The sequence below is a fragment of the Macaca mulatta genome, chromosome 8 (assembly GCF_049350105.2).
Source record: "Macaca mulatta isolate MMU2019108-1 chromosome 8, T2T-MMU8v2.0, whole genome shotgun sequence".
Classification (NCBI taxonomy): Eukaryota; Metazoa; Chordata; class Mammalia; order Primates; family Cercopithecidae; genus Macaca; species Macaca mulatta.
The window spans coordinates 76,680,516-76,794,118 of record NC_133413.1 but is presented as its reverse complement, the minus strand read 5'-3'; the positions used below and the strand labels follow the sequence as shown (position 1 = coordinate 76,794,118).

The 113,603-nt window shown below is 40.6% G+C and overlaps 1 protein-coding gene and 1 long non-coding RNA gene across 4 annotated transcripts; one reads left to right on the top strand and one right to left on the bottom strand.

Moving 5' to 3' along the window:
* Window positions 1-512: 512 nt before the first annotated feature.
* DNAJC5B (DnaJ heat shock protein family (Hsp40) member C5 beta) lies at window positions 513-62,012 on the bottom strand. Of its 2 annotated transcripts, none has more exons than XM_077943691.1 (5): window positions 61,711-62,012; window positions 53,720-53,855; window positions 25,320-25,533; window positions 21,285-21,456; window positions 513-1,832 (listed from the first exon to the last, which is right to left on the bottom strand). In XM_077943691.1, exons 2-5 carry the CDS (start codon window positions 53,836-53,838, stop codon window positions 1,738-1,740), a joined length of 600 nt encoding a protein of 199 aa, XP_077799817.1. In that variant the 5' UTR covers window positions 53,839-53,855; window positions 61,711-62,012; the 3' UTR covers window positions 513-1,737. The 2 variants fall into 2 exon arrangements, with proteins under 2 accessions (XP_077799817.1, XP_001093963.1); XM_001093963.4 differs by having other exon boundaries at window positions 61,837-62,012.
* A 15,744-nt stretch (window positions 62,013-77,756) lies between these two features.
* On the top strand, window positions 77,757-85,063 carry LOC106999792 (uncharacterized). 2 transcript variants are annotated; one of them, XR_001446699.3, is made up of 4 exons: window positions 77,757-79,528; window positions 80,112-80,361; window positions 82,153-82,300; window positions 82,870-85,063. It is a non-coding gene; the product is annotated as an uncharacterized LOC106999792 (long non-coding RNA). The 2 variants fall into 2 exon arrangements; XR_013397292.1 differs by lacking the exons at window positions 77,757-79,528; window positions 80,112-80,361 and adding an exon at window positions 81,294-81,824.
* The last annotated feature ends 28,540 nt before the right edge of the window (window positions 85,064-113,603 follow it).

Here is a 113,603-nt window from a genome sequence, read left to right as displayed (position 1 = left end):
GAAATGGAATGGCTCAAATTATCTGCAGATTGGGCTATTTATCCTATTGTTTCCTCCAAACAGAAAATAGCATTTGTTTGTTGAGTACAGCTTTCCAAGCACTTGCTGGTTACTGGAGCTGTTAATACTGGGTGTCTCTATGGGTCTTGTTGGGTGAGACAGTTTATATGCAGCGAGTCACAGTACATTTGTCTGTGTGTGTCAACATATACAAATTCATTTAAAACCATCTTACATTTGTTGAACATTTGACTTTTCAGATTTCTTTCACTTTAGCCATTTTATCTGGTCATCCAGCAACTTGGAAGGTGGTCAGGGCAGATATGAAAACAGAGCCATAGAGAGATTAGCCATGTTATTTTCATCTCACTTGGTCACAAGGCTAGTTAATGAAAGCTTAGATTAGAACCAGGTTTCTTAACTTTCAAACCAAGGCTCTGTCTACTTGATTACATAGAAAAAAAAATTCAGTAACTAAAGAGTTAGAGCAGAATTTTAATGACGTCAGAACTGTCAGAGCTATAACACTAATTCTCACTTACAATATATATTTAGCAGCAATTGACTATAATTTTGTGGGGAGGGGGATAAAAAACAAGAAAAAAGATGAAGGCATTTTATACAATATTATATAAAAACATAACAAGATCTTGAAAATGCAATATTATATAAAGAAGTAAGAAAGACCTAGAAAAACAAACACTTTTTCTGCTGTAGTATTTTAGAAATATCACATGGTTTCTACCACATAATAAATATAAGAATCAAACAAGCAGATGCAGAGATGACCTCTGGGCTTAAATTGTGTAACATGTACAGAGCTGAGCAATTTCTGTCAAGGCAAATAATTTTAACAAAAATGAGGTGATATGCGTTTTGGTGTAAATTTAGGCTCTAGAGTTTAGAGTTCTATCCCTTCATGTGTTTTTTGTTTGTTTGTTTGTTTTGTTTTGTTTTGTTTTTCCTTAGTTTGGCTAATCTGAGCCAGTTATACAAAAATTATTTTACTAGAAAATGATCAACATGCTGATGGGGCTGGTTCAGTCTCAGAATGATTTTCTGGTTCACTTACAACATATAACCAGGTTGAAGTTTTGTTTTGCTTTGTTTTTAAGCTGATCTAAAAGTACACACAAAACCTGTTTCTTCCTGGTTTTACTTGCCAGTTTTCAGTAAATGCCAATTTTTAATGTTCAAAAAATATACCTTAAAAATATGATTTTTAAGAAATCTAATCATCCTTTTCTGGCTCTTGAAACATTTCTATAACTTTATTGAATATTGACATGGAAGAGGCTCCACACCCAAAAACTCTTTATAGGTTCTCATATATTTTGATGATGATGTTTGTGGTAGATATGAATATTGTGCTACATGGAAGAAAAGTGGCTTCTGTTCTGGAATATTACTTTGGTCAGTTAGGAATCAGATCTGCCTCACATAAAGGGCAGGTTCATAAAGGCTGTACAATTCCACTGTCCTACATCAGGCAAGGAGCATAAAATAACTCTTCAGGCCTTTATTCACCCAAATTGAATGTGTTTCATAAGAAATTCTACTCAGAGAGAAAGTCTGCAAACTGAGAAAATTATATAGCAATCATGTTTTCCTAACCCAAAAATAAAATACCAAGATGGAAAAGTTCACAGCACTTTATGCCCCACACGCTCCCCTACGACCATCTGGAAACAAGACTGAACTGAGAGGAGGGACTGTGGACTCTCAGAGGGCTCAATATCAAGAGTCTGTGCAATAACTTCGAGATCCTTCTTTGATTAGCTGTGTTTTCTCATTTGCATTTGTAGGCTGGAGAAAAACTGGAAAGTCCACATCTAAAAATAAACAAAGCAAAGCAATAAACACTTTCATCATGTTACAGTTCTTTTAATGAAGCAAGTGATAGGTATTTTTGTTGAAATCATGACTGGCAAATCAACTCAATTCATAAGATATCAATATATCTACCATTTTAAGGACTTCAAAAAGGAGGAGGCACTGTCTTTACTCTTTATTCAAGTTTTGTCAGTTATGGAATTATAAAACCAAAGCACCAAACCCAGCTGTCACTTGCTGAACCTGGTGAACTTGAACTTTAGTTTTCACCATCTTGTGGGGATACAGATAGAACCATCACATATAGTGGTGAAGATTGGAAACTGAACATTATCAAAGGGCACCTTTCATATAGACTACAATGTATATCTACAGGGAAGGTATAGTTTATATGAAAGATGCAGCCTGGCATTAAGTAGTGTACAATTGGATGACTGGCCCTTCTTGGGACAGCAGTCAAAACTGGGAGTTTGCTTAGAGGGAGAGTCTAATAGAAATCTCCTCAGATAAAGCTAGTGCCCAAAATGGTTATGCTGTCTCTAAAATCACTAAATCTACTCCTAAATCTACAGAGAGATTTGTTAGCCTTTAATTTGGGTGCTAAGTTGAGAGAGCTGCCCTAAAAATGTTTAATGGCAAGCCAATGAATACACAAGTTGGCCGACCAAGTTTTCAAAACCTCTGTGTTCTAAGAAACCTCAAGATGATAATTTAGTTTAAAGAGGTCCAGTGCAAGATGTGCTCTCAGGCACTTAGCAAAAGTGAATGGCCTCACCTCCAACCTAGGCCTCAAAATATCATCAGAAAATTGCAAGAAACATGAGCTCATAGTAAAAACAATTAGAGGTAGAGATATAGATGTGTGTGTGTGTGAGACAAAGAGGGAGAGAGAGAATGAGAGAGGGAGAGACAGAGAGAGAGAGACAGAGAGAGAGACAGAGAGAGAGTGATTACATATAGAAACAATGAATACTAAGATCCAGTATAAACAGCAGAAGGCCAAATCAGACCCAGAAAGACTTCAAGAACTGCATTTATCAGATACAGAATACAAAATAATTACATTTTAAAAGTAATTAAATTAAATAAAATAATAGATCTTAAAATTTAAAAGAGAATTTCTGGAGATTAAAACATGGAAAAAACCTTCATGAATTGGCTTAACAGCTAAAGAAAGAATTAGTGAAGTAGAAAACAGATTGGAAGACATTATCTAAAATTTAACAGAGACAAAGAGAAAATATAAAAGAGGTTAAAGGACATGATGGAAAGAATTGTAAGGTCTAACATATCTAACATAACTTTCAGAAAGAAATAAAAAAAAGGAGACACAATATTTGAAGATTTGATGGCTGAGACTATTCTAGAATTGATGAAATACACCAATCCATAGAACCAGCCAGGATAAATTAAAGAGCACAGTGGTTCACTGTTGCAATCCCAGCACTTTTGGAGGCTGAAGCAGTCAGATCATGAGGTCAGGAGATGACCTTCCTGGCTAACATGGTGAAACTCCGTCTGTACTAAAAATCCAAAAATTAGCTGGGTGTGGTGGCACACACCTGTAGTCCCAGCTACTCAGGAGGCTGAGGCAAGGAGAATCACTTGAACTTGGGAGGCAGAGGTTGCAGTGAGCTGAGATTGTGCCACTGCACTCCAGCCTGGTGACAGAGTGATACTCTGTCTAAAAAAAAAAAAGAGAGAGAGAGAAACCCATCTTTAAAACATCTTAGTCACATTGAAGAACAAAAGACAAGGATTTTGGGCCGGGTGCGGTGCCTCACGCCTGCATTCCCAGCACTTGGGGAGGCCAACGCAGGCAGATTACCTAAGGTCAGGACTTTGAAACCAGCCTGGCTAATGTAGTGAAACCCTATCTCTACAAAAAATACAAAAAAAAAAAAAAATTAGCCAGGCATGACAGCAGGCGCCTGTAATCCCAGCTACTCAGGAGGCTGATGCAGGAGAATCACTTGAACCTGGGAGGCAGTGGTTGCAGTGAGTCAAGATTGTGCCACTGCACTCTAGCCTGGGCAACAAGAGCGAAACTCCGTCTGAAAAAAAAAAGACAAGGATTTTAAAAGCAATCTTACTTGTCAATAGCAAATATGGAAGATAAAACTGTGGAGCTAAAAAAACTATGAAACTATGTCTCCAATATACTGAAAGAAGATATCAATCTATATTTATTGACAAACTCTCTTAATAAGTTACATTTCTTTTTTAAAAGAGCATGATAAAGATATTTTCAGACAGTAAAAAACAAATTTTTCTAACTGCAGACTCAATTTAAAAGATATAATTCAGGCAGAAACAGTTATCAGGTGAAATAATTGAGGTGTAAAAAAATTTTAAAAAACAGTAAATATGTCAGTAAAACCAAATAATTATTGAATATAAAACAGTAATAAAAATGTATGAGGCTTAAAATTGAGAAAAATCTAAAATATGAAAGTAATGTATAAGTCAGAAAGAAGTTGATCAGGGTTAAAGTGTTACAAAATTCTCGTATTGTTCAAGAGGAGGGTAAAGATAAGAATTGGCTTTAAATTTTGACAAATTAAGTATGTTTGATAAATTTTCAGGGTAATTCCAAAAGAACAGAAAAGAGAATATAATTTCCAAATCAGAGGACAGAAGGAAATTAAATAAGAAAAGACACTCTGACAATTTAAAAGAAAAAAAAAAAAGAAATAGAAAAACATGTCAACTTAAAGTGATAAATAAAATGATAAAAAATTACCAAAAATTAGGTATATGTATATATCTTATTTTGTATCCAGCAGTGTTCTTAGCACTTTATGTATATTAACTCACTCAAAGTTATAATGATGCTATGAGGTAGGGTTGTTATTATAACCATTTTACAAATGAGAAAACGGGGGCACAGACTGTGTAACTAGGCCAACTTTACACGGGTAGGAAGTAATAGAGCTGATATTCAAACCAAGGCAGTGTTTCTCAGAGGTCTGTTCCCTTTAAGACTATTTCTATATTGTCTCTCACAAAAAGTAGGGTAATAGAAAAAGATCAAAGTACATTATATTGATGGTAATAAATACCAATGGATATAATACTCTATTTAAAAGAAAAATAGTGTCAGACCGAATTTTAAAAACCCAAGCTGCATTAAAAAATAAGGATAAAAGTAGAGAGTAAAATGATGAAAGCATATTTACCACACAAACACTGATGGGAAGAAAGCTAATGTAAGTATATTTTAACAGACAAAATAAAATATAAGGCAAAAGCATTTCTGGAGCTAGAATTAACTCCATAATAATAAAATGTTTAGTTCACCAAGTAGCTGTAAATATTCTAAACTTATATACACTAATAACATAACCTCAAAATCAAAATCATAAATCAAAAATCAAGAGAACTTTATAGAGGAACAGAAGACTTCATCATCACAGTGGAAAATTTGACTGCTTTCAGCACCTAACTCATGAAATCAAGGAAGGAAATCTTACATAGAATTTGAAAAGGACTATGTCGTGGACTGAATTGTGTCTCCCCCAAAATTCGTATGTTGAAGTCCTAATTCCTAGTACCTTACAATGTGATCATATTTGGAGATAGGGTCTTTAAAGAGGTAATTAAATTAGAAGGAGGTCACTAGAGTGGGCCCTAATCCAATAGGACTGGTGTCCTTATAAGAAGAGATTTGGACACCGAGGAAACACCATGTGAAATCACAGGGAGATGAACAGCTACCAAACAAGAAGAGGGGTCTCAGAAGAAACCAACCCTGCTACCTTGATCTCTGACTTCTGACCTCCAGAACTTTGAGAGAATAAATTTCTGTTGTTTAAAGCCCCAGTCTGTAGTAGTTTGTTATGGCTGCCTTAGCAAACTAATATATACAATAAATTAGCTTTATGCAATAGACATATATGGAACAATGAACCTAACAAATGCAGAATGTGTTGTTTTGAAGCAATGTGGAACATTTATAAAAACTGGCTAAGTTCCAGGCTGTACAGCAAATCCTAAGACATTTCAAAGCACTGGTATCATAGTGTTGACATTTTCTGATCACAGAGCAGTCAAGTTAGATACAAACAACAAGTAACCTCGAAATCCCAAGATTGAAAATTAAGATATACATAGGCCTAGCTTACAGATTAAAGAAAAAAAATCATAATAGAAATCAGAAAATATTTAGAACTCAGATGATGAGAACAATATAAGAACGTCTGTGTGTGTGTGTGTATGTGTGTGTGAGTGTGTGTGTGTGTGTATGTGTGTGTGTGTGAAACTGAAGTATAACTTATAGGAAAATTTAAAATTTATAGTCTTAAATTTTTAATGTAAGAACAGAGGAAGGGCCGAAAATTAAGAAGCATAAAAGGAAGTTAGAAAATGAACAAAATAAACTGAGAAATAAGGAAGAAATTAAGTAGAACCAATCAACAAAACCAAAAGTTGTTTATTTGAGAAGACTGATAAGATTGTAAGACATCTGGTGAGAATGGTTAAAAAAAAACAGAGAGAAAGCAGAAATGACCAATGTAAAGAATAAAAAATAGAATAATCATGCAGATAACTATAGATGTGTAAAGGATAAGAGGAAATCTTGAAGAAACCATTTTTTTCTTTTTGTAAATAAAAAAGAAGGGAAATCTAACTGGTCTATAAACATTAAATAAATTAAATCAATAGTTTAAAATTTGCACAGTTACATGCTAGCCCAGAAAGGTCTTCAAAATCCTGTAGAAAGAATCCTAGTATTACACAAACTCTCCAAGAGAAGTAAAAAACAAAGGAATACTTTGCAATTTATTTCATGAGGCATAATCTCGATGCAAAATACAGTAGGGAAAGTTTGAGGAAGGGAAATTATAGATCACTCTCACTCATTAACATTGTCACAAACATCTCAAACAAAATATTGACAGCTCATTTCATCAAATAATAAAATAGTTAATACATGAAGACTACACTGAGTTTAATTATCTAAGGAGTAGAAGGTTGCTTTAATATTGGAAAACCAGTTCATATAATTCATCACATTAACAGATCAAAGGAGAAAAATCAGGACCATCTCAGTTGATGAAGAAAAAATATTTGATAAAATTTTAATCCACAATCAAATATGAAGTTCTAACAAAATATGAATAGAAGACAATTTTCTTAACCCGATCAAAAACCTATAGCAAACTTACTAGTTATGATGCAACCCTGAAAGTACCTTCTCTTCAACATTTTACTAGTAGTCTTGGCAAACACAGAAAGGCAAGAGAAAAAACTGGGTTCACATACTTGGTATGGTTTAAAAAATAAAGAAAAAATGATAAGAGATGGAAAGGAAGAATCAAAACTGTCAGTACTCACAGATGAGACAAACAGTTATGTAGAAACCCTAAAGAATCTACGGGTAAATAATTAAAATTAGCAAGAGAGTTTAGCTAGTTTCTTGGATTCAAAAATCAATGTTTTTTAAAAGTACATTTCTATATGCCAAAAAGCAAGTAGAAAAATACATATATAATTGATTGATAGTAAGAAAAATGGTAAAGTATTCAAAAATAAATATAACTAAAGATATGGAAAATACATCCTTAGTGAAAGCCAATAAATGGTGAAATATACCATGTCACTTATTAAAAGACTCAAATTCTTAAAGGTGTCAATTGTACCTGTGGATCTGTAGATTCACTGTAATTCTAACCAAGATCCTAAAAAGTTTTGCTTAGGGAATTCTTGTTAAAGAACTTGACAAAAACCTGATTTTGAGATTTATATAAGAAAGCAAAATACTAAGGATATGTGACTCTCCTGAAGTACAAGGGAGAAGGACTTGCTTAAACAGATATTAGGGATTATTATAAGTGGGCTTGGTATTGCATAAAATAAACAAAATCACCAATGGACTAGAACAGAAAGCCCAGAAACTGCTCCATATATCTATTGAAACTTAATGTTTATCAAAACCAAAATTAGAAATCAGTGTGCAGAAACAATTTGTTTTCTATCTGGAAAAAAAATGAAATTGGAGTCCCACATCATACCACATGTAAAAAATCAATTCCAGGTGATTAAACTCGTATATGTGAAAAGGCAAAACTATAAAACTTTGAAAATCTATGTCAGAGAATATCTTTATATGTTTGAGTTAGTACAGGAATTCTTAATCAAAACACAAAAATCACTAAACATAAAGGCAAAGACTTTTCACTTTTCAACATTAAAATCAATAACTTTGATTCATCAAAAGATGCCATAAAGAGTAAAACACCAAGTCACAAACTGGGAGAATATGTTCTAAATAAACATAATCAATGAAGAATCAATATCCAGAATATTTTAAAAATCAGTAAGGAAAAGGCAGATGATACAATCTTAAAACCTGCAAAAGATCTGAATGGGCATTTCATAGAAGGGGAAACCCCAATGAACAATGAACATATGAAAAGATGTCAACTTTAATCAAGGAGATAAAAACTAGAACCACAATGGCACACCGTTTCCCACCTATAAGATTGTCACACATTTACCATCTGGGGATGTCAAATGTAGGCAAGGGTGTGGGGCAACAGGAACTCTCGTTAACTGTTAGTGGGAATGTAAATTAGTGCAATGATTTTGCAGGACTGCTCAGTGTTACCTAATGAGTTATATAAGTGTGTATCCTTTGACTAAAAAATTACATCCTCTGTATACATATACCGAGAAAAACTCTAGCATTCATGCACCAGAAAATACATGCAAGAACATTCATAACAGCACCGTTTGTAATGTCAAAAAGTGGACGGTACTCAAATGTCCATTAGCAGTAGAATGGATAAGTAAATTATGGGATGGCCACCCAAAATATTATACAACAGTGAAAATACATGAATGACAGCCATAATGTGAATGAACCTCGAACCTCAGAAGGACAACGCTGAATGGAGCATACATAGACATAAAATGGGAATAACAGACACTGTGGGCTGCTAGAGTGGGGAGGGGAGAAGGGGGCATGGGTTAAAAAACTAACTATTGGGTACTATGCTCACTACCTGGGTGATGGGATCTGTACCCCACACTTCAGCGTCACACAATATACCATGTAACAACCCTGCACATGTACCCCCGAATCTAAAATAAAAGTTGAAACTATTTTTTTAAAAAAGAAATATTACACAGTAAAAATAAAGAAAGTTGAAGAAAGATAATTATTGCATGTAAATCTATTCACTTGAAGTTCAAAAATAGGGAAAACCAAGAAGTATGCCATTAGGATTATAAATAAAGTTGTAATACTAAAAAGAATAGTAAGAACTGGTCACACATGATTTAAGATCATTACTTCTGAAGAGCAAACAAGGAGCTCTAAAGGTGATGGTAACATTCTTTTTCTGAGGTAGAAACCCAGGTCATATTTATTTGTATCTATTTAATATTTGAGAAAAACAATAACAGATAAAGGAGTTAGGTAAATTATCCCCAGAACCTCAACCAGTAACTTAGGGAGCTGAGGCCTGAGCCAGGATTGTCTGACTCCACAGCCCTCTGTCTTAGTCCCTGGGGTGGACTGCCCTCAAGTTAGCTGGCGTAAAAGGTTAGCTGGCGTAAAAGGCTGAGTCACCTTTTTGCTGTCCCTTTTCGGGAATTTTAATGCCTTCCTTAGGCCTGTGATATCCTCCACTCGCTGTGCTGCATGAATTTGCAGAGAACAAAGGACTCTCCTTTTCTGAAGGAAGGGTGTTCAGTTTCTTTCTCTAGTCAAATCTTGGTCTACCCTCTCCCCTACTATATATTTTTAAGATTGAAATGAGATTCACATAACTTAAAACCAACCACTTTAAAATGAACACTTCAGTGGCATTGAGTACAAATACAGCTAATGTATGACTCACACTTTGTCTAATTGAAAAACATTTTTATCTCCCCAAAAGGAAACCCAGTCCCCATTAAACAGTTGCTCCCTATTTGTCCCGCGCCACAGGCCCTGGCAACCACCAATCTACTTTCTGCCTCTTTGGATTTACCTATTCTGAATATTTAATATAAATTGAATCGTACAATGTTTGTCCTTTTGTGTTTGACTTCTTCCGTCTAGCATGATCTTCCCAGGTTCACCCACATTGTAGCATCCACATGTATCACTACCTCATTGCTTTTTATGGCGGAATAATATTTCACCTCCCCTCTATATTTTTGCATTTTTCTCCATGGAGTCTCTCAAGTCCTTTTCCCCCTTCCCTAGGTAATCCTACCACTCTTGCACTTCTCTAGCAAACTGTTGGGGATTCCAGCTACTTCCACTTATCACGTTTCATTTTGATGGTTTGAACCTTTGTGTAAGCATATCTCAGTTTGGGTTTCTTTGCAAAAAATAGTCATTGCACAACTTCTGCTTCATTCGATTACCTGATAAAACTATTCAATAGAACAGCCCAATATGACTCTACCTGCCTTGCCTGGCATGCAAAGCACTATTCACCATCTTATCCCTAAGAATATGGGGAGAGGCTGTGATAGTTCTTTGCTTGTACTAAGATTGGTCCCTTCTACAGTGCACCATCCCCAGAGTCTCCTACCCCTCAACTCCTCCTCCTTCTTAAAGTCTTCTGCTTTAAATGTCACTTCCTGGGAAAGTGTCCTCAACCTGCATGCAGGTGAGGCCCCAAGTGCTCACTTTCACAGCCCCTGTACTTCTTCTTGGCAGGCTTATGTACCTGTAAATTAACTAGTTCTTTGTGTGATTATTTATTTAATATTTGTCTCCCCATCTCCCTTGCTAGTTTGTAAGGTCCAAAGTACCAGGAACTATGTCTTTACTTTCTCTAGCCCCTGGTATAGCATCAGGCAAATACTAAGTGATCAGTAAATGTTTGCTGTCCGAAGACTATCTCAATAAACCTGACCAGTAAGTTTGCTCACTGAACCTTAATGGCCAAAAATCAAAGAAATCTTGGGTTCACTTTGAGCTGCTTTTTGGGGGAGCATTCAGAGCTGACAAACCTGTCCTACTGCTCTGGCCTAAGACCTTGATGGTACTTTCTTGCTGTTTCCGTATAAAGAAGAAGCACAGCACTCTTGACTTGCAAGCATTGTTTTCCATGCATTATTTCTAGAAATTGATTCCTTTTGATTGAGGGAAAGGGGTAGGAAGAAGCATGATATGTGGGGAGTGGCAAAAAGGGGAAGGATGAATTTAATCTCTTCCTTGGTGCCTTTTCCCTGGGCAGTAAGATGTGATGAATACTAAATAGCAAATGTAATAAATGTCTCAATATCTTGGCCAAGAGTGAGAGTCTAATTACAAGCCATATGGCCTCTTCATCTCAGTGGTTTTGTGGTTGTGAATGTATTTGGGTTTTATCCAGGTGAGTGGCAAGAACAGTTAAGCAGTCAACAGATTTTTCTATGAACTGAATCTCACATTTTTAGATCCAAGGTCAATAGTATAAAACTCTTTTTCTTTTATTCTCCCTCCTTTAAAAAAAATTGGGGCAATCATGACTCCACAGTTTTTTGTTTTGTTTTGTTTAGGGTTTTTGTTTTGTTTTGTTTTTTTAGGGTTTAGCTGGAAATTTTGGTTGGAGGTCATTCTACTGCCTTCAGCTTGGAAAAATCAAACTGAATTTAGCTGTTATATTGTGGGTTTGCTTTGTCAGGGTGTTCAGAGGTAACTGGTTCCAATTTGGGCTCTTGCTCCATAACTTCTCTCTCTCTCTCTCTCTGTCACACACACACACACACACACACACACACACGCATGCAAGCACATATACTACATACAGATACATTGTCCCACGAAATAAGGCTCTCTCTCAAGATGGTCTGTAAGGCCCTCATAGTGGAATTCTATTTCATTGTGGCTTTCAGCTGCTAAAGGAGTATAGGGTCTAAGTGAGCTTTTTTAAAACATACCACCCAAAATTTCACAAAGTAGAACTCCTAATTTGTGAGCATATGAAAGTCAGGGAAATAAGTTGGTACCTATTACCTTTTACCTTTAAGGTTTCAAATTTTCAAAGACAACAAAACTGGGGAAGGGTTCCCCCAAGACACTATCTATCTTCCATTTGATCTTGATTGATTCATAAGAACAACAGAATGCCTCTGTGTTCCTGGGGTCCCATTTTGGGAGTATATTGGGAGTATATTTCTATTTTAAGAAAGACATAGGAATCCACTTATAAGTTCTGTAGTTGCCAGTGAATACTGAAGATGCCACTGTTTGAACTTTCCCCCATTTATTTCTTAAAGGTAGAAGCTGGATTATACTTTCTGATATAGTTTAAAGGGCCATAAAAACCCAAACAAATCTATCCCCTTTGCTACCAAATCCCACACTGTAACACCACTATTGAACAGAGTTTGGTACAATTTTATATCATCAAAAGGTATCTTAGACTTCAGCTAGAGTCAAGGAGTAGGCATGTTTGAATATGCACACAATAACAAATACACAAGACAAAGTCTTGGATACATAATTAGAATTGTTAAAACTGTCTTAAGGCAGGTGAGAAATATTTCTAATAGTTTTTATAAGTCAACAATTAAGAAAGGAGTTGATATTTCAAATTTGGATTTTCATAAATTAAGAAATAGTTATAATGTCCTATAACATGTACTTAAAAGTGAAATTTGTAGTGTTTGGTCACTGATATGGTTTGGCTCTGTGTTACCACACAAATCTCATTTTGAGTAGGAATCCTTATGTGTCAAGGGAGGTGACTGGATCATGGAGACGGTTTCCCCCAAGCTGTTCTCATGATAGTGAGTTCTCACAAGATCTGATTGGGTTAAAAGTGTGACACTTCCCTTTCACTCACTCCTCTCTCTCCTGTCACCTTGTGAAGAAGGTGTTTGCTTCTCCTTCACCTTCCTCCATGATTGTAAATTTCCTGAGGCCTCCCCAGCCATGCAGAACTGCGAGGTCCATTAAACCTCTTTTGTTTATAAATTACCCGGTCTCAGGTGGTATTTTTATAGCAGAGTGGTATTTTTATAACAGACTAATACAGAAAGTTGGTACAGGCAGAGTGGGGTACTGCTATAAAGACAACCTGAAAATATGGAAGCGACTTTGGGATTGGGTAACAGGCAGAGGTTGGAACAGTTTGGAGGGCTCAGAAGAAGACAGGAAGATGTGGGAAAGTTTGGAACTTTCTAGATACTTGTTGAATGGCTTTGACCAAAATGCTGATAGTGATATGGACAATGAAGTCCAGGCTGAGGTCATCTCAGACAGAGATGAGGAACTTGTTGGGAACTGAAGCAAAGGTCACTCATGCTATGCTTTAGCAAAGAGACTGACAGCATTTTGCCCCGTCCTAGAGATCTGTGGAACTTTGAACTTGAGAGAGATGATTTAGGGTATCTGGTGGAAGAAATGGCTAAGCAGCAAAGCATTCAAGAGGTGATCTGGCTGATTCTGAAAGCCAGTTATACGTGTTCACAAAGAGATGGTTTGAAATTGGAATTCATGTTTAAAAGGCAAGCAGAGCATAAGGTTTGGAAAATTTGCAGCCTGACTATATGATAGAAAAGAAAAATCCATTTTCTGGGGAGGAATTCAAGCCTGCTGCAGAAATTTACGTAAGTAACAAGAAACTGAATGTTAATAGCCAAGATCATGGGGAAACTGTCTCCAGGGCATGTACAGACCTTCAGAGAAGGCCCTCCAATCACAAGCCTGGAGGCCTAGGAGAAAAAAAAAATGGCTCCTTGGGCCAGGTCTAGGGCCCCACTGCTCTATGCAGCTTCAAGACTTGGTGCCCTGCATCCCAGCCACTCCAGCTCCAGATGAGGCTGAAAGGGGCCAAGGTACTCTTCAGAGGGTGCCTCAAACCTTGGTGGCTTCTACGTGGTATTGGGCCTGCTGGTGTGCAGAACACAAGAGTTGAACTTTGAGATCCTCTGCCTAGATTTCAGAGGATGTATGGAAATGCCTGGATGTCAAGGCAGAAGTCTGCTGCAGGGGTAAAGCCCTCATGGAGAGCCTCTGCTAGGGCAATGCAGAAGGGAAATATGGGTTTGGAGCCCCCACATACAGTCCCCACTGGGGCACTGCCTAGTGGAGCTGTGAGAAGAAGGCCACCATCCTCCAGACCCCAGAAAGGTAGACCCATCAATAGCTTGCACCAAGAGCCTGGAAAAGCCACAGGTACTCAATGCCAGCTAGGAAAAGCAGCTGCAAGGGCTGTACCCTGCAGAGTCCTGCAAAGCCACAGGGACAGAGCTGCCCAAGGCTGTGGGAGCCCACCTCTTGCATCACCATGCCCTGGATATGAGACATAAAATCAAAGGAGATTTTGGAGCTTTAAGATTTAATGACTGCCCAGCCAGGGTTCAGACTTGTCTGGGGCCTGTGGTCCCTTTGTTTTGACCAGTTTCTCCTATTTGGATTGGGAACATTTACCCAATGCCTGTACCTCCATTGTATCTTGGAAGTAACTAACTTGCTTTTGCTTTTACAGGCTCATAGGTAGAAGGGACTTGCCTTGTCTCAGATGAGACTTTGGACTTGGACTTTTGAGTTAATGCTGGAATGAGTTAAGACTTTGGGGGACTGTTGGGAAAGGATGATTTGTTTTGAAATGTGAAAAGGACATGAGATTTTGGAGGGGGCAGGGGCAGAATGATATGGTTTGGCTCTATGTCCCTATCAAATTTTATCTCAAATTTTAACTTGCATGTGTCAAGGGAGGGACCTGGTGGGAGGTGACTGGATTATGGGGCTGGTGTCCCTCATCCTGTTCTCACGATAGTGAGTGAATTCTCATGAGATCTGAAGGTTTAAAAGTGTGGCACTTACCCTTTGCTCACTCTCTCTCTCTCACCTGCTGCCTTGTGAAGAAGGTGCTTGCTTCTCCTTCACTTTCTGCCATGATTGTAAGTTTCCTAAGGCCTCCTCAGCCATGTAGAACTGTGAGTCAATTAAACCTCTTTTGCTTATAAATTACCCATTCTCTGGTTGTATCTTTATAATAGTGTGAAAACAGACTGCTACAGTAACTGAATTCAAATCATAAATGTATTTCCCTAGTTAACCCCTGTTCCTTTCTCTTATTTGTTCATACAGTAAGATATAAGAAGACAAAGTGTTAAGTAGCTATTACTTTTATTCTGGAGTAAAGATTGCCCCATAGTAGTTTTACTCTACTTTGCATCTTGACATTTCTGGATAAAAGATGGGGAGAATAATAGAAGAAAGAACTGCTAACCATATTTCCTTAAAATCAGTGCTCATGTATGAAAAATTAATTTCCTGTGGTAATCTTCATATGCTGGTCAAATCTCCAAGTACAGTATAATAATCTGTAACATAGCATTTAGATGGGTAATTAATATAAAGCACTGGCTCCACTTAGTCTTCCCCATCCCACCTTGTCTCATCTTAATTTGTTTTCTTCTTCCCTAAAACCAGAGTATTATGCTCTGGAGGCATTTTGTCTTTTTCCTTGCCAGTGAGGATTGGCTCCTCTGTTCTTTTAAACATCCTTATATAATGTAGATTTTAAAATGTAAATGTAAAGTTAGCTAATAGTTCCTTCGAAGAAAAATTCTGTTGGCAAAAGTCATCAAACTTGAAATCCCGATTTATAGTCCACAGGAGGAAATATCCTCAGTAGTGGCTATATAACTTGCCAAACCCAGTTCAAAATGAAAATGTGAGGTACCTTATTCAAAAATTAAGAATTTTAAGACAATAACAGCACAGCAGCAAACAAAGTGGTAGAAATCTTAGTACAACAAGGCAAGAAAAAGAAACAAATGGAATAAGGATGCGAATGGAAGAAATCAAACTGTTTCTATTTGTAGATGATATAATTGTCTGCATAGAAAATCCCAAGGAATTTACACACTCACAAAAATCCAAACTGTTAAATGAGTTTAGCAAAGACATGGGATACAAAGGCAACACAGAAAGAAATTGTAAATACTTGCAATGAACAACTGCAAACAAAATTAAAACCAACGCCACTTACAATAGCTCTCTCCAAAATGAAATACTTAGGTACTCATTTAACAAGACATACTAGCTTTGTATGCTGAAAGCTACAAAATGTTCATGAAAGAAATCAAATGAGACCTGGGTAAGTAGAGATACATACTGTGTGATAGATTGGAATATTCAACATAGTAAAGATGTCAATTCTTTCCAAGCTGATCTACAAATTTAATGCAATTTCAATAAAAATCCCAGCAGGATTTTTCTGTAGATATAGACAACTTGATTCTAAAATTTATATGCAAAGCAAAGATACTAGAAGAGCCAAAACAATTTTGAAAAAAAAAATAAAGTTGGAAGAATCACACTACCTGATTTTAAGGCTTACTTTAAAGCTGCAAGACAGCAAGACAGTGTGGAATTGATGAGGTCACATTTCTCTGTCTGATGAGTGGCAACAGAAGAACTGTAGACATTTTGGGGATTTGATTAAGGGGATAAAGAGTTAGGGATAGGTTTCAGTTGAATTTAGTGGGATATGTTTTTGTGGTTTGCAGCAACTCTGTGTGTAGTTAATTATTGTCAGCCCTACGAGTGTAGAAATGACTTTAGGTAGATTCCTACACATAGATCAATGGGACGGACTAGAGAATACAGGAATAGGTCCATAGAAATATGACCTCTTTTTTTTTTTTTTTTTTTTTGAGACAGAGTCTTGCTCTGTCACCCAGGCTGGAGTGCAGTGGCCCAATCTCTGCTCACTGAAACCTCTGCCTCCCAGATTCAAGCAATTCTTGTGCCTCAGCCTCCTGATTAGCTGGGATTACAGGCACCTGCCACCATGCTCGGCTAATCATTGTATTTTTAGTAGAGACAGGGTTTCACTGTGTTGGCCAGACTGGTCTTGAACTCCTGGCCTCAAGCGATCCGCCAGCCTCAGCCTCCCAAAGTGCTGGAATTACAGATGTGAGCCACCCTGCCCAACCCTGGCCAACTGATTTTTGGCAAAGAGGGAAAGACAATTCAATGAACAAAGGATACATAGTAGAAGCCATGTAGAGGATACATAGACCATTTTCAGCAAATGGTCTTAGAAAAATTAGATTCCATATTCAAGAAAAAAAAAAGAGTCTGGACCTAAACCTCACACCTTATATGAAAATTAACTCAAAATGGGTCATAGATCTAAATGTTAAACATAAAACTCAAAAACTTTTAGAAAACATTGGAGAAAGTCTTTATGACATAAAGGTAGTCTGAGTTCTCGACATAACACCAAAATAAAGCACAATCAATTTAAAAAGAACTGATAAATATGATTTCATCAAAATTTTCCTCTGCAAAGAAGCAGGAAAAGGGCGTAATAATATGTGGATACCACACTTTTGTAAAACAAAAAAAATTTACACAAAAATTGTGTAAATGTAATTGTGTTTTGGTACCCTTGAATGGTGCCTGAGGGTGGACTGTAGAGTTAATGTGGACTCGACGCCCTCCTTTGGTGGTTGAATTTTTATGGGCATCTCTTACTTATAAACAAAGTCCTAAACCACAGGCAGCTTTCAAATGAGCAGCTGGCTGGAAAAGCCATGCAGAGGTGAGGGTTGATTCCTCAGATTCCTCCCAAGTCTAAAATCCTAAGATTTTATGATTAAATCCTACCTAAGAATGAAGGATTCCCCAAGTAAGAAAAAGTTTGCCATTTTTAAATTAAGTTTTAGAATCACTAAAATAAGATTCTTAAAGCCCTAATGTCATACCAGTGCCTTCTAATGGATTCAAACCTTGATGAATGCTGTTTATTCTTTATCTTGAGTCACTTGATTTTTAAGTGGCTAGTAGACTCTTTCAAGTGTATTTTCTTAAAGAACCTTAAGTGGGTTCCCTTCTTTTGCAGAGCGGATGCAAGTGCAGTCCATTTAATGGACCACAGTCCAGAAAGCTTAGTCTTCAGATGAAGTCTGATTTTCATTCTTAACCAGCCTGAACTCTGGGTTAGTGGAGTACAAACGTGAATTTAGCTAATACAACTAACTGCAAATAAGGCACAGTTCCTTAAAAGGAAAGGGTAGATCCAAGAACAGTGCTGGATTTACTGCACAGTTAATAAAACTTAAGCTCAAGGATCCTCACCTGTGCACAGCCTTCCAAGGGCCTATTGGGGCCCTAACGATGTATTCATGTTTTTTGTAATTTGCAAAAGAAAGATATTTTGGCCACAATCAACAAAAACATCTCTTTCCACTTTGACTTCCCTTCTGTCACATTTCTCTGTCTGATGAATGGCAACAGAGGAACTGTAGACATTTTGGGGATTTGATTAAGGGGATAAAGAGTTAGGGTTAGGTTTCAGTTGAATTTAGTGGGATATGTTTTTGTGGTTTGCAGCAGCTCTGTGTGTAGTTAATTACTGTTAGCCCTACGAGTGCAGAAATGGCTTTAGGTAGACTCCTACAGCTCACTGTGCCAATTCACTTGCTGAGGGGACATGAAAATCTAAACCAGAGGTGATGTTACACAATGTGAATGTGTCCATTGGGCTCTGATGCTGGGAGTATTAGATGGAGTAAGGACAACAAGGTTTGAAATGTACAAAATCAAAGGTGTTCTGTGGAAAATTCCTCCAAATCTTATATCTTCTATATGAAATAAATTATATAGGTGTTTTCCTGAATTTGACAACAATCCCTAAAAATGTAGACAACATTATCAATACTGAGTCATAAAGCTGAAATAAACTTTTCTAATTTACCAGTAATAAAACTTTTTGATCAAACATGCTAGAGGAAAGGCAGATTTTTCTATTTTTTTTTTTCATAGAAAATATTACAAAATGGCCAGGCGTGGCGACTCACGCCTGTAATCCCAACACTTTGGGAGGCCAAGGCAGGAGGATCACGAGGTCAGGAGATCAAGACCATTCTGGCTAACACGGTGAAACCCCATCTCTACCAAAAACACAAAAAATTAGCCAGGTGTGGTGGCACATGCCTGTAGTCCCATCTACTCAGGAGGCTGAGGCAGGAGAAATGCTTGAACCCGGGAGGCAGAGGTTGCAGTGAGCCGAGATCTTCTACTGCACTCCAGCCTGGGCGACACAGAGACTTCATCTCAAGAAAAAGAAAATAAAAAGAAAATACTACAAAATTATTGCCCTATTAATATGAAGAAGCAATCAATGGATGTGTAGCTGCAAAACCTCAGGGGAAGCATATTGCAGAGGTGTACCAGAGAGTTAATTAAACAATTGCTATTTTTCTAGATTTTGTGACATTTATGGTATCCTTAAGTATTTAAGCCTTGCAATTTGTTGTGATTTCTTTTTCTCATTCTACATATATATTCACTTTCAGATTTAATTTTGTGTTCTTTTTCTTAAAGAGGTTTGCCCAAATTGTGTAAACTTCAAGTCCCACAAAATCTGGATCCCTGCATATGAGCTGTTAAATATTTAGAAATAAGATAAAGCTTTTCCTTTTGGTTAAGAATTCTTAATAACATAGTCAAACAGAATCGTGGTTTACTTTGTCCAAGATCTGACCTCTGTGATGGAATTGGTAGCTCTGGGGTGTCAGAGCTGAGCACAGTGACAGACATGTCGATTCATCACCAATCACCCAGCAGGGAGGAAATCTGGGTAGAATCTGGCACCTAGTATGGATTTCTGTTCCAAAAAAGAAATCTTCCACAAAGAAGGTCTACTGAAATGACCTGGTGGAGTTTTTATCTAATTTTAAACAGGAAAGACTGAGGTTGTTCAGAGAAGTGTGAAACACTGGATTGGGGATATCTAAGTTCAATTCACCTAGGTTTGGTTTTCCCACTGTAAAGGAAAAGTTCAGTTAGGTTGACCCAGTGGAGGATGTTGAAGATACTCCCCTATCTTGCTGTCTCTTCTGGTCCTCTGTCAGTGACTGAGTACTGGGCTGGGTTGATGGATGTTATGGGAGATCCTGTGGTCTATGGGGCTAGCAATCCCTGACATAATCTTGTAACAGTTTCTCTCCTTCACAAGAGCAGATGGGATTCAGACCCTAGGATTGTCATTCTTAGGCAAGCTGTGTCAACGTCGTGGACCTTTTCCTGAAGAAACAGATACTCCATGCATACATTACTCCTTAACCCATTTACTTGTAATCCTGCTTGCTTGGTCTTCTTGGTGTATATGCCCGCATTAAAAGATTAATTTGTCCTTTTATATCTCAAATAAAGGAAAGGAGAGTTATAATTCGGCTTCACCATGGGCCCACAATTTGGCGTCAAGGTCAGTAATAAAAAAATGGTCAGAACACCACCTCTGTTTGCTGGACTGGCCACCTATAGGTCCCCACAGCAAGAGGTCCCAGGTTTCAAGAAAGCCCCTTCTGTCCTCTCTGAGCTCCCAATCCTTAAAGAGTCTAGGAGTCTGCACAATTCACATGATTGAAGACCCCTTCCTCTGAGCTAGAGTCAGGGTGGTTAATACCTGGATATTACTTAGCACTGCATTTCATAGGGAATAAAACGTGTGTGGAAGCCTTTAACTGGTCTCTGATGCTAGATGACCTGGAATTTCCGTTTCAGTTTGATCAAAAGAATCAGAGTACAATATAGTCCAGAAAAGTAAACTGTTCCTAATTTTAGCGGTTCTGATAAAAATGGGCCACTGTCTGAATTATCAAGTAATTCTTTTATTTGGCTGTCTAGGTTTTTTTGAGGATTCAGTGATGAAGTCTGTACTCCAGGATAACTATGAGAGAGAACAATGGGAGAGAATGACAGGAGGATCTTGGCTGTAAGGTGGAGCGGGACAATGGCAGGTCTGACCCCAGCTTCTTTAAACAAAGGCATTGCCCAGAGGCCATAAAGTATTCCTGGTGCTGCGAATCCGTGAGCTCTCATCTTTCTTTAAACTTTTAAATTTTTTTCATTTCTGGATAGAATGAACTTGAAGAATCAAGTACTACATCACAGTCATGCATACACATGGACATACGGAGGTGGGTTAGCAAAGCAAATAGTCCCATACTTGATGCTGGTTTGAGGCTACTCCTGAAAGAAGCTACATTTCAGGTAAAGAAGGACTTCTCTCTCCTAGTTCACCCAAATTCATAATCAAGTCGTTAAAAAGAAGCAAAGTCAAGGGTTGGTGACTTTTTTTGATGCCCACATCCTTCTATTCCAAAGAGGATCCTAAAGGAACCGGCTGAAATGCTTTTTCTGCAAAAAATTTCTACCTTGGTTCTCCTGCCCTGAGCATTTTCATCCAATCCTCCCTGAATCCAGTGCTCACTCTCTTGTAATGAGACCTGAATTGTATTTCCTTTGTTTCATCATCAGCATATTTCATGATTTTTCTTTCTAATGGCATCAGGAACTGCTTTTCTCTATGCCTGGTAAAGGTATCGGTCTTTTCATTCTCCTCAGAAGCTGTACCAAAGCTGACAGTCTGTGAGGTTCCAACCATTTGGTTGTGGGAGCTCTCCTACTATAGTGATAGCTGTCTCTGTGGGACCTGGTGCTTGCTCAGGCCTATGAATGGACACTCACTACCTCTGCTCTCATTGTACCCCACCTTTTTCCATGTCGGATTTGATCTGTGCCTCCAGATCCTCTGGGGACATGTAGAAGTCCTCTTCTGGCACTGATGACTTGGGCCGGCAATGCCCACAGCAGCAGTTGCAGCAGCAGCACAGGCAGCAGCAAAAATAGCAGCCTGTCAAGAGGCCAACGATGACAAACAGGGCCTAGGGAAACAGAGGCAAAGCAAAATGAGGATGAGGGGTGATGCGGTGAGGGGAGAACCCATGAAATCAAGTCTGCACCCAGTTACCCCCAGAGACCTGAAGACTTCACAGTTCACCCCACAGGCCACATCTTCACCCTCATCCTTACTCCACATAAGAACGATTTCACTTCCTTGGAAATCAATTTCCTGGTAAAGTTTTGCCTAATAAATTAGACCCAGAGGAAATGACTTGTAGCCAAAGTAATAAAGTATGGAGTTTCTTTTTTTATTCTTAAGCTATATGGTGATCATTATTAAGAGCAGAGCAAAGCGAGACAAAAACCAAAAAACCAACCAACAAAACCTCTGCAGGTCAAATGAGTTAGCAAGCCCCCTGCCCAGAGGAACTGAATCATCCTCACCAGAATGATAAAGAATGAACTTTCCAATACCTTCCCCTCCTACACTCACATTCCTACTGGTCACCAAGTCCTGGAGAGCTTCTCTCCTCAAGTCTCTTGTATCCTCCCTCATGCTTTTATCCTGGCCAGCAGGGCTTCAGAACAGACCTTCAGTATGTCTAGTCTGGACACTTCAGCAGCCTCCCAACTGGCCTCCCTGCCTCCCCTCTGGCGTCCCTCAAATCCATGCTGTGCATTGCTGATAGAGTGAACTTTCTGAAATACATGTTCTCTTGAACCCATGCAATGGCGCTCCTGCATCTGAGATACAGCCAAGTTCCTTATGATGGTGATCTGGCTCTGCCAATGCCTCCCTGCACCAGCACAGCCCCGTTCTTGCCTTTCCTTGCCTTATAGCTCTGCTCTCCCTGTGGATTCATCTGTCTGGACTTCCACGTCCCAGTTCCCCAGTCACCTAACAAAATATCCACCTGGTGTGTAAGACTCATCTTAAAGATCCCTTCTATGACATCTTTCCTGATCCTGCCCCAAACAATGACTCCCTCCTTTGTCCCCAATTGAGTTTCATGCAGACTTCTACTTTGGTGCTTTTTTTAAGTGATATTTTTAGAACATTGATCAGTTTATAGATCTGTCTCATTGGACTAGACCATGAGCTTCCTGCAAGCTGGCACTGTCAGCTAGTCATCTTTCAGTTCCTCCTACTGAAGGACTTAGTGCCTGATATGTGTTAGATGCTTATAAAATACCAGCTGAATTAATGATTGTATCAAGTAATAAACAGACAAATTATTTGCTCTGCCTGGTGAACAGCAGCAGGATTTCCCCCAAAACATAAAAGGTTTGCTCGCTGTTTGTTATAGCTAAAAATTAAAAGAAACTCTCAACTCCTCCAATGTGAAGTTATAAAGTCAGTTTTTGTGAATTGAGCAAAATCAATTTATGATTTTTATCAAAAATATGCAATTTGGAGTAGAAAGAAAGGGGTTTATACACCTCTAATTAAAACACAGATTTTGGCCGGGCGCAGTGGCTCAAGCCTGTAATCCCAGCACTTTGGGAGGCCGAGACGGGCGGATCACGAGGTCAGGGGATCAAGACCATCCTGGCTAACCCGGTGAAACCCCGTCTCTACAAAAAAACAAACAAAAAAAAAAAATCCAAAAAAAAAAAAAAAAAAAAAAAACACTAGCTGGGCGACGTGGCGGGCGCCTGTAGTTCCAGCTACTCAGGAGGCTGAGGCAGGAGAATGGTGTGAACCCAGGAGGCGGAGCTTGCAGTGAGCTGAGAGCCGGCCACTGCACTCCAGCCTGGGCGACAGAGCCAGACTCCGTCTCAAAAAAACAAAAACAAAAAAACCCACAGATTTTATCTAATTAAGGGAGCAAGAGGGATAAAGAGGACTTGTATGCCTGAGTACTTCTTCAATAACTTCAGGTAGAAATCTTTAATGCTGACAGCCCTCACCTGCCCCACTCGTGCTTCGTAGCCCTGGACTTCATCTCTGACTCTGGCCCCAGGTGTGAGGTGGAGACTCTGGTGCCTTGGAGTAGGGGAGCTTCAGTCACATCCTCAAATATATAATCTCTTCGCTATGGAGAATTTACATTTTCGTAGTCTTAGGTAAATCACTCTGAAAACAACTACAACACCCGCCACCTCACTGTCTCCACACCCTCCTGTGCAGTGTTCTTGAGCCATTGCCCCACGAAACTCCTCCCTTTTTTTAGTTATTTTTGTCTTTTTTGTTTCTACTATGCAATTCCCATATTGTTCTCTTCTCTGAACTTTTCTTTTCATTCATATACTGTTTTGTTCTTTATTCCAACTGTTTGCCTTCTGTGGAAATAACCTTGCTTTATCCCTTACAGTGCTTAGTACAGAACTAGGCACAAGTAGATGTCTAATATTTTTACAAATAGTAACTTTGTGGTACACTGATTCATTCATGTCATGCATATTTAACACATGATTGCTACATGCAGGGCCACTCTGATGGGCGCCGTGAAACTGGGCTTTGGTACAAGGAGAAGGTAAAGATATGTTTTTTGTGGTCTCATGTTTAAAGAACCACACCAGGAATTATGTTGTGTATCTCTCACACTACTGGGCAGATTCTGCTTGTTCATATTAATTTTGATCAATTTTGTCAGCTTCCAGAGCAAGGAAATTTATTCTCATTTTTATGCAGGCAGGCCCTGATGTGCCATCAGATGGATATGTGTAATTATCTGGACCTGCCTCTGTAGTATCTTCCCATGGAACAATGTCACGCCCAGAGGTTTGGTTCCCAAGCAAACCCACAAAAGCTTGTACGGTCCTATGAACATTCAATCTATTGTCATAAATGACATTGTCAGTGTGTACACTCTCATTCCAAATTCCAAATCTTCTCAACAGGAACTTGTCTCTCCCCCAAGTCTTCAACAATAGAGAAAGGGGTTTCAAATGGGAATCCCAGGTATCCCCGAGAAACAGAACTCTGAAGACTGTAGTAAGCAAATTAGGCTAGGTTGCAAGAATCCTTTTGCATGCTGATGTACAAAAACATATTCTCTCTCTTCCTGCATACATAAAACTCAATTTAGCAAGATTTAGTGGAAGAAAATAGCAATCAGATACTACTATTAAACCTGCCTTTTTAGATATTTAATAATTATTATTATGTATTGGAACTTATATGAATGTGAACTGTCCACAAAATATGTTGATGGACTACATGTATGACCCATGTGTAAATATACTTTTATCAGAAGATAAGGATATTAATATTCACAAACAAGTAAAAACCATCACCAAACATATATATATCAGAGATTCCTAGGAAACCAAACAAAATTTACCACACAAAAGTCAATTCTGATTGCACTAAGCCCTTAAAAATGTCGCCTTTTTCTTGACTAGGTATCCATTTTGCTCTCTGTCCCCCTGTCTCTGCCTTTCCAATTCCCTGTCCTCCACTAGTAAATTCTCACATTTTCCCCCTCATTTCTTTCTCCTCTACCTCACAGCAGGCTCCAAGTGAGTCTCTGACATAATTACCACTCATTCTCCCCAGTATTGTGTTTGCTGATGTAGCCTATGCTATAGATAGTAAAGGACATGGCTAAATTTGCCCTATAATAATTTATTAAGCACTTGTCACACTAATAAATTATTTTTGGTTTTGAGCAATGAGTCAGTCCTTAATTAGTCATTATAAAGAGTTAATCTGAAGCTCCAAATTCAAATATAATTAATGTCTAGAAGTATTTTAAATCATGTTGTATCTTACAATTATTTGTTGAGCTAAACCAGATATGATCCTAAATAATAGCACTCAGTGGAAGCAGTATCTCCTTTTATTTACCAGAGTTTAATAGCAGGAAGGTTAGACTTCCTTTGAGATGGAATCTAAAAGAGTGATTAATATCATGGTGTTACAGGAGATTGTTTGTGAAGAAAGGAAACTCAGATTCACCTTTGCCCACCAGCTCGACAGCATGAAGTAGGTGTTAACATTTTCGTCTCCAAACTGCTCGGCTACGTAGAGTCCCAGCGATCCGTACTTGTCGTATATGCTTCTCTTTGAGATGTCAGTAAGTATTGCGTGGGCGTTGTTGATTTCTTTAAACTTCTCAGTAGCAGCTGGATCATCTGGATTCTTGTCTGGATGGTGTTTCAGGGCCAATTTTCTTTTAAAATAAAAGAAAACAAGGAAAGTGTAATTTGACAAGAATGAACGATGACGGCATTTTAGAAGGGCACTGTTCATTTGTATATTCTTTATTAGTGCAAATACTGTGAAATGGTAAGTTTCAGACTAGCGGTGATTGACAAGTACATTTTCACTAAATGGTGTCCCTTGTTTCGAGTGCACAGGCAAAATAGTACTAATTCTCCCCTCACATTTCCAGAGGAATTCTCAGTATCTGCACGACTGTTAAGCCTGAGAGACATTTGTTGTCGGCAAATCCGCAAAGTGTCTTTTCACCACGAAGCTATCAGTAGCCCACCCCTACAGACCTTTAAGAGTTTCAGCAACAGGATCAGTTTACACCAAACTTCCATTTAGAACCAGAAGAATTTTCCACAATTAACAGAACGTCACAACATATATTCTAAAAGTTCAACTCGGCTATCAAAAAAGTCTCTCTTGAACAAAATTAAGACCGCTTCATCAATCTTCCACAAGCCCTGACTATCTCTTGGTTTTCTGAACAAATACTGTGACTTCCTTTGCATTCAAATGCATATTTGGCCTCTTTCTAAATAGGTCTTTCCACTTAATAATCTATATAAATTTTCTTGTGGGCATAAGGCCTTCTCCTCTGTGGATCAGAAAGCAATTCCTGAGGGACCCTGCTGGAAATTCTACCTGACTCATCTCCCTACTGTGCCTATCATACATCTATGTAGGAACACACCTTAAGCTTTTGTTTATTGTATTAGTTTAGATCAAATTGTTTCATTTTAAACAGTAATGTAAGTCCAGAAGTAAAGCAGAAAACTAAAGTACACTTTATAAATCAATCTGTATGATAAACAGAACAAATCACATCTATTTTAGGAACTAAAGTATTATTGATTAGGAAGTAGATGAATATTTAAGGAGCTCAGCGTCAGGATGCTTTAAATTACCAAAATATTTAAAAGCATAAATCATGATGGATAATCCATTCTAATCCTAAACTCGGAATAAATTTTTAAAAATCAAACAATGATGGTTCATCTTAAATTTATTGAACCAAAACTTTTTTTTATCCTTTTTGAAAGATATCTGGGGTATTTATAAATTCTTATAGATAGGACCATTGGAGACATGTTTTCTTACATACAGAATTTATAATGAAATATTTGCTAATAGCATAAAATGCCTTTTGTCATTTTTTTACTTTTATGTTTATTTCAGCACTATTGTAAGCATGCTAGAAGTATTAATTTATGAATCCTCACAACAACCCTATGATATGGATATTATAATTATTTTACAGATGAGGAAATGTAGGCACTGAGAGGTTAAGTTAGTTGCCCAATAGCCACACAGCTATTGATGATAATTTATAGAAGGCTTTGAACACAGGCAAGCTGACCTTGACCGCATGCTCTTAACTGCCACTATGCTGCTTCCTATATTTATATTTTTAAATTTAAAAAGCAAGACACATAGAATGTTGAGTAGACCATTGTGAGGATGTTGGCCTTAGTCTGGGTCATGTGGCAAGTCACTGGAGTGTGTTGGGAAGAAGAGTGATATGAACAGACTTTAGCTTCAGAAGGATCACTCAGTCTTGGAGAGGACAAAGGCAAAAGTGGGGAGACTCTTTCAGGAGGTTCTTGTAGTGATCCAGGCAAAAGTTCATGGTGGTGTGGACTAGTGCAGAAGTGAGGATATAGTGAGAAGTGGTTGGATTCTGGAAGTATTTTAAGGGCTAGCTAATGGATTGTATATATGGTGGCAGTGAAAAAGAAGAATCAGAATGGTACCAAAATTTTGACCTGAGCAATTTGAAGTTTGGAGTTACCATTTAATGAGATGCCAAGAGATTTCTTTGTCTCTCTTTCTCTTTCTTTCTTTCTTTCTTTCTTTCTTTCTTTCTTTCTTTCTTTCTTTCTTTCTTTCTTTCTTTCCTTCTTTCTTTCTCTTTCTTTTTTTCTTTCTTCCTTCTTTCTTTCTTTCTTTTTTCTTCTTTCTTTCTTTCCTTCTTTTTTTGTAGTTGGGGAGTGGTTTGGAAGTTCTATTCTGGACACCTTTGAGATGCCTATTAGACTTTCAAGTAGAGGTAGAGAGAAATAAGTCTGAAGCTCAGGCAAGATGTACATGTGGGAGTTCTCAGCAGGTAGATGATGATATTTAGAACCAGGGAATAAAAGAGATTCCCAAGACAGTGAGTCCAAGAAGTAGAATAACTGAGCTTTGGGAAAGGAAAATCAGCAAAGGACACTTAAAAACAAAGGTCAATGATACAGAAGGAAAAGCCCAGAGAGTGGGGGTTCTTGGGAACCAAGCGAAGAATATAGTTCAAGGAGGAGGGTGATCATAATGTGTCAAATGCTGCTCACAGGTCATGGCAGATGAAGACTAAGAATTGACCACTGGGCTGGGCATGGTGGCTCACACCTGTAATCCCAACACTTTGGGAGGCTGAGGCGGGTGGAACACCTGACATCAGGGATTGAAGACCAACATGGTGAAACCCCATCTCTACTAAAAATACAAAAATTAGCTGGGCCTGGTGATGGGTGCCTATAATACCAGCTACTTAGGAGGCTGAGGCAGGTGAATCACTTGAACCTGGGACACAGAGGTTGCAGTGGGCCGAGATTGCATCATTGCACTCCAGCCTGGGCAACAAGAGCAAAACTCTGTCTCAAAAAAAAAAAAAAAAAAAAAAAAAAAAGATTGACCACTGAATTTAGTAATGAAAATTATTTTTGGTGGCCTTCACACACACACACACACGCACCCATGCATGTGCACACACATGCACACAATTACATATATGTCTATATATAGGAAAAAATAAAACAGAAAAGTAAGCAGAAAATGGAAAGTTATAACCAAAATTAGCAATGTATATAGTTGCACATTGGGATTACAGATTCAGTTTTAGTTATTTTTGTTAAACTAAGACTTAGTTTTCGTTAGCTAAGTTTAAACTAAAAACTGAAGCTGGATGTGGTAGTTTACACCTGTAATCCCAACACTTTGGAAGGGCAAGGTGGGAGGATTATTTGAGGCCAGGAGTTCGAGACCAGCCTGGGCAACATAGCGAAATCCTACCTCTACAAAAAAATTTAAAAATTAGCTGGATGTAATGACACATACCTGTAATTTCAGCTACTTGGGAGGCTGAGGTGGGATGATTACTTGAGCACAGGAGTTTAAGGCTGCAGTGAGCTATGACTTGTACCATTACACCCAGCCTGGGCAACAGAGCAAGCCCCATTTGTAAAAATAAATAAACTAAAAACAGGTTTTTGTGAAACTTCTAGTTTTGTTATAAAAACTCTGCATATTACTTGTGTAACTTTTCCCCTGAACATTTTAAAGCTTTAGTCACAGATTTTGTTCTCTTTGAACAGTTGGAAGTTCAGAATTTGTTTCCTTGAATGACTCGTTACCAAGGAAGGAAAATCTACAAAGCAAGATTTTTTTAAAAAAAGGAAGAAAGGAAGAAAAGTCCTCAAACTGCAACAATACTATGTTGGTCATCAAAAAGCCTTAAGTGGATACCTTAAGCATGTTAATTCTAATGGCTTAATATTCCTGGAATTCTCACTCTGGGCCCTGAAATATGAATTGCAGCATTTCCCCTCCATGGTTCCAAAGATCATGTCTCGGCCAATTAAATGAAAGGGCTGTCACTTCTGCCTTGAAAGAAAGAAATCTCCAGGTGGGCAGATCACTTGAGGTCAGGAATTTGAGATCAGCCTCGTCAACATGCCTGTCTCTACTAATTAGCCAGGTGTGGTGGCACACGCCTGTAATCCCATCTACTTGGGAGGCTGAGGCAGGAGAATTGCTTGAACCCGGGAGGTGGAGGTTGCAGTGAGCCAAGACTGCATCACTGCACTCCAGCCTGGGCGACAGAGTGAGACTCCAAATCAAACAAACAAACAAACAAACAGGAAGGAAGAAATCTCTGGAAAATGCCTCTTTACATACATTTTCTTGTTTCTAGGGCTGCTTCCTGTCATTTTTTAAGCAACTTGGATCTTTGTCAGCTCACAAGGGCAGATGCACCCAATCCATTTATCACACTCCTAACAATGGAGTTGGCAAATTAGGAGAGCTGGAACACCTCCACTTGTAACACATCCAATTCCTGGTCATCAGCAACATTTTGATTCCTCTTGGCAGATACTCTTGGCTCTGAGGAATCCTCGGGAAACATGGTGAGCAGAGACAGCTGCCAAAATTCCACAACCGTCAAGGAGGTGGTCGTACAATGCCTCGCCCTCTTGCGTGTTATCCATAGAGCAAGGAAACAACTATGGAATGTAGGGTTTAAGGAAGTGCTTGGAGTATTTTTAAATAGAATAGGCACCTATCCATTGTTAAGGGTATTTGTTGTCATTTCTACATTGATACTTAAAGTGACATAATATTCAACCAGAATGTGAGCCTTTAATTCTAAATGTCTCTACACTCTTGGTCACCTGTCAATGTGGCATGGCTGTAGCTAATATTAGAAACAGCATTCAATGCCTCTAATTCCTACTTCAGAATCTAATGACAGCTTTCAACTAAAATGCATAGTGAATTTAATTAGTGGCAGATAAGATAAACATGTGGTTTATAGTTGTAATTATCTAAAGCCCTCAAGATCTTCCTATTTTGAGGCAGTAGCATAATTCTAAGAGTTACGATGTTTTGCTCCATTATCTTCCTTGCCCCATCTAACACTTAAAGATGCAATCAAATTACTACTACCTACCACTCTCTACCAGTCTCTGAGTCACCTGAGGCCTGATTCTAACCATGATGTCCCAGCTCTTAAAATATTTTAATATTTGTCAATCTCGCGGTTTATATGAGGCTGTTATACATACCATTTGGATATTCTCTAAGTGTATTTTAGTCCTTTACAGATTTTTACTTTGGTTTTTAAAATTAATTTGTGGTATTTTAAAAATGCATATTCTAGATATGAATTCTTTGTCAGTTTTATGTATTGCATATATCTTCTTCCATTCTGGGGCTTTCTTGTTGTTTTACTTTACGGTATCTCTTGGTAATCAGAAATTCTTTATTTTAATTTACTGAATTAACCAATCTGTTCCTCAATTCAGGAAGATATTGTTCTATAAACTCTCTATAACTCCACAATCTTTATAGCTTTTCCTTTCATATGGAAGTCTATGGCCCATTTACACCTGACATTTTAATGTGCTGGAGGGTAGAATTCTAATCTCACTTATTTTATATAGATATTCCACTGTTGCAGCACCATTTATTAGGAAAAGGACATCCTTTCCATGGATTTCTGGGATCTCTATTCTGTTCCATTGGTCAATTTGGTTATTTCTGGGCCAGTAACAGTCTTACATGTGATGCTTTAAAATATGTCTTCATATCTTAAAGAGCAAATTCTGCCATCCTGTTGTTCTTCAAGAGTTCTGTGGTTATTCTGGGTCCTGTACATTTCCACATGAATTTTAGAATTAGCTTGTCAATTTACACACACACACATACATATATACACACACACACGAACACATGTACACACATTCACACAACCGATTGAGATTTTTATTGCAATTGCATTGACTCTATAGATTATTTTGGAGATTGACTTTTGTATTATATGTCCACCTATTTTGATCTTTTTAATGAATTTTAAAGTTTTATCATTTTTACCTTTATGTCCTATGTATATTTTCTTGAATTTAGTCCTGGGAGCTTAATTTTTTTGTGGTTTTGACATTTAAAAATGTTCGTAATTATTCATTGCGGATAAAAATAATATTTTTCTATTTTTATGCTTAGGTTTGAAATAATTGTTGTATGTTGATTTTTTATCCTTCTAACTTCCCAAGCTCATGTCCAAATTTTATTAAATTATAAATTCTTTTAAATTTTCTACATAGACAATTATATAAGCTTAAGTGATAATTGGATTTTTTTCCCTTCGAATCCTTATATCATTTACATTTTTTTCCTTATCGTACTGCCCTGGCTAAGACCCTCCCAGTACGATGTCAAAAGTGGCTGTAATAGGTGTCCTTCTTCTGAATTCACTAAGAATGAATGGATTTTGAATTTTATCAAATGTTATTTCTGCACCTATGTAGAAGATATGTTGTTTCTCTTTTGGTCTGTTAATACGATTGATTGAGTTTTTAAATGTTAGATGAAGCTTATGTTTCTGGGATAAATTCATTTGGTCGTTATGTATTTTTAAAATTTATTGCTGGGCTTGGTTTTCTAATATGTGCATTAAACTCTATAAATTTTCCCGTAAGTGCTATTTTGACTGCATTTCACGTCTTAATACGTAGCATTGAATTATAGATATTTTATAATTTTAATTATGGTTTGTTATTTTTAGCCATGAGTTATTTTAAATTATACCTCCTAATTTTCGAACATACGGAAAATTTCCAGCTATTTAAAAATTTTGCTCTCTACCATAATTGCATTGCTGTCAGAGAACATATTTGATATGATTGAAATGTTTTAAAATTTGAGACTTGCCTTATGTCTTATTGCTTTTATAAATGTTCCATGTGTGTTTGCAAAGGATATATATTCTATTCCTATTGGGTACTTTGTTTTTAGAGTTTTTGATTTTGTTTGATAATTGTTTTGCTCAAATCTATATCCTTAGCCATTTTATTGATCAAGCCAGATGTGTTAAAACTTTCCACTATGACTGTAGGTTTGCAGATTTCTCCTTAAAGTTCTGTCAACTCTTTGTTTTGTATATTTTAGGCCATGTGTTTTAGAAGCCCATAAACTTTTAACTGTTATATATTCTTGGTGAATCATTTTTTTATTATACTTTAAGTTCTGGGGTACATGTGCAGAACATGCAGTTTTGTTACACAGGTACACACGTGCCATGATGGTTTGCTGCACCCATCAATCCATCACCTACATTAAGTATTTCTCCTAATGTTATCCCTCCCCTAGCCCCTCACTCCCTGACAGGCCCCAGTGTGTGATATTCCCCTCCCTATGTCCATGTGCTCTCAATGTTCAACTCCCACTTATGAGTGAGAACATGTGGTGTTTGGTTTTCTGTTCTTGTGATAGTTTGCTGAGAATGATGGATTCCAGCTTCATCCATGTCCCTGCAAAGGACACAAACTCATTCTTTTTTATGGCTGCATAGTATTCCATGGTGTATATGTGCCACATTTTCTTTATCCAGTCTATTATTGATGGACATTTGGGTTGGTTCCAAGTCTTTTTATTGTGCCTAGTGCTGCAATAAACATATGTGTGCATGTGTCTTTATAATAGAATGATTTATAATCCTTTGGGTATATACTCAGTAATGGGATGGCTGGATCAAATGGTATTTCTAGTTCTAGATCCTTGAGGAATTGCCACACTATCTTTCACAAGATCGAATTAATTTACACTCCCACCAACAGTGTAAAAGCGTCCCTATTTCTCCACATCCTCTCCAGCACCTGTTGTTTCCTGACTTTTTAATGATCACCATTCTAATTGGTGTGAGATGGTATCTCATTGTGGTTTTGATTTGCATTTCTCTAATGACCAGTGATGATGAGCATTTTTTCATGTGTCTGTTAGCTGCATAAATGTCTTCTTTTGAGAAATGTCTGTTCATATCCTTTGCCCACTTTTTGATGGGGTTGTTTGTTTTTTTCTTGTAAATTTGTTAAGTTCTTAGTAGAGTCTGGATATTAGCCCTTTGTCAGATGGATAGATTGCAAAAATTTTCTCCCATTCTGTAGGTTGCCTGTTCATTCTGATGGTAGTTTCTTTTGCTGTGCAGAAGCTCTTTATTTAATTAGATCGCATTTGTTAATTTTGGCTTTTGTTTCCACTGCTTTTGGTGTTTTAGACATGAAGTCTTTGCCCATGCTTATGCCCTGAATGGTATTGCCCAGGTTTTCTTCTAGGATTTTTATGGTCCTAGGTCTTACATTTAAGTCTGTGATCCATCTTAAGTTGATTTTTGTATAAGGTCTAAGGAAGGGGTCCAGTTTCAGTTTTCTGCATATGGTTAGTTAGTTTTCCCAACATGATTAATTAAATAGGGAATCTTTTCCCCATTGCTTGTTTGTGTCAGGTTTGTCAAAGATCAGATGATTGTAGGTGTGTGGTGTTATTTGTGAGGCTTCTGTTCTGTTCCATTGGTCTATATATCTGTTTTGGTAACAGTACCATGCTGTTTCGGTTACTGTAGCCTTGTAGTATAGTTTGAAGTCAGGTAGCATGATGCCTCCAGCTTTGTGCCTTTGGCTTAGGATTGTCTTGGCAATGCAGGCTCTTTTTTGGTTCTGTATGAAGTTTAAAGTAATTTTTTCCAATTCTGTGAAGAAAGTCAGTGGTAGCTTGATGGGAACAGCATTGAATCTATAAATTACTTTGGGCAGTATGGCCATTTTCACAATATTGATTCTTCCTATCCATGAGCATGGAATGTTTTGCCATTTGTTTGTGTCCTCTCTTATTTCCTTGAGCAGTGGTTTGTAATTCTCCTTGAAGAAGTCCTTCACATCCCTTGTAAGTTGTATTCCTAGGTATTTTATTCTCTTTTTAGCAATTGTGAATGGGAGTTCACTTATGATTTGGCTCTCTGTCTGTTATTGGTGTATAGGAATGCTTGTGATTTTTGCAGATTAATTTTGTATCCTGAGACTTTGCTGAAGTTGCTTATCAGCTTAAGGAGGTTTTGGGCTGAGGCAATTGGGTTTTCTAAATATACAATCATGTCATCTTCAAACAGGGACAATTTGACTTCCTCTCTTCCTATTTGAATACCCTTTATTGCTTTCTGTTGCCTGATTGCCCTGGCCAGAACTTCCAATGCTATGTTGAATAGGAGTGGTGAGAGAGGGCATCCTTGTCTTGTGCTGGTTTTCAAAGGGAATGCTTCCAGTTTTTGCCCATTCAGTATGATATTGGCTGTAGGTCTGTCATAAATAGCTCTTATTATCTTGAGATACATTCCATCAATACCTCATTTATTGAGAGTTTTTAGCATGAAGGGCTGTTGAATTTTTCAAAGACCTTTTCTGCATCTATTGAGATAATCATGTGGTTTCTGTCATTGGTTTGGTTTACATGATGGATTACGTTTATTGATTTGCATATGTTGAACCAGCCTTGCATCCCAGGGATGAAGCTGACTTGATCATGGTGGATAAGCTTTTTGATGTGCTGCTGGATTTGGTTTGCTAGTATTTTACTGAGGATTTTCACATCCATGTTCATCAGGGATATTGGCCTGAAATTTTCTTTTTTTGTTGTGTCTCTGCCAGGTTTTGGTATCAGGATTATGCTGGTCTCATAAAATGAGTTAGGGATGATTCCCTCTTTTTCTATTGTTTGGAATAGTTTCGGAAGGAATGGTACCAGCTCTCTTTGTACCTCTGGTAGAATTTGGCTGTGAATCCATCTGGTCCTGGACTTTCTTTGGTTAGTAGGCTGTTAATTACTGCCTCAATTTCAGAACTTGTTATTTGTTTATTCAGGGATTAGACTTCTTCCTGGTTTAGACTTTGGAGGGTGTCAAATTTTTATCATTACAAAGTATCCCTCTTTATCTGTAGTAATGCTTTCTGTCTTCATTTTAATTTTAATAAAGCTATACAGCTTTCTTTTGCTAAGCATCTGCATGGCATCTTTGCCCCTCCTTTTATTTTCAAATTTTCTGTATTCTTAAATATTAGATGTGTCTTTTGTAAAAACCATATGATGTCAGTTTTTTATTCAGAATGACTTTTTTCTTTTAATTGAAGTATTTGGTCTATATTTATTTTTAACATAATTACTGATATTTTTCAGGTTTAGTCACCATATTCTATTTGTCCCTTCTAAAATATACTCGTATTTCTTTTCCCTTTCCTTTCTTGCCTTCTTGTTGGATTAATTTCTCATTACTCTACTTTTTTTCCCTGTTGGTTTGGAAATTATATATTCTTTTATCATTCTTTTCAGGGTCCTTTGAGATTTCAAAATCCTTGACTAGTGTTAATGTACTTTTGTTTTCCTCCAAAATAATACAAAAATCTTAGAACATGGACACTGTTACTCTCTTCTTAACTTACGTGTTGTTGGTAGCATATACTTTAATTCTCTAAGTCTTTCAAGCTCTGAATAATTATTCTTTCATGAAATTAGCATTTAAGGCTATTTTATACAATTAGTATTTGCATGTATTTACTCACATATTTGCCATTGTTATTACTATTAGTTCTTTCCTGCATCTCTGACCATTGATCTGAAATCATTTTCCTTCTGTCTATGAACATTCTTAGTACCTCCTTTAAGTGAAAAAAATCCACTAGGGATTAATTCACAGCTTTCTTTAAAAAAAACTTAATATGTCTTTATTTCACCTCAATTTTGAAAATTTCCCTGGATGTAGAATTGTAGGTTATGTTATCTTCTTTCATCATATTCAAGACTTTGGTCCACTGTCTTCTGGCTTTTGTTATCTTGGCTGAAAAATCAGCTGTAATTCTAATTCTCGTGCTTTAAAAGTAATCTGTATTTTTTCCTCTGGTTGCTATAAAGCCTTTACATCTTTAGATTTTGGAAGTTTTCCTGTGATGTGCCTGGGTATAGGGTTCTTTGAATTTATTTTGCTTTCTTTTATTGAGTATATGTGGTTTAATATCTTTCATGAACCTGGAATATCGACATGTTGTTTTTTCTTTTTTTTTTTTTTTTGAGACGGCGTCTCGCTCTGTCCCCCAGGCTGGAGTGCAGTGGCGCCATCTGGACTCACTGCAAGCTCCGCCTCCTGGGTTCACGCCATTCTCCCGCCTCAGCTTCCCGAGTAGCTGGGACTAAAGGCTCCCGCCACCTCGCCCGGCTAGTTTTTTGTATTTTTTTTAGTAGAGATGGGGTTTCACCGTGTTAGCCAGGATAGTCTTGATCTCCTGACCTCGTGATCTGCCCGTCTCGGCCTTCCAAAATGCTGAGATTACAGGCTTGAGCCACCGTGCCCGGCCCATGTTGTTTTTTCAAATGGCTTTTCCCCATTCCCTTTCTACTCTCCTTTTTAGACTCCACTTGCTTATATCTAACTTAATACATCTTCTATGTTTTTTATCTTTTTCCTTTTTTCATCCTTTTGTAATTCTTTCTTGTTAATGAAACTTCATTTTTATCTTGTTAATAAATCTTCTATTTTTAAGTCTTTTTTCATTTTCCATCCTTTTGGTATTTTCTTCTGACCTATCTTCCAGTCAACTCTCTAACCTGGTAAAACCTACCTTTGGGTTTTTTACTTTGGTGATTGCATTTTCTGTTGTAGAGTTTCTGTTTCTTTTGCAAATCTGAAATATCCCTTTCCATAATTTTCAGGATTTAAAAAAAAAATCTCAACCTCATGTTTTATCTTCTTGGTCATGGATAATTATTTTAAGATCTGTATCTGATCATTCAAATGTCTAAAATTCTCATGGTTCTGTTTCTATTATTTCTGCCAAATCTTGTTCATATTGTCTTGATTTGTATGCTTATCTCTGTGGCAAACATTGCATTAAAACATATTTAAGAAATAATCTGAGGACTAAGAATATGTTTTCTTAAACCAGAAAGTGTTTTTATTTCCTATTTTCAGATTTCTGTGGCCTTCGCAAAACTAAGATCATCTTAATCCAACATTAAAGATCAAGGTTTCCTCGGCTGCTCAGATGACTCAAAGTTCAGTTGCAGTCCATACAAGACTGGTGTTCCTATTATTTTTTTTCTCTGTAACTGACTACAGTCAAGTTTAAAGTTTAGTAACTTAAAACAACAAGCATTTTATTTAATTGCTCAAATGTTGTCATTAGGCAGAACTTGGTGGGTACAATTTTCAGCTCTGCTTGGCATTGGCTGAGGAGTTGGAGCTGATGGATATGCTCCCAAGGTGGCTTCATATATATGCTGATAAGTTGGTGCTGGCTGTGGTTGGGAGCTCAGCTAGGGCTGCTGTCTGGGGGACTCTGTTCTCTTCCATGTGACTTTTCCTCATGGCTACGTGAGGCTTCTCACAACAAGATGGTCTGGGGGTAGTTAAATTTCTTGAACGGTGGCTAGCTTAAAACAAAAGCAGAAACGGGTAGACCTCTTTAATATTTAGGCACAGCATCATTTCTGCCATATTCTATGGGTTAAATTGGGTCAGAGAGCCATCCCAGATTCATGAGTTACAACACAAGGACATGAAAACCAGTGGGCATGGTTGCTGACGACCACCAATGTAATTGTCAACCACAGATGATTTCCTTCTAGTTTACCCTTTCTCCTGGATTACAGCACTTCAGAATCTCAGTAAAATTGCAGGACCTTCAACCTTGCTGGGCTAGTGTCCAAGTTGTCTCCTCTTTTCTCTGTAGGGCTGTTTTTTAAAGTCCTGCTTAGTCTTTCAGCTTCTGTTCTCCAAGATCAGGGCCCAGTTAGCAGTAATTCTTTACTCTCAAAGGCTTTTAAGATATGGGGGGGTGGGGGTGGGGGAGGGGTGTGTTCTTTCAGTTTTTCTAGTTGCTGTCAGCAGGAGGAACAATTGGTACAAATTACGTAGTCAGTGAGAACCAGGAAACTCCTGATGATTACTTATGTCTTTGTTGTCTTCTTTCAACTATGTTAATCCCGCCAAAGGCCTTACATGCTATTACACAAATGAGCCAAAGATAGCCTCTGTGTATTGGCCCCTAGCTTTTTTAAAATTTCTTAACTACAGGCTGAAACCCAGTAGCTTAAAAGCCTGCCAGCATCAAAGTTGGATTTTTATACATCGAATTGTTTATGTATTTATTCTGAAATATTTTTAAAATTTCAATAGCTTTTGGAGTACAGGTGGTTTTTGGTTACATGGATGAATTGTATAGTGGTGAGGTCTGAGATTTTAGTGCATCCAACACCTGAGTAGTACACATTGTACTTTTTTATCCCTCACCCCCTTCCACCCTCCCGCTTCTGAGTCTCCGAAGTCCCTTATATCACCCTGTATGCTTTTGTGTATCCATAGCTTAGCTTATAAGTGACAGCATACGGTGTTTTGCTTTCAATTCCTGAGTTACCTATTTAGAATAATGGCCTGCAGCTCCATCCAAGTTGCTGCAAAAAAACATTATTTTTCTCTTTTCTATGGCTGAGTAGTATTCCATGATGTATATATATCACATTTTCTTTAGCCACTCATTGGTTGATGGGCACTTAGGTTGGTTCTGTATCTTTGCAATTGTGCTGCAATAAGTACATGCATGCACATGTCTTTTTGATATATTGATACATTGTGTTCAGTAGTGAGACTGCTGGATCAGATGGTAGGTCTATTTTTAGATCTTTAAGAAATCTCAATACTGTCTTCCATAGTGGTTGTACTAATTTACATTCCCACCAGCAATGTATAAGCATTCCTTTTTCACCACACCTGTGCCAACATCTATTGTTTTTTGACTTTTTAATAATGACCATTCTTACAGGAGTAAGGTGGTATCTCATTGTGGTTTTAGTTTGCATTTCCCTTATGATTAGTGATGGTGAGCATTTTTTAATGTTTGTTGGTCATTTGTATATCTTCTTTTGAGAAATGTCTATTTAACACATCCAGTTATCTAAAAAATAGCCCAACCATCAGATTTCTGGCCATGTAGAGCCAGTCCGCTTTACCTACCCTGCAAAACCTCACTGCTCTTCTGCTGGCTCTTGATAAGACAGAGCTTTGTGGTTATAGGATCTCAAGCTTTTATAGCTCTTTGGAGCTCTCTGACTCAGAGACCTGCCATGCTACTGCATGACATAACTAGTCCCATAAGCCCCCGTTTTGACCCCCTCTTCCTGAGAAGTTCCCTCACCCTCGTCTCCCGGATGGTGGCCCTTCACTGAAAACCCCTGGGCAGTCTTATGCTGTGAGGGCCCTTCTCACGCAGCCATATCCAAGCACCCAAGCACCAACAAAGCTTATTATGCGTTACTGCCTCTTGTGGTCATATCTTTTCCCTTGATCAGCCCCCAAATCCTTCAAACCCCCTACAACCACTTCATGCACTTACACCTAGTACAACTGCCCTCCCACAAGAAGCTTGAGTACAGTATGTGGCTGAGAATGCTAGCGGGGCTTAGGGACTCAGGAGCCATTGGTCCAGGATTAGTTTCTGTCCTTCATAAGGGACAGAATAGAAAGCTCAGGGCACCATTTGGTTTCAAATTGCAGATTGTGATGCCAGTGCTACCCCTGCTGTGTAATTATTTCTGAAACACCTGCTACCATAGTACATGATTCAAGTACTTTGACCAGCAAGGCCCCACTGAGGACACACTGAAGGCCACATTACACAATCCTATGATTTTCTCACATTTGCAGATGGAATATCTGAGCAACTCACCCCAGCCATTGTTTGAGTGTTCTCTCATTTTCTGGGATGCAGTCACCTTTGTGATTCAAGACAGATGGCATGAGATAACAACAGGAACCATAGATGATGATCTATTTCAGAGAATTGGTCTTTTCCCTCATACAGAACCATATGGAGAGTCAAGTGCTGACCTCTAGTGGTAGTGGAGATGGTGAAACCACTGTATCTCAATGATTGCTTGACAAGTATTGTCCCAAATTTTTACTAGAATGTGTATTAACTTGACTTTATGAGGCATTATACTTGATTTTTTAAATGTAAGTGTTAAAAACACAACAATACTTAATCTTTTTTTTTAGGTAGCTTTCTGGTCATTACAATTTTTTCCCATGGCTGATTAAGAGCCAGGTCATTACCCTCCCTAATAAGGTAGAAGGAACTGGAATATTTGTGCAAACACAATAGATAAAATACATGTCCAATGCCAATCATAAAGCACTGCTTTAGGGCATGAGGACCTGAACTGCTGACACCAGTGGGTCACTGACAACTTTTAGCAAGCCACTAAGATTTCTGTGTACTGTATAATATAATCCTTTTCCCACAACCTACCAGCCCCACAGCTCACTCAGAATCTGTAGGCTGCATACAGTTCAAAACATCTGTATCTGGGTCAAGCTCCCAATAAAAGTTTCTGGGCACCTAACTTTACTATGTTTCCTGGGGGAAAATTTACATTTGTGGTTTTTCTTCAAGCCAGCAATCTCTACTGCTAGAAGGTCAAGGGAGGATAAGACTGGGGTGTAGGAGAAGTGGCTGTATAGACTTCCTCTGTCTGATATCTTGTCGCCTACTTTCAATAACAGCTCACGCCACCGATTCTAGTCAAAGCTCTCAGTAAGCACTTGCTCTCTGTAGGCCTTCCTCCTGCCGGCTCCTGGCTTAAGCTCCAGTGACAAAGCTCCAAGCAGGTCCTGGTAGTTTTCAGAAGCAGTTCCTGCCAATAGCTCTTTGCAGGCTCTCAGTGTCTCCAGTCTTTTAGTTTTCTCAGTGCAAAAACAAACAGCATTATCCTCTGATCTTTATGTCAAGCTCTCACTTTCTTCTTCTTCCTAAACCCATTTTTCCCCAAACTCACTTTTTAAAACTAATAAGACCGATTTTTCTAGACTGGCAGTCTCACTGACAATTTCCTTAACCATACAGGCTGAATCTTGTGTTCATGCAGTTGAATGCTACTCAAACCATCTTACTCAATTCCTTAATCATTCTGATTTCCTGTTTCAGTCCCAAGAAGATGACATTAGCCACCCACTAATTCCACTCCTGTTTCTGTGCTGACCAGCATTGCTGGAGAAGATTGCACAACCATGCAAACTGGAGCCAATAAATTTAAAGAGTTTACTACATAGAGTAAAATTTAATAAGGCTGAAAAGGTATGTCTCAAAGACAAGCAAAACAAGGGAGAGTATAGTGAGTGGGATAGATGAAGTTGAGCATAGGGTTCATATTAATGAATACAATGAATATATATATATATAATATGTATATTCATCTGTCATAGTATAATATAAATAATTATCCAACACTAAATAGATATTGAGTGAATGAGTGAGTAAAAAGACGTGCATCGTAATGATTCCGGCACCCAGGAATGACTGAGGTTGGCACTGCTTGAAGAACTAAGAGGCCCGATCAAGTGAAAGACTTGACGAGGGAGAAGGGAGGTTACACAGCCCACCGGAAGACAACTCTTCCAAGTGGGCTGTGAGTATGGCCTCACATACTCTTCTTTTCAGTGGAAGATTTTAGAACTCAGGAAACAAATTAGTGCTTGATAGAGATTAATGTCAATTAATCTTGTGAGCTTGAATCATCACTCTGCCTTGTAAATATTTACAATTCTTCTATTAACTATGCATTCCCCTGACATTTACACTTTATTCATAAGCAGCCTCTGTTTTCACCTGTAATTGCTAATAAAGATGGGTAAAAGCACCACAGATTGGGGTTGCCACAGATCATTATGGAAATAACACTCTTTTCTGCTTCTTTTGAAAACAGAATTTGCCTCACTTTGGACTACACTGAGGCAACTCATTTCTGCAGAATTGGAAGCTAATTTCTAGAAAGTTCCATGTAAAGTCAAATGAAAAAGAAGAGTCAACCGAGTCTTCTGCTGTCATGTGAATCAGAATACTTGGTACCTTGTCAACAAGGAGAAATTAAGCTTATCTATGAGGCACAGAGACCCAAGTGCTAATGTGCAAAGTAGTTCACTTTGATTTTTTTTTTTTAAGAGTCTGGGTCTCACTCTGCCACATAGGCTGGAGCGCAGTGGTGCAATCATGGCTCACTGCAGCCTCAAACTCCTGGGCTCAAGAGATCCTCCCACCTCAGCCTCCCAAATAGCTAGGACCACAGGCACATGCCACCATGCCTGTCTATAAGTTAATCTCTAATTAGGGTTTTGTTTTGTTTAGAGACAGGGTCTTGCTCTGTCACCCAAGCTGGAGTGCAGTGGCATGATCATAGCTCACTACAGCCTCAAATTCCTGGGCTCAATTGATCCTCCCACTTCAGCCTGCTAAATTACTGGGATTACAGGCAAGAGCCACCACACCCAGCCTCACTCCGATTTTGTGGCTCTCTAAAAAGCCAAGGAAGAGCTAGATCTTTGCGTGTTTTCTTACACAGGATTTTGTTAGCTCTTGCACCCAGCATGCCAGAGAAACCAGTCAGCCTCATTTTGGGGCATCATAATCTTGTTTCTAGTCCACTTCAAAAATGTACGTATTGGTGCAAATAAAAACCAATGTTTATGTTACAAATGAGATTTTAAACAGTGAAGGGACATTATCTAAATTGCAAACCTGGCTGTTTTTTACAGTTTTCCTTTTCTCATCCCCTAACTACTTTTCACTTGAAGGTCCCAGAATCATACAAAACTTCTCTGGTTTCCAAATGGAAACTAGTATCTTTCCTTGCTGATCCGCCCCTCCTCTGTTTACTGGGTCAGTAAATAACTCCCTGTTCAGCAAAGTGACCAAACTAATTATTTGAGAAATGGTCCTGAAGAAGCTGAGATTACCATCAGGGAGAAAACAGACGTTCTATATTGTCTAATTCCTTTTTGCATTCAGCAAATACTAGCATGGTGCTAGGGCCGGAAGTACAATGAGAGACCAGGCCCAGTGTCTGCCCTCAAGGAACTGATGGAGTGGGAGAGGCAGAAAAGCAGCAAGGGAATTACTGTCTGTGAGGCTGCAGTGCTCTGCTGGGACAGCACAGTGGGCCAGGGAGCAAATGAAAGGCCTCAGGAAGGTGCTTGGCTGTGCCCCCGCAGGCCGCCACTCCCCGAAGCCACCTGAATGCCTCCTTGTCATCACTCTGGGTGGGATGTTTGGGTTTCTTTTGTCCTCCCCACCCACAGTTAAATTCTTTTTGCTTACACACCTCTTAAACTAATAATGAGAAATTGTGTCCCTTCAACATTTTTACCTTGGTATCTAAAATTCTTTATAAGATTAAACAGATGGAAAGAATGTAATTTTCCACATATTATAAACATCAGCATGTTAAAATAAAACAGTTGTAACATTCTTTTAAATGTATTCAATGGAATCTAAATGTCACATAATCTAAATATCCCCTACATACACACACACACACACATTCTGTATCCATTCTTCTCATTCACATACTCACACTTCTTGGCACACCACCCTGCACCCATGCCCTAGCTGAGTTTGGAAACTGCCATTCTGTAGGGTTGGTTCTCAGGCTCTTGTGTATCCTTTGTAGCACCCAGTACCCATGTGCCAGACTTTGGCTAAACATTTTGCATGCATCATCTCATGTAATCCTCCACAACCCTCTGAGATCGGATCATTATCTGCACTTTACTTATGAAGAGAATGAGGCTGAGAAAAGTGAGTTGAATTCAGGTCTTTCCGAATATCTTGCACTCTTTTTTAGATATGGGATCTTGCTGTGTTGCCCAGGCTGGAGTGCAGTTGCTATTCACAGGCTCAGTCATAGCATACTACAGCCTCAAACTCCCGGGCTCAAGAGACCCTCCCACCTCAGCCTCCTGAGTAGCTAGGACTATAGGCAAGCACCACCACACTCAGAAATATCTTGTGCTCTTAACTGCTACATTATATTTAGGATACATTTCAATTGAGTGATGTTAGTGTTTATGTGAACATCTCAAAGAGAATGTGGAACTTCCAGCACACTCCTAACACTCCCTACCCTCTTCTGCTTTTCTTCACAGCATTTAGCAACATCTGATATGCTGTGTGTCTTACTTATTTGCTCATTATTAAGCCTCCCCCTTCCCCTGGCCCTATTTAGAACAGGTTTAAGGAAGCAGGAATTTGGTCTGTTTTGTTGACTGCTATTTTCTCAGTACCTAGGACAGTGGCCAACACAGAGGCGGTGCTCAACACATATTCGTTGAATAATGAACAAGACTTGCTGGTATAAAGCCATTGATAGTGTCAGAGACTCTAGACATACTGGTGGTTGTTACGTGCTCTGATCAGCCTTCTTGGCTTCTGCTATCATTAGGTAGCAGTATGGATCAACAATCTAATGACTTTGGAGTGAAGGTCCTTTATGTACCAACAAGAAAACAGGAAATCTAATCATACACCCACAGTACTTGCTGAGCAACAAACAGTAAGATGACACATTTTATTTACCTGTTTCAACACAGAATCGGGTGGCCTTGCTGCAGGAATATGGTAGGGCTGCTCTTTGAGTCATTATTGCCCATTGTTCACTGCTCGGGGTTAGGGCACATCAGGATGTGTTTGGAAAACTGGTAGCAATGGCCTCCCAGAAGTTCCACAGAGCTGAAGAGGCTTCCAGAAAGGAATCCAAGCCATGACTGTGGCAGCCCCAGCTGGGTACATCTAAAGAACCAGTGGGACAGACTGACACAAACCTCTCTTAGGCTGGGGAGGGAATTGTAGAATCTTCTGGAAAAGAATGCCTCTTAGGAAAGAAAGAGCCAGGTGTGAAGACCTTGACACAGGAGCAGGGGGGACTGTTGGATAAGATTGAGAGTCTAAGCAGAGCGACACTACTGCTAGTGTCTGGCTCACCCCCTGAGCATGTGTCTGGGTCCTAGAGAAAAAGAGAGCTACAAGGAAAACTGGAAGGAGCTTTTCTACCATGCTTTGAACTCACAGGGGGCTCTAACAGAACATATCACAAAGAGGAGGGAGGGAACCATCCCCTAAGCCCAGCCTCATCCCTGCCAGAGGTACAGCCCAGCAGGCTTTGGTGCTCCCTCGGCTCTCAAGGTAAACAGCAGAAAAGGCTTCTGGGCCTGAAGGAGCGGTCAGAGGATTTGGGGACTGAGTGGTTGGCAAGGAGCACCAGCTGCGCCTACCATGCCTGGCAGGGAGGTGCAGCTGAGTGGCAGGGGAGCTGTAGCAGCAGAGTCTAGCACCCAGGGCTGTGTCTAGCAGTGACCGTGGACATGCCAACATAGCAAATGGCAAAGCAGCATCAGCTACAGGGTGGCAACATGGCTTGGTGGACAATGCCACTACATGGAGATGAACTGGCTCCCAGGCCCTGGAAGGCTTCCTCAGAGGAGACTTCTAGAAGAAGGATGGCAGAGACTGCAGTGAACCCAAGTTCTCAAGTCACTTGAAAGGGTCTTGAGCCTGAGTATTGAGGTTATATAGAGAGCAGTCTTTGAGTTCCTTATTTCAGCAGTCTCCCATCTCCCCAATTGTTCAATCATCCCACCGTCCACTAGTGACTCTCCCTTCTCCTCACTTCCTTCACTAGCTTTCTAACTCAAAATTCCTGTTGGCTCTTGGAGCAATATCTAAATTAGGTGGAAAGGCAAAACATGTCAGTTTAAAGTTCAGGCAAATGTATGAATGATGGATAACCTCCATCATTTTAGGTCTATCTGAATTTTAAAAGATTAACTCAAATAAGTATCCTTCAGACAGCATGATAAGGGGGAGACTTAAGACTTTTAGGCAGTGGGAGAAGAGGGTAAAATATTTGCTTATCTCAGGCAAATACTGGTCAGATTAAGTGACATGATCTAGCAATGATAAAATCAGATTAAATGAGCCTAAGACTTCAATCCCTTTGGGATGATTATGATCTGCAATACTAAAGGAAGATTTATTCCATAATGAAGGCTCTGGATGACACTATACCATGAGTTTCACCCTGTGATATGCCACTTTTGACTTGGATCACAAATTCATCTTATGTTAGATAAATGGTTTTGGAACAGCAGCACCAAAGGGCAGGATAATTTTAGACTTGGATATTTGTTCATTCACAATAGTACCTGGTATTTTCACTGTGCTTTGCCACAAAGAGCTTGGCGTCCCTTGAAAAAAAAAATGATCTCATTTCTCTTCACAAAATGTCAATAAGGCAAGAACTTCAATACCTGATGGATTGGCACAGTAAAAGCCTTCCTCTTGTCACCTTTCCCAGCTGTCCTTTGAGGTAGCTGGGGACTCCATTTTATCAGCTGACTAATGACATATGGTTGAGTTTCAGATGACATAGGAAAAAGTGCTTTATTCACAGGAAGACTCTATGATAAAGATCTACAAATAGACATGGGAGGGACTGAGATAGGTCTTTGAGGCTGCTGTTTATGGTTAATTCTGTAAAAGAATGAAGAACTGGAGATACTGATAATTTCTTTCCCAACTTTGTCCCCTTTTTTAGAGAACACTGTCCCTTTCCCTTCCGGTAAAAGTTGGATCGCACCTCCTTGCTAAGTGATAGTGGGAAGCTGTGATTCCCTGAATCAGAGCTAGTTAGACGTGAATGGGCATCTGATCTGGCTGGATCCATGAGATTCTTGCTCTAGGAATCTGGGATCAGGACATGCAAATACTGAAAAGGGATCAGGAATCAAGATTGTTTCTTTTTCCCCACCTGTATCTACCTTTCTGGACTATGGGGTTTCCCTCTCCGAGAGGCGAAAAGTTGGTTTTAAAAAGACAGCCTTGATGGGAAACAACCTAAATATCTATCATTAGGAAACTAATTAAGCCATGGGACATCCATGTCATGGAATACTACATGGTAATATGAAAAGAATGAGAAATCCTTTCATGAACTGATCATTCCTTAGAATTATCTTTAAGATATGTTGTTAAGAAAATACAAAGTACAGGCTAGGAGGGAGAACACACCACCATGGGTAGAAGAAAGGAAAATATAACATATATGCTTAGGCTGTTTACACAATATAATTATTATGTGAGGGTTTAAGGCTACAGATTTTAGATAATGGGACTTGGACAATTGGGGAGATGGTAGGCTGTTGAAATAGATTTTAAATTTTCTGTTTGTTTCATTTGTTTCTCATTTTTCTTGTTCTTTTTTCTTGTCTTCCTGTGGGTTATTTGAACATTTTTAGGATTCCATGTTGATTTATTTGTGTGTATTGGAACGTGTCATTTTGTGTGGGTTTCCCAGTGACTGGGTATTATATATGTGTATGTGTGTGTGACATCACAATCTATTGATATCAGTTTGAGTGAAGGTGCAAACCTTACTCCCACTTTGGCTGCTTTATCCTCCCGTTTTTAAATATCATTGTTTTGAGTATCACATGGTATTATAAATTTCGTCCCAATCATCATACATGAAAACTCACTAGGAAAAGGACAGTCTCTTGTATTTTCCCATATTTCTGCTTTCTCCCTTGTTCTTTCCTTCTTCCTGATCGCCTAAGATTCCTTCCTTTATCATTTCCTTTCTTTTGAAGAACTTCCTTTAGCCATTCTTTAAGAGGAGATCTGCTAGTGACAAATTCTTTTAGATTTCCTTTATGTGAGAACGTATTTCCCCTTCACTCCTGAAATACAGTTTCACCAGATATAGAATTTTCCGCTGACAGTTCTTCTCTTTCATCACTTGAAAAATGTTTTGTCACTTTCTTCAGGCTTCTCTTGCTTTAGATGAGAAATATGCTGCCATTCAAATGGGTGTTTGGCCATGCATTGTTTCTCCCTGACTGCTTCCACATTTTTTTCTTTGTCTTTAGTTTTCAGAAGTTTAATTATAATGTTCTTGTCATGGATTGCTTTGGGTTTATCCTGTTGGAGTTCTCTCAGCCTCTTAAGTCTGTAGGTTTCTATCTTTTGCCAAATGTGGGCAATTTCCAGCCATTACTTCTCTGAGTACTCTTTTAGTCCCATTGTTTCACTCCTCTCCATCTAGGTCGGCAATGCTATAAATGTTGGGCCTTTGTTATTGTCCCACAGGTTTCTGAGGCTCTGTTTTCAGTTTATTGCTTATCGATTATTCAGATCGGGCACATTCTATTGATCTGTCCTCAATTTCTATTCTCTGTCATCTCCACTGTACTATTAATCTTATCCAGTTAGTTTTATTATTTATGGTTTTTTTTTTTTTTTGGTTCTGTAGTTTCCATTTGGTTCTTTTTTGTAACTCCTATTTCTTCACTGGGAATTTCCATTTTTTTACTTGCTTCAAGAGAAGCATTACTTGTTGAATTATTTTATGATGTCATTACTTGTCATTACTCATTGAATTATTTTATGATGGTTACTTTAAAATGCTTTTCAGATGGTTCCAACATCTGGTTCATCTCAGCACAGGAGTTAGCTGATTTTCTTTTCTTATTCAAGTTATGATTTTCTCGCTTCTTTGTAGGATGGGTGATTTTGTTTGTATCTGGATATTTTGGCTATCATGTTGGGAGATTCTGGTTTCTATTTAAATTGTTTTATTTTAGCAGGCAGTCCCCTTCTTTAGGTTTAGCATGCAGGTTCTAGCCTACTTTTGTGAGTGGTTCCAATAACAATCTGCTTTTCAGAGTCTTTACGGTGCTTCTTCGGTTTGTTTGGTTTGTCTCCTGCTTCTGAGGCTCCCAACACTCCTTGTTGGTAGTAGCTGAGGAACCAGGTGCCTTTAGTTGAAGGAAGGGAGTCTCCAGCCTGTGGGGACAGAAGCATTCCTGGGCTGGGTGCTTGTGGTGGAATCCTCCTTACTAACGTCCTCTGCCAAGTGGGGTCTCTAGGTGAGAGACAGGAGTCCCAGACTGGTGGTGGGAAAAGAGAGCACTTCCCCGGCAAGATGTTGATGGAGGGCTTTCAGTTGATGCCACTTGCTGTTTCTGTGGGACTTGTCTAATGTTGTTGGCAGGACTTCTGTTCAATTTGGAGGAAGAATAAGGTTAACTGGATGCCTTCTCTTGCTAGATTGGGTATTGGGAAAAGCTGGGCCTGGGTTATCTTTTGTTGGGTTGGGATGGAGGGGATTATAAAATGCCCTGCTGCTGTGACCTAGGATTTCTGACCAATTAACCTTCCTCTTTCTACCTTTCAGAGTTCTCTTTTGGTTGTCTCTTGTGTTATATTTCCAAGGTTTTTAGGTGTGCTTAGCAGGGAGAGAAAAATCTACACCATCTTGCTTAGACTGGAAGTTCTGTATATATGCTTATTTATTTATTCCGAGACACAGTCTCACTCTGTCGCCCAGGCTGAAGTACAGCAGCATGATCTCGGTTCTCGGCTCACTGCAACCTCTGCCTCCTAGGTTCAAGCGATTCTCTTGCCTCAGCCTCCAGAGCAGCTGGGATTACAGGCATGCATCACCATGCCCAGCTAATTTTTATATTTTTAGTAGAGATGGGGTTTTGCCATGTTGGCCAGGCTGGTCTCAAACTCCTGACCTCAAGTGATCCACCTGCCTCGGCCTCCCAAAGTTCTGAGATTACAGGTGTGAGCCACCGTGCCTGGCCTATATATGCTTATTTAGACATAAGATCTCTCTAGAAGGGTACACAAAGAATTGATAATATTGCTTCCCCTGGGGAAGTGATTTGGGGGATATGAGGTAAGAGAAAGACTTTTTTATATACCTGTTTTCATTTTAATCAAATGAAAGATTATCTTTTTAAAAATAAAATGCAAAAGAAGAAAGAAGTCTTCTAACTCAGCCTTGTTTTCAAGAGCACAGCCAAATATTATAACAGTGGCCAAGTTGTGTATGGATTCAACAGTTGGTAATTTTATTAAATTTCACTGATTTTTAATTTCACTATATTGTGACTGCTTTGATCCAGATCCCACAATATAAGAATAATAGTCTCAGTGGATTTCCAGCTTGCTCATACATTTTGAATAACTTGCAGAATACAAATATGTAATTTAGGGAGAAGTAGATGCTTTTGGCAGCATACTAGTACCCTAATCACCTGAAAAAATAATATTTGTATCACATTAAAACAAAATTAATAGCAAGACACTAATTACATGAATAGACTTTATGTTGTAATTGTTAAATTTGCAAACAACTCAGCATAATTAATGCCTTAATTAACATATGACCTGAAATTTTAGCTTACAAAATTAATAAAGACAATTAAGAGTCACATTTTTAAAGTAAAGTGGATTTTTAAAATTACAAGGAAGTTGGATGTCACTTTTTTCCCTCCCCGTTTTGGGGAGCAGTTTTGTAGTTATTACAAAAATTAGTTAACTGACAATGCAATTATGGCATTCCCTCCCACCTCCCCTCCCCCAGCACAGTGTCCCAGCCTGAAGCCTTCAGTCAAATTCAGTGATCTTCAGCCAAGGATGTCCACCAACAGGTGTGGGCAGCTCCCAGGCACACTCCTCTGGATAGGTCTAGGGCAAGATGGAAAAGCAAAGACTTTTCTCTCCCTAGCACCTTAAGGGAAATATAAACTAGAAGATTGATATTCACTTTGATCAGACTCTACCATTTTCATGTAACCATTTGGTTCCAAATTGCAGTTCGCACCATTGTCATTTCTTCTTCAAAACATGCTTCTCAAAGGCATTTCAGTCCTACAGTTTGCCAGTGGTGAAGGTTCCAATCCAAACCCAGAGAATTTCCCATTAATAGATAAATATAGAGACTCAATAAGTATTAGTGGGCTAAGGATTTGGAAAAAAATTAGATCTGGAATTTGACCTCATTCCTTTTTCATATTTTGGCATATGAAATATGCCAAAATAAACCTCAACTGGATCAAGATTTAGTGTCAAAGCAAAATCATAAATGTGCCAGAAGAAGATAAGGTGAATATTTTTATAGTGTTGTAATTGCAAGAGGTCTTTTAACCATAATTGGTAAAACAAAAGTCATAAAAGAAATGACTAACAAATTTGCCTAATTTTAAACTTCTGAACAGTAAGAAAAAGCACATAGGTTAAAAAAACCTAATTCAAGACTAAATCAAGAAGTAACTGATTAAAATCTGAAAATTTATTTATACTTTGATTCTTTTTTTCCCATAAAGGCTTAGCTTTTTACCTCATAAGAAAATAAGTAATTGAAAATATGCATTGTAATATATGTACATTAAGTATAAGGAATAAGTAAAAGAACTTATGTGTTCAATAACAACTTGCAATGTGACTAAACAAATTACAGAATAACCATAGACTAACACCATTAAAAATCAGACTATTTAGTAACATCAAGATATTTTCATGATAAGACCTTGTTAATAAAAAAAAAAAAAAAAAAAAAAAAAAAAAAAGCAGTAGTAGTCCAGGCGTAGTGGCTCACGCCTGTAATCCCAGCACTTTAGGAGGCCAAGGTGGGAGGATCACCTGAGGTGGGGAGTTCAAGACCAGCCTGACCAACATGGAGAAAACCCATCTCTACTAAAAATACAAAATCAGCCGGGCATGGTGACAGGCACCTGTAGTCCCAGCTACTCAGGAGGCTGAGGCAGGAGAATCACTTGAACCCGGGAGGTGGACGTTGTGGTGAGTTGAGATCGCGCCATTACACTCCAGCCTGGGCAACAAGAGTGAAACTCCATCTCAGAAATAAATAAATAAATAAATAAATAAAAATAAAATAAAAAAGAGGTAGTTGAAGAATATAGACTAATACAACCTGATTTTTAAATGTCTTTTCTAGATAGAAAAAAAAAAAGACTGGAAAGAAACAAAATAATAATGATAATTATTACTAGAGGTAGGATTATGGATAAATGTTATTGCCTTCATTTTTGGTAATTTGCAAATTCTCTACAATAAGCAAATTAGTTTTGTACTCAACATATCTTTTGCAAGTTGGAAAACAGTTTAATCATCAGTCACCAAAACCCACAGGTGTATCTTAAATGCTTACAAGCACAGATTATTCCACTATTTCTGTTATCACCGTGACCTTCATGGTAGAGTATCACAAGTTAAAAGTTTCTGGTTGTTTCATCTACTTAAAACTATATGTAAGAAAGAACCTGAGTCTTAGCAAATTTAGGCTTCAATGTGAAACTGTCAAGGCTCTTCTGGCACTTTGGGAGGCCAAAGTGGGAGGATTACTTGAAGCTGGGGGTTCAAGACCAGCCTGGACAACAAAGCAAGATCCCATCTTTTTAAAAAGGTAATTTCAAAAAATTAGCTAGGCCTGGTGGTCCTGATAGCCTGAGTAGCTAGCCTGAAGTCCTAGCTACTCAGCAGGCTGAGGTGGGAGGATTGCTTGAGCCCAGGGGTTCGAGGCTGCAGTGAGCTGTGATCAGATCACTGCACTTCAGCCTGGGTGACAAAAGTGATGCCCTATCTCTAAACAAACAAGCAAACAAACAAACACTCTCCTGGAAAGATTTTCTCTCTCTGAAAGCAGCTGCCTTGTCCCGAAGGTGGTTAAAGTCCACACATCTTTCTTCCTCCAACTAGCCAAGAGACAGTTAAATACCTCAAAATGCCCTATGAGGTCCCAAAACATTGTCAAGACAAGTATCGGACAGGCTACATGCCTTACACGTGGGACAAATATCAGAATTTTGAGAAATTCATTAAACTCATCATGGAATTCTTAGAGGACTGACATACTACAGCGCCAGTGCAGAATATCTCCTGGAGTAGGAAGCCCTGAACTAGTGTTTCTTCTGTCACTGATATGCCTTTCTAGACTTCGGTGTAGAAGCAGATGATTTTTTTGTGTGTTTTGAGTTGGGGATTTGTCCCTTCGACTTTAATTTTACAGCTTCCCTCATATGTTTGGGTTGTAGTAGTGGCATTTCTCCCTCAATATTTTTTTATTCCTTGGATACTTAAAATAAAAACTTTGAAATGTCTTTTTCAAAGTTTTCCAGAAATAACTAACTTGGAACTAGACTATAAAAGCTCAAAAGTAAGGGCTTGAGAAATATGGCTTACAAATACAGCATTCCACCCAACTCCTTTTATTAAAAAAGAATTCTTCTACCTGACTCAGTGACGCTATATCAGATGGGTTAAATGACAGTGGTTGGCAGGGTGCAGTGACTCATACCTGTAACCCCAGCACTTTGGGAGGCCAAGGTGGGCAAATCACCTGAGGTCAGGAGTTCAAGACCAGCCTGGCCAACATGGTGAAACCCCGTCTCAACAAAAAAAAAAAAAAAAAAAAAATTGCTGGGTATCGTGGCACGTGTCTGTAATCCCAGCTACTTGGGATGCTGAGGCAGAGAATTGCTTGAACCCGGGAGGCGGAGGTTGGAGTAAGCCAAGATTGAGCCACTGCACTCCAGCCTGGGCGACAGACTGAGACTGTCAAAGAAGGAAAGAAAAAATGACAGCGATTGGTTGTGGTCGGTTCACTCATTTCTCTCTCTCTCTCTCTCTCTCTCTCTCTCACTGCAGGTCTAAGACATAGGCTGCCCTTTCCTAAGGCCCAGCATCATCAGTGAGTTCTTCCATAAAATCAGTGCCATGCCTGTCCATTCCTCACTCCTATGTTGTAGAGCAGGGAACATTAGATCTAAAATTTGGATTACCTGGTCTTAGCAAGAAGCTTATGTCTTTAATGGAGGCACCTACCAGTCACAAAATAACTATCACTAGTAGCACAAGAAAAGTCACCATTGAACTCTGTACCTGTAGGTTTTCTTAATTTCTTCATTTGATGCTCCCTTACGCAGACCAAGAATTTCGTATAGAGCTTCTCCTGTTGTTGACAGAGTCCGCTGTCTTTGGTTAGGTACGTTACATGCCATTTTCTAAGGCTGCAAAACTAAAAGAGAGAAAATAGCCATGAAGGTTATGCACACTACTTCCCACTCTCTAAAGGGGAAGACAGCTCATTTTTGACCTTTTGGAAAATGACAATCTAAAGAATATTTGTGTACCAACTGCAAAAAGAGGGGAGAAAAGGGTTAGGAGAGCCAAAAGCAGAGCTCTGAATCAGGGTGTTAAAGGGTACAGGCAGCCATGCAAATGGAACAGGGCTTCGTCCACACGGTTAAATAGAAGCAAAATGTCATCTAAACACCCAGTGAATTCAGAATTGTTGAGAATCAATCCTCACAGGCCGGGCAAATGTAGAGCTTTTTGGTCTTCTATTTTTTTCTGGAATTTGCTTAACTTCTTTTTCATATATTTTCCAAATTTAGCCAGCAATGGAAGTGGTGGATATGGGGCAAGCAGTGGCTGGGGGATGTTGTCCAAATTAGGCTAAATTTCAGTTAAATAGGAGGAATAAGTTCAAGAAATCTGTTGTACAACTTGGTGACAATAGTCAATAACAGTATATTATATATGTATGTGAAAATAGCTAGGAGAGTAGATTTTAAGTGTTCTTACCACACAACAAAAAGAGAAATGAGCTAATGTGTTTGCTTACCTTAGCAATTAGCTTACCTTAACCATTCCATCATGTATGTACACATAAGGCAAAACATCACACTGTACACCATAAATATACACAATTTTTGTTTGTCAAATAAATAAACAAATCGACATAATAATTCAAATCCTAGGACTACACAATATAGAGTTAGAGGCCATCTAGGCCATCTTAACAAATGCCTTTTGGGGTGTTCTGGCCAGAGATCATAGTAGTAGATAATTTTCTTATTAGCCATTTAGCTTTTCTTTTTCTGGTGAGTGCATAGGTTCCCCCACTGCAACTTGTGCTTTTCCTGAGACCTACCTCAGTCTTACCCAATCTCCGTTAGTCCACCAGGTAGAAGTACCTGACCCAAGTCAAACCAATTAGAATTCTTCCCTAAGATTTTAAAAACATAGAACAATCTCTCAGATGGTGAAAATTATACAATTGAACATTTGAGTATTGTTGGCTGGCCTGAATTAAGAGACGGTGAAAGAGAGTGAGAGCCTCAGTGGGGTTCAGTTCCTGGCTCCGGTTGTTCTCGGGTCCACCTGCAACTCTTACCCTACAACAGTTTGTCTATCAACCCTTCCTTGGATTGAGCCAATAAAATTCCTCTCCATGTACAAATGTACACGCATAGTTTTTCACCTAGCTTGTGTGTTTCAGCTAGGTTTTGGTCACTGTCAACCAGGACTCCTAAATGCTGTTATACTCTCTCAATTAAACACCAGTGGCAGCTCCCTGAGCATCGCCAAGCCAGACAAACTATTGTGGAAGTTTCTTAAATCACTGCACCTACTCTGCCTTTAAGTTGAATGTGGCTTCTGGGTACTTGGGAAAGAATACTTTGGGGAAATAATAGTGATAAACTAAGATATTCAAACCCAACAGATTTCAAATGTGTTGTGTTGACATTTCTAGTACAGGTAAGAAGAGTTATGTCTGCTTTATCGATTTTTCTCTATATGCAACATCCAAAAGAAACCATTTTGATAGTTTCAATTTGAGGGAAAAATGTATTTCCTCTTCATCATCTATGTCATAAAATAAGAGAGATGTCATGACTCCCATAAATCAACAGATAGTTGTAAAATCAATTTTAACAAGGCACAGAGAAGCATAATTTTCATGTTTGTGAGCACCGTGCTCTATGACTCACTCACTTTGATTGCTTCCTACTTGGATCTTGCTGTCACTAATCCAGGAAAGAGATATACAGTTTACTGAAGATAATCTACTACACGGATTATGATCACACCCACAGCCGACAATTTAATTATGGTCATGCAACCACTTGACAATGAGGCTATGTTCCGAGAAATGCATCCTTAGGGGATTTTGTCATTGTGTGAACATCACAGAGTGTATTTACACAAACCTAGATGGGAAAGCCTACTACACACCAAGGCTATATGGTATAGCCTATTGCTCCTAGACTACAAACCTGTACAGTGTGTTACTGTACTGAATATTGTAGTCAACTTTTTAACACCTAAACACAGAAAAGGTACAGTAAAAATGTAGTATAAAATATAAAAATTGGTACATCTGTATAGGGCATTTGCCACAAATGGAGCTCAAAGGACTGGAAGTTGTTCTGGATGAGTCAGTGAGTAAGGGATGAGTGAATGTGAAGGTCTACGTCATGATTGTACACTTTTATATAACGGGCAATGCAGTAGGTTTGTTTACACCAGTACTGCCACAGACATGAGTCATGTGTCACACTACATTATGACAGCTACAATGTCACTAGGCAACAGTAATTCTTCAACTCCATTACAATCTTCCGGGACCACCATTGTATATGTAGTCTGACGTTGACCAAAATGTTGCTATTCAGATGACTACATTTATTCAGAAGCCTAAAGTGTGGGTTAGGTCTTCAGAGAGGTTGCAGACTAATATGGGATCCAAATGTATAAGCCAAAAATGAAACTAGTGTTCAGGGTCAGAGAAGTACCAAGTATAGAGATCAAACAGAGGAGCGATCTCCTGGAGGACAGGATTCTGCTTGGGAACCATGCCATTAGAGGCCTCGCTTTGTACTTGGCACGGATTAGGTATCTGGCAAATGTCCGCGGGGTGATTCAAGAGCAAGTGCTTAACTTGAGTGAGAGTGGGAGGGATGGCCTCGCAGAAATGGTGAAGCCTGAACTGAAAGCAATACTACCACTTGCTTCTGTAGAACTTGGTTCACATTTTTCTATTACAGCCCTTCTATCTAAGTCTAACCTCAGATCTGTATGGCCTTGGTGGCCAGTGACTCTTGGTCATCTATTTGCATAAATCAACACGAAGTAGGACTTCTGGGTTTGGGGGCTGAAAGAGGAGGGAGGAAATTTTGACTGGGATCTAGCTCAGAGAGAAGATGAGGGGAGTCTAGACTAGATGATGCCCACTGGTCCCCTGCCCTACCCAAGAATGTGTTTTTGAGCTCCTCTGGGGGAGAAATTAGAGACTGAAGAGATGTTTGCATGAGCCCTCTGTAAAGACTAAAGGAAACAACGATCTGCAACTCTGAAACCATTTCATAGGGAGAGGCAGCACCCAGGCCACGCTGGGCCAACATTTTGCTACAAAGAAAGTAGCAACAGAGAACGTGGCAGAAAGTCAGGGGACACTGCTGCCTGCCCCTTCCCCCACCCCTTCCTTCCTGCCCCTGCCCCTTCCTTCCCTCCTATCAGGCCTGATAGGAGAAGGGCTGGTCACAGAAGGCACAGAGTCATTTCAGAAAACATTTGCAATACCTGCTAGGAATACTCAGAAATATTTGGGGTGTTTGGAAGCTCCAGAATCACAATGTAGGAAAGACTCAGTACCAGCAAGGGGCAGGAAGAGTGAGGGTGGGCAGCTGGGTGTTGGGGTGTCGGGGAACTTCAGGTTGCTTTGTATATACTTTAGCTGGGGTTAAGAAAACATCATTGATTCAAATTTTAAAATGGGCATGGTGTGGACTAATGCTAATGGAGAAAATGGGGATGAAGGGTGGACACTAATCTCCCTGAGCACTGGCACATCTTTGGGAGGATTTTGCAGGAGGTGGGGCCCTGTATTTGTACAGGTGAGGTCTAACAGCACAGCAAAATGAATAAATGAATACCAGGAAGGTCACATTTATTCCCACAGCCAATGGGCCTGGGAACAACAGGGTTTTTACACTCAACAAAACATTATCCACTTAAATATCTCTGCACCACCATACCCTGAGCTCCTCAGGGGCTGGAATCCAATTTTCTATTAATCTTTGAAATACAAGTGACATAGCACAGGGCTATGTTCCATAAAAGTCTTAAGAGCTATCATATTGCATGAAAGGGAAGGAAAACAGAGAATTATTCTTTACTGAGCCCCTCCTATGCACCAGAAAGACAACTTTCATATGTCGTATCATTTAATCCTGTTATCAGTACTTGGGGGCTTCAGAGAGGGACCCCCAAAAGCTTAGGAGTAAGATAAATAAAACTGTTTTCTGAGAGGTAAAATGGGAGATCAGTGCATGGTGGATCAGGAAAAAAGCTGTCTTATAAAATCATCTTAAAGAGATAAATGGCTCGTGGGCCTGCAAGACCTGATAGAACCTGATTAACTGCATAATCATAACTGACAGTGTCAGGTTCTTCTTGTGTTGGTTATTCAGGAGGATGAGCAGACACAGACAGGCAGAGAAAAACAAACGTGGAGGCCAATCCAAGCGCTATTGCAAGGAAGGCGGGAAGGGACTCAGGCCCCATTGGCCAGGCGGTTGCTCTTGAGAGAAGCCCATCCAGCAATTTCAGCCCTCGTTGTTAAACATTGGACTCATCTAACTCCATGCTGACAAGTCTCCTTCTGGCTACTATCTGGCATCCTACATAAATCTCCCTCAAGGAAGAGAATGCACTGGTCACATGGATTCAGTTCTTTTCACTGGTCTCAGGGACACTTCTATCTCCTGGTAAATGAATAAATTGGCATCTGATGATGATTTGTCTTGCCCTGAGATCCACCCACAAGGAGGACATGAATTGGTCACATTGACACAAGTGATCTTCTTCCAAGGATAACTGTTTCCCTTCATAAAATAATAGACATCCAGAGTTTATGCGCCATCCGGAGAGCGTGGCTGCCGGGAGTGCGGTCTTCAGCAAGGCCCTGCTCTCTGGCTGCCGCCAACTCAGCTGGTTGAGCTTCAAAGGCTGAGAACCGGACAGCCTTTCACTGTTTTGACCATGGTAAGTTCATGATGTGGTGATGAATGCTGTCATATGAAGTCTCTTAGAAGATAAGCAGCCTGCAGCCCCCTAGGGGCAGCAGGCATATACCTCTCTGCTTTGCAATGTCATTTTATGGATGAGGGAATTGAGTCTCCCAGAAGTAAAGCAACTTGCCCAGGTTCACAGAGGTGAGTTTGGAATTTAGAGCTATCTGGTTCTAAAGCCCATGTTCTTACTAGAGTGTCATATTGAATAACACTTGACATGTCTAAGATGCTTTACAATTTACAATTTCCCCCAACTAGTATCTCATCTAATCCTCACAAGAACTCTGAATAGCAGTGACACTGAACCGAAGCAGCCTTGCACTGTGTCCAGCTACAGGTTGTGAGGGACCCTGCAGCTCTGTCCAGGGTGGGGGGCCACATGGAGGCGCAGTGGGATCTAAGGGCTACTGCAGCAAGTGTTTTCCCTCTGCACAGCCACTGAGCCTGCACATGGACTAAGAGGGAGCTCCTAACGGAGCTAGTGAGGAAAGTAGAGTTAGCTGGAAGTAGAGGAATGTGTGGGTTATGCAAGAATTTCAGAACTTCTGCAGAGAGCCCAGTTTGTAAGTCACACAGGAAAGAAGATTCCTGGCCTCTGGGTTAAAACCTCCTGAGGATCTCCAGGAAGCCCTGTGGCTCAGGGCTACAGGAAACACATGAGCCACAGCCCTGAGTGTTTCTAGTCTTGTTAAACTTACTCTTACCGCCTATGAAAAACCACTCTCTCCTCTCCATTCCCAAACTCCTGGTTCTTATTTTCCCTGCTGACTGGGTGGTGACAGGAGGGGGGCACATTAGGTTTGGCATTGGGCAGCACTTTTATTGGGTACACCAGTGTTTGTGAGCGAAGCAGCCTAACGTTATCATTCATGCTTTTCACAGAGGAAGACTCCGAGGTTTCTGGAGTTGAGGGTGCCTGAATCCTGTCCAGTATCTTTTCCAGTGTAAGGAAAGCAGCCCCGGGGAGCCTGCAAAGCCCTCTGGTGCCCTTTGAGGATGGTTTTCTCCAAGGCTGCCTCCTTCAAAATTATCCCAGGTGCGGAAAAAGAGAGATGGGTTCAAGCGGAGGCTGCTCCCAGCCCCTTCCAGAGAACAGTCCTGGAAACAGCCTGGAGCCTGTCTTTCCCTGCCCCAGGCCTTTGCTTCTCTACCCTCCCTTTTCTAGTAGGGAGAAAAAAAGGGCAGATTCCATTTCTCAAAGAGTGTCATACCTAGAAACTCATACCCGGGAAGACACAGTAGCTAGCTAATTCTTTGGTTTATGATGTTTTTTCCAATCATCACTTCATTTAGAAATTGAATCACATTATAATCTATTCCCACTAAATGAAATGCAGTAGTCAACTTGTTTTACAATATGGATTGATCAATATTCAGAATGGGTAGTATAGAGTGTATATTGTCTGTTTCGTCTTCTTTTGCCCTGATCCCAAAGATTTCCTTTCAGACAGACAACATCTTTTAATGAAGAAACTTTTTTAAAAAGTCCATTTGCATTATGTTAAAATGCAAGCAAAAGATAGTTGTTCAATGTGGGAAGTAGTTGGCTGACTCCACAGACTGAAACATAAAGGAACCAAAAGATCATAAGGCTGCTTTGTGCCTCAAGCAGCAACAACACACTACTTTTTCTGCCTCCTTGTTAAGTTAGAAACCAGATTCTTCATATATTACTGATTTCTATGATATTGAGTTTCAGATTCAATAGAGCAATACATTGAAACCTTTAATGGGTGTAAAGATGTTATCTCCTGAGAACGTAATAACATAAAAACTCTTCCTTAAGTAACCTTAAATAGTGGGCCCAAAACCTTTTTAAATGCCTTATATAAAATACAACTTTTGAAACTCTTTTTTCTGTAACCTTTTGAATTATAATATTCTTATGCAAATTTCAAGTCTTTATTATTTATTCATAGTCCCTCATCTATCAGGCATCCAATGGGGAGAAAAATCTTGTCTAGCAAAGTCATTAAGTGACTTAATTTTGAACATCCAACACATGATACTTAATCTTCTGAACTTAAAATTACTTTCTAACTGCACGACAAAGCCATTAATATTACAAAAAGCATTGACCTCTTTAGAGTGACTACCAAACCAGGTACTGCTCACGTGCCTCTTGATAATGGATGTAATCGAAAGAAGGTACAGCCCCCCAATGACAATAGGCAATGACTCAAAATGAACAAAAATTTTAAAGATTCTAATTCCAGGGGTCCTAAGAGTGCGGTTCTAAATTTTTCATGTTGAAATGAAATCTTCATTTCGAAGCAAAAGAAGCTTCACCTATATCTATTATGTGAATTTGAAAAAATAGAAAAAGTCAAACTATGCCTTTCTTGGCAGGGTCCCTTCACAACTGAGAAAATGAATGTGGGCAGAGGAGATTAGATCATTAAACACAGCAAACACTCTCTCATGGCATTCCCTGGAGAAATCAACATGCTTTGCCGTTTTGTCATTACTTCTTTGATTCCTTCGTAGAAATTCGTTTAGTGGAGCAAAATTCCCATAAGCCCAAATAATGTATCTTAAAGCTAAATGCACATCCAAAATGCAAATCTTATGTTTAAAAGTAAAAATTCTCCCTAGAATGATTACTTATTTGCTGTTTGAAAACAATGGTCTCAGCCAGGCATGGTGGCACACACCTGTAATCCTACTTCTTTGGGAGGCCAAGGTGGGTGGATCACCTGAGGTCGGGAGTTCCAGACCAGCCTGGCCAACATGGTGAAACCCTGTCTCTACTAAAAATACAAAAATTAGCCGTGGTAGCGGGTGCCTGCAATCCCAGCTACTCAGGGGGCTGAGGCAGGAGAATCACTTGAACCTGGGAGGTGGAGGTTGCAGTGATCCAAGGTGGTGCCACTGTACTCCAGCCTGGATGACAGAGAACCCGTTTCAAAAAAAAAAAAAAAAAAAAAAAAGGTTTTTTCATTGCCCTAGTCGTTATATAAATGGCAACCTGAAGATGTGGCAAGTCAGAATGTTACTAGTAAACCACAGTACCTGTTCCCGGAACCCGGAACCCCAATTCTGTATCTGCAAACAGGAACAACTTGCTGTTTTCAACTGGTCTGGAAATAATGTGCAAGGAAATAAAAGAAGGCAACAACAAAAGCTGCTGTTCCATACCTGTTCCACTGTTTCAAAGCAAACAGCTGCTCATTTCCATCCTTCCCCCTGTGTAGGGTTAAGCGGGTCAATAGAGTCAGGTTACTTTTCATTTGTTACTTTGCCAGCCAGTTGGTTATCTCTCTGGAAAACACAACAAAGAGAGAATGAAACATGCATGACCGTAAAGCTTGCAATTACAAGGCATCCACTGATACCAAAATATATGCCGCATCCCACTTCTGATCCTTTGTCAACTGGTGCTTGGTTCAACCAAACACCACTGAAGAACTGCCTCCAGTGTCTCCACCAGGACTCTCCATTAAGGAAATAAGCTCATCTCCTGACATGTGAAGTGGGTTCCTTCAAACTTCATTTTCTTTTTGGTCTACGGCTAGTACTGATCAGTTGATTTAAAATTACTGGAAAGACCATGCAATATTAATAAGCGGGAAACTTTAATTGCTCACTATTTATTAACCCAATATTTTCAAATCTGCATATTTAACCCTTGTCTAGTTAACAGGCATTGAGTCACAGTACTGACTGAGGTGGTTTTAAGAGTTAAGGCGTCTCGTGCTAATGCCCATACTCTCACAGACATTAAAAATTCTCGTGAGACAACAACTCTTATGATTTCGAGTAAGATCCCACAGACTAAAAATGTGTTACGTGAGACAGGTTTTATTCCTGAATTTGGCACAGTGGGGTCCTGAAACCTGAAGGAGTAGTTTAAGTGTGCTGCTTACCAAGACAAGTAGCCCAGCTTCAGGCAATTTTGTGTGAATGATTTAGAGCACTCTCGCCTCTAGAGGGCATTGGTATTTTAGATACCTTTGGATTTCCAGCCAGAGTTTATGAAGCTGCCCATCATCACATAAGAAGAAGAAGGAAGAGGAGGAGGAGGAAGGAGGAGGGAGGAGGAGGAGGGAGGAGGGAGGAAGGAGGAAGGAGGAGGGAGGAGAAGAACAAGAAGAAGATAAAGAAGAAGGAAGAAGAAGAAGGAAGAAGAAGAAGAAACACAAACAAATTTAGAACTAAATACCCAAGTTCCAGCATCACCTCAGTTTAAGGACAGTGTCCTTTGATGACATAAAAGTAGTTGCTATATACATATGGTGAGCTTTGTATGTTTATTGCAGCACTACTCACAATAGCAAAGACTTGGAATCAACCCAAATGTCCATCAGTGACAGACTGGATTAAGAAAATGTGGCACATATACACCATGGAATACTATACAGCCATAAAAAAGGATGAGTTCATGTCCTTTGTAGGGACATGGATGCAGCTGGAAACCATCATTCTCAGCAAACTATCGCAAGAACAGAAAACCAAACACCACATGTTCTCACTCATAGGTGGGAATTGAACAATGAGATCACTTGGACACAGGAAGGAGAACATCACACACAAGGGCCTATTGTGGGGAAGGGGGAGGGGGGAGGGATAGCATTAGGAGATATACCTAATGTAAATGACGAGTTAATGGGTGCAGCACACCAACATGGCACATGTATACATATGTAACAAACCTGCATGTTGTGCACATGTACCCTAGAACTTAAAGTATAATAAATAAATAAATAAATAAATAAATAAATAAATAAATATGGTGAGCTTATGGGTAGCTTTTTAAAAATGTATGTTTTAGTTTATGTTTCAGATTTAGTCTAATAAGAAATACTTTTAGTAAGAGTCATTCTTTTTGCACAATTAATCACTCTCCTTAACCATTAATCTTTATTTTAAAGTATTACATAGAACATTAGTTTCAAAAAGTTAAGTAACGCAGAACTCTTCAGCGAAGTGGAACTGTAGCTGAGTTTCAAAGAGAAAGTGCAGTATTCATTCAACAATTAGTCACCTATTGAATTCAAACACTGGACTAACTGCCAGAAATACACTGATAAACAAAAGTCAACATAGACCCTGGGTGTGTGAGTCAAAGAGTTACAGCCTTCCGAGAGAGGCAGTGAGCAATCAAATGGTCACCCAAAAAAGTGGAAAAGTGAGACTTTGGAGAGATACTACAAGAACATAAAATCAGTGAACAGGGGAAGATTAGAGAAAGCTTCCCTGAACAAAAACATCTAGGCAGAGATCTGAAAAGAACTAGATAAAGGAGTTGCTGGTAGTAGCAAATATATTCCAAGCAGGTGGAAGAGCATGTTCAAAGGTCCTATGTGCTTAAGTCGGAGAAATTAAAGGACATACTGATGCGTACTGTCATACATAGGACGTCATTACATGCCTGTAAGCATATGGCTTCCGATATCAAAAGATACGTCCAGAGATCAATGGGATCATATTCCACATAACCAGGTGAGGCTTTCTAGAAGTGGTGAGTTTCAAATGATGTTTGCAAAAGGAAATAACTCATGGTTAGCACATTAAACAATTCTTTGATTCAAAATGCACTAATGTATTGTAAAAGCATTGCCAAGTGGATCATTTATATTTTGAAAAAGAGAACTTAGTAGATCTTTTTGAACCAAAGAGTCCTGTCTGTGAGGTGGGAAACTGAAGCTAGAACCATGATGGGGAGGAGGGTTTTACATGCTAATCTTCCTTGTTTTCTCTATTCTCTATTTGTGGGGTCTTCACCATTCCTTTAGGGGCTTCTAGAGAACTTTTATCCACCTCTTTCAATTGCCACATATGGCTAGGGTTATTTTAAGAAATGACTGGTGCACCACCACAGAATCTGCAGCAGGTACCAGCTGAATTATTTGAATATTCCACCCGAACTATCTAACACATAAGCATTAGGGTTACATAGTCTTTCTTTTAAATTTCATATCTCAGCAAGCTCAAACACCACTTGTTTTGAACATGCGATGTGCAAGGACATGATGAACAAACACATTATTATTACTAATATTGTTATTATTTTTACTACCTCTCTACATCATTTGTGTTATTAGTATTACAATATATGAAACTCAAGCCATCACTTTGTAAATTTCAAAGAGATAAATCATCTGGTCAAGATTCATTGCATTAACTTACTTGGGAAAGGGAAAAAAACAGGTGGTTGCTTTGATTGCATAAAATGAAAAAGCTGTCGCTACTACTTCAGTATCTAAGATGTTGCTACTGGACAATTCTGGCAATTCTTCTGTAAAATCAAGTGCCTATATGTTTCTTCAGAAGAACAAACTGGTTAATTCCTATTATGTTTTATCATTTTACAAAGTTAAAAAAAGTCCCTTTTAAAGAGAATTTACAAAGGGGAGAGAATTTTAATGTGCTGAAATCTATAAACATGTATAAAACATAGAAATACAGAAGGAGAAGCAGAGAGACCTAGATTATAACTCTCTCTAGAAGCACTTGGAAAGATTTTAAGAATTCTGACACCTGGGGCCCACCCAGACTATCCCAAAGCAAAAATCTGGCTCAGTGGTGCTGGGCTTGTGTACTTTTTAAGGCTCATGGGGTGGTTCTAAAGAGCTGCCTGGATTGAGAGCCCTGTTTACCCCATGTCAGAGAGATCTGACTGCCGACAGCTCTCCAGTCTAGCAATGTGGAAAACACCTGCTGACCAGCAGCTGTCTGGAGGAATTTCCCACTGCCTGGGTTTCCCAAGAAAACATTTACTGAAGATAATGGCATCCTTGTGAAAAAACACAAAATAAAATTCAGTTTGACTCAAGAAGGAGTATCCAAAAACATTCTTATTTCTTAAACATTGGACAAGTCACTTTTTTTTTTTTTTCTTTTTTTGAGTCTCACTCTGTTGCCAGGCTGGAGTGCAGTGTAGTGGCATGATCTTGGCTCACTGCAACCTCTGCCTCCCGGGTTCAAGCGATTCTCCTGCCTCAGCCTCCCAAGTAGCTGGGACTATAGGCACGTGCCCCTACTCCCGGCTAATTTTTTGTATTTTAGTAGAGACGGGGTTTCACCATGTTAGCCAGGATGGTCTCAATCTCCTGACCTCATCGAGAGGTCACACCTGCCTGCCTCGGCCCCCCAAACACAGGTGTGAGCCACCGTGTGTGGCCGCAAGTCACTTTCTTGAAGCCTATGTCTCCCCTGAAAATCATCATAAAATATAAACCCATTTTACTTTTTATCTCCTAGAACTTTTATCAAATGTCTATTACGACTTGCTAAGAATTATACTAAGAACTTTTATATACATAGATTATTTTCTAGGGTTGAAGTTTGGGAAAGTTTTAAGAAGGTACTCTCTCCCTGCCTCCCAAAATGGGAACACAGTACATTGGATGAGCTTTAAGAATCTGAATGTGTAATCCTGATAGATTTCATTCCAAATTTAAAATGCATCAGTGGATGGAATGAGTTATACAACAAATGGAAATTGCTCCCCCGTATCACAGTGCAAGGCACTACACTGGGTATTTTGGGAGACTAAGAGGTGGTGATGATGATGATGATGATGATGATGATGATGATGTTGTTTGTGATAGTAGCTAACACTAACTAGATTATCTCATTGAAGCCCTAAAAATTATAAAGTGGACTGGGCGCAGTGGGTCACGCCTGTAATCCCAGCACTTTGGGAGGCCAAAGCTGGTGGATCACCTGAGGTCGGGAGTTTGAGACCAGCCTGGCCAACATGATGAAACCCGATCTCTACTAAAAGTACAAAAAATTAGCCAGGCATGGTGGTGGGCACCTATAATCCCACCTACTCAGGAGACTGAGGCAGGAGAATCGCTTGAACCCAGGAGGCAGAGGTTGCAGTGAGCCAAGATCGCACCACTGCACTCCAGCCTGGGCAACAAGAGCGAAATTCCATCTCAAAAAAAAAAAAAAAAAAAAAGTATGAAATGGGTGTTTTTATGCACTCATTTTCTAGAGGAGGAATTTAAGATTGAGGAGGTTGAGTGAATTGCCCAAGGTGACCAGCCAGTAAACAGTGGACTCTGGCTTTGAAATCAGGCTGGTTGATTCCATAGCTTAAGCTGTCACCCATTACAGAGCTTTGCTTCAGGAGCTTGTAATTCCAGGGGACTGCTGCCTACTATATTCCCTTGCTTACCAGTCTATGACTGTGCCAAGTGGTGCATGTTTTAAAGCTCAAGAAAAACATTGGGGTAATGGACTTAAACAAGGAACTACCAAGCGTGTTCACTAATAAAATCCAACTCACAGTTCCAGTGTCAAGGTTAAGAACTTACTTCCTTTGGTTAAGTAAACTTTTGGTTAAGTAAAGCTCAGAACCTGAGAACTGTGCTACAAAAAAATATTGACTGAGTCTTGGTCCCTGCTAGGCAACATAATATGTATTTCACATGTGTGAAATTTAAACACCTTGTTGCTTACTTACAGTAAGCAATTGCTGTAATAAACCAAGGAGGCTTCGAGTCAAACAGATGTATTTGTTTGACAAAACGTAAATAGAACTTTGGTCCCGATTTTGCCAGTAGTTATTTTCTGTTCCCATTAGCCTAAGATGTCTCTAGTGTTAGCTTTAAAAAGGGTAGAAAACAAAAACAAGGACGGTATTCCCTGCTCAGGACAAAAGTCCTTTCTAGTGGGGTTTCTAATATGGAGGTTGCTCTGCAAATTGTTATCTGAATGTGGCTAAGCAACCACAAAGCCATGAGTACCCAGAACCCAAAATACTTTCCAATTCTATTTGTTTGGTGATGTTAACAGCATGGGCCTGAAGATATATCTTTATCTTAACTCTAAATAAACCTCTTTCACTCAGCCCAAGTAACAGACACATATTTGAAAGAGAAGGAAATGCTAAAGATTCCCTCCTGAGATTAATGACACCACTTACGTCACACTGGATCAATTCCTAAGTGCTTTCACAGGTCATATCGTATCTATTATTTGGTACTATTAACAGGTGCCCATTTTAAGAAAGGTAACCTGTTGGGTGTGATTGTGTGACTTCTGCCAAGCATGAGCATCAGTCATGAGGGTCATAAATCTGGAACTGGAATCCAAGTGGTCTGCTATCAAATTATGTCCTTCTTGATCCCAGTTAAATAAAAATACTGAATGGAGCAAGCAAATTGTAAATGACAAAGGGAACCCCCTCATGGCCAGGTAGTCCCCACAGTGGTCACTGGTCTTGGAAGCAGGGCAGTCTCTCTGCCCGCCTTCTGGGCCCACTGCACCAAGCAGATCATGGCCTTGCATGAGTTCCCATTATCCACAGTGGATCTTCTCGGTGGAATGTTTCAACTTGCTTGTGGAGGTCACAGCCATGCCCTCATATTCTCTTTTATAGATATACATTCTCCCCTCATTTTGCTGAAGTTTTCTCTTTCATACAAAAAGCCAAGGCTCACTAAATTGCCATCAACTCATTAATAGAGCTTCTGGTCTGCAAAGCCATCTGCTTTCCTGCAGAGCGAGTGCTCCTTTGCTATTTACAACATGCTGTTGCTAAGAACAGTCTTGCTCTCTGCTGAGTGTCATCAGAAGGTGCCCATAACCGTATGGCTAACATTGAGTGGCCTGTCCCAGAGGTGAGAATGGAAAAGCCCCTGTCTGAATGAGTTGTGTCATCTGCCACAGATTCTTCCACAAGCACACACACCCCCTTGGGGCCCAGACACTCGTGATTAAACAGGCGATGGTGCTGGTAGCATCTGCCTCTGCTGCCCACCTCTGGCAAGGCACCTCTCCCACGTGGTCTCTCCTCCCAGGCCTCAGGTCACCCTGGAGGTCAGCCCAGCCACCCCTTCACAGGGCCCCCAGTACCCACGAAGCCTCCCATGCCCTCAGTAACTCTGCTCCTGCTCCTTCCAGAGCCTTTTAGGAGCCTTTAGAAAATTTTCTATATTTCTCCAGAACCATAAATGCTCTGCTGTCAGTGGGAAGCTACCAGAGGGCAGCTGTCAGTGGGAAGCTATCAGCGGGAAACTGTTCAAGACCCCAGACACACACACCGGTGAACTGGTCCCTGTTGCCGAAGCCCAACCGCTGTTGAGGCAACAACAGTGCAACCTCAGCCATCTGTCGACCTTCCCTGGGGAATCCTCCATTCTCCCAGGGCCGGGTCTCACCTCCAGATGCGAAGCGGAACAACTCACAGAACCAGTTTAAAAGGATGAGCCCAGGAAGTAATGAGCTGGGTCCCTGCAAGAGGCAGCTCTGACCTGGGACACAGTCGTAGCCCTGCTGCAGAGCAGACCAGAGCTGGACAATCTCACGACTGGGTGGGAGAGCAGGAAAGGAGTGCTGCCCCACAGGTCCCCCTGCCGCAGGCCCTGGGCGTGAACATCCAGCAAGTGGTCCCAAAAGCCTCCTCTGCAACTTTCTTAGAAGTCCGAGCAAAATATTCAAATGAATCCATGTTCAATTCAGCACTTCTTAGTTCTTAAACTTAAAAAGAAAAAGAAAAGTTGGGTGCCAGGATTGCAGTCCTAAAGCAAGACCGACCCACCATTCAGTATGACTGTGGTGCCCTCTGGTGTTCATAAAGAAAGAAACTGTAAACAGGAGTTACAATTTCAAACTGTTTCTCACTCCAAATCACCCTTGATTTTCCATGTGCCTGATGCCTGTCTCTCAGCCACCTAAGATGACGAGAACTGCCTAGAAAAACACTCCTGGAAACATCTGCGTGGGGCAGGTCACGTCTGGAGAGGACGCTGCCCTCTTGGTGCATTCTTCTGAAACTAGAGTTTTGCAATAGCGTCCCACAGCTCGTCTGTTGGGGGATTTATAAGCTACAAAAATCTGAGTTTTTTTGTAAGGCTTCTGTCTGAAGGGAGAAACATTTGAGCAACTGTGGAAATTCTGAGATCTCCACTCCATCCACTCTTCAGCTATGTCAAGACGAAAGGCCCCTGAGAGATCCAGGTAGCAAATGACAACAAAAACCCAGGAACCAACCAGAGACAATCAGCCAGTTCACCAGCAGTGAATAAGTGCTGCTGGGGGCTGCTGGGGGAATGCCAAGGCTAAGAGATGTCCTTCACCTCTCAGAACAACAATACCTGGCACCTCGTGGGAAGGACCAGATCATGGTAAAGAAAACACGTGCTGGAAGAGGGAAGGTCCCCTAGGAACAGAGACAGGGAAAGGCAAAAGCCGACCTTCCCTTTGCTGTTCACGTGGAAGAACTTCCATGCCCTCCTGCCCAAACGTGAGGCTGTGACAGGGTTGTCAGTTTCCCCGCGCTGCCGTCAATGGCACAAACCGCGTGGCTTAAAACAACAGGAATGTCTTCTCTTACAGGTGTGGAGGCCAGAAGTCTGAAGCCAAGGTGTCTGCGGGGTTGGTTGTTTCTGGAGCTCCGAGGGGAGTCGGTTCCCTGTCTTTCTCTTGGCCTCTTGTGCCGCCAGCAATCATTGGTGTGTGTCACCGTGGTGTGCCTCCAATGTCACATGCTGTTCTGCCCTGGGTCTGCGTCTTCACATGGTTTTCCCCACTCTGTTTGTATCTATCTGTATCTCTTCTTGTTTTCTAAGGAGGACTCCAGTCACATTGGATTAAGGGCCCACCCTACTCCAGTAAGGCCTCATCTTAACTTAGATCTTAATTATATCTTCAAAGACCCTGCTTTGAAATAAGACCACATCCACAGGTACCAGAGATTAGGACATGTCTCTTTTAGAGGCACAACACATTCAATCCACAACAGGATTGTAAAATTGCACAGATTTGGAGATTTATTTAGGCCTAGGCAGTGGTGCTGGGAAATATTTGATAAACTAGATTTCCAGGGATAGGGGGGCATTAGTTGAGGGAAGCCCTGGTTTGTAATGTTTGCTGATTTCGCTTCCAGGCCTATTTCAAGCTATCAACATAACACCTGGCTTGCAAAACTCCTGAAAATTCAGCAATGCGTGGCTCTCTTTCATTAGTACTAACCATGCCCTTGGGCCTATTTTATGAAAAATGTCAATAGCTAAAAGGAGTTATTTATTACAGTTTTTTAATGCATATTTTGTATTATTGAGGATAAGATGTCCCAACAACTTTTGATTATCTACATGTAAAATGACCAATCTGTATGTAATTCATATCCAATTTCAAATCTGAGCATGCATCCAGGTAGATCTGTTTTCTGGGTCTCCATTACCCTAAAACAGCATCAGCCTTCTCCTCCCAGCCCCTCCAGACACCTGGCCCCACCTCTGATGTCCTCACCACTCACAGATTTCCCATCTCCCTAGGTGTGACAACTCCACCATATTCTTTGAGGTGACCCTGGCACTCAGCTTCTACTCTTTCTATGCCAACCTTGTCATTTGGCCTGGGGCCCTTCAGCACCACCGTGGCCCTCCCAGCCAGCAACCCCTCCCTTGTCAGATCTTGGATGCCCTCCACCTCTCAAATCTGAAACTCCAGCCTCGCCTCTCTGCCCACCACTGCCACCTTGCCAACAACTCCCTTATGCACGTGATGCTTACATCTCGCTGATACTTCCGAGCTCCCCAAACCTATCTGCTGGGTCTCTTTCTTCAGCCCCTTTCCTGTTCAGTGAAATCTCTGGGATCACCATTGTAACTGCTGCCTTGTCAATACGCCTAACTCTATCCACCACCCCAGCCAACAGTGGACCGCATGTCCATCTGCTGGTGGGGTGAATGCTGGAGCTGCAGATCCAGGGTCTCCAGTGCTAGGGGTCTGCAACCCTACCCAGCACCCTCTGTGTGTCCCAGTAAGGCCTTTTACCATTCTCCACCACTCTTCAGCATTCCCATCTCACTTCCAGCAAAAGACATTCCCACCTACATCACACACACACACACACACAAAAATAGAATACTCCCTTGTTAACAAAGTGTGTTCACATAGGGTCATTTGACCCACACACCTGGGACAGGCAGGCACGGCAAGTGTTATTATTCCCACTTTATAAATCAAGAAACTGAGGCTCAGAGGGGTTTCATGTACACATCAGACAGTTATTAACAGAGCGAGGGTAGGAACATGGGTCTCCCAATTCTGAGCATCCCAGGTCAAGCGGTGCGGTGATTTTACCAGTGAGACCTTGGTATCCAGAACGAGCTCCCACATCTCTGGACACCATCCAAATTCTCTATCCACCTCTAGGGTGTGCTGCCTTCTCAACTATGATTCAATTGCTCTCAAGGCACCTAAAGTTTATTTACCCTTCATGCTACCAAAAAAAAAAAAAAAAAAAAAAAAAACTAGAATGATCTTGAAAGCAAGAAGCAGTTTTTTTTTTCCTTTCCTCTGAGAGTTGTTACCACTGATTGTGTTTCCTTGTGCAAGTGTTTGGCTGGTAGAGGATTCTCAGAGTCCTCGGCTGAAACAAGACAGTTGACCCTCGGCTCCTGTGGTCTGCTTCAGAGCTCGGGAGCTGACCAAAGGGTCTGATCAGGAAACATCTTCCCATGGAAGCCAAATGCGTGTCTGGAGACCCATCAAGGTATCATAGAGAAGAATCCGCTGGGTGGATCCAATGCTGTGGGCTTACATGGATGAGATGATTTTCTGTAAACACATAATACGAGCCAAAGCCACTTCCTCTGGGAATGGGAGTCCTAAGTGAGTCATATTCTAGTCAATTAGGAATCTCAGCTCTTTCCCGGGCCTTCCAGCAAAGCATGCACACCAGAGGGAATCTGCTTCTGTTAATATAAAAAGTACTTCCCTATCCCAGTTCCTCTTCCAGTACCTTTGTTTGTGTTGCACCCACATGGCTGTACATGGAGGCAAATATGCAAAACAGGTGCCAACCTCCCGTGTGGCCCTGGGCCAGCCTGCGTGCCTTCCCGCAAGGCCACCTCCAGGATGTCTTGTTCTTTGACCTGCCTGCACTGGGTCAGTCCAGGGGGCTGACCCCATCCCATCCCGTAAGAACTGATGTCTGTGGGATACACCAGAAGCACTGGACTGGGACACGGATGGCTTGGCTTCTAACTGTGTGAACTTGGGGAAGGCCCAGGCCCTCCTGAGTCTCTGATTCCTCCTCTGCAAAATGAGAGTTTTGCTATGGGCGAAGCTAACTGGCCAATGCCATGAGGACTGCTTATGTTGTCACGATGAAGGGGACTCCGTAGAGCAGAGAGTGCTGCGGGAAGTTGAGGACAAAGGAGCTCCTTTTATACAATATTTATTTAGGGGCTCATAGTTATGTTTAGAACTGAACAATGTTTTTGCCAAGCTCTAGTGGAAATGGAAAATGAGGAACAGCAATGTATCAGGCGATGAGGAGCAAATAAAAAGAAGGGAAAGCCCAGGCCTGCTAGTGGGTGAATCAGCAGGCAGCACACACCTGCGGAGCCATTGATTCATGCACATTTTAAGCAGTTTTTATGGACAGATTTTGAGGAGCGATGGAACAGGATTGGACTGGTCCATGGGGCCATTTAAGGCAACCTAGGGTACTCTTGGTGGCTCTGAGGACAACAGTTTAAAAGGATGCCTCCTAGTCCTTGCCCATGGCTGCCTCATGGGGAAGCTGTCACTGTCTCCCTCCCAAACAGGGTGGGGTGGTGGGAAGAACACAGAAATGTTGTGAACATTAAATAATAATATCCACACAAAACACGAGCACGTAGCTTTCAACAAATGCTAGATTCGTGCTCTGTGGGTCATCTCAAAGGCCAAGGAAAGGGGAGCCTTCTCCAGGCTCCCAGCTGCACTCAGGTCCCACATGTTCAGGCGTGCCTGCCCCACTGCTGCCCTGAGTTTTGGCCAGTGGCCAATGCCTTCAGCTCTCCTCCATCCTAAGGAGGGAGCCCCAGGGCCTGTGGGGAGCACAGCACCAGTGCTGGGAGGCAGTGGTCATACTGGTTCAGAGTACCCAGCTGAGTCTTAGACTTGTGTTGAAATCTTGGTCCTGCCATTTACTGGCTGTGCTGCCTTAGACAAGTGTTACTTCAATTCTCTGAGGCTCAGTTCTTCATCTCTAAAGTGTGCAAACATTTGTTAAATAAACAGCTGTGGAGTAAATGGGAATAAGGCCACTTTCCACATGGGAGGTCTTTGTGGCAATTAAATGAGGTAATTACTAGGCCAACTGATGACATAGTAGGTACAATGATTAATTTTATGTGTCTACTTGACTAGGCTGCAGGGTGCCCAGATATTTGGTCAAACATGATTCTGGGTGTGTCTGCATGCGTGTTTTGGGTGAGACGAACATTTGAATCATTCAATCATTTGAATCAGTTGACTGAGTAAAGCAGGTTGCTGCTGCCCACCCCACCCTCATCCAATCAGTTGAAGGCCTGAATGGAACAAAAAGACTGACCCTCCTGCCTCACCACTTTGAGCTGGGACATTGGTTTTTTTTTCTACCTCCAAACTCAAACTGAAACATTGGCTCTTCCTGGGTCTCAGGCATGCTGAATGCAGATCTGGGACTTGTCAGCCTCCATAACCATATGGGCCAACTCCTTATTTTACATATGTATATATATGAAATACATACATTACACACATATGTCCATCTCTCCTATTGGTGCTGTTTCTCTGAAGAACCATGACTAGTACAATAGGTGCTTAAGGAAAAAAAAATAGGTTGCTTTTAATGATTGCTATTTCTGTTATCTCAAAACTAAGCAAGAAATGACGTCTAAATGTAAAGCTGACTGAAATTATGTTAAGGGATAGGAGGAAATGCCAATAATGACCTAAATAGCACTTATTATTTGTATGCTATTCAGATGGTATCTTTCATCTTCTAAAATGAGCATTTATAATAACATATGTGTGTATCAACTGTGGCAATATCATTACCTTAAATTCTGGGAAACACATTTCTATATTTTATTTTATTTTATTTTATTTTTATTTTTATTTTTTTGAGATGGAGACTCACTCTGTCACCCGGGCGGGAGTGCAGTAGCCGGATCTCAGCTCACTGCAAGCTCCGCCTCCTGGGTTTACACTGCCTCAGCCTCCGGAGTAGCTGGGACTACAGGCGCCCGCCTAATTTTTTGTATTTTTTTAGTAGACACGGGGTTTCCCCGTGTTAGCCAGGATGGTCTCGATCTCCTGACCTCGTGATCCGCCCATCTCGGCCTCCCAAAGTGCTGGGATTACAGGCTTGAGCCACTGCGCCCGGCCACATTTTTAAATATATATTGATAACTACCTCCTTCTAGTTGTATAGTTCTTTAAAATTAAAGAATTATATTAATTGGACTATGATTTTACCATTTCCTAGTTATGATGAAATCGCTGATATGCAAACCTGACGGTCTGCTAACGAGGGTGAAGAAAGTGCTCACTGATTGCTTCTGCAACTTACAGAGGTAGTGAGGGGCTCTCACGAACATGCGCCCAGGAGAAAGCCATCACTACGAGATTCCAGACACAAGGGAGGACCGTGAGCAGCCTCAAGATGTGAATAAGGAAAGACTCACGCCTGTAATTTCAGCACTTTGGGAGGATGAGGCAGGCAGATCACTTGAGGTTAGGAGTTCAAGACCAGCCTGGCCAAAATGGTGAAACACGTGTCTCTACGAAAAATACAAAAATTAGCAGGGAATGGTGGTGGGCACCTGTAATCCCAGCTCCTGGGGAGGCTGAGGCACAAGAAACACTTGAACCTGGGAGGTGGAGGTTGCAGTGAGCTGAGATCGTGCCACTGCAATCCAGCCTGGGTGACAGAACAAGACTCTGTCTCAAAAATAAATAAATAAATAAATAAGAAAAAAAAAAAAAGAACATGCCACAACAGCACAGACTACAGGTGGAGGAGGAAAAGAAGGAGACCTCACCGCTCTATCAAGTGGACTTACCAATAGAGGAAGGGGGCAGTGGTGGCAGGGGAGGGACAGAGCAAGTTGATCGTGACCCATGATTCTGGAGATGAACTACTTTCTGACAATATGAGCATGCCTTGAAGTGATTCATAAGAAAAGATGCAGTCAGAAGACATGGTATGTTTAGTTCCTTTAAGGTTCTAGGTAGGAGTAAAGGACATAAGGGGATTTTAATCTTTTGTTGTACAGGCCATGACTTTGAAGAGAAAGGAAGATGTAGGAAGGGGACTGTTGGCCCGGGATGCTGTCAAAAGACACAGTTGATTTTCTGGTGATGACTCTGAGCTACCAGATATTAAATAGCCATCAAGGAGCACCATGAAGACTATGACGGCTATCAAATAACCCAGCTGGCAGAAGACTTGCCTCCTAATGAAGACTTTCAACTGAAATCTGAGTTGGAGAGGAAGACAGGCTCCATTATATTTACACTATGAAGGGCAATAAAAGATAAAATGCCCAATATTTTTTAGAAAACATAGCAGGAAGACTACCAGGAACAGTATTTATAGGCACAGTTGTTTATTCACCAAAGTTTATTGAATAACTAGTTGCCCTGGAGACTGTAACAAATGAATGAGATCCAGGCCCCATATCAACTGGAAGTGTCTTCTCCGAAGCAAATGTCTGAGGAGCTGTCGACTACCCCCACTCTCACTGTCAAAAGTTTCATCTCTGAGAAGGGAGAGAGAGACCCAGTCTCTTTAGAGGGCATCAGCAGGAAGTGATGCCGTGCCGTGGACAGTATCATTTCTAGGCATGCCAGAAACCCAGGTGTCTCCCTTCTCTCACCCTCTCCATTTAAACCATGCCGATCAATTAACCAGGCCTAATCGCGCCTCCTTTCTAAAGCTCTCTGAAGTCTATTCTCTTCCTCTGTTTCTTGAATAGAGGTAGTGAACTTGGTCACTACCCTTGACCAAGCTTATTATCTCCTGCCAGCCTTCTCTAACTGACAGTCCTTTCTCCAGTCTTTCTCTGGTCCCCATATACTAATTCCTTTAAAATGCAAATATTATCCCATCACTGCCCTGCTGATAACTCTTCAAACTTCCCCGTTGATCTTTAGCTAAAAGTCCAGCTTCTTAGCAGGGCCAATCCCTAGGACTTGCCCCTGTCTCCAGTGCCATTTCTTCCCAATGCTGTCCTGTCCACTCAAACCCAGTTTCTATTAACTACTATGCACGTTTAGCTCCATGAACACACCATTCTCTCTGTCCTCTGAGTCTTTACACATGCTCTTCCCTGTCTCAAAACATTCTTCTACTCCCTTCACCCTGGTCTCCCAATCTCACCTGGCTCACTTCTTCAGCACAAAGGGTCAAAATTTTTTAAATGTCAGGAGAATGTCATACAAATGATGGAGGTAGGAAGCAGTGGCCCCTGGGAAGCAGGAATCCCACAGGAGGCCGCATTAGGAGTTCAACTATCAGAAAAGCTGTAGAAATTGCATGAGCAAGACCATGGAGGCAAGAAAAGTATTGGGCAAGCTGGAAAATTGAAGGCAGACAGATCCGCCTGGTGCATAAGAGGTGGGGAGGAATGGGTAAATGGGTGGCCAAGGGGAGAGGCTTGGTCCAGTGAAACTGGAGAAGGTGAGAGGCCTTGAAAACCAAGCAAAGGAGTTTAGTCCTTGTCTTACAAACAATGGGAAAAACTTGAAACTGGGGAGTGCTGGTTTCTATTTTAGAAAGGTGTGGCCAACGAGTGCAGAGGAATGGGGCTGGAGAGATGAGTGACCTTAGAGGAAGATGAGGAGATGAGGGCCCAGACCAGGGTGGCAGCAGGAAGAACTGGCTGAGGCAATGGGTTCGGAAAAGATGTGGAGATCCAACCCCCTAAACTCAATGCTCAGTGACCGAATGCAGCAGTAGAGAGTGACTCAGGAATCAGAGGGCACTTGAGATCCTCGCCAGAGAAACTGGGAATATGGTGAGGCCCATTGGCTGAGGTGGGAATCACAAAGGGGGAGCAGGTTTGGGGAAGATAATGAGTTAGTTTTGGAACATGTTGGCTTCAGGGTGTAGGCTCTAGAAGCCCATGTGCATAATTAAAGTCAGACACAGCCCTGGTTTCAGCATGCAGGGCTGTTCACGGAAACCACCTGTTAGAGTTCATTTTGTCCTTCCTGGTGTCCTTGTGTTTCCATGACTCCTCTTTTTCATATCCCAATGAAGCAATGTGAATTGTTTGCTTTGCACGCCAAGAACGAGTCGTCAAAGCGCAGGGAGAGTGGACATGAGCGCTGGTGAGTGGGAGAAGAGTAGTTGTGCCAGGGCCAAAATTTTCACTAGGAAATTGTTTTTCTCCCTAAGTTTGTGTCAATCAGTCATACTCTGTTTCTCTTCCTTTCAAGATTCCTCCCATGTGTCAGTGCTGACCTGCCCTCATGAGCAACCTGAACACTCCAGACAACACTGCTTCTTCGCTCTGAGCCCCTGGGGCACTTTGAAGTCCACAGTGCGCACATTTTTCACATAGTTTTGTAGTTTCCTCTTTGCTTTTGAACTCTTTGCAGGTGTACATCTTGTCTCCTTAACTAAATTCTTAACTCTTAAAGAGCCCAACTTATGTCAAACATTTTATTTTACTGTTGTCACAGTGCCTAGTACAGTCCCAGGTGCATATTAAGTTTTTAAAAGTACAAACTGGATTGAAACTGACATTGAATTCATTTGTCATAGAAAGGAGACTGGAAAACAACCTCCTTGAAAGGACATAGTATGAGAGGAGATAAGGTCGATGTGGGGAGGGAGATAGTGCCAGTTCCTACCATGCAGAGGAACATATCCTAACTTAAAAAAAAGCTTTCCCTCTCTTGTAGTAATAATGATTTTGCATTCTAAATATACTTGAAAGGACGAGAATACTGGTCTTCTAGGTGCCAAGTAAGTTGTCTTCTCAACTGGCTAAAACGTCCGTTTTCCTGAGACCACCTTTTGTGATCAACAATATTGGTAATATAAAAATGTGGAACTTGTCATTTGTAGTGAATTACACGCCGTAGTCCTCGGTGCCACTCAAATGGCAAGACTGAGAGTGAATCTTTCACTTCCTATTGGTTAGAGCTCCATTTGTGTGGCCATCATGATGTTTGGGTAACTTAAAAGGAGAATATTCATGACTCAGCTCATGACATTTTCCCCAGGCAGAAGAGACGCAACAACCCCAAGTATTATGGTGGCCAGATTGTGTACTTGTCATATTGGAGGATGATGTCTATGGGAGAGGTGAGGAGAGGAGGCAGGAAGCTGGTTTTGTAAATCGATGAATCCCAAAGATTTCTGGGGCTGTCCTGCTACCAGTGCCTGGCACTCTACCATCCTCATCACATATAATATGGATCCCTGCTCCCTGGACAGCAGGATGCCCTTTACCCTTACAGGACATTGGAATAATGGGACCACAACTTGTAGCTTTCAGTAGGAGACACAATTAAGAGGAGGAGGAGGAGGAGGAGGTGTGGCTTGAAAGGAGGATGGGTAGGTCAGGTGATGGTTATCCTAAAAGCCCAAACTTGACCACCACACAATCTATGCATTTTTAAAAATTGCACTTGTACCCCATATATTTATACAAATACAATAAAAATTAAAGCACATCAGGTTCTACTCTCTGGAGTAGCATGAAGCATGCCTCCGGAGGTCAGCAAAGATGACGGGAAAAGACACTCACTAGAGTGCTTGCTTCACAGCTGTGCCAAGGACTTGACTCCCCATGCATTTCAGAGCATACCTTCCCCTTCTGAGGTTCCCACGGGATAGCAGGGTAAACATCAGGAGAGCTCCTTCTCAGCCCTGGTGGCACCAACGCCCCTTGGCTCTGGGTCACATTCCTCCACAGACTTCACGGGCCTCAGGTTACAAAGGCCCTGTTGCACAATTCTTGGGAGAGTGGGCATGGGGGCTGGGCTGGGATGACAGGCAGTGTCCTGCGCGTGTCGGAGATCCAGCGTGGCCGCTTGCCAAGGCGCCTCAGGGGATGGCAGCAAAAGGAGACTCTGCTGTCTCAGGATCTTCAGAGAGGTAGCTTCCTTTGCTTTTTTTCCTTCCAAATCTCTTAAATAAAACTTGTCAAGGCTGCATCTTCTCCGGTAATTCAAGAGAAAACATTTCAAAAGTTTACTTGGCATACCTGTGTTTTATTTTACTGGAGAGATTTGAAACTTCAAAACCACAATGAAGAATTCTGAAACTAAAACTTCTTTTATCCCTCTGTTTTTCACAATCAGCTTTCTCCTGTAGTTATATGGCGTGGTGTGTGTAAAATTACTCAATATATTACACAACTTTTAAAATTAATATGGAAGCTGAAAGCTATAACAACAACTGTTTAAAGCCTATGCCATGATGGAATGCTATTTCTTATGCTCCTTCTTGTTGGTAATTGCTTCATAATTATCTTTTATTAAAGGCAATCTGCATATAAAACCAGAAACATATGGATAATCCTTACAGGAAGTTCACATTTTAGTTGGCTAAAAAACAATCTAATGACCTAGAAAATACTTATCAGACCTCTCTAAGGCTAATGATGGCGCTGATGACTATAAAAATTAGGTCTCTATTTATATTTAAGAATTCTTCATTTCATTTCCTTTTCTTTCAGAATTTGGATCTTTGGACTGATACTATTATATTTGCAATGAATTTAATTGGAAAAACGCTGAGTACCTGCACCCAGGCACTGCCCGGGCTCAAACTTGCAGATTAATTATGGATGCAAGACATATATAGCATCATGTATGCCAAACCCTGGACAAGTCTAAGGAGGCTCCTCCTATACTATCATATTAATTCCAAATAGAATATTAATTCATTGGATAAGTCAGAGAAGGCTCATATAGAAGATATATGAGGTAAGTAAGGGTAGGTCAGTTACCATGGATGGATGTAATAGCCAGCCTCACACCTGCCAGATAAAGTGTTTACTCATCTGTACATTCAAGGGTGTACACACACATGTTCATAAACAAAGTATTGTCTACCTAAACTGGAAAAGACAAGGCCACAGGAAGACTATATATTTATTATAAAGTAAAAATCTGGTAAATTGTGTAAATTTTTTTTTAAGAAAAAAAAAGATTACTTCTAATCAGCCCTCAATTTACTGTAGCTAGTCAGTTTCCCTGGATTTATTTTCACTGTTATCTCAGTCTTTTGAATGGGGTCTTTGGTGCTTTTTCTTGTCGTTAACCAAAGCTTATTTTGTATGGCGATGCAGAGGCTAGGAGAATACCTACTTTTACCAATAACCACACCAAAGTGATAAACGAGATTTCCTCTTTTTAGCATATTCTAACTTAGAAAATCAAAGAGTTAGTTCAAATATGAACCAACATATTCATTCATTGTGGGGCGGAGTGTATTGGAGAGGCCACCAGGCTGAGAGTGAGGGGGCTTAAACTTGAGTCCCCAGCACTAACTAGCTTGATCCCCTTAGCCGAGACACTTCTGTGTCTGGTTTCTCCTGGAAACGAAGCTGTGGAATGGATGATCTTCTAGTTTCCCTCCGACTCTAAAATTCTGCAGTATGTGACAGGCTGCAGCAGCATGTGACTAACACAAGGGTCAGGGAACGTTACAGTCAATAAATGCAAATGGAGATGTTAGGACTTTCTGTGTTTTGTGGGTATTATCTGAGGTTCAGCTTAAACTTAGTTTTCAATGGCTATCAAGGAAGGAAGGCTAAAAACTGGACCAATGAGATTTTAATGTTCAAGGTTTGAGTGGTTATGATTAGATCATAACCGAATTGTGAAAATCACAGTGACTTCTGTACAGCAGTTGAATGTGTGCTATAAAGTTAATGTGCAAGTGTATTTTGTTTTTATCTGGATCTCTCAGTTTTACATGCTGTGGGGACGATTACTACTTTCATAGAATGTGAGAGTATTGGCCTTACTGCTATGACATATTTATTCGTGATGTGCTGGAGGTCAAGGAGAGTTAGAATTGTGTCCTGTGGATAGAGATTCCATCTCTTCTTCCTCTTGTCAATGGCTGTTTGGGTCCCCTGTGGGTGACTGACCTACCTGTCAGAACAGGGACTCCGGCTCCCACTGAGGGAGCATCGCCATCAACTCTGACCTTGCAGGCAGAGCTCAGCGTGCCTGCCTGAGCTGTCCTGTGCTCCAACTCCGGGGTTGCAGTGTGCTAAGACCCAAGGGAGTCCACATGGGGATGAGTCAGGGCCTGGCGCTGGCCCCGTGCTCCGCCCCACTGGTAAACAGAACAGTTCTTTGCTGTCACTGAGAGCCTCTCGGGGCCCCAAGACTGCAGGAAGAAACAAGTATTGTAGAAGCCAAAACCCCAAGGCAAGGTAAAGAAAACAGAACTGTCCGCATCCCCAGCAATGATTTCACTGGCGGGAGTTGCTGGGAGCTGGGTGGGGGGTCCCGTATGTGGTTCCAGCAGAACTGTTTTACTTACTTCTCAGCCAAAAGCCCCTTCTCTTTTACTGTTTATAGGGGTGGCCTTTTGCCTTTCAAGGTTTGAACTTTCAAAACTCGACCTTAGAGTCAGTCTTGCTTGCTAACCCATAATATAACTTTTCACCTTTTATTACTTTTGTTTGTTTTTGTACTGGCTTCTATTAAAATACTTCCTTCAGTGAACTTATTTTTGTTTACTCTTCCCTGTCATTCCAGGGAGAAGCTATTGAAAGACAAAAACCTCTATATAGAAATATATCACCAGCAGCACAAGTGGACTACAGCCTCAGAAATGTCCTCACCGTCCAGCTTCATGACAAGCAGACTGGCTGTTGGCAGAATGCACCCAGCTCTGCTTCTGCTCGTATGGAACCTTACATTACCCTAACACAGCTGGGGCACATGCTATCTGTGCTTATACTGTTCTTCCTAAGCTTGGAGACACACTTGCCTTGAGATCTCTCCTCTTTTTCCTTTAGACATTGGCAAGTCCTGTTCCGAGCTTAGCAATGCCACGTACCTGAACTGGAGGCATGGCTGGCTGATCCCTTCTAGCTCCCTCCAGCAGCGTCCCACCTTGGCTATATCAGTAACTGCACCTCCTGTTGTATCTCCTTCCCGGTTGTCAAGGTCAAACCTGGGCTGGATATTGTGATGTCACAGAGTGGAATCCTCATTCCCCCAGATGGTCCAGCTAAGGCCCTCCTGGACAGCACTTCCTCTCCTGCCCACGGCGGGAGGTTGGGAAGGACATTCCCCCATTTCCACTTGCTCTACCATTCAAAACCTTGTGAGGGCCCTCAGGGAAGAATCCCCTTGCAGGTTATAAACTGACCTGCAGAATTATGGGATCTTAACTGTGGGGAGAGACCTAGAAGATCAGCTCATGACCAGATTCTCATCTAACTCCTTTTTTTTTTTTTTTTTTTACAGATAAGGAACTGAGGCCCCACGTGGTGAAGTGACAGAGCTGATTCTAGAGCCCAGGTGCTCTCAGTGTCAGCCTCTGCCATTCTGACCACGCTGCACTCAGATCTTGCTCTACTCTCTGGAGTTTGTCCACATCACAGTTTTCTGGTATGCAGCTCATCAGACAATTTTTACCTGAATCCACACATGACAAGAGACCATTTGGGTAATGTACATTATGGGAGGAGAACAGAGTCTCAGTGAAGATCATTAGTTTCCCTAGCAATGTAGATGCCAGGAGTGGCTGGCTCTGGTCCTAGCCTAGACTCAGAAATCCTAAGCCACCAGACCAATTCTAGATTAACAAGTAAGGTGACTTCTGAGTAACTAATATTTTCATTGAGATTTGATGATAAGCAGCAAAGCTCAAACAAAAGTCCAGAGTTAGTGTTGGCAGGGTGAGGTGGCTCATGCCTGTAATCCCAGCACTTTGGGAGGCTGAGGTGGGAGGATCACTTGAGCCCAGGAGTTTGAGACCAGCTGGGCAATATAGTGAGATCCCATCTCTACAAAAAATACAAAAATTAGCCGGGTGTAGTGGTGCATGCCTGTAGTTCTAACTACTCAGGAGGCTGACAGGGGAGGATCGCTTGAGCCCAAGAGGTCTAAGCTGCAATGAGTTGAGATTGCACCACTGCACTCCAGCCTGGACCGCAGAATGAAACCTTATTTAAAACATACACACACATGCACACACACACACACAGTATTGACTACAGCGCTATACCAGGTTCTAGTGTTGTGTAGGGGACAGGGAGGAGCAATCTGTAAAGAAATAGCGTCTCACTGGAACTTCGTTCTTCATTCTTTCATATCCTTCATTTTTTTCTAGACACTAACCCTATATGGTACTAAAAAATTATCTGAATTGCGTGAGACGACGTACCTGTGAAGTCAGAGAATTAGGCTTTAAGAATCTCTCAAGAGGAGAACATATATTGGGCTTTTATAATACTTTATATATTTTACATCATGCTTCATTTACAAGCTATTTTCACATATATCACTCTATTTAATCTTCACAACTTGGTGAGATAACCAGTATTATTTTTAGTATAATTTTATGGATGAGAAAATTACAACTTAGAGAAGTTGTGTCTTGCACGATATCACAAAGCTAATTAAGTGGAAAGGTTACTTAACATTAACTACAAACCAGATCTTCCACCAAGCCTTTTCCCCACCACACGCCTTGGCTGGTTGGGGAGAAATTGCCATTTGGTCCCAGAACACACTTGAAGGCCACTGCCTTAAGCAACGCTTTGAGTAACAAGGAAGAAAGTATTCCCATAGGTCATAAATGCTGCTTTACTGACTTCCTAAATGTCTTCATAAAAACTTAGGGAAATGATTAATGGACACCAATTTTAAACTTTAAAATAATATAATTATTGCCCTTCCATTCAACAATTCCACATCTATGAATTCTCCTAAGAGAACCATTACAGATATGAAAAATATTTAGCTACAAGAGGTTTTTTTGAAGCACTGTTTAAAACAGAAAACAAATATAAAGCTCAACATTGGAAAAGTGTTAAAATGGATTATGCTGAACTCATGAAAATAACGTGCATTTCCCACACTTTGATTATTCATGTGGCATCTTCAGAATATTGCCATCTGCACTAATATTTACTTAACATTTCTCCTTTAATTCACACATTTTACTGGAATAAAATTATTTAAAGGTTTGTTTTATTATTAACGTAAGTAGAAATACAGTATTAATTGCCTTAAATGTCAGATGACAATAAAAACAAATACAATGAAAACAAAGTAATGTTATGAATGCATTAATTTGGTCCCAATACCTTGAAGAAAACACATGACTGATTTAATAAAATCACAATTAATACGCTTTTTTGCCATCACAAACTTCACCTTTCTACATTTAAAAAAATATCTTTTCTCATCTCTGATCTAGAAAAGGTTCAATGGAAAGAAGAAATGCAGTGTGTGTCTGATCCCAAATCACAGTTAGATATATTTATGCATACCTTACATTCTAAATCAGTAATTCTCAAAACTTGCTTGAAAGGTCACCTTGCTTAGAAGAGGGTATTTCCCTGGCAGGATATGCAGGGATCAATGCCTCTTTGCTCAAACAGTCTTCCTCCAACTATCATCTCAGGGCAAATAAAGATGACATCTTTCCTTGTGTTTTGTCTTGGCCGAGCATACTCAATGCTGTACATTCTGTGGAGGTGTGGATTATGCCACATCCCTTGAGCATACATCCCTGTGATGAAACAGGTGCACACCTGTAGCAGAGTCAGGCAAAGCCTTACACCTGAAGCACACAGAGGCTCCAGGTCCCCACGGCAGTGATGAGGGAAGCCTGCACACCTCTTCAGAAGCAGGCATTCTGCAGGCTGAGTGAAAGTTATAGATATTTGTAAGTCAGAGTTCAAAGGTTTTTGCTCAGTTATGGAGAAGGATTTTGTGGGGGGAAATGCTAATTTTGTCAACATTTAAATTCCACTTCAAGGCAGAATTTCTCAAATTGTGTTCTACAGACTATATATATATACACACACACACACACACACACACACACACACACGCAGATTCCCACACAGCTTCCTGCATTTACTGCCTCCAAATCTCAGGGACTGAGTGAGAGACTCATGTTAAGTCAAGCTCCTCCAGGAGCTTGTGGTGTAGGTGTACACAAATACTTGAGAACAATGCTCTAGGCCAGAAGTTCCCAAACTTCAGAGCAAACCAACGGAGTGCCTGGAGGACTTGTTTTTGGTTTTTTTTTTGTTGTTGTTTATTTGTTTTGTTTTCTGAGATGGAGTCTCACTCTGTCGCCTAGGCTGGAGTGCAGTGGCACAATGTCAGCTCACTGCCACCTCCATCTCCCAGGTTCAAGCAATTCTCTGCCTCAGCCTCCCTAGTAGCTGAGATTACAGGCGCCCACCGCCTCCACCGCCACCATGCCCAGCTAATTTTTTGTAATTTTAGTAGAGATGGAGTTTCACCATTTTGGCCAGGCTGGTCTTGAACTCCTGACCTCGTGATCCACCTGCCTCAGCCTCCCAAAGTGCTGGGATTACAGGAGTGAGCCACCGCACCCAGCTGAGGACTTGTTAAAACACAAATTGCAGGCCCCACCCATCAAGTTTCTGGTTTTGAATATCTAGAGTGAGTCTCAAGACTTGACATTTTTAGCAGGTTCCTAGGCCTGATGGTGGACACCAGACTTTGAGAGCTACTGCACTTGGACAAAGAAATTGAATGTACAGTATAGAGTGCTCTCGATAGTAGTACAGAATGTAAAGTATTGAGTACACGCTAAAGGCATTTCCAAAGGCCTAGGAAATGGAGTTTGGACCTTGGGTCTTTACATATTCAGAAAAGAATTGGTATAGAAAGGAATTTTGTTCTTATTTTGCTTTTGGTTTTTGTTCTTTAGGATTTTTTCTACAAATAATTTTTATTTTTCCACTAAAATGCTTGTAGTCTATGTCCATACATTCAGGATTCTTCAAGGTTAAACAGAATCACTTTTCCTTATTTTGTACCTTTTAAAATAAGGAAAATGAAAATGAACACAATTGATGTCTGACTTTTCAGATGCCTGCATTAATTTGATTTCAGTGACCCACTGGAAACCAGTGTCAGCATAACAACAGTTACCAGAGCTAAATCTACAAAGTAGGTAAGGAATATAAACAAACTAAGCGCTAGAGATTTTAATTAAGCCTAGTGACTCTGAAGTTGGACTCTCTCTTAAAAGATGTTGAGAATTCAATGTAATCCTGAAAAAGTACATCTAAATTCAGGAATTTTTACCAACCAAATACTTAACGCTTAATAGAAATGGAAGTGTGCCTATAGAATCAGAAAGATCTTTCTGTTGAATCAGAAACATATTGCTAATGTTTGTAGCTATGGGACCCACCTCATGTACACACAAAATCATAACATTTTCTTAAAACAAAGGTAGTACTATATACCCCAACAGAATTCATTTTTAAGGAGTGCTAATGACATTATTAAAAGAAAATGTCAGCCAAACTGCAATAAAGCATTTCTAGGCCAATAAAAGTAGTTTGAGTTGAATGCTCTAAAAGTATTGGCTTTGAAAGGTTAAAATAATAAGTGATCATAGATCCAAGAAATACAATGCTCAAGTCATTAGCAGAGGCATTTTATGCTGTATTGTAAGTAAAGTGTAAGGGATGTATTGGTTTAGATCCTATAAGGTGATCCCTTTAAGACCAGTGCCTGCCCTTTCTATGTGGCTCTTCTCTGAAGAACAGAAAGTTATATATAGGACCAAGAACCCACGCATTTTAGAAACTAAAAAAAAAAAAAAAGTTATATTTGACTTTGTGATACATTTGTGTGATTCCATTCAGACATAACTGTCTGATATTTTGGAAGTGCTTTTAACCAAACATGAGACACACTGTGAAGACCTACATTCCCAAAGATTGCAGCTAATATTGGTCTAGCTTTCCCAGTGAGTCCCTGTCTCAGAAAACTTTTCTACTTTCTCCACCCATGGTAGAAATCTGTCTCTTCTCCTTTTTCTTTACCCCCAAATAGTCACAATTGCAGAAACACATAATGCCATAAAGACCATGCCAAGTACAAGTGGTCTCTGCTGTGGTCTGAAAGTTCTACAAAATTCGTATGTTGAAACTTAATCTTCATTGTGGTGGTATTGAGAGGCGGGGCCTTTTGCAGAGTGACTAAATCACTCATTGTGTTAGTTCGTCCTCATGCTGCTCTGAAGAAATACCCAAGACTGGGTAATTTATAAAGAAAGAGGTTTAATTGATTCACGGTTCCGCATTGCTGGGGAGGCCTCAGGAAACTTACAGTTGTGGCAGAAGGCAAAGGAGAAGCAGGCACCTTCTTCCCAGTGTGGCAGAATGGAGCGAGTGTGAGCAGGGGAAATGCTGGATGCTTATAAAACCATTAGATCTCGTGAGACTCACTCATTATCACAAGAACAGCATGAGGGAAACCACCTCCATAATCCCATCACTTCCCACTGGATCCCTCCCACAACATGTGGGGATTATGAGGATTACAATTCAAGATGAAATTTGAGTGGGGACACAGCCAAACCATATCACTCATGAATGGATTAGTGCCTTATGAAAGGGCTGGAGGAAACCAGCTGAGGCACTGTTACTCTTTTGCTTTTCTGTCATGTGAGGACACAGCATTTGACTCTTCCAGAGGATGTGGCTATAAGGCACTACCTTGGAAGCAGAAAGCAGTCTTCACCAAGGCCGGTGCCTTGGTCTTACACTTCCCAGCCTCCAGCACTGTGAGAAACAAAATCCTGTTATATATAAATGACCCAGCCTATGGTCCTTCTCTATAGTAGCATAAATGAACCAAGACAGTCTCCAACCTCAATTATGCCCTCAGCACAGGGCAGTTCTCTCACTGTCCACTGCACAGTCATTGCAAACTCTCACCAATCTCTGGAAGCCTTTCATTTATGTCCCTCTCATTCTTAGCAGTGAGCCTCATTTCCTCTGCTAAAAACTCAGAAACCATTAACTATTCCCATTTTCAATTCCAAACCTACCCTACTCTAAATACATCCACATCTATGCCCACTCTTAACACCTTCCTGCAGCTCAGTGGAAAGGCATTCTCTTTCAGACCAAGGCTAATACCTCTCTATGTGACCTGAGCCCCCATTTAATACTGCTACTTTTAAGAATTTGCTCCTTCAATTATTCCCTTTAACTAATTTCTACCAGTGTCTCTCTCTCTCTCTCTCTCTTTTCTGGCTCTCCCATCTCAGCATAAAAACATTCTCAAGTCTTTTCTATTCATAAAAACACGAAACCTCCCTGAACCCCAAGCCCCTCTCCCCAACACAGCTACTTAAAGTTCTCTCTTTTCTTCCAAGCTAAGCTAATGGAAAAAATAATAATAATCTACTGCATTTCCTCTCAAGCCATAAGGCTGATGTCTGAAACAAGACAAGGAGAAGATAAAAGAACATAGGCTTGTTAATCATTTTATACTTAATCATTTCCCTTCATGGCGTCACTACCAAATTCTCCCAGGACTTCTTCAAGCTACAGCTAGAAGACAGACTACCCATGTCCTTGCCTCAAAGACTGTTTGCAGCATTTTAATGTGATCTTTCTCACTATAATGCTGTTGCCAGGATATTGGGGAATGTAGTATGTGTAGTTCAGGGTCAGGTGGACTCAGGATCCCTCCAGTTACCCTCCAGGTGTGTTTCTGGCTTACCTTGGTGTTGGAATCACAGGAAAGCAAGTGTTTGGAAGTGTCCTCTACTCATGAGATCTTGGTGTCATCTGTATGTTCCCTTGAAACCACTGACTTTTCATTTTTACTAAGCCACCTCTGATCACCTTCCCTTTTATTTTCAGATGAATTATCCTCTGAATTCCCCCTGTACTTAATACTCTTATAGCATTAAGAAACCTAAAGAAATCTACCTTGATCTTTTCTCTGAGCAGTTTAGGGTGAGTTCTACCCAGTTTATTTCCATAACTACTCCTTGATTCTAAGATTAAATTGGTTAGGAGATAACTAAGAGCTAATAACAGCTTTTTAGCAAAACAAAATAAGACTACCATATACATCAAGGCATTAATTGAACACATGTTCCAATTTAAGAGATGCTTAAATGTAGAAAAAGGGACTGCTGTTTGGAAAATATGGAATACAGTATTGGCCAGACACCAGAGCCAGGCCTGTACTCCCAGGGCTGTGGGTGGCCAAGGCCAGGAGTTGGAGATCAGCCCAGACAACAGAGAGAGACTGCATCTTTACAAAAATTTTAAAAAATTATCTGAGCCTGGTGGCATGCACCTGTAGTCCTAGCTAGTCGGGAGACTGAGGTAAGGGGGATCACTTGAGCCCAGGAGTTTGAGGTTACAATGAGCAATGATTGCCCCACTGCACTCCAGCCTGAGCAACAGAGCCAAACACTGCCTCAAAATAAAAAAAAGAAAAGAAAAGAAAAAAAAAAAAAAGAAATACAGTATTTATTTTTGTTGGCTACTTAGTATACAAAACACTCCCATGGGATAGAAAGGGTCACAGTAATACCTGCTGGAAGAACTACCCCACAGAGCAGGGAGACAAAAGTCACACACAACTCAACTGCAAATCAAGTGTGAAAACAGCGTTGTTAGGACTACTATTTTTGCAGTTACAGCCTGAATTCCAATCCTTGCCCAATTTTTTCATCTATAAAGAGGAAAGAATGATACCTTCCTTGCAGGAGTGCTGCAAAGAAGAAAGGAGACACCGACTGTAGACTTTAGCATGGTTGAAGCATAGTGGAAGTTCTCAATGACAAAGCAGTGTGATTTTTTTACTATTATTAGCTTTATTATAGAGAAAAAATAGATGCTCTATGGATTTAAAGAAGGAAGAGATCATCTTTTCTTGGGAAACACAAGAAATACTTCATTTAGCATGTGGTCTTTGAGAAGAGCCTCGAAGGATGAGTGATACTTCTTTAGGGCAAGGTGGAGAACCGCTTCTCCCAGCTCTCTGCAATCCTGACAGGCACCATGAGCCTGCCAGCATGACCACCTTGAGAGTCATGGGCAGAGATGACACTTTGTACATGTTAAAATTTATAATACTTATTTATAATTGTACCTGATGAACTTTTTAATTCAATAAATTCCTATTTATATCATTGCTTTGAAACAGGAAATACTTGTTGAGGGGCTATAATGTTCATAAAATAGTCGGAAAAGCAAATAAAGGATATTTTGAATAAGTGTTACTGTGAAATCATTTCAAAAGCATGTACTAGTTATTAATGATAGGCAGTGCGTTATGTGCCTCTGGCTTGGCATCCTGTCTCTGGAGTACATGTTGTAAAGGAAGAAAAGTGGGTAATTATATTTTACATGAACATCAAATTGAGTGTTCCTTCCTTGTAGTTTTGTATAGTAAAATGTGGCAAGATTGTCCCCAGTTAATGCCAGGAAAAAATAAAAAATAAATGTTATTTAAAAGCATGTCTCTTAGAAACACAAGTGAAACTTGCTCACGTGGTTTGCAGTCATTGAACGTAGATCAGCTCCTGTGAAAACAAACTCCATGGGTAAGTCTGAATTATTTTGTTATGTTGGTATTTTGTTGCATCATATGTTGCTTAAAGTGAAATTAAATATATAGTTTGTATCAGAGTGAAATAAATATCAATGTTATTATTGGTTAATCCATTATTGACAGACTCTAATAACTCTGTTATGATAAGGATTTTAATTCTATCTATATTTATCTTAACAGGTGCAAACTTACAGTTCAAAAAATGAACAAGTAACTTTTCAATCTTGTTCTATAAATATAAAAGTTAATTTTTGTCTCAGATGTCTGTTTTAACAATTATCTTCAAGGTATTTATAATAAAAACGCAGTTGAAAATGTGCCCTTAATACTTGTGTATTCTGCATAAAAATGATCTAACATAAGTCATTCTAGAACATAAGATTCTAACATTTATTAGGATTCTATATCTCTAGCTGATTCCCAAGCTATTTCTTGCTTTTTTTTTTTTTTTGGTGGTGGTTGTTGTTTTTTGTTTTTGTTTTTGTTTTGTTTTGTTTTGTTTTGAGATGAAGTCTTGCACTGTCCCCCCAGGCTGGAGTGCAGTGGTGTAATCTTGGCTCGCTGCAACCTCTGCCTCCCAGGTTCAAGCTATTCTTCTGCCTCAACCTCCCGAGTAGCTAGGAATACAGGCATGCACCACCACACCTGGCTAATTTTTTGTATTTTTAATAGAGATGGGGTTTCACTATGTTGGCCAGGTTGGTCTTGAACTCCTCAACTTGTGATCCACCCGCCTGGGCTTCCCAAAGTGCTGGGATTACAGACATGAGCCGCCATGACTGGCCCAGTATTTATTTATTATAGAATCTTGTCTGGGACTATATTATTGCCTGGGTTTTTTTTCCTTCAACTTTTAAGTTCAGGGGTACACGTGCAGGATGTGCAGATTTGTTACATAGGTAAACATGTGCCATGGTGGTTTGCTACACAGATCATCCCATCACCCAGGTATTAAGCCCAACATCCATTAGCTATTCTGCCTGATGCTTTCCCTCCCCCTCACCGCCCATCAACAGGCCCCAGTGTGTGGTGTTCGCTGCCGTGTGTCCATGTGTTCTCGTCATTCAGCTCCCACTTATAAATGAGAACGTGCATTGTTCGATTTTCTGTTCCTGTGTTACTTTGCTGAGGATAATGGCTTCCAACTCCATCCATGTGCCTGCAAAGGACATGATCTTGTTTCTCTTTATGGCTGCATAGTATTCCATGGTATATATGTACCACATTTTCTTTATCCAGAGTATCATTGATGGGCATCTAGGTTGATTCCATGTCTTTGCTATTGTGAATAGTGCCACAATGAACATACGTATGCATGTCTTTATAAAAGAATAACTTATGTTCCTTTGGGTAGATACCCAGTAATGGGATTGCTGGATCAAATGGTATTTCTGCCTCTAGGTCTCTGAGGAATTGCCACACTGTCATCCACAATGGTTGAACTATAATTTACATCCCCACCAACACTGTAAAAATATTCCTTTTTCTCTGCAACCATGCCAGCATCTATTGTTTCTTGAATTTTTAATAATCTCCATTGTGACTGTCATAAGATGGTATCTCATTGTGGGTTTGATCTGCACTTAATGATCAGAGACGTTGAGCTTTTTTTCCCACATTTTTTTTGGCCACATGTATGTCTTCTTTTGGGAAGTGACTGTTCATGTCCTTTGCCCACTTTTTAATGGGGTTGTTTTTTCTTGTAGATTTGTTTAAGTTTCTTGTAGATCCTAGATATTAGATCTTTGTCAGATGGAAAGATTGCAAAAATTTTCTCCCACTCTGTAGGTTGTCTGTTCACTCTGATAGTTTCTTTTGCTGTGCAGAAGCTCTTTGGTTTAATTAGATCCGATTTGTCCATTTTTTTTGCTTTTGATGTAATTGCTTTTGACATTTTCATCATAAAATCTTTGCCTGTGCCTATGTCCTGAATGGTATTGCCTAGATTTTCTTCTGTGTTTTTTGTTTGTTTGTTTTTTGTTTTTTGTTTTTTTTTTTGTAGTTTTTAAGTTTTTAATCCATCTTGAGTTCATTTTTTATATAGTGTAAGGAAGGCGTCCAGATTCCATTTTCTGCATATCATTGCCTGAGTTTTAGTAGTATCACTAGTTATTAAAGTTTTATATAAAACACTGCATAAAGAATACTTTATTGGATTCTAGTCATTTGGAAACATTTCTAGCATCTCTCAGGGGTGTGGTGTTTGGAATACTCTAATCTGATTTTGGATATAGAGTGCCTTCTTATCCAAAAAAGTCCTTCAACTTTCTTTCCTACCTACTTCCTCACTTTTAAATCCCAAATAGAACTATTCCTCCCTTCCTTGGGAAACTTTACCAGCGGAATTAATCAGCTTTGTTATGATAATGTTGTGTAACACAATTTCTGAGTTTAGCTGGGCGTGGTGGCACATGCTTGTAGTCCCAGCTACTTGGAAGACTGAGGTGGGAGGATTATTTGATCCCAGGTGGTCAAGGCTGCAGTGAGCTCTGATAGCACTGCTGCAATATAGCCTAGGCAACAGAGTGAGACCTTGTCTCAAAAAAAAAAAAAAAGAACTCAGTGGTTTGCAGTACCAAAACATTTACTTCTTGCCCACAGGTTGACTGGTCAGCTACAGCAGCCTTGCTCTGTGGTTTAGGTGAGGCTTAGGTCTGTCCCATGAGTCTCTCATTTTGGGACCTACATTGGAGAAACAGTGGCTACCTGGGGCAAGCTCTTCTTAATGGTAGAGCAGGAAGGAACACAAAAGACTGAGATGTCAAGGCAAAGGGTGCAGACACATTCAAAGCCTCTGCTCACATTCATTGCCCAGAACAACTCCATGATCAGCCCCAGCATCAGTGGAGAGATTATGATACTCCTAATATAGGTGAGGAAAGGAGACAGAGTGAATATTTGCTGAACAGCACCCCCACCAAACATATAAGGGTGGAACAGAGATAGGTTAACAAAAATCAACATCCTGTGCCAAAAGGGGAAGCAGTCAGTGTTCTGTGGCACTTGTGAAATCCCACTGGGCAAACATTCTGCTGGATGGGTCACTGGGCAGCAGAGCAGGCCTGAAAGCCTAAATACCCTACAAGCTCATGTTCCAGCCCAGGCCAACACCATGTACTACCCACAGGCTCCCCAGAAAGAGAAATGACCAAACACAGAAATGAATTAAACCGTCGTATCTGGGCCACAGATCATGAATCTGAAATCCTGCACCCACTTAAATCCTGTACCAAGAGACGCCTCTGTCTTCTGAGGTGTCAGGAAGTGAGTAAAGAAAAAAGAAAGCAAAGAAAGCAAAGTCAATGGAGCAGTAAAAAGAATCAATTAATCAATTGATCAATTCAGGAAACTTGAAATAATTTTCCTTTTCGGGATCAAGGAACTAGAAGACAAGAATTCCTGCCTGAGAAAGGAGTGGAAGACCTCATGAGATACCTTCTTCAGACTCGCTGGCAGCCTTCCTGGGATGTGGAAAACACTGTTCATTATTCCTTCCTTTTCATTTAGATGAAGAGTTGACTACTTGCACAGTCATACAGTTGATGGCATTGTCAGGAATAATCTGTAAATAATCTGTAACACTCATGTTTACTCATAAACAGATCCCTCTTTCCTGGACCAAATTGCGGTTTCCTTTGGAAACTATTTTAATCAAGGCTTTTTTGTTTCAAAGTAACATCACCTCACATCAAACTAACTCAAGCCAGTCAAGTGGCTGGGGTAAGGATTCTGGGGAATCTCATAAAACTCGAGGTCAAGAGAGTGGCCTTGTGAGTGACTGGTATGAGCAATTGGCTGCACAGTAAAAACTGAGGCCAAATCTGAGCAGGATGTGTTGGAATTGATGTTTTCATGTAATTAGCAATGCCACTCGCTCAGGGAACCCAATGTTGGACTTGTCAAATGCCAGCTGTGTCTGTCATCCCTTTCACACTGAAGCTGAGCACCCCCACCATGTTCTCCACACAGAACCATCATGGAACTGTCCCCAACACATGGCAGCCACTGGTGGAACCAGATGTGGGCATAGTGCCCAAAGGCAGCTTATGCACTGCTGGCCAGAAACCCATGAGGTGGGCCTGTGCAAAGATCTCACCCAATGGTAATCACAGTAGTTAACCAAGTCAATTAGTTTTGGTTACTTTGGACTGGGAAATATGGAAGATGAATTTTGGGGAGTACCCAATTCAGTCCATAACAATGCCCTCTCCCTTTAAAAAAGTGTCTTGTATGAGTCTATGTGATTTCGATAGTCTAGCAGACTCTATTAGGACTCTGTTGTAAGCAACAGAAAAACCAAACAGCTTAAGGAAAAAGGGCATTCACTGACTTGAGTAACTGAAAAGAGTCCAAGAGTGTCACTATCTTTAGGCATGTCTAGATCGAGAACACAAATGCTGGCATTGTATCTGTTGGGGTTCTGGCAGGAAATAGATGGCTCTGTCCAATTGGGTTTTAAAAAGAAGACTGCTTACAAAGATGAGGGCAGGGCTTAGGAAATTTAAGGGATATTGAAGGACCAGATTAAGTAATAGTGGGACACTGTCGTAGCTAACCCTGAAGGAGCAAAGCAAGGGTGGCTGCTGGAACCTGAAGACCAAGAGCTGTGTGGAGACAGTCCCCTGACACAGCTGAAGCCTTCAGTAGTGAGACACAGCCAGCCCCAGGGGACCCCACAGAGAGGGAAATAAATAACCCAATTTTTCTGTCAGCACGCCTATTTGGAAGTCAAAGAAGAAGAGTTTATGTAGTCAGCTGAGAGAGAGGAGGAGAGGGTAGACCTGGGGCAAATGGAAGATATGGAGCACCATCACAAAGTCAGACTTGCTCTCCACCCTCTTCCTAATCAGGGTCTTACTAAACAGCCTCACAGTTTGCAAGATACAGGAGGAGAGCTTCTCTTGTCAAAGGTTTTTGAGCAACATCCCCTGCCATTGGATTTAGTCCTAATGACCTGGCTTATATAACCAAATCCATCTCTATTTCAATCTGTATTTATGCCCATCTCTAAATCAATCACTGAGGCCAAAATAGGACTGAGCAGGTCATGATGACCTGAAGACCCCTGGAGCTCGGAGGGTGAGTTCAGTCGTATTGAGCACAGCGTGTGGAATAGAGTGGCTGCCCAAAGGAAAATTCAGGCATTGTTAACAGAAGAAGGGGGAGTTCATAGAGGCTGATCAGGCAAAAACAGCATGTGTACATTACATTATCCATACTACTCATAGTACAATCCTTGGTAAATAAGTAATGACTGGTTGCATGGATTGGATGCAGTGTTTTGAGAACTATCCATTGCACATAGCTGGTGCTCAATACATGTTTTCAGAAATGTGTTGGAATATAAATGTTAATAATCATCAAATTAGAATTCTACGGACAGAATTATTTTGCAATTGGCTAGGAGACTTCTGAATCCAGAGGATATTTTTTCCACTTCCAGTCTTTAGAGTGATCCTTATGAATGTTGACTTATGATTATTAGCTGCTTGTTTGTAGAAATCTATATTTACATCCCAAACACTGTCTCTTTCAGTGTTCTGAATTATTTTATAAACTCTATTTATTTGCTTTCATTAGACCACAGTCTTGAGAATTTCTGGCTTGTTTACACACATCACCAAGTTTTTTTTTTTAAGACTCATTTAGCAAAATATCATCATGAAAGAGGCAACAAACTGAAGTAAGATTAGTGAACAATTTAAAGTTAATAAGCCTTCTTTGCTTTTGTCCATGAAGGATGACTATCAATGTTGCTAAGAGCTGTTTATTAAACTGATAAAAATAAATATTGTCTTTAAAAAGTCAGGCTGCCTTCATCTGATCACAAAGGTGAGCTTGTAAAATTAATCCTTCTGGTGTTTGCTTGTCATTCAAGCATAACTTTTCTTCTACCTACACCCACTGTTTTGTTGTTGTTGTTGTTGTTCAGCTCCAGCAAGTTTTTGGCTGTGGTTCTATCAATGGCTCTTTGAATAGGAAGTCCTGATGGTAGGATGTAAGCAATATATTTTTTAAGTGGGAGGAGAGAGTTAGATTGGGCTGACATTAAAAATCAAAGAATCTTCAAAGTGTAAGACTCACCATTATTAGGGTTTTAATGCCATTGAAAGTTTCAGTTAGGGAAACTTTTCCCTTTGTGTCTCCTGTAGTCTGGAGAGTGATTATACTTTCATTTATTTATTCCTTAAATATTTATTGAAGGCCTGCTTTGTGGAAGGCAAGATATATGCAGTAGACAAGAGAAACGTGGATTAGGACCCACCCACTTTAATGAAACTTATTCTACTACGGGGGTCCCCAAATGCACAAATGATGGGACTGTCAGGGCATCTGTAGATACGTGTGTATAAATGTGTGTGATGTAGTGAAGTTACTGTACATGCTCATCTTTGCACAGAGCAATGGTGGTTAATGAGGATGTCAGGGAGAATAGGAGAGAGAGCCTGAAATCTTGTGGCATTTGCTTCTTGATTCTTTGCCAGCAAAGGCAAGCAGTAATGTAAAGAGCTCCCAAAATCATACCCATTGGATTTTGATATGTGTGATGCACAGGAAAAGTGGAAGATTTAACTTCCTTCTTACCTCTTACATACACATCTCACCTATCTAAATTCCTGTCTCTTCTGCTAAGCTTTTCTGATTATTTCAGCCCAGAATGATCTCACTGCCTCCTTACTCTCAACTCTTATAGTGCTTAGACTTGATTACCTACTCCCTCACAGTAGGATCTGATTTTTGGAGGTCTCCCTGTGCTCCTTAAGGGCAGGGACCAGATTTAATGCTTTTTAAATATATTGTATGGCCCATCATCTGGGGCAGAGTGGGAGCTCTAGAACTACTGACTAAATTGACATGAATGCTTTGCCCAAGTTAATATTAAACTCAGTTTGCATTTTCTTGGGCCATAAACCACCCAGTAATTAGAGGGCCATTTATGAAGGAGGAGCTCTGAATGTACCAGTAACGGAACAAATCTTGTCTGGTGGCTGGAGGAAGTAGACATGGCCTAATAAAAATCTGATCAATTAGGTCAAAACTGACCCAGACAACATCAGAGCTGGAAGTTTATACAAAAATCATTTGGTACACAATCCCCTCACTTTACAGGAAGGAAGCCAGGGCCCATCGAGTTTGTAGCCCGCTCAAGGTCACACTGAGTTTGTGGTAGGTCCCATTGAATTGGTGATAGAACTGATAACTATAGCTATTGACCAAGTCTGTGCTGGGTAAAGCATCAGGCTTGAGAACCGACTAGATGTAGGCTTAACCTGGTGTTTGCCAAGTCCTCACAGTAATAACGACCATGTTTCAAACCTGTTTGAATGTTCCTGGCACCATGTCAAATGCTTCCCATCTGGTAATAACATGACTTCCATTAATCTTCACCACACGTGAGGGAGACACTGTATCAGAGTTCCACCTGAGAAACCAAACCAGCAAGGGATATTCAGAATTTTTATGTGTAGGTTTATGTCATTGTGGGGTTGGTTGGGGAAGTCCAAAATCCAGAGGGCAGGCCATTGAGAAAGGCAGGCTGGAATTTGAGGCACTCAGGGAAGCTGGTCCACAGATGGACTTTCTTCTTCAGGGAAGCCTTAACCTGCTTTCAAATCCTTTCAATTGATTGAATCAGGCCCACCCAGATTATCTAGAATAACCTTCCTTACTTAAGGGCAATTGATTATGGACTTTAACGACATCTACAAAACACGTTCTCTGAATGAGGACAGCGATGCCTGGAATAGCATCTGTGATTGAATAAACCGACCATCCTGGATACTACTTTTCACTGGTTTCCCAAGTCACAGGGCTGGTTAGTGGCAGAGCCAGATCCCAGGCCTGCTCTGCCTGTCTCCATGGTCCATGTCTGAGATGCACAAGATGGTCTGTGCATGTAAACTTGGGCAAGTTCTTACACTACTCTGAGCCCCAGATTCTTTCCCCTATGAAATGTAGGAACTCATATTTATGGCACAGTGTTATGTTAATCAAATGGGGAAAAGTGATTTGTTAGCACTTAGTAGGGGCTCAACAAATGTTAGATATTTCCTTCCCCTTTGCACTACATCAATGGCCCCCAACTTTTTGGTATCAGCAGCCAGTTTCGTGGAAGACAATTTTTCCATGGACCAGGAGTGGGGGGTGGTTTTGGGATGATTCAAGCACATTGCATTTATTGTGCACTTTATGTCTATTATTATTACATTGTAATATATGATTAGGTAATTATACAACTCCCAATAATGTAGAATCAGTGGGAGCCCTGACTTGTTTTCTTCCAACTAGACGGTTCTATTTGGGAGTGATGGGAGGCAGTGACACCCGAAGTGTTACTGAAGATTACTTCATAATCTCATTTTGGTTGCTGTCACTGCAGAAAGCCCTGCTTCATAAAGACAGGATGTTGGAAATGGCAGCAAGCTTTTTGATGCACTTGTAGCAATCTCAGGATATTCTGCCTTGACTTTAATCCAAAAGGTATGGTGATTTGAAGTTATCTCAAACATACTTTTAAGGTCACTGTCATTTGTGATCTCAACCACTTGACCCACCTGGCTTATTCAGAAATGGTTCACAGACCCATTCCTTCCCAGTTTGGGGGTCTTTTGTGGTTGGAAGTAATGCTTAAACTCTTTTGAAAGCTAAGATAGGTGATTATGTGCCAGGCCCTGGCTTGGTCTCTTTCAAAATCTTTGCTAATGCTTGAAACATGTCAGAAATTCCAATGTTCACTCGTTACTCACATAATTCCATTTTGGCTTTGAAGGTAGTCACTTTATTTGCCTACTTGAACACAGTTGTCATTCTCCCCTGAAGTGACAGATTGAGTCTGTTGAGCAGGTTGAATATGTTGCACAAGTAAGCAAATTTTGTGACCCATTCTGTGTCGCTGAAATGTGCTGCCAGTGGCGACTGTTTTTCTAAAAGAAATCCCTGGTGCAGCTCTAGTAACTCAAAAACTCTGGCCAGTGATCTAGCTTTAGAAAGCTATCTCACTTCTGTGTATAAAGAAGACATGTGTGTTCTGTGTCCATCTCCTCACAGAGCTGAGCAAACAGATGTGAGTTAAGGGCATATACTTTAATGTAGTTGATAATTTTAATCACATTCTGCAAAACGTTGTTAAGTTCAGATGGCATTTTTCGGCTAATCAGCATTTCTCTCTAGATGACACACTCCATAGACTCACATTCAGAAGCTACCTCTTTGATCCAAGCAGTGAAACCCGAAAGCCATCCAGTCATGGTAGCAACTCTGTCCGTGCACATATTGACACAAAATGAACTATTCAGTTTTTCTGATATGTGATCATTCAAAGGCTTGAATAGTTCTGTAGCTGTGGTGTTGGTTGGCAAGAAAAGTGCACATAACACGTTCTCATGCCCATCCTCCTGAAAAATATATCGCACAAAACAAGCATTGTTGCCTTATTATCAGCATAGGTAGACTCGTCAACTTGGATTGTGAACCACAGTTACTCATTAATCCTCTCTAACAATTGTGCTTCAATATCCTCTGTTATTTCATCAATTTGCCTAGTTATGGTGCTAGCCAAAAGAGGAATACGTGCCACCTTTTGAACCACAGCCTCTTCTAAAAGTTCACGACAAATGTCCTTAACTCCTTAGCAGCAGGCAGGATCAACTCTTCACGAATAGAAGTGGGATTCTTAGGTTTAGAAATGTGGTTAGCCACTAAGAATGATGGTCTCAGTGCAGACACATTTGATGAAGTGTTGGCCTTCAATAATTGCTTCTATTCTTCGTGTTCACATTGTTTTTCTTTTGAAAAACTCCAAAGGCAGGGTGCAGGTCTACACATGGCAAAGCAGTTTTGAAGGCTTCATGGCTTCATTGGATATCTGGTCACCACATACTATATAAGCGGGCTTGGAGAATGTGAATCACCTGTTGCAATGAACTTGTAATTTAAGTAGGACTTAGCATTTACTTTTAAATTAAGCTTTCTTTTTGTTGCAGTCTTGGAGTCTCCTTCTTTCTCATCATTGGGTCTTTCCCCTTTTCGAAGAGGCTCTCCAGTGGCATTTGTTTTTTTTTCTGATTTTGGCTAGTTTGTGGACTTACCAAAACTGTGACTGAGACAAGTGCTCAGTGCAGGAAAGAGGCACAGACGAAAGTGGCAAATAAAATAATAGACCACATGCAGACTAAAATAAGTGTCAGATTCATACTTAAAGCCTGCCACCAGATGCAGTTTAATTGTCACTTACCACCCACTGATAGGGTTTTGATATGAGTCTGCAAGCAATTGATTTATTATGGTCTCTGTTCAGTCAAACCTCTCTGTTAATGTTAGTCTGAATTAGCAGCCACTCCACAGTGCTAGCATCACTGCTTCAGCTCCACCTCAGATCATCAGGCATTAGCTTCTCATAAGGAGCACCCAACCAAGATCTGATGGCATTGCATGCGCAGTTCACAATAGGGTTTTCGCTCCTGTGAGAATCTAATGCCACTGCTGATCTGACCGGAGGTGGAGCTCAGGTAGTAATGCAAGTGATGGTGAATGGCTGTAAATACAGATGAAGCTTTGCTTGCTCACCTCCTGCTGTGCAGCCCAGTTCCTAACAGGCCTGCACTACATCACCCACTCACACTCACATGGGAGCTGTGCTACCAGTTCAAATCAAAATCAATTCCACAAGAGAAACTCTTGCTCAGATGTGGGTTTCTTTCTGAAACCTTACACAAACATCAATTTCAAGGAGTAGCATATCCATGACCGTCTCCACATATCCTTGGACATTATTTCCAATATTCTCCATATCCTTTTCCTGCTTTGACACCTACCTGCAAGAGGACTGATTTACTTTCTCTACCAGGCAAAGAGGACAAACTGATTCATTCAGGCTCTTGTTCTCTTACTCTTGCTCTGCCTTATCTGAATTCAGATCTCTTTTCTAAGAAAAAGGTATTTCTGCTTTCATGCAATTGTTGTAATAAATGATCTTATGTGCTAGACACTTCATGAGCATGTTCCCAAAATTTACTGTCCTATTATTTCCTTTGAAGGTTGTCTGCAAAGTCAAGATTGGATATGTTGGAAATTCTTTTGTCTCCCTTGACTTGGGTAGAGCAGGAAGGAAGTTAATTACTTCTGTTGTGTTCTCAAGATAAGGGCAGTCACAATCCCAGGTCCAATAACCAAGTAGCACCACCTGATATTTTGTTGTTTACCTTCCCAAACTTGAAGTCAACAATTATATATTTTATTTTTATTTATTTATTTAGAGATGGGGGTCTTACCCTGTCATCCAGATTGGAGTGCAGGGGCACAATCATGGTTCGCTGTAACCACAAACTCCTGGTCTCAAGTGAGCCTCCCACCTGAGTAGTTACGACTACAGGCACATGCCATTACACCCAGCTAATTTTTTTATTTTTATTTTTCATAGAGATAGGGTCTCACTGTGTTGCCCAGGTTGGTTTTGAACTCCTGCGCTCAAGCAGTCCTCCTGCCTTGGTCTCCTAAAGTGCTGGGATTACAGGCATGAGTCACTGTACTCAGCTTGAAATCAACAATTTTAGAAGACCTTCATATCCTTGATATTAATTTAATCAAATGGAAATATTTCTTCTCACTGGAAAGTCACAGTTGCATATTTTTGTACCACCAACCTGCACTGCCTAGTGGGGAAGCAGATACTTACTAAACACCTCATCTACCTCCACCTGCCATCCCTGAGCACATCTCACATGAATATCACTGCACCTCATTCAGGTGCAGCAGGGGAAAAACGTATTATGAGTTTCAAACATACTTGGTGTCACAAACATGTGGTCCCACACATGTGAGCCCTCTGTGCCATTTATTTTGTCCCCCTCTCCCACTCTCTACTGTCATTATTCCAAACCTCTATGTTCCCTGAGCCTGTCCTTGCCTCCTAATTTTGCTCTCAGCAGATGATCTTGCTAGCTCCCTTGCAGAGAACTTGGAGGTTGGAGGCTAACAGACAAACTCCCTCAACTTGCTGACTGATCACCTCCTGCTTTCTCACAAAACCTTTCTATGTACACCTTTTCCTTAGTCCCTTCCCTCCATCCTCAGAAGAACAGATATTCATTAGTTTCCTCCTTCTCTCATTCAAGGTCAATGCCTCCATCTGTGCCATTTCCATTCTGGACTTTCAGACTCTTCATCACAAGATCCTACTTAACAGTCTTTAAAAAATGTGTACGTTACCGGGCGCAGTGGCTCACGCCTGTAATCCCAACACTTTGGGAAGCCAAGGCAGGTGAATCACCTGAGGTCAGGGGTTTCAGACCAGCCTGGCCAACAGGCAAAACCCCATTTCTACTAAAAATTAGTACATTGCCTGGTCAACATGGCAAAACTCCGTTTCTACAAGAAATTAGCCGGGTGTGGTGGCATGTGCCTGTAATCCCAGCTACTAGGGAGGCTGAGGCAGGAGAATTGCTTGAACCCGGGAGGTGGAGGTTGCAGTGAGTGGAGATCATGCCACTGCACTCCAGGCTGGGCAACAGAGCAAGACTCCATCTCATTAAAAAAAAAAAAAAAAAAAAGTGTATGTCTTGCCAATTATGAATGGAGAGAGAAGGAAGAAAGGAAGAGAAAGAAGGAAGGAGACACAGAGAGACGGAGGGAGAGAGGGAAGAAGGGAGGGAGGGGATAAACTCCTCTAGCTATTGTCCTGTGCCACTCCTCAGACAGGCTGCTCAGGAGACTTGTCCTCATGTCTGGAGTTTGTCATCTTTCACTCTCAATGAACAATCAACGTTTTGCTCCCACCATTCCACTAAAGATGCTTTTGTTAAGGTCACCAGTAACTTCTCAATTGCCAAACCCAATGGATACTTTGCATTCCTTATCAAACTTGACCATTATGAAACATTCGATACTGTCTCCTTAAAAAATGCTTCCTAATTTCCAGAACACCACACACTCATGGTTCTCGTCCACATCCCTGACAGTTTCTCTTCAGAATCTTCCATTGACTCTTTTTTTCCACTTGCTCCCTAAGCGTCTGTCCTGACTCTTGTTTTCTTCTCACTCTATACCTTCTTCCAATGATGTCCAGGCCTCATTAGCACTTTAGTCACTCATTTCCTCTGTGCTACAGACCACTAGAATTTGTACAAGCTGCTTCGGCTATTCTCTGCAGCTCAGGGAATGTCTCTGGGCAATACCTTTCACCCACTGATCAGAACCTTCTTTCATTTGGTTGCCATCCACTTCCTGGTACAAGGGTCCTTGCTCTCTGCTAAACCTCTTTGCATGCATGACTTATTTAGAAGATCAGCCTGGTTTTTGAGTCCACTGTGACAGGAACAAAAACATTAATGCGAGAGCCCTTCCAACCTTTCCCCAACTCCTGGCCTCTAGAAGAATCCTGACTTTGCTGGCTTCATTTCTTCTCCTTTCTCACTCTTCAGAAAGCCTCTTCTTACCTCACCAGACTGGAAATCTTCTTTTCAAACATTTCCAAAGATTTCTTCTTTGAAATCTTTGCAGATTGCAAGATATAGAATAAGGAGAAAGTGGGAAGGAGGTAGAGACAGGAGATGTAGGGGCTAGGACTAGAAGAAGGCTTTGCAGAATGTGTAGGAGTGTTGGAGGAGCAGTTTGTGATGAGAGAAAAGTAAACGGGAAAGAGATGGGGTTTTAAGGGTTTCTATGGTCTATGTATTCACTCAAAATGTTAAAGAAACCCAAGCAAAAAATAATAATAATAATAACTATTTTAACAGTGCTTACTGGGTTTGGGCAGGTTTTCTTTGATGGCAGTTCTGCTCTAAAAATGGATAAGGAAGGAGGTTCCAAGATGGCCAAATAGGAACACCTCCAGTCTACAGCTCCCAGTGTGAGCGACACAGAAGATGGGAGATTTCTGCATTTCCAACTGAGGTACCAGGTTCATCTCACTGGGGCTTGTCGAACAGTGGGTACAGGACAGTGGGTGCAGCATATGGACCGTGAGCCGAAGCAGGGCAAGATATCAGGTCACCTGGGAAGCACAAGGGGTCAGGGAATTCCTTTTCCTAGCTGTGACAAGGGAAGCCATGACAGATGGCATCCTAGAAAATCGGGTCACTCCCACCCTAATACTGTGCTTTTCCAATGGTCTTAACAAATGGCACACCAGGAGATTATATCCTGTGCCTGGCTCGGAGGGTCCCATGCCCATGGAGCCTTGTTCACTGCTAGCACTGCAGTCTGAGATCGAACTGCAAGGTGGCAGTGAGACTGGGGGAGGGGCATCCGCCATTGCTGAGGCTTGAGTAGGTAAACAAAGTGGCCTGGAAACTCGAACTGGGTGGAGCCCACCGCAGCTCAGGGAGGCTTGCCTGCCTCTGTAGACTCCACCTCTGGGGGCAGGACATAGCTGAACAAAAGGCAGCAGAAATTTCTGTAGACTTAAATGTCCCTGTCTGACAGCTTTGGAGACAGTAGTGGTTCTCCAAGCATGGAGTCTGAAATCTGAGAACGGGCAGACTGCCTCCTCAAGTGGATCCCTGACTCCCGAGTAGCCTAACTGGGATGCACTTCCCAGTAGGGGCCAACTGACACCTCATATGGTCAAGTACCCCTCTGAGATGAAGCTTCCAGAGGAATGATCAGGCAGCAACATTTGCCGTTCTGCTATATTTGCGATTCTGCAACCTCCACTGGTGATACCCAGGCAAACAGGGTCTAGAGCAGACCTCCAGCAAACTCCAACAGACCTGCAGCTGAAGGTCCTGACTGTTAGAAGGAAAACTAACAAACAGAAAGACATCCACACCAAAACCCCATCTGTACACCACCATCATCAAAAACCAAAGGCAGATAAAACCACCAAGATGGGGAGAAACCAGAGCAGAAAAGATGAAAATTCTAAAACTCAGAGCACCTCTTCTCCTCCAAAGGAATGCAGCTCCTCACCAGCAATGGAACAAAGCTGGACAGAGAATGACTTTGATGAGTTGAGAGAAGAAGGCTCCAGGAGATTGGTAATAACAAACTTCTCCGAGCTAAAGGAGGATGTCCAAACCCATTGCAAAGAAGCTAAAACCCTTAAAAAAAAGATTGGATGAATGGCTAACTAGAATAAACAGCACAGAGAAGGCCTTAAATGACCTGATGGAACTGAAAACCATGGCACGAGAACTACGTGGCACGTGCACAAGCTTCAGTAGCCAATTCAATCAACTAGAAGAAAGGGTATCAGTGATTGAAGATCAAATGAATGAAATGAAGTGAGAAGAGACGTTTAGAGAAAAAAGAGTAAAAAGAAATGAACAAAGCCTCCAAGTAATATGGGACTATGTGAAAAGACCAAATCGACGTCTGATTGGTGTACCTGAAAGTGACAGGGATAATGGAACCAAGTTGGAAAACATTCTTCAGAATATTATCCAGGAAAACTTCCCCAATCTAGCAAGGCAGCCCAACATTCAAATTCAGGAAATACAGAGAATGCCACAAAGATACTCCTCGAGAAAAGCAACTCCAAGACACATAATTGTCAGATTCACCGAAGTTGAAATGAGGGAAAAAATGTTAAGGGCAGCCAGAGAGAAAGATCGGGTTACCCACAAAGGGAAGCCCATCAGACTAACAGCAGATCTCTCGGCAGAAATTCTACAAGCCACAAGAGAGTGGGGGCCAATATTCAACATTCTTAAAGAAAAGAATTTTCAACCCAGAATTTCATATCCAGCCAAACTAAGCTTCATAAGTGAAGGAGAAATAAAATCCTTTACAGACAAGCAAATGCTGAGAGATTTTGTCACCACTAGGCCTGCCTTGCAAGAACTCCAGAAGGAAGCACTAAACATGGAAAGGAACAACCGGTACCAGTCACTGCAAAAACATGCCAAATTGTAAAGACCATCGATGCTAGGAAGAAATCGCATCAACGAATGAGCAAAATAGCCAGCTAACATCATAATGACAGGATCAAATTCCCACATAACAATATTAACCTTAAATGTAAATGGGCTCAAAGATCCAATTAAAAGACACTGGCAAATTGCATAAAGAGTGAACACCTGTCAGTGTGCTGTATTCAGGAGACCCATCTCACATGCAGAGACACACATAGGCTCAAAATAAAGGGATGGAGGAAGATCTACCAAACAAATGGAAAGCAAAGAAAAGCAGGGGTTGCAATCCTAGTCTCTTTGATAAAACAGATTTTAAACCAACAAAGATCATCAGAAGAGACAAAGAAGGCCATTACATAATGGTAAAGGGATCAATTCAACAAGAAAGCTAACTATCCTAAATATATATGCACCCAATACAGGAGCACACAGATTCATAAAGCAAGTCCTTAGAGACCTACAAAGAGACTTAGACTTCCATACAATAATAATGGGAGACTTTGACACCCCACTGTCAACATTAGGCAGATCCATGAGACAGAAAGTTAACAAGGATATCCAGGAATTGAACTCAGCTCTGCACCAAGCAGACCTAATAGACATCTATAGAACTCTTCACCCCAAATCAACAGATTATACATTCTTCTCAGCACTACATCGCACTTATTCCAAAATCGACCACATAGTTGGAAGTAAAGCACTCCTCAGCAAATGTAAAAGAATGGAAATTATAACAAACTGTCTCTCAGACCACAGTGCAATCAAACTAGAACTCAGGATTAAGAAACTCACTAAAAACCGCTCAACTACATGAAAACTGAACAACCTACTCCTGAATGACTACTGGGTACATAACAAAATGAAGGCAGAAATAAAGATGTTCTTTGAAACCAATGAGAACAAAGATACAACATACCAGAATCTCTGGGACACATTTAAAGCAGTGTGTAGAGGGAAATTTATAGCACTAAATGCCCACAAGAGAAAACAGGAACAATCTAAAATTGACACCCTAACATTACAATTAAAAGAACTAGAGAAGCAAGGGCAAACACATTCAAAAGCTAGCAGAAGGCAAGAAATAACTAAGATCAGAGTGGAACTGAAGGAGGTAGAGACACAAAAACCCTCCAAAAAATCAATGAATCCAGGAGCTGGTTTTTGAAAAGCTCAACAAAATTGATAGCAAGACTAATAAAGAAGAAAAGAGAGAAGAATCAAATAGATGCAATAAAAAATGATAAAGGGGATATCACCACCAACCCCACAGAAATACAAACTACCATCAGAGAATACTATAAATACCTCTATGCAAATAAACTAGAAAATCTAGAAGAAATGGATAAATTCCTGGACACATACATTCTCCCGAGACTAAACCAGGAAGAAGTCGAATCCCTGAATAGACCAATAACAGGCTTTGAAATTGAGGCAGTAATTAAGAGCCTACCAATGAAAAAAAGTCCAGGACCAGAGAGATTCATAGCCGAATTCTACCGGAGGTACCAAGAGGAGCTGGTACCATTCCTTCTGAAACTATTCCAATCAATAGAAAAAGAGGGAATCCTCCCTAATTCATTTTATGATGCCAGCATCATCTTGATACCAAAGCCTGGCAGAGACACAACAAAAAAAGAATTTTAGACCAATATCCCTGAAGAACATCGATGCAAAAATCCTCAGTTAAATACTGGCAAACCGAATCCAGCAGCACATCAAAAAGCTTATCCACCATAATCAAGTGGGTTTCATCCCTGGGATGCAAGGCTGGTTCAACATATGCAAATCAATAAACATAATCCATCATATAAACAGAATCAAAGACAAAAACCACACGATTATCTTAATAGATGCAGAAAAGGCCTTTGACAAACTTCAACAGCCCTTCATGCTAAAAACTCTCAATGAATTAGGTACTGATGGGACGTATCTCAAAATAATAGGAGTTATTTATGACAAACCCACAGCCAATATCATACTGAATGGTCAAAAACTGGAGGCATTCCCTTTGAAAACTGGCACAAGACAGGGACACCCTCTCTCACTACTCCTATTCAACATAGTGTTGGAAGTTCTGGCCAGGGCAATCAGTCAGGAGAAAGAAATAAAGGGTATGCAATTAGGAAAACAGGAAGTCAAATTGTCCCTGTTTGCAGATGATATGACTATATATTTAGAAAACCCCATCGTCTCAGCCCAAAACCTCCTTAAGCTGATAAGCAACTTCAGCAAAGTCTCAGGATACAAAATCGGTGTGCAAAAGTCACAAGCATTACTACACACCAGCAACAGACAAACAGAGAGCCAAATCATGAATGAACTCCCATTCACAGTTGCTTCAAAGAGATTAAAATACCTAGGAATCCAACTCACAAGGGATGTGAAGGACCTCTTCAAGGAGAATTATGAACCACTGCTCAACAAAATAAAAGAGGACACAAACAAATGGAAGGATATTCCATGCTCATGGATTGGAAGAATCAATATCGTGAAAATAGCCATACTGCCCAAGGTAGTTTATAGATTCAATGCCATCCCCATCAAGCTACCAATGACTTTCTTCACAGAATTGGAAAAAACTACTTTAAAGTTCATATGGAACCAAAAAAGAGCCTGCATTGCCAAGACAATCCTAAGCCAAAAGAACAAAGCTGGAGGCATCACACTACCTGACTTCAAACTATACTACAAGGCTACAGTAACCAAAACAGTATGGCACTGGTACCAAAACAGAGATATAGACCAATGGAACAGAACAGAACCCTCATAAATAATACCACACAGGCTGGGCGCGGTGACTCAAGCCTGTAATCCCGGCACTTTGGGAGGCTGAGATGGCAAATCACGAGGTCAGGAGATCGAGACCATCCTGGCTAACACAGTGAAACCCCGTCTCCACTAAAAAATACAAAAAACTAGCTGGGTGAGGTGGCGGGCACCTGTAGTCCCAGCTACTCAGGAGGCTGAGGCAGGAGAATGGCAAGAACCTGGGAGGTCGAGCTTGCAGTGAGCTGAGATCTGGCCACCGCACTCCAGCCTGGGTGACAGAGCAAGACTCCGTCTCAAAAAAAAATAATAATAATAATGATAATAATAATAAACCATCTGATCTTTGACAAACCTGACAAAAATAAGAAATGGGGAAAGGATTCCCTATTTAATAAATAGTGCTGGGAAAACTGGTTAGCCATATGTAGAAAGCTGAAACTGGATCCCTTCCTTACACCTTACACAAAAATTAATTCAAGATGGATTAAAGACTTAAATGTCAGACCTAAAACCATAAAAACCCTAGAAGAAAACCTAGGCAATACCATTCAGGACATAGACATGGGCAAGGACTTGATGTCTAAAACACAAAAGCAACAGCAACAAAAGCCAAAATTGAGAAATGGGATCTAATTAAACTAAAGAGCTTCTGCACAGCGAAAGAAACTACCATCAGAGTGAACAGGCAACCTATAGAATGGGAGAAAATTTTTACAATCTACGCATCTGACAAAGGGCTAATATCCAGAATCTACAAAGAACTTAAATTTACAAGAAAAAAACCAAACAACCCCATCAAAAAGTGGGCAAAGATATAAACAGCCACTTCTCAAAAGAAGACATTTATACAGCCAACAGACACATGAAAAACTGCTCATCATCACTGGCCATCAGAGAAATGCAAATCAAAACCATAATGAGATACCATCTTACACCACTTAGAATGGTGATCATTAAAAAGTCAGGAAACAACAGGTGCTGGAGAGGATATGGAGAAATAGGAACACAGGAGTTGGTCCTCCCCTGTTAGAGGACAGAGAGTAAGTGAATCAAATTCATCTTATTTGTTTTGCTTGGTCAGAATAACCTTTAAAAATTATTTCATCTGACAGAATACAAGGTAATATAAGGTTATTTTTAGTCACTTAAAAAAGTTGTACCACTTTCCTAAGTAGTGAAGGATACTTGTATTCTCCACAAGCAGAGTATGAGGACAGATGTGGCAATCACCACAGATCAAAATCATTAATGTCTTTTAAATCATGCATGGCCCCTTTCCTTCAAGGAGCTGAGTCTCTTTACAAAATCTTCATTGCCAAATAGACATGAATCTTTCCAAAACCCAAGGAGAAATGTGAAAGTGTGTGCTTTTTCTTTTTTCTTTTTCTTTCTTTTTTTTTTGTTTTTGAGACGGAATCTCATTCTTGTCACCCAGGCTGGAGTGGAATGGTGCAATCTCGGCTCACTGCAACCTCCACCTCCCTGGTTCAAGCTATTCTCATGCCCCAGCCACCTAAGTAGCTGGGATAACAGGTACTCGCCACGATGCCTGGCTAATTTTTTTGTATTTTTAGTAGAGACAGGGTTTCACCATGTTGGTCAAGCTGGTCTCAAACTCTTGATCTCAGGTGATCCACCTGCCTTAGACTCCCAAAGTACTGGGATTACAGGCGTGAGCCACCACACCCAGCCAAGTGTGTGCTTTTTAAACACAACTTAATTATTTGGGGGAAGCCATCACAGCTCACTTTCAGATGGAAGATGTAGAGAAGATGGCGATTCTCACTAATTTGCTCCACCAACACTTACTAAGCACTTTCTATGCATCAGGCACCGTGCTGTGTGTTAGGGACACAGAGATGAGAGAAATGAATACCATCTCTACTCTCAACAGACTTCCAGGAGAGTGAGAGGTCCTAGAATTACACACTGACTGATGAGGGCCACAAGACCACAGTACCAAGACCATGCACACCACAGGGGCACCTTGTGGAATAGATGGGGATGAAGGGAGACTGCACAGAGGTGGGTCTTGAGAACAAATAGAAGATAGGCCAAAAAGAACATTAAAGGCAGAAGCAGCAGCTCTGCCTTCCATAAATAAAGAAGACAGCCAGGCACAGTGGCTCAAGCCTGTAATCCCAGCATTTTGGGAGGCCAAGGAGGGCAGATCGCTTGGGCTCAGGAGTTAGAGACCGGCCTGGGCAACATGGCAAAACCACATCTCTACAAAAAATACAAAAACTTAGCCAGGCATGGAGGTGCGCACCTGTAATTCCAACTACTCAGGAGGCTGAGGTGGGAAGATTGCTTGGGCCCAGGAGGTGGAGGTTGTAGTGAGATCACGCCATGCACTCCAGCCGGGGTGACAGAGCAAGATCTTGTCTCTAAATAAATAAATAAATAAATAAAGCACTTTAGGAAACTGGAAGGATTTCAGCATGATTGAAGTAGAGACACGTGGAGGCAAGAAGTGGTAGTCCTGTGAAGGGTATGGCCAGGGGGAGAGAGCAGGTGAGGTAGGACAAAGGCATGAGCAGGGAAAAGAGCAGAGAAGGGGCTCATGAAGCAGCCTCCCCAGCTCCCTGCCCAGCTATAATGGATCCAAATGCCTCTGGGGGACAGAGCCATTTCCTAGGTATGCCCTCTTCTTAGCAACAGCCCTGAGAGAGTTGCCACTTCGGAGTTCACAAAGCCTGTTCTCCGGTGTCTCAGGGACTCTAAGAAGCAGGAAAACTAGTCTCTTCCCATGTCCCCTCTCTAGAAAAAATTTACCCAGGAACCTGTGGCTTCCAAATGGGAGCAGGCCTTCTGACTACTGTAGGCCTTTACTTTTTATCAAGGCCAGCCACCTTCAGCCACCCAAAAGCGATGTTGCCCCCCACTATGGAATAACACCCTGCATTGCATCACCGTGGGAGTGTGCACCCATCGGGGCGACCAAACACGCAGTCTCTGACCTGTATCTCTTAGCCCATTGCTCCTGAGAGTTGTTTAGTAAATCCTCACATACATATTGACTCTCCTGAATTATTATTTAATGATAATGGATGGATGTTCAATAAATACAAACAATCATGATCATTACAATCGGGCTCTACAGTGAGAGAAAAACAAAGAAAAGAGAAACGAAGCAGAGAGGAGTAAGGGAACAGGAAGAATATGGAAGAAGTAAACATTAATATGAGCTTCTTGAGCGCTTACTAAATCACAGGTCCCAAGCTTATCACTTTATGTACCTTATCTTGTTTAATATTTTTGAGGGCTTCACTTGGTTTTGTTTTTTGGTTTCATTTTGAGACAGAGTGTCACTCTGTCACCCAGGCTGGAGTGCAGTGGCTCACTGCAGCCTTGACCTCCTGGGCTCAAGCAATCCTCCCTGCTTCAGCCTCCTGAATAGCTGGAACCACAGACACACATCACCACGCCTGATTAATTTTTCATTTTTATTAGAGGTGTGATCTCTCTATGTTGCCAGGCTGGTCTTGAACTCCTGAGTTCAAGCAATTCTCCCACCTCAGCCTCTCAAACGTTGGGCTTACAGGCATGAGCCACCGCAGAGGGTTTCATTTAATATTTATGGCAACCTATGATATACATTATTATTCTATTTAGCAAGTAAGGAAACCAAGGCTCAGAGAAGTTGAGTAACTCTCCTCCAGCCAAGGGATTGGTTTTCTGACCAAAGACCAGGGTTCTTATTTGTTACATTTCGCTTCTGGTAAGAGAGGGAGAGGTCTTAGGCTTCTCTGTAGAAGCTTTAGTAACAGTTCTTCCTTGAGAAGAAACAGCAGGAGATTCTGCCTTATGTTTTAATAACTAAAGATAAAAGTTTAAATCTTGCTTGGGACACTAAAAATACTCTGTAGACCCAGCCCCTGTTCAGTGATCCATGCCATTTTCCCTGGGCATTCTAGATCATCATCACTTCCCAGACCTGACCCCTCACTACCCTTGCTCTGATTATCCTGATCTTTGTTTATAAACCTT

What these genes read in the sequence shown, in the direction of transcription:
- DNAJC5B (XM_077943691.1), bottom strand. Translation starts at nt 53,838, where the DNA reads ATGGCATGTAACGTACCTAACCAAAGACAGCGGACTCTGTCAACAACA. An exon ending in GAAATTAAGAAAACCTACAG is followed by an intron (nt 25,534 to 53,719) that starts GTACAGAGTTCA and finishes TTATTTTAAAAG; the next exon opens with AAAATTGGCCCTGAAACACC. An exon ending in TGTCGAGCTGGTGGGCAAAG is followed by an intron (nt 21,457 to 25,319) that starts GTGAATCTGAGT and finishes CTGTTTCCCTAG; the next exon opens with GCCCTGTTTGTCATCGTTGG.